The sequence below is a fragment of the Pelecanus crispus genome, chromosome 1, assembly GCF_030463565.1.
Source record: "Pelecanus crispus isolate bPelCri1 chromosome 1, bPelCri1.pri, whole genome shotgun sequence".
In the NCBI taxonomy this organism is placed as follows: Eukaryota; Metazoa; Chordata; class Aves; order Pelecaniformes; family Pelecanidae; genus Pelecanus; species Pelecanus crispus.
This window is the reverse complement of record NC_134643.1, coordinates 97,840,175-97,946,392: the sequence shown is the minus strand read 5'-3', so window position 1 is coordinate 97,946,392 and position 106,218 is coordinate 97,840,175. Positions and strand designations below refer to the sequence as shown.

General features: G+C 44.0%; 3 protein-coding genes across 3 annotated transcripts; all 3 read left to right on the top strand.

Moving 5' to 3' along the window:
• Nucleotides 1-12,185: 12,185 nt before the first annotated feature.
• On the top strand, nucleotides 12,186-24,595 carry LOC104026404 (phospholipase A2). The gene is made up of 4 exons (XM_009490093.2): nucleotides 12,186-12,228; nucleotides 15,398-15,563; nucleotides 21,214-21,320; nucleotides 24,432-24,595. Exons 1-4 carry the CDS (start codon nucleotides 12,186-12,188, stop codon nucleotides 24,593-24,595), a joined length of 480 nt encoding a protein of 159 aa, XP_009488368.1.
• A 13,475-nt stretch (nucleotides 24,596-38,070) lies between these two features.
• On the top strand, nucleotides 38,071-92,817 carry GRAMD1C (GRAM domain containing 1C). The gene is made up of 19 exons (XM_075710938.1): nucleotides 38,071-38,184; nucleotides 38,231-38,284; nucleotides 39,804-39,932; nucleotides 56,962-57,046; nucleotides 60,826-60,929; nucleotides 62,705-62,800; nucleotides 64,029-64,109; nucleotides 70,652-70,770; nucleotides 71,937-72,057; nucleotides 75,909-76,071; nucleotides 82,952-83,098; nucleotides 83,892-84,010; nucleotides 85,133-85,275; nucleotides 86,971-87,074; nucleotides 87,786-87,965; nucleotides 89,512-89,569; nucleotides 90,080-90,190; nucleotides 91,036-91,141; nucleotides 92,740-92,817. The coding sequence occupies exons 1-19, from the start codon at nucleotides 38,071-38,073 to the stop codon at nucleotides 92,815-92,817; spliced, it is 2,112 nt and encodes a 703-aa protein (XP_075567053.1).
• A 1,465-nt stretch (nucleotides 92,818-94,282) lies between these two features.
• ZDHHC23 (zDHHC palmitoyltransferase 23) lies at nucleotides 94,283-97,420 on the top strand. Its single transcript, XM_075727701.1, has 4 exons — nucleotides 94,283-94,389; nucleotides 94,722-95,423; nucleotides 96,138-96,305; nucleotides 97,153-97,420. Exons 1-4 carry the CDS (start codon nucleotides 94,283-94,285, stop codon nucleotides 97,418-97,420), a joined length of 1,245 nt encoding a protein of 414 aa, XP_075583816.1.
• The last annotated feature ends 8,798 nt before the right edge of the window (nucleotides 97,421-106,218 follow it).

Genomic DNA, 106,218 nt, shown 5'->3' with positions numbered 1-106,218 from the left:
ACAAAGATATCACTAATTTCAAGATCCCCAACCCAAGGAAAAATCCTGAGAGTTACCTGAAGCAGTGAGAAACAAGTGGGACAAGGGAAGTCTCTGATAATGAAGATTCAGGAGGATGAATTTCAGGCAAAGGTAATGTTTTCTGTAGGTTTCCTATTCTGGGATGTAGTAACTTGGGAGATGCATAAAAGATGCAGGAAATAATTGTTGTTCTTCACTTGACCATGGTTCAGCCTTAGCTGATGTTGTGTGTTGAAGTTGTAGATAGTTGGGGGTATCCTGAGAGGAGTGAACAGTACCTCTAGAAGGTTTAGAAACTATAATCTACGAGATAGGGAGCAATGGAGCCATTATGTAGAAGGAAGGACTCTTTGGGTGGGGTTAAGTAATATTTTTTTACAAAAAGAACCGATACAGACAGTGGCCAGTGGTTTCTCACATCCACTGGTGACAGGACAAGAGGTAACCAGCTTAGTTTGTAGTAAAGGAGAACTAATGTGATGGACAGAAAAAAATCTTGGTCTAGGCATGCTTGATCCTGTTATGTTCCTTGTTCAAACCATCTTCAGGAAAAATTCCACCTACCCAAGGGCTGATCTGCTGAGTGTTATCAAGAGATACCATTTCTGAGGGACTTTCTTGGCTTATTCAGTCACAGAATTTATGAAATACAAATGTCAGAGAAGGTAATTGAGCATGAACCCTCAAAAGAGTGTTGTGAAATTCAGTGAAGATCCAAGTACTTGTTTTACCTGAGACACTGGCTCAAGATGTGTTCCAAAAAGTCAGTTATGTAGACTTTCCTAAAATTTTCATTTATTGTATTTGTTTGAGGTGTAGTTTGGGGCTTATTTAATCTAGTTTCCAAGTGAGAGAAGCCTGAGGAAACTATGATGTCTATTTATTTATGATTATTGTCCTTCCTTCCCCTTTAGAATCTATTGGCCAGTTCAAGCCAGAGTTGCTGAAATATTGTTTCTTCCATCTTTCCTGTAAAGAGGCGTCACAGAGGACAGGGTCTCTGTTAGTGCCTCCACTGAAGGAAGCGTCGCCGTCTGAGTCCTTACTAAACAGAATAGTCCTTTGTGTAGATTATAGTTCACGATCATCTTACCCTTTTTTTTATTTTATTCATTGGTGTCGCTGTTATACAATGAATGAGAGGTATTATGTATTGGGACTTCTTTAGGTGATTTTGCAAGGGATGAATGAAATGCATTGGGACTTGCTCCTCCTGGTTTTAGAACAAACAAAAGACTAGCCTTGAAATCCTGCAGACACTTGAGTCATGCCATGCAGATCTGGTCTGTAAAATTCACGGTCACAGATACGTATAACTGTTTTGAACCTTGGTGCAGCATTTAAAGGAAGTCAGTCACTTAGTGTAATCAAGAATCACCTACAGATTCACTCTTCACAATATATCTCACATTAGATTCCTGTCCCATTTACAGTGTTTCCTGTAGGGACGAAATGAGACTACATGTACCTATTGTTTGTAGCCTAGAATTGTTCTCTTTTAGGCATTGATGAATTAGTTCATATAGAGTGATGTTAAAAAATTGTCATAAATAGGAGAATAAGAGCAGATGTTTGATATGCAATGAGACTTCTTTTTGATGTTTGTTACTCTGAGTCAGACTGACATGAAAGTGCTCTTATTTTATCAGAAATAAGAGATGACAGAACTTGACAAAAGCACAGTTTGGAAAATAAGTCTGAACTGCAAATAATAAAGCTGATACTCCTTCTGGCCTTGCAGGAAAGAAGGTAGCTTCATGTTAATTATATATTAATATCTGTTCTGAGATAGTATTCTTCTTGAGCTTATTCACACAGAAGTACTCGTCAGCTGGTTCCCCAAAAACTTCTTACAAATTTGTCTCTGAAAATGAGCTAGTTAAGCAAGATTTCTTCAGTTACTGATTTCTAAGAATTAATTATCTTTCAAACAGGAAATAATTTCTCATCATACTCCTTTTCTAACAATAGATTCTGCCCTATCTGAATTCATTGTGTCTTATCAGAGGTGCTCCAATCTTGAGCTCCCCTTTGTTCTCTATGTCTTTATTTTTTAAGGAAGGTTCTGTCCCACCTACAAATGGCTTCTCTCAGATGAGTTCTTTGAACTCTTTCCAGCTCATATTATTGCACACTGCACAAATCTTCTCATAGTGACAAAATTTAACAAAGAAGAGAAAGAGTCACGAAGAGGTAAGTACATTAAAATCATGAGCAGTTAAGCCCAGAGAGAAGAGCCGGGTCTAACTAGAAATAATCAAATTTCAAGAGAGTTGCTAGCATCTCAATGCTACAGTGGTGGGCATTTTATGTGCTTTGTGGGTATATGAAGCTGAGGTACGTGAAGCTGATGCAGTAGCTCTCATATTCAAAAGGAATTCTCATATACAAGGAAATGCTGTGAGTTCAACTCTGGTATGATCAGATCACACATTTAAGGGATTTAAATATAAATACTAGATATAAATATAAATACTAGATTTTAGTATCAGGTGTCAATTTTGTTTCAGAATCTTGCCCTAAGTCTTACAGAAAAGTAAGGGGAAACTTTGGGCCTTTGTTGCTTACCTAGAGTCAGTGGTATAGGGAATTTGTTTTGAAACTGTGTTGCGGTTTTTCAGCTTACGGGGTTTGTTTTGTTTTGAGGTTTTGCTTGTTTTTGAGGCAAAGAAATCTTAGTACATGGTTCTAATTAGGAGAAATGTCTCCCCAGAGACCACTGCACCACCACATTTATTCTCTAGGATTACATTGCTTGGTACATTGTCATAGTGCATGGAAGTTGACAAATTACCTTGTCTGAGGCTTTATTGTATGAAGACTTATGAAAATATTGGTGAAGGGAAAGTGTCAGCCAGTTGAACATTTTGAATCCTTACTTTTTCACAATGTACCCTGCCATTAGCCTGTTAATATCAGGCTTCCAGTTACAGCTCTGTATGATGGTACAGAGATATTTCAGCAAACAGCAGCACAAGGGAGCCCTGATTATACAAGGAAAAATAAATGCACAAGTACAGAACTGAGCAAAAACTCAGACTTGACACAATCTCCCCAATCCCACATGTAGGAATTAAGAAATGCAAATTCAGAAATGTTCTTTTACTAGCCAAGTACAGTAGTTGTAGCCAGAAAAGGTACACAGAGAAGAAAATGAAAGACGACCTTCTTTTTTTAAAGAAGGTAAACAGTGACTCAGAAAACAAGGTTTTGGTCATATCTGGCATTAACATAGTGCAGATAAGCAAAAATTAATTCAATAGTAGGCTCAGAAAAAATGCTCCCTGTGCAAACAGGAAACAAAGCACCAAACATGCAGTTTGGCAGTGGTTGAATGTGTGAAGTCGTGCTCAGTGCTGTGCAAGGCAGGATAGCAAACTTGCCAAGCCAAATTTAAACTAGACAGTGGCCTAACTATCACTCCACCAGGGAAAGCCAAACTGCAATACCAAGGGAAAGTACAAAGGTTAAAATATCAGGAAATACAGAGATTACTGAGAAACATGTTTTGATTGATGGATGTTTTTATTTACAGTTAAACTTACTAAATGAGTGGCAAATGATGCCCTCAGATCTACAAACAAAACAAGTGCTACTGGAAGAGCATGCATGTGATTTTGGCTTTTCTGTAGCAAAGCTGCAAAAAATTCTAATGTTTTGGAAACAAAACAAGTAACATCTTCTGGATAAGTTACTCCAAGTAGTAGACTGCTTGAGTCACTCACTCCAGCAGAGCTTTACAGAGTACTTATTGAAGGAAAAAAAAAAAAAAAAATCTGTATTTCTAAAGTAATGGAAGAAATTACGTAAACAGACAGTACCCTTGTCCTGAAGTACATAAAGCCAGGTGACCAGCTCCGATAGCCCTAGGAAACCCAGCCAAGAGGCATGTTTGCCTAGGGCCAAACAATTTAAACAAAACTCCTTAAAGAGTTGATTGTTGTATGCCTGCAACAGAAGAAATATGATCTGATTTGGGGAATATTATTACAATTTGGTGCCAAAAATGAGTATCAGCAATTTGGATAGAGTGCTCCCTTACCATGTTAAGAACACTAGTAACTGGGCAGAGGGGCTGAGAATGCCACTGGAGACCTGATGTAGGGAATATATGCACCCTCACAGCACAGTAGCTGCTATATTAGAACATCGTCTACCATGAAAATTTGTATGATTGTGAGGACAACTGGTTGAATGATTCTTCTGTCTCCTAGAAGGAGCCAAAAAAGCAGAACTAAAATGTTTGAGGAATAAGTGCAACATTGTACATGGCAGACCTGCTCATAACCAGGGTCTATGGCACAAGTCTGGAAAAGTTACCACAAAAAGCACACATGTCTGTAGCTCTTGTGATATTGTAATATGCTGCCTGTCCAACAGGAGAATTTGCGAACCAAACAAATCTATGTCTTCAGTCCATTAGAAGTAGGAGTAAATATTAACCGAGCCACCTGTGAGCCAATTTCCAGGCAGAAGCCAGGAAGAAACTGCAAGTGGGCAAAGAAGTGGCATAAGCTTCACCGGTGTTCACATTTGTTCTTCTGACTGGAGAAAAGAGAAGCCTCATCTTCTTATGTGTTTCCAGTATAGCATCACTTATAAAAATACTGAAACCTTTAATAAATCTTATGTCAGAGAGTTCAGGACCTTATTGCAGCACACGTCGGAGCTGTTCAGAACAAGAAGAACGCCTCCAGCCAGAGACAGATGCTGCTTACTGTGCAAATGTGACTGTGATTGATAGAGATCAGGGACTCAGTGTCCAGTGGGATATACACATGGGGACAGGATGCAAAAAGAGACAATGAAAATACACAGCTTCCAAATGTACTATGGAGCAAAGCGGGAAGGATGAGTGGCTTAACTGTGGGGAAAATGCACTGAAGTTGAATGTAGCCATTTTAACTAGGCCTATGTGGAGTTGACCTCCTCTTTGCTGCACAGCCTAGAAGGCCAAACACCCTACATGAATTTACCCACTACTTCATCACTGCAGATCTTTTTTCTGCTAGCTATACAAGCATTCTTATTGTAGGCAGTTTCTTGGTGTCCTGAGAACTGGGTGAACTCCTGAACTCCCAAGCGGTGACTGGTATCAATGAAGTGATAAGGCATTTCGGCAGGCACAGCCTGCTATCTCATTCCACCACATCACAACCAACAACATACTGATGATAAATGAGCACTTACAATTCTAATTAGACTATCTATGTCCTTCAGCATGGTCTTAAGTTTACTCGAAGTACCAGGACTAGTGTGAGAAACAGTCAGGCAAGCCAGGTGAAAGCTGAAATCTTCCCATACTAGCAAGCAAAAGACTACATGAAATAATAAACAAAATGCCATGTCAGGATTATTTGCTCAGCATGAAAGAGGCAGTTTTACTGGGAATTGAGGAGATCTTTCTGGGGCTGGGAGCTTCCCATGGTGGCAGTTCCTCACTACGGCTTGAGGGGCTGTTGGTCACACGGGGCACTAAATTATTCAGCATTCAGAGCACAGCAGCATCTAGCCCTCACCTCACCTGTCCTTGGGCACAAAGGTACAGGCTTTGGTCAGATAAATCCTTGTCGTGTAAGGGAGAAAAGGACTGGCACTGGGACCACAGACGTGGTCAGTTACCCGCTAAAAGCACAAAGCCTGAAGATGAGATGTAATACACGCAGCATGCCCTCAGCTGGGGGCTGGTCAGAAAGGAAAGAAACACAAACCAACTGGGTGGCCACGGTGACCAGCTCAGAGCGTTGCCTCCCCAGCAGAATGAATTGCAGAGCCGTCTCCTCTTTTCCTCCTGAAAGGTGGAGCTCTTCTGACTCTCCTGATGTTTTTCTTTTTTTCTAAACCTTTTTATATACCAGGTATGAAAGCCAGAAGACAACAATTTCCACAGCAGTGAAGCGGTGATGAGTCATGAAAGATAAACAAGGTAGTGGTGGCAAATATGAGTGTTGATGCGGGGTGTATGCATGTATAGAAAGAGAGAGGGTTTGAAGGGCCCGTGAAATGATATTAACTGTGTAAGCAGAGTACATACAGTATGTGAACTTGGGCTTGATAATTCAGATTGTGATCGGGGAAATAGTGAAGAGATTCTCTATAGAGTACTTTAATAAATATAAGCTTAATCGTATGTCTCTGTAGGGGTTAACAAAAGCCTGGCCTGACTAACAGCAGAGGGATTCCAGGAACACTTAAAAACTTGCCATATGCAGCGCTGGTTGATGTCAAGAAGAGAGAGCAGCTAAACCCTTGTTTTCCAGTGCCCCTCCTAATAAATCTACAGCAGTAACCTTGAGTTCATACCCAGCTTTGAACAGGGCTACAGGAAAGCAAATTGTGAATCATTATAGTAGCACCTTCAGGGAATGCTTGAGTTTACATTTCCTGTAGGAGTAGAAAGACCACCTAAAATTTAGCCCATTATTGGCTTTCTCTTTATATACTCAGGCATCAAACATAAAAGACACTAGTCTGTACACTGGATGCGTTCTAATAAAGCAATCTGGATAATGGAGTGGAGGTAGTGTAACGTATATCTCCTTTTCTTCAGGAAGTCTCTAATTGCCTGTTGTCTTAAAAGTGCTCCCAAGTGCTCCATGATCTAGACAGGACTGGCTGCTCTTATGGATGGAGGCCTTCAATAAAAAAGCAGTTTTCTGTCTCTGTTGGTACCTGAGGCTTGAGACAGTACCGGTGTGAGTCTTCAAGCTATTTATGATGATGTAGGTGAAACTGGTAAGTTGGGACAAAAGGTGGAAGGAGAGAATTGTGAGATGGCAAGTGCAGAAGCAGAAAAATATCTACCAATTGAAAAAAAAGAAAATGAAGCCTAAACAATGGGGAAATGAGAAGCTAAAGGAGACAGTATTTGGAGGAGATGACTTGGTGCACAGCAGACTACATAGATAGGCAGCACTGGAATATACTGGCAGAGCTGGGTGATGATGGTGGTCTAGAGTAGTCAAGGTTGAAATATACTTGCAAAGGTGGAATAAGAATTTTATGTGCTCCTGATCTATATTACACCTTCCCCACCCAGGTGAACACACCTCTGTTTACATTATTGTTACAACCAGAAAAGAAAAATGTGATTTTGCTCTGTTGAGGACTGCCCATGAATTTAAACAACAGAATTCAAACCACTGACACGTCAAAACAAGTATTTTAGTGGGCTTTGGAGTCTGGATGAGTATCATGAATCTTGGTGTCATTGGTATGATCATGTGTCTTTCAGCTTTGTCTCTGACAGGGGTTCCTGTTAAATGGACACAGACATTTATGTTAGCCATTCCTTTTCACGGAACTCAGAGGCATTTCAGGAACTTGTCTTGGATATCGGAGTGGACGTTCATCTCCGTGTGTGTGTGTTCCCTGGGCCTCCTATCGGATGAGGCAGCCCAGCTTCTTGGTGGATCTCACAAAATAAGCAGCCTGAGGTCGTGTCAGTATTTTAAAAAGATGCCTTTATTCAGCCTGCTCCTGTTTTAGGTGTACTTTAATTCTGGCAATATATCCTCTCTTTTAAGTGGGAAATGGTATTAGGGCTCTAAAATTAGAGCCAACTGTCTAAGGGTGCTCAGCTGATAAGGTACGCCTGTTTTCACCCATCCTTTTGCATCCCTATGTTTGCTGCATTGAGCAGTGCTCAACATGGCTCCAAAGAGATGCTCTTCTCCCTGGTGGCAATGCCCCCAGGAGGTGATGGCAGCACGCTCCACCTTGCTAGGGCACGCTGCGTTTCTGATGTCCTGGCTACCCGTGGCCAAGGGACATTGCAGTCTTGAAAACCTTTTTGTGGTCATGACCCCATTGCCCTGACAGATGCACTAGGTTATGTGATGTCCACCAAAGCCTGACGGTTTCTGGAGGACACAAGAGCCTCCCTGTTACTGAGCGAGCCTGTCCTGAAGGCAGCAGAATGACTGCTTGCTCTGCAGCAAAGGGGACACCTGCACCCCATCTCCTTTCCATGGGTTGTGTCTTCTCTCCCCACGCCTTGGGGAAGGGATATGTGAAGGAAAGCAGCTCTGGGTTTCGTGTGTTATGAATGGAGCTTGCAGGGTAACAGATCCTCACGAGGGCTGGAGGCAGCCATGAGGCGGGAAAGGAGCCTGCCAGGGTGGTGTAGCTCTTCCCTAGCACGTGGCCCACAATGTTTACCCTACATCCAGCAATGCTAATACGGAAGAAGCTACAGCTCCCTCAGCATCTCACATCACCCGCCTCCTTCAACAATCCATCATTTCCTTTATCCCAAACACAGGACTCATGTCAGCTCTGCCTGCCTTCCTTCCAGCAGCATTATATATGTAGACCATGAGGTCCACTCCTTCATGGGAGGAGTGCGAGCAAGCGTGCAGAAGGGGCATGTTTCATGTGGAAATGACTTTCGAGGGGAAGGCCCACACAGTCAGCTCAGAAGACAGCATCTTCTGAGACTGTGCTGGGAGAAAACTGCCACAGCAAAAGCCTGAGAGAGGTGGCCTTACTTCTTCGTCACCTGAAGGGGGGGGTGAGGAGGTGGGGTGTGACTGACTATAGACAAAAGGGGGCACTGACTTTGAGAGGATGCTGCAGGCTAGAGCCATCCAGCTTCACTATTCAGAAATGCCACCATGAAGATGAGACTCGGCACACAGCAGCATTGAAGCTCAAGGAGATACGTACTGGACACCTTCAAACCAGTAGCCACTTCTAAAGCTTTTCTTTTGGGGCTGAGTTATAAACTGAAAATAATAATAATGTTGTCTTTCCTCATCAAAGTTTGGCTAGGCTGTATCAGCACTAAAGCATGGACAGGCCTTCCATGCAAGACGATATTAAAGACGACTGTTCACTTAACATATTATTATATTAACTCTATTGCTCCTGTAACTGGTTATCTCACCACAAATCATGTGGCAGTCTTAGATATGGGGTCTTTTTTCCTCTGAAAAGGTGATGTGGAGTTTGTTTCCCTTTAGAACTGATGTTCTCTTCTAGCTCCCCCTACCCAAACTGTCATTCTGTATCCTTGAGTCTCTTTAGTCATCCTCCTATAAACCAGTCTTTGCAGGGGCAGTTCTTTTAGGGAGCCTTGAAAGCTCATAGTATTGCAGGAAAGCTTCCTCTGCCCCTTGTGGGAAAAGCCCTTGGCCTGGGCAGCAAAATCATCGTTGAATCTGCTGGTGCTGACCAGAGACCTTATCTTGCGGTTGGTGGTGACATCCACAGAGATGACTGGGTATTTCATTTGAGGAAGAACAGCCTCTGTGAGAGGAAGGACAGCCCGGCTTCTACAAGAACATCCAACATCTTGAGCCTCATTGGGTAAAAGTCATTAAAAAATGTGGAGTCCTTATAAATTCTTCTCCCCTTCAGCTGAAAACTTTTCCCTAATAGTGTCTTTCAACAATAAGGAGTCCAAGAGCATGAGGTAGTATCATCCCTGAAGGCCAGCTGCTTTGGTGGTGCAAACCAAGGGAACTCTATATTCAGAAGAGCTGGTTCATCTGAAGAAATAGCCCTCGGACAGTATGGATTGATTGCCCCACGCAAGTGACCTGAGGCTCAAAGTAAGTTTATTCCATGTGCAGTTTCAGACAGCCAGCAGTCTGTACAGCTGAGTTTGCTGAGACGATAGCCAACCCTCATGTGCTGCCTCTTGCTACTAGTGAAAAGTGGAGCTCAAGCAGGTAACATGCAAAATGCACGTGAAGGGGTGGGATCAGGGAATTAATTTTGTTTCCCATAACAGTAAATAAAAATGCCCTCGTGATCCCCATGCACTTGCCATAATGTAGTAAGACCACAATTAGCACTTAATACTATTTAATAAATATGCTGAATAACTTAGGCAACAGTAATCAGTAATTGCACAGATAAATAACAGACTTGACCAGTCAGCAGTGTGAAACAATCATAAGGAAACAATACATTCATTTTGCTTTCCATTTTAAGGTTGGATTTGGGCATCCCTGCCTAATATCCTGCAGAAGTCTTCTTCCAACATTGCAGATACATTTGGCTATCAAAGCGGTCTGTATTTCTTTGTTTTGTACTTATTACTGAACTGGGGACAGAAACCTCATCTATTATTTGGGGGGCAGGGGGCTGTGAGAAGGGGAAGAATAGAATTAAACTGTGGTCTGAAAATTTATAATGCCTTTTTTGATCAGGTTTGTAATTCAGGAAGGTGTTGAAAGAACAAGATTAAATGTAGGGTTTTCAAACCAAAATTACTCTGATAAATCCAAGTCATAGAGTAGACACTTTGGGCACTCAAAGGCATTTCCCTGGGCTCAGGGACACCGGGAATCCCGTAAAGCATCTGCGGAGGTACCTCATACCTCCCCCTTGGTCCCCACTTAAGAACAAGGCCCCACAGGTATCTGTCAGGGATGGAGCTTGCTTTAACAGGGCGTCTTGTTCAGCCAGGCCCCACGCAGTGCTTTAAAGCCTGACTTCTTTGCACTTCCCGTTTTGAGAACCTGTATCCACAGAGCCCTCAAATACAGCACACTGGCCTTCCAGCAGCCTCCTTCCGCAAACTTATATTCTTAAGGTTAAATATTAGTCAGCAACAGCTCACATTCATAGGATTTGGCACTATTACTTGAGTAAATGTATAATCACTGGAGGGCGTTTCCGAGGGAGGAAGTGTAAGCTGCACAGCTCTTCCTGAGCCCCTCCGAAGCTGCGGAGGAGCCGGGGTACGGAGCAGCCATGTGAGCGGTGCGCTCACCTCACCCTCCGCCCTCGCCTGCTGCCAGCACGCAGCCCATCACAGGGCCGGTGACGGGCAGGGGATTTCAGGTTCACAGCTGTCATGGGATTTACCCAATTCTGCTGTCTCGTTTGCCCTGTATCAAAGGCACACGATACATACTGTATCTTGAAAACTTGCTCGGTAAAGAGTGCCAGCAGAAGGCAGCCCCGTAAATTACTTGCTGCTGACCTTTGATTCAAGTACCAATATTTAGCAAGCAAATATTTAAAACCATGCCATTAAGAAGGGAGGCACAGCTTTACTGTGGGGAACTCGGGCAAGGGGTGCTGCTGAGAAGGGCCCGGGCTGTGCAGAGGAAGAAGCAAGCAGCCTTCGTCCCCTCCTCTCCCTCCCAACCCAGCAGCCAGCCCTGCCCACCGTGCCCACGGTAGGGAAGGGGCAGACGCTTAGACCCCAACAAGGTGGATGGCTGCTGTACCAAGCAAGGCAGGAGTTTTAAAGCCCTGGAAGGCTGGGTGAAGCTGTTTCAACATCCAAAGGCAAAATACCCATGGCCACCCCTCCGGCTCACATTGCCTCCTGCCCCGCACAAGCGGAGGCCGTGTGATGGGGAGGCCACCTTGCTGATCCGGTTGCCCGGTGTGACCAGAATATGGCTGGCCCCAGGGGACTGTCCCCAACTACTAGTCTGTTGCCATGGCTGGGACCCACATACTGTCAAGTCTTCAAGAAATCAATTGGTCTCAGTCAGGTGCAGCAACAAGCCAAGAGGATATTTTTCCCTCGGGAGTGGTGCAGAATTAGTTCTGTTTGTCAGTTTATAATTAGATACCTGCACTTAACAGAATTCTTCCAGCTGGATTTTTATAGCTTTGTCTCTTCTTTTTTAAACGTGAAAAATAATCGGTCTTAAAATAAAAGATTAAAAAAAAAGAAATTACCCTGGAAAGAGTCATCTATAAAAAGAGAAAATCCTTGCCAGGGGGATGCCACAGCAGCGAGCCCAAGCCACAGAAAGCCTAGTTGCAGGCTATCCTTTCCCGCAGCTACTCGGAGGTTAACCAGGGTCTGTAAGCAAACAGCTTAAAGAAGGAGCCCAGCTTAGTGCCTGGGTGTCTGGGGCTGTCCTGGGGACCGCCAGCCTAATGCCCTTCCAGCAGCCCCTCCCTCCCAAAGGCGATGCTAGGCAAACAGAGCCAGCCCTCGCCCTCGCCCCGCGCAGCAAGGAGCCCGCTGCGGGGACGGACTGGACCCAGACTGGGGCTCAGGGACATTGCAGAAGAGGGTGTTTCACTTCAGATGGGCGCGGAGCCATGTATATATAAACCCTGGAGCAGCAGCCCGGGAGGATTGTTAAGCACGCCCACACGTCGACTCACTTGGCAGCACGACGAGGTGCTGCCGGCCGTCCCGGCGGCTGAACCCCGGCGTACAGGAGCGCGGGAGCAATCTGCCCATGGGCTCCCGCCTGCTGCTGATGTTGATGCTGCTTCAGGCAGGTGAGTACCACCTCTCGGTCCCGCTCCCTCCCCATGCCTCCCTGCTTCCCGGGACAGCCTCTCCCCTTGCTGTCAGCTTTCCCTGCTTCACGTCAGGCACCTCGGTGTGGTTTGGCCAAGTGAGAAAAAAAAGTCACTGCTCGACTCTTTTCAGCTGTATAGCAAGGGGCTCAAGTGAGCTGTCTGCCCGCTTTGCTTCCCTGGTGGTTTACATAGCTGGGGCTCTATAAACATGGGACATTTTCTTTTTGGCTAGTTGTCTGCTATGAAGTTGTTGGCATCTGTGTTTCTTCATAGAAATACCCTCTTTTTATACCAGTGACCGTGGTGTAAACAGTTTTCAATTCATCTGAATTTAAAATAATAAAAAAAAAAAGCCTGTTAAAAAAAGCCATAAATGTCTGCTAACATAAAGCCCCTACACACAGAGGCAACAAAACACTAAACCGGCAGGTCTGAGGTTATACCTGCAGCACGGTTTTAAAATAAAAACCAAAACCTTGCCTTAATCTACAGCAAAGGCCGCCCGTTTAGGCAGGAAATAGAAAGTGTAAGTTGTTAGATCCACCTCCACTCACCTCCCTGCAGGTATGTTGTCTGCTAAGGTGCCCCGTTAGTAGTGTAACTAATGATTGGACATGCTCCTAATGGGACATGTGGCTAAACGCAGGCTGCTGTGGAGACTCAGACTTTTTCAGGGCTTTCCCAGCTGCATTGGCTTGGCTGCCCAGCATAGAAAAAGCAACTTCAGTTCTTGGTCAAGTTACTAGCTGTGCCCCTGAATACTGAAACGTACTTGCTGGGGCTGACCTCTCAGCTGCAGTGACCCGCCGTCGGCTCAAAACCCAGCCAGCTTTCAAAGGACAAAACAGGAACATCAGAGGCTGCCTGGATGCCCGCATCATTTCAAGCTCTTGCAGAGCATGCAGCCCTAAGCACGCTAATTGAGTCTTTTGGACTCAATTCCCTTTGCGGCTTTCTCTCCAATTGCATGAGCAGCTCTGCACTGTAATTACAGTTCCTTGATCCTCAGAGATATCCCCGAAAGAAGAATGGCCTTTCTTCTTCTGGGTGAGGTGCAGTTACCTTACACCAACCTCAGCTGTTTTAAGCCAGTGGCCAGCAGACCAAGTCCAGCAGTCCTGGCTTAAGAGGTCAGCGAAAGACAGCTAAAAAAAAATACAAGCTGCTCATCAGGAGGCCTGAATGCCTACAAAGAAGTTTCTGTCTCCATCAGAACATTTTCAGGGTCTGCAAACTGCAACAGGTTGAAAAAGCGTGATTTTTAACCCAAAAATTCAGAGCAGCTCACTGCTTGTGATTTCCCCTGGGGTGCCTGAGAGCTGAGCCGCCTTCTAACTCCAGAGCCCCGCTGTTTAGACAAGGGAAATAGGTTGTCCCTTTAGTTTCGAATAACACCCGCCTAATGTGTTTTTAGCACGAAACCTGAACACTCAAGTAGTGTTTAGGTGAGCAGCACGGTTACTTTTTCAGGAATGTGCATTTAATCCCCGAGGAATGCCCCGGGAAGCATAAGAAGGCTGTACGAAACCCAGCCCTGGGACAGCCCGAGGCACCGATCGCAGGGGGAAAAATGGTGGAAGGCAGCACTCGTTCCTGCTGGGGACTCAGGCTGCAGAGAGGGAGCAAAGCCCTGCCTTGTCCTTCATGTGGAGAGACCCTCCTTGTCCTTGCTGGGGTTTGGATCAGGCTAGGAGGGTGAGCCAGTACAGGAGATGTGGGGAGAGGCCCAAGCAAGGGGATTAGAGGCTAGGTTTTAAAAGGAAAGCAACCGTTTTAATAATAGTATTGAGTCCTCGGGTGGTTTAGGGGATTAATTAGTCCATGTTTGCACAGCACTTTGAAGAGGTCAAGTGTGCTGCAGTAGCCAGGGGCAGGTGGCAAAGCGACTTCAGTGACGGTTTCTCAGCTCCCAGGCATCACCTCCCTCTCCATCCAAGCGTGCTGCAAAGCCCCCCAGTTGCAGCAGGCTTTTCTTTTCGGAGCGGCTGTGCATAAGTGGGACGAGCGGACGGGTTAGGCAGTCGGTCTGAGGGGTTTGATGCTACTGGTGAGTAGCTTTGCCATGCACAGCAGAGCAGCGCAAAGTGCACTTGGTCCTTCACTGTAAACCCAGGCAATAAATGCTCCTATCTGATGCTGTCGCTATCACTATCATTAACATGATAAGCATCAACGTTTGCATCTGAGCATCACAGTGGTTTGAGTATTAGGGGCAGGGTACTCGGTTTCTCTAGCAGTTACTGCAAGGCAGAATCTGTGGTTTCTAAAATGTTGCAAATTAACACCTGAAATCACAACACTGTTTGAAAGACTTTTAACTCAAAAAACCCCAGAACAGTTTGGGTGGCCATCCGCGCACTTCAGCTGACACAGAGCTCCTTTTTTTTCCAAATTAATGCAGCCTGCTTGATGTTACGACTTAAATGGAACGTAATAATGGAAGTGGATGTTAAGTGTTGCCAGCGCTTCCAAACACTCAAAAGAAAGCTGATACACAAACATCTTGGCTATTGTAGGCACTCTATCCTTGACAAAGTATACCTTACAGGCTCAGGGAGTTGTAGCTATCCCTCTACGCAAATTAATAGTACTGTCAGCTTTTTGCCATCTGAAGAATGGGTTAAAATATCCTGAATAGTAGGGGAAGCTTGGATAATATAAGACATCTTGGGCAACACAGAAACTTCATTTTTTTCCATAGAGCCCAGGTTAGGTCTGGTCGTGTGTTTCACGTCCCACTTGTGACTGCAGCATAGCTAGTAAGATTTCCCGGGTTTGTGAGCTCTGGGGTGCAGCGAAGCCCAGCTGGCTCTGTGTGGTGCTGGCACAGGTCCTGCAAAGCTTAACAGCTCGGGCTCCATGATGTGCAAAACTGGGCACATTGCTCCCAGGTGCAATATATCACATGCTAGTGCACCAGATCTAGTAGGTCTTGCTTGAATTGAGCTCCCTCTGCAGAAATAGCCTGCTTGGCTGAGGCCCCTGCAGAATCACCTTTGCAGGCTGAATGGCATGGCTAAGTAGATTCTCAAGGCTGCACCCAAACAACTGGTCAAAACTAAAAAAATCCCCCTTTAAAGGACTTTAAGAAAATCAGTGTCAGGCATGTTTAATCCTTGTGTGTACCCATGTCCTGTCTTTGCAGTTTGGAAAGGTGCTCTGGGAAAATCCCATTCACTGCACACCCGAGGAATCATCGAATTGGCAGGAGCCATAACGTGTGGCACAGGACGGTCCCCCTTGGCATATATTGGCTACGGATGCTACTGTGGACTGGGAGGACAAGGCTGGCCTAAAGATAAAACAGACTGGTAAGAAGAACCTCAACTGTGTGTCCAGAAGCAGTGCAGATCTCCCCACTCTTCCCTGTTCATACTCCTGTGACTCTATGGACTCTTTACTGCCTCATGGAGGGGGAACTTAGTATATATGAACAGCACTGGGCAACTGTGAGTGAGGACCCACGTATCACTTGGGGTTTGAATGAGGATGTAACCACCTTCCAGATGAGAGCAGAGCTCTTGGGACCTGGTACTCTGTGGGGTGGAGGGCAAAGGAGGAACCAGGGTATGATTTCATGAAATAGCTGCATGTTTATTCTTAGAGAGCAAACCCTGCCTGAAAAAAGGGGAGTGACCAAGGTATTTGGAGGGTTATTTCACCCAAGCCCTGAAAATGGGAGTGATGGGAATATCACTGTTTATCCTCTGGAAGAAATCCAGATCACTGCAAGGAGTAATCAAACCTGTTGCCTTCATTGCCTGTCAGTTCACACTGAATCAAAGAAGAACAACAGGGTAGAGCATGGTGTTATTTCCCCTCTTCTGTGTTAGTGGGGAAGATGCTGTGCTTGTTATTCCCAAGGCTAAAAGCAATGAGTCTAGGAGGTGTTGCAATCAAAGGTTTCTTTCTTGTACTTTGTGATAGCATACATGCAAATCTTGAGCATGGTGGACTCTTGCGTGCTCTGAGCCTGTTATTTGCAATCTTGTCTGGTTTTAAACCTCAAAGACAGAGCACACAAGTCTATCTCTTTATCTACAGTCAACAGTCCACGTGTTACCGATAAGCAAGTGCTGCTTTTAGCAGGGGTGAAGGCAGCATGGAGCTTACTGGGAAGGAAACCGAGCTTTCCAGAATACCCAGCTGTTGGAGACATTTCCCATTGCTACGAAACCAAACTCTGCTGAATTGGTAGGACAAAGGAAAAAAAGGAAGAAAAGATGCCAAGGTTAAAGGTCAACTCCTCTGTGGGCATAAAAGGGCAGGTGTGCCTTAAAACTAGTGGAGATGTCTTCATTAATGCAGTGAGATGTCTCACTCCCAAAGCCCTCTCTTCACGTCCCTGGTTTGTATCTATGAAACATTTCATCTATGAAACAGTCAATACGGGACTTACAAATAATGAATAACTGCCTACAAAGCACAGTTAGTCTACAAGCTTTCAGGTGTGGAGATTTCTTTTAATTTTCAGCAGTGTCTCTTGACCTGCTTATCACCATCTACAGAGGTGTCTGTAAATGTGTTTATTATTTTTGTTAGCCCTTTGCCAACTCTCATAATCAGGCCTTTAAAGTAAAACACAATTTCACTAATCTGGAGTACTTCTTTTACCGAAGGGCTGAGTGGAGTCACCTAAAAGCTCTTTTCCATAGAGGTGGAGTGACCCCCCAAGTTTAGGCAACTCTGGGAGATGCACATGGTCAGCAGTGCTGAAAAACAGACAGAGAGAGTAAAATATGGCCATGTGTTCATCAGCCAGTGTTTCTGCTGCCGTTTGATTTCCATGGGATGTGGATTTTATCCTAACAGCAGAAAATGAGACTGAAACTGGAAATGCCTCAAAATACCAGATAGTTTGTCAAAAGGAGTCTTGATCTGTTAAGTGCATTCATTATTATTCCTTAGCTGCAATGCTTGGCTGCAAAAAAAAAAAAGAAGAAAGGGTTTTAGTTACGTTCTTAGCTACGAAGAATCAGCCATGCCCCACTAGATTTAGCTCTAAAAATTTCCATTTTGTGTTTGCTAGAGGAATCTTCTGATACCTGTCACTGAGAACTATTGCAAAAATCAGTGTGGTTGAGCATCCCATGCCTGTCAAAGCGACCACATTATTTTCCATATTTGCCATTCTAAAAAAAGAAAGAAGCAGAGTGGCAAAACTACTGGCCTTGAGAGACAAACACTGTTTGAAATTACTCACTCCCTTGACGCTTCTAGGTTTGTTACTGAGACCCTTACAAAAGGAGTAATTTTCTTGTGAGTAATTTAGTCAATCTGTCTAGACAGGGCTAGAGTGCTTCTAAGCACCTCTCCTTTATTGGGGGGGGGGGGGGGGGGGGGGGGAAGCTGTCAAGTGGGTAATCCTTTTACAAGGTTTATTCCACACACTGGCTTTGATGTGGCCTTGTCAGTAATTACCTTTTCCCTTTTGTTCCACTCTCAGGGTCCCATCACTTCAAACATAATGGCATCTCTTCCGCATAAAGTCAATAGATTTGTTTCTCCTTCCCCTTTCTCTTTCCCTGGATTGCTGCAGCACCCATTTTGTAAAGCAGGACCTGAAGGTGCTCAGCATCTCCCTGAAAACACCAAATGCCGTGAAAGGCAGGGTGGCATATATGGCTCATCTAAGTCCTCGCAAACTCATAGGGAAGAGTAAGATTTCTCCTCAGTTGCTGAGTTAAAGCAAAACAAAAGGACACACAGCAGTGATGGTGCTGTTAATGTGACAAACACAATGTGACAAATTCTTACCTTAATGGCATTTGCTCAACGGCAGGGGTCTGGCCAGCTGATCCCTGTGGGCCAGCCGGAACTGTCTGTAGCCATTAGGGCTGTCTCATAGCCCAGACGTGATGAATAGGTTGCTTACTAACTAGATGACATGGTTGTATTTGTTTTCCATACCTGTTGACCAGTGCTCTGCCCATAGCGTTGACTGACTCTGCGTTGGTCTAACCAAGTGTTAGCAGGTTATTAAAAGTTTAACACCATGCTCTGACTCAGGTGTAGGAAAGGGCATTTCCAGACAGGACAGGACCATCAAAGGTAGCAAAGGAAAACGACAGGTTTTCTCACTCTTCCTTCCCTGGTAGTTCTTTCAGAGCACCTGAAAGAGATGCTTGTAATATATGAGCCAAAGTCTCGCTTTGTGTTGGTGTAAGCTACAAGTCACCCCACTGCAGTTATGGGTATCATCAGGAGGAGACGGTATAAGCGGAAGCAGAATTGTGCCCCAAATCCTGTGGTCCTGCAGAATTTATGCAATCCCCCTGATTTTGCCAAGCCATCTAAGGAGCAGCAAGTTCTGAGAGCTAGCTAGCACACCTCTCTAGTGCGCTTTTGGTTGTCCTTGCCTGATCCACAGACCATCTTTCACTCCCTCCAATATCTTTTCTCACTTTTCTCCTACCTCTTTTTCTGTTTGTTCCCTCTGGCTCTCCATGAAGAGCCATTTCATTGCCTTGGCCCACAGGTCCCTAACTCCTCCCTTTGCCCGTCTACCTTTGTGTTGTTCCTCCTCCCCACAGCCCTCCATCACTGACATTTTACTGATTTGACTACTGATTCACTCTTCAGACTTCACAAGCCTTATGATTTCTACAGCTGGCACTCTGCCTCAGCTCAGCCTGATTCCTGGCTCTCCACCATGGCCTCTTGTGCTCTGTGTCCCATATAGGAGACACCCATGATGGGCCTGCTCTGCCATCTACCTTCTTGAGGATGGATGAGGCTGTGCTGCAGCTTCAGGAATGTTAGCCAGGGTGCCCTGGGCTACAGCAGCTCCTCCAGATGACACATGCCCCAATTGTAGCTCAGTGCCATAGTCCATCCTAGTCATATCATATAGCACATTGTGTGGGGACTCATATGTTGGAGAAAGCTGAGACTTTCGCAGTTTCCACAAGGCTGCAAATTCTTCTCTCCTTTGGCCTTTGACTTCTAACCTCTTCAAGAGAAGCCCGGGAGTGAGGCGTTACTGGACCAACAAAGAGCTGACCCGCAGCCTGTTGCTGCTGTTGTGTCCAACAGAACTGGTTCCATGAGCTGAATAAGGTCTTCATAATTACAGAAATTGCTGTAACTCCTCATGGGAAAACTTCTAGATACATATATCCCCTAGGGCTTAGTCCCATTCTGAAGTCCTTTGAGGAGCTGGCATGGAGGGAGATACTAGTCTGCTACTGCTAACTTACATTTCTAAGTTTCACAATGCAGTGAGTAGTCTGGTCGTAATCATCACACAGGTTTCATCCTTGCAAGCTGAGGGGAAAAAAAAAAGGCATTTAGTTTGCAGATTCATCCGTGGGATGAAATTGCTACTTTAACTACTCATCAGGAGCTCAATCAGTAGGGAAAACACATTGGACTAAATTCAGCCTGTGTGTAATCACAGGGGTTACTTGAAGGCTGAATTTGATCTAACTGGTCTGAGTCTCTTGTCTCTTCCACATGATTCACCTGATCCAGTTCTAGTCATTTTATTAGAATTTGTGTCAGTGGTGGATCATCTTCTTTGCACTTCAGGAATTGTTTTATTTTTCCTGAGCTTTATTACCTCACGCAGCCCATCAGCTCTCATATCCATAAACCAATTTCTAAAAGGGCAAAATCCTCCTGCAGCAGAAGGTGATGAAGTCCATGATGTTCCTGAGCTCTTGGGTAAGGTACTGGCAGCTCCTGATGGGTGCCTGGAGAAGCCCAGCTTCCTGCACAAGGGACCTTTATCCTTCTTGCAAGGTTGTTCCACCTTTCCAGAGGGATATAATGACTTTTATTTTCAGGTACACTGGCCTCAGGCCTTGAAGACAACAATCAAGGTCTTCAGCTGGATTTGGTAATCTATGGGCAGCCAGCATAGCCATGTTCCCTTTTGGCCAGCTCATCAACCTCTTGAAGACATTCACACCTAGGACTCAAGAGCTTCTCTAAAAGCTGTCAAGCCTTCATTTATGCCTAAGATCAGCCTGCCTTAATGCTTCCCAATTAGTAGACTGGTTTCTCTGTAGTGTCCCCGTGATCTTGCAGGGACAGCTTCTGGAAATGCAGGGGATCACTCCTCTCTGGCCTGGCAACCTTGCTCAAACAACCTTTATTATCTGGCAGAGGACCTCTCTAAATGCTGAACCTTTTCTTGACATATTTTGAGTCACTAAACTACCAGAATAAAATTCAAGTGGGGTCAAGTTTTCCAATAAATTCTGAAGTAATTAATAGTGGAAAATATCTCACTGACTAGTCTGTAGGGCAGGTATCATCAGGTGAGCTAGTCACCCTCAGCTCCCTCTATGGTGAATGAAAAGCAATTGCACTTTCAAATGCAGTGTTTTTCACCTGTTGGCTCTCTGCAGTATGATAACATGAACTGTGCCCCAGACATGCATAAAGGCAGTATAGATCAATGCCTTAAATGTAGATGTTTATATTTAGGGATCTGAAGTTAACTGATATGAATCCCACCATTGAGGCTGATGAGCTTGTAGCCTCAGAAACTGGATGGGCCAAAGAGCACATGGCAGGTCCACATAAACTGAAGAGATGAAGCTGCTTGGTGATGCTGAGGAAGGCAAAAACCATCCTGACTCCAAATTCGGAGATGGGTCTAAGCCTAAGCCGGTGAGCCACAATCATGCACCTCACAGGAAGGCTTCAGCTCCCTTTCTGTGGGATTACCATATATTGACCACACCTGCATTTCTGACTGCAAAAGCTTGGAGGAAGAAGCACGGTGGTCATGGGAGCAAATATGCCATTAATGAGCTCCTGAGCCATGTGAGCTTTCAAAGAGATGCCAGGATGCTTGGTTCATCAACAGATGATTTACTGACAGGCTGGGGCAAACATTGTTGTCGTGAGCAATGTGTGAGTGGAGCACTCCTGGAGTACATGCAAACACCCTTGAGCAAAATGTGCAAGATGCAGGAGGACACCCAAACTCTACATTTTATTCTCTCCCAGGTGCTGCCACAGGCATGACTGCTGCTATGACAAGGCAGAGAAGGAAGGCTGCAACCCCAAGATGCAGCAGTACCAGTGGGTGTGTGAGCAGAACGCTGTGCAGTGTGGTAAGGAAATGCTCATTTGCGTTGAGTTCGTTTCGCTCCCTCCTCCACAGACACTAGGCTGACCAAAGAGCTTGGTGGGCCTCAGAGGTAGGTCTCGGTATGCTGAGCTGGTTTTAAAGCTGCTTTAGGCAACGTCCGTTCTCCTCCAAGCTCTCTTCCCATCCCTTGCCTGGATCGCTAGGCTTGCCAAGAGTCCCCAGCTGGAGCTGGGATGAATGACGGAGCCCCAGCACCACCCATCCCAGGTAACCTGAGTCCTCCCCAGGCTGAAGAGGGGGAGTGGGGCCATGCAGCCGACAAGTCATCTCAGTTTGGCAAGGATGCAGGTGTCTCTCTGGAGGCTCTCTGCCCACCCACATTAACTGCTCCTCACCATCACCTTCCCACAGCTGTGCAATGGTCTGCAGGGGTGATCCTCCCGTGGCAGTTTTGGCCCTCCCTCCAGCAGGACTGTTCACTTTTTTACTTACCATTATGTGCTACTAGAGAAGAGCCATGCTGTTACGCATGGCTGCAAGAAAGTTTAAATAGGACACCATCCCATGTCTCTGCTTCCTGTGGGGCTCCCCAAAGCCCTAGGGCTCCAGCAGGGATTTTGAAGCTTGCAGAATTGAATGCTCTTGAGTGCCGCAGGCATACCATGAGTGTAGGCTGTACTCAGCTCTACAGTTGGTACCCAGTCAAGAAGGTCTTGAATTGCAGTCACAGCCCATCAGTGGCTCGCACCAGTTTGTTTTGACATACACCAGATGACTTCAGTCTTAGAATTTGTCACTTCTATTTCTAAGTCTCCAAAACGTCCCTGATAGTAAAATCCATTGTAGAACACTTCAAAAGGTTGAAAAGAAACATGTGAGAATAAAACTTGTCCCCATAGCATCAAAGCTACTTGCTTGAACTTAAAAGACTATTTCTACCTTGTCAGAAGTCCATATTCTACAGGTGCAATCCTCAGCCTCTCCAGCAGCTGAAAATGTGCCAGCAGATACAGGATGTGGCACAACACATCTGCAGGTGCTCTCTTCCAAGTGCCAGGACAACCTATTAAATACAAAGTGCTGGCTAAGGAATCTATTGCTTTAATGTATAACTGCTCTCCCTCCCGCTTATCCATATTTCTATAGCTGGCTGATTTTTTCTGCTAGTTATTTTTATTTGAAAAAAAATCCTGTTTCTTTTTGCTGTGAAGGAACAATCCTAGTTGCCGATGTGAGACATATCATTCAGTCCCTGAGACATGTGCAAAGTATGTCCCATAAGAGTGCACTGGGCTGCAGTTGATCCAACCTGGCTAACAAGCACTAGTTAAACAAATGCCATTAAATCCTTAACTGATGTCCAGGCAAGGCCTGAGAAGCATACATCAACTGTTCTCTGCAAGCCCTCGGCAGGCTTCACTTCCCCTGACATCCCCCATGGGGAGGAACAATAGAAATGCATTCTGAAGGCAAATTTCCTACCCTAGGCTACAGCACAGCAGGTTTTACTGAGGTGTGAAGATATGTCTGATCCCATTCAGACAAAAGGGATGAAGAATTAAATTTCCAGGCATGCTTGGTGGGCCTAGGGTAACAATATCCAGAAACATTAGAAGCAGATCTGCTTGCACTGTCCTTTCTATGCAGGAGGAAGTAAATGCCTTTTGCCTGGCACTGTATCATAAACACAAATATTTTCAGGTAAATTAGATAAAAACTCATTTTACCTGGGATGACTTCTCCTTTTGCTGCTGTTAGGCAGTTTTGTTCATGGAATGAAAAAAACTGGCAAAACCATATTTTTCAGTCCAGGTATGCCATCACATGTAGGTGAATTCCATTCGATAAGTATCTGGAATATAGAAAAGGCTGTAAGTTGTGGGGACTGGTCAAAAAAATCATTCTGCTCTAACAGAAATGGCTGCCAAGCCAGACTCTTGCACTCACATTAGACTGACAGTTGTTGGCACAGCACAGGAAGAACTCAAGTTGCAGAGGGCAAGGAGGAAATCAGGCAGGACTGGTAGCTGAGAAAAAAATGGACTTATTGCTAAGTCCTCATTGGTGGGACCCTTGAAACACATTTTACTGGTAAATATGTGATTGTCTTCAGACAAGCTTAAGAAATATGGGCTCTTATTTACCAGATACAGGGTTGATCCAGCAAAGCCCAGTGAAATGTGGAAAGATTCCTGTACTCTTTGCAGTTGGTTTTGGAGCAAAGCCCAGGTGCACTGGCATGAAGTCACACTTTAAACTTTGCCCAGTGCAGGGTTCGGTGGGTGTTAGATAATCTATAGTAGCAGCCTCAAATAAACAAGGCACTGTGCTTTGAAATAATAGTCCAATGGCTGCATTTAAGCCACCTATAGGTGGGATGGGGTTCATTAAGCCAAAATCAGTCATTGGCAATGTAGCCACCTGAGCTAGTTGCTTTGATATTCCTTATGGTCCTTACCTAGTCCTATAATTGCATTATAAATAGTTCAATACGTATGATTTTGATCAGCTTCATTAGCTGCTGACTCATAAAAATCAGGTACCTGACCCTGCTGTGGAGTTCCTTGGCTCCTCTGCTGTAAGAGTAACTCACGGAGCACAAGTGAAGGATGCCTGGTGGGTGTTTCTATACCCTCAGGTTTCCAAATGTCCCTCCAGGAGACTCTTCCTTTCAAAGCAGCATTTTTTCTTTTGAAATTGGTCTGATTTGCAGAGGGAGGAGTTAAAAGGAAAGTTGACTAACTGAGGGAAAATGGAATATTTTTAGCTCAGGCTAAGCTAAAATAATTTTTGTTTTTATCTTCAGCCACTGAACTAAACCCCCATTGTTCATGCAGCTCTAGAAGCAGGGAGCACTCTGTGCTGGGCAAATTTTTATAAGTATTGTCAATTTACATTTAGCTGCTACTTTCTGATGCTCTTGGTCACAGTTAAGGTCAGACCTGTTGACAGAGACAGGACAGGGGAGGGTCAGATCCACACACAACATGACATGTTGGTACTTCTCTCTTCCTGCTCCCACAGCCTCTGTTCCCCACAAACTGTTTTATTAGGGAATTTTTCCTCTTAAAACTATTTCTTACCTTCATCCGATACAGAATCTCTCATTCTCTGCTTACATTTTCTTTTGCAGATAACCTGACAGACCGATGTGAAAAAATGGTGTGCCTGTGTGACCAAGAAGCAGCCAAGTGTTGGGGCGCAGCCCCGTACAACCCACACTTCATCCTCTGGCCAGACTTTTTATGTGGACAGACCCATCCCACCTGCCATTTCAGATATGGAGGGGCAGAATAGTCTTTTGGGGACCTTTCTTCTAACCCTTTGGATCTAGAAGGTGCTGGAATAAAATTTTACCTCCTTTACCAGAGCTAACAATGGTGTGAGAGAATTTCTATCAGGCCAGGGTTTATGAGGAGGAGAGGCAGGGTAAAATATATGCTGAAGGAAGGATCAGATCCTGCTCTGATCATTGCCTTTGCAGAAATGGAGGGTTTGCTCTGCAAGTGCAGTGAGAACACATTACCTGTCACCAAATGGCTTTTTTGTCCTTTTCACATTGCCTGACCTTCAGCTCCCACACATTTGCACAAGATCTGGAAAATATGTAGGGACTTCTGCTGGACTGGTTTGTAAAAAAAAAAAAAAAAAAAAAAAAAATCCATCTCTGTGAAAAGATACACTGGCCTTCAAAGAGCCAAGGCGTGCCAGTCTGGAAGTAGAGTGACCCACTTCATTTTCCTGGACCTTGCAGGAGGAGTGGGGACATCAAAGAGGGAGGATGCCTCCTTATTCCTTATTTGTGCTCAGAGGAGTTCTGCTTCCTACCAAACAGAAAAGCAGGGTCTGTCCCAGGGGAGGGCTCCATCCTTTCTTGCAGGGTGTGTGTTTCTTAGCTTATGTAGCCAGCTGTCTTATCGCTCATGTTCTTGCCTCACAGCACTGGGGACACTTTTGAGGCACATTCAAAGGTAAGCAGAGTTACACCAGGCTATTGCCGTTGCAAGGGTTTCTGACTTTTACGATCTGGCACACCCATACTTTGCAAAAGAACATATTGCTTACCTGCCACACATGCTTCAGAGCTGATATGGTGCTCTCCTATACAGGTATTGGCATATCCCCCGGTCACTGACCACCTGGGAATCAGTTATTGTCATGTCAGGAAACCGGGGCTGTGGATAACATTAGTCATGTAAGCAAATCTTTCATCTCTCCTTTTTTTTAAGGGTATTAGAGGTTTATATTGAAACACTACGTTTCCTTCTGGCACGAGTAAACCAAAATCCCGTTCTTCCAGCCAGGGGTAGCTATGTTCAAGTGGGCCGCCTTTGCCTCTTCATTACAAGCTTGCAGGCTGGAGCAAGCCAACAGGACAAGAGCCTCTATACCCAGAGGCGCAGACAGACGGGAGCCACTGTTGAACCCCCGGATGCAACACATTCGATTTCCTCGGGTAGGTGTTAGCAGCTGGAGAGCTGTGGGGGGCCTGGGTAGGTCAGGCTCCTTCTGCCTCTTCTGAAGCACAGCTTGGTACCTTGGAGTACCACCTTTAAAATAAGAAGTAATGGCAGGGAAAGACCCAAGGTACCTCATCAGAGTCTAGAGTCAGAGATACATGGTCAAACTAAGTGGTGTTTTGGCAGGTGATAATACAAATTTCTTTACAAAAGGCTGTTTTGCTCCTCGCTGCAGGAGGATGCTGAATATGCCACTGTGGCTGTCAAAGCTGCAGGAAAAAGAAACAGGCTAACAAAACCAAAAATGCCAAAGACAACATGTACTGAGGCGAAAGCTTTTATTCCATCTAGAGCTCCATTTTTGGCTTACTCGACATCAGAAGTTGTTCCACCTGTAGGCTTTGCATCTTCCAGAGACTCCTGTAATGCTGCACCTCAAGCTACACTGAGCGAGAAGGAAAGGAGAGAGAGCGATTGAGCAATACAGAGTTAGTACAACACAATAAACTCTTCCATGGCTTTCTGGCAAGTAAAGAAGTTGTCAACTCTGTTCATACAGGGGATTTGCAAAGGGATGATGCTGTGTGGGCAGCATCAGCCGAGGGGTGCGGGTGCGCTTCTCCGCAAGGGCTGGAAGAGCCTCCCCGGCAAGCCAGGGGCAGAGCTCCGGCCGTGTCCCTGTCCCTGTCCCCGCCACGCTGGCCATCAGGTGGCGGCAGCGCTCCAGTGAACGGCAAGAGCAGCTCTCCCCTCATCCCTGCAGGGCTGGGATTTTTCTTCCAGCAGGCCGAGCAAGATTTTTGAGAGCCGGGAGAAGAGGTGCAAACCGCAAGGCTCCCCACCGAAAGCAAAAAAGTCAGCTGAGCTCGGTCTGCAATGCAGACCGCGTCTTGGGTTGCACAAAACAGGAACTAAGCTTGTTTCAAAATCCAGCCTTTAGTGTCAGGCTACTCTAATGAGACCAGCTGACAGAGCTGGGAAAAACAGGAGAGCTTTCGGGTACATCAGTGTCTTCTCGGGTCATTTCTTCAGCTCATGTGTGGCGAAATCGTCTAGTTTTCCCAACCCAATCAGCTGATCTGATAAAAGATATTACTGGGCTTTACAAACCACTCCTCAAACATACACTTAGGTCATCATAGGCTTTCTGTACGTGAGCATTACAAGAATATGGATGTAAGCATGTAGTTGGTAGGAGGAAGAACCATCCTTCAGCATAAACCTAAAAGAACCGAAGGAGACCCAGGGCTTCGTTAAAAGAAGCAGCAGCATCACACTGAACAACTCTTTGCCGAAAGCGGCAATTAAAGAAGATCCTATTGTTTTGTTTATAGGTAACTCATTAGGCCCATGCATGAAGCTTTACTCAACAGAAACAAAGAACTATTTGAAAAAGAGATGGAATATAGAGCCAGCCCTGTTAGGGTTTCATCCACACTGCTTATTTCCTGAACTAGATGCCTTGTCTGACCAGAGGTAAGTAAATGGCTAATTCCTCCTTAAGTTAAAAAAAAGGAACCTTTGGAAATAGGCAATTGGGTTAATCTTTCTAGCAAGGGATTCCAGATTCTGGTTTGTGTTACTTACCTTGGCGAGAGCCTTGTCTCATGCAGAGGACGCACCTCCTCAGCTGTGGGGTTAAAACAATGATCAGAACCACCACGCCTCCAATACCAGCCGCCACAACCCCAATGATGGTTCCAATGGATTCTTCTATACCAAACAAGCCTGGGGGAAAAGGGGAAGTAGAGAGAGTAACATAAAATATTGTCCAGGTAAGCACATGCAATGCAGCCAGCACATTTTCTGCAGTGGCTGCAGAGGAAGCTACTTACTAGGATATCGATTATGCTGATGTCTTGTCTGACATGAAATCATGGGCTTCTACATGGGAGAGAGTGTATTGCACTATGGATTTATTGATTTTTTTCATTCCTTTGTAGGAAGCTGCTATGCTTTCTGGGGATTTAGGGATAGGACAACCCCAACTCCGCAGCAAACCCCCTTAACAGCTGGATGCTACTGGGATGGCAAAAGATGCTGCTGCGTTGTCCTGGTTTCAGCTGGGATAGAGTTAATTTTCTTCCTAGTAGCAGGCATAGTGCTGTGTTTTGGATTTAGTAGGAGAAGAATGCTGATAACACGCTGATGTTTTTAGTTGTTGCTGAGTACTGCTTATGCTAGTCAAGGACTTTTCAGCTTCCCATGCTCTGCCAGGTGCACAAGAAACTGGGAGGGGGCACAGCCAGAATAGTTGATCCAAACTGACCCAAGGGCTATTCCATACCATATGACGTCATGCTCAGTATATAAACTGGGGGGGGGGGGGGGTTGGCCAGGGAGCAGCAATCGGTGCTCGGGAACTGTCTGGGTATCGGTCGGCGGGTGGTGAGCAATTGCATTGTGCATCACTTGCTTTGTATATTATTATTACTATTATTATTATATTGTTATTATTATCATTGCTATTTTACTTTATTTCAATTATTAAACTGTTCTTATCTCAACCCAGGAGTGTTTCTCACTCTTACTCCTCCGATTCTCTCCCCCATCCCATCGGGGGGGTAGGGGGAGTGAGCGAGTGGCTGTGTGGTGCTTAGTTGCTGGCTGGGTCTAAACCACGACCGACATGCGTGAATTAATGGGACTCATGCCTGTATGCTTTATTTTCAAATGGAAAAAAATACTTAGACAATTTTGAGGAAGTTGTCAGTCTCCCTGTCTACCTTCAAAAGACACAGCACCAGAGGGTGGGCAGAGCTCCACTGAAGTCCTTTCTATGGTTTGATGCTCTTTGGGACTGTTACATGGCAGAGATGGGATAATGCTATTTTCTTTGTGATAAGACCATGTCGGCATTCTGGCTTTTTAATTTGTCAGGACTGAAGTATGAATCAGGAAGAGCCTTTGGTCAGGTGAGCACAGTAGAATGGACTGTTACAAGGGTTATGGGACGCAGCATGGAAAGCATCTGTCCTGTAGCGTTGAGGCTGCCAGAGTAGGAGGGTCTCTTTAGAGAGAGGTAACTGGCTGAGCAATGGTGCAAGACTGATCTGATCAGATTTTAAGTGACTGCCTTGCGCTCTTGGTAGTCATTTTGCCATGTGACTCACCCAGGAAGGGTAATAAAAGAATGGTTAAAAAGCCTTCCAGTTTTATCTATAATTACAGCACAATCAGGCATTCATTATATATCTCTGTGTGGTTGTATTTAAGCTTCACTAGAAAATTTGGACAATTTTGCTACCGTGTTCACACACAGATTTCCAAGCATCTGGCCACCCATTCACAGGAGTAGCTGCTATCTAGCCAAATGGATGGACATCCAGCAGCTCACCAGTAAACCAGCTGTAGGTCACCAATAAAAAAACCACACCCCTCCTCCCACATACAGAGAGGTATCCTGTAGCTTAAATCCACTTTGTGGGGCTGCTCATTTCATCAGGAAAGTGAGGGCAATGAGGGTGCTGTAGAACCATTACTCACTTTACTCCAAAATAGATGTCATTTCCTTCCTGTAATGGACAAGTTAACGGAGTCAGCTAATTTCTCCTTTTAATTTTAGATAAGTTTTGAACAGCCTGGATTTGTGGCACGTAACATTTCTTTATGGATTATATTTCTCATATTCTCTTGTCCCTTTAACTCAGGCATAGTGCAGAAATGATATATTTAATCTTCTTGGGAACACAGAAAGGCAATTACACTGGCCAGGGTGCAGACATTGCAAGAGTAACCTGCGCTACTGAGACTATGAGATCAAGCCAACGGGAGACCTCATCAGACACATGACCAAGCTCTTGCAGGGGGGCACAGTTTTCTTGTCCTGTTAGTGCTATGGTTTAAATTGAGTAGTTCTATAAAAATTAGTAAGGAAAGAATTCAGGCTCAAAAGGGCAAAGGCTTACTGAATCTCACTGAGCTAGAAGCTTTGGTAATGAATAAGGGGGAAATGGCACTTGCATAATTTACTCTTGACACAGAAGGTGCTATTTTTTGTTAATTAGATAATAAGATAATAAACCTTCTGATGTGTTGATTTGTTGGGACTGGAATGTGTTTAGCCTACATAAAAAGGAAAGCTGCTTTGACATTTCCAGCTGATAAAGGCAAAGCAAGTTATCTCCTTACTTAATATGCCTAGTGACTATTTGCAACGCTAAGAAAACAGCACGGCACTTCTAACGCTACTTTGATTTTAGTGTGAATGAAGTTAAGCAGAAATGATATAATGTGATCCTCATGTTTATTGTGGGATTACTTATGTCACCTAGAGTTAAGGAATGAATATGCAAGTTAGTGGGTTGGAGAGAAATAATGTCAAAAAAAAAAGGAGTTTGGAGCTGTTCCCTGAGATGGTATCTTGACACCTGTCACTCATGGGGGTTCTGCCAAACAGAGCTGTGAGTACAAGAGAATTTGTCTGTTTCATTCTTGGCACTGACTTTGATTTTAGTGATAAAATTATTCCTTCTTTTTTTGGTTGTAAATGCTCCTCCTTATAATAATACCTGTGTGACTGTTTATAGAGCCAAGTCAATCAAAATTAGCTGGCCTAACAAAAACAATGAGAAATGCTATAGAGTAATTATGCTTCATGACACCAGGCCCTACCTGCCAGAGGCCAAACAGGCCAACTTCACTCTTTTTGCAAGCATGTAGACCCGCTTAGGAGGAGAAAGAGGGAGAAAAGCAAGTAATATCAAATATTACCCAGAGCCCTCTTGATCCTGAGCTTTGTGCCGTCTCCTGTCACCACCTTCCCTTCCGGAAGTGTAACCTCACAGAAATAAATACCATGGTCACTGGTCGTCACATTGAGGATCACTAGGGAGGCATCCCCTTGGGATAAGTCTCCACTCATGAAAAGCCTGGAGTTATTTGGCAAGACGGTCACATTGTTTTTTAGCAGGTCCATCTGCCCCTTTTCATCTTCTTTGTACCACTTCACCATCAGGTCAGTCAGGGAGGGACGTCGTGGACTGTTCAAGTGGCAATTTAAGACCACAGTTTCACCCTCTTTGGCTTTTTCCTTGGATGGTGTTTGAGTCACCAAAAGATGCCATGGCTCAGATGTTGTCAGCAATGAAGGCTGTGCTGTTACATGAGTTACAGCTGCATTCTTGCTTGCACTTCCACCACTAACAGCAACATCTGTACCAGGAAAGAGGAAGAAGAGGAGGGTTGAGGGTGATAGGATGATAAACCTTCCAGCTGCTCCTCACCTCTAACCAGCACAAAGGATGGCTCCTGGAATTAGGACTTGAGGGTAGTCACTATTATGACGATAGGGATTTTTTTCCTAGTTCCTGCTTAATGTTCATGTGTACAGATAGGTCTTTTCCTGATCCTCAGTTCCTTTCTACTGCCATACTAGAAGAAGATTAATGCCACTGTCCAATGGCTTTGGGTGAAATTTAGAGTTCATTCAGCCACATTTCCACCTGGAACACTAACCTCTTTCTTCCCACCCCAAAAAGTCTCGGGGCCTGATGTTCCTGCCTCAACTGCTTTTGAGGCAAAGCAAAAAATGCATGTACACTTACACACAGGCAGCTCTGTTCTGACAAGTACAGTGAATATGCGTGCATCCCAAAACATAATGTGAGCTTCTTAGAAGTTTTGGCATGCAATTCCAGTTTCAGGACAGGAAATCTTGAAATTGTGGGAAGACTCTCCACTGCCAGAGACTGAACCCCTAGCAGATGCTATCAGTGACCTGGGGGACAGCGCCTTAGCATTCTGTGGGTATTGATACTGAGGGTGACATCTATTCTCTGTGAAGGGACCACATTTTCCTGCTACCCTTTGTTAGAAAAATAGGGACAACACGCCTATAGTAGAGCTTTAAACCTGCTTTCTCTCACTCAGCTGCTAATCATAGTATCAAACAGTCTTGAGCTAAGAGTAGTGTAAGTGGATCTCATTTCTGGAAACAAGCCTGGGCTCAGAAGATGAGAGGAGTAGTTGCTGTCTCAAAAAGAGGGAAAACCGAACTCTTAAAAATACTCTTAAAAGTGGTCACCAAGAAAGAGTTCAGACCAATTTTTGGAAAAGTTTCTTCTGTTGTTTTATTTTCTTCAAGTGAAATCATCTCCCTTCATACTAGTCAGTGCCCTCTCAAGGACTACAGACCCTTCTACAGTGAAGGTCTTGATTTTCCATTGTCTTGAGTCTTTCATTGCCATCCAAAGGGTGTGAAAGGCTATTGTCTGCATCTGGTAAAACTTCACAACGACAATAGCCTCTCTATGTTCAAGGACAAATGTCTTAAGGCAATGGAAATCCAATCCCCTTGATGATCAGTTTGAGAGTTACTTGAATGGTTCCTCTAGGCATGCTTGTGCACAAAATCACAGTTGTATTCATAGTTGTTATTATGTATGACTTGCATGGGAGTAGCACTGACAAATTCTGTCAGACAGCAGGGCTCTGTTATTCTAGGTGCCTTACAAAAGGATGGTGTATGGAGCTTACAGTTTAAATATCAGACGAGAGAGAACTCATGGATGCAAAAATATAGAAAATACAAGCTGGCTATGAAACTAGGCAACAACTTAGCATGTGAAACTCCTTCGGAGCTGTCTGGTGCTCCATGCTTTTACCTCAAAGTAAAAATTTTGGAACACCAGTCCATGGGAATTGGATGTCTGAGAATTAGGTACCCAAATATTATTGTAGTTTTGGATCCAGTCCACTAAAATGAGTAGTCCTTATTAAAGATACTGGATGAAATATTATCCTCATGTTCTCACATAATCTTACCGATGAGCCCACTGGAGCTTCTCAGGGGAATCTGAGGTCCAGTTTTTCCCTTTCCAGTTAGGTAACAGTGTAATGATGCAGCAGTCATAAAAGTTGAAGCATCTTGACAAGGTACTCTGATGAAGTACAAAGTATAGTTGAAATGCTTGACAAAGCTGATGGTACCTTGACATATTACAGTCTTCGTGCATCAAATATTCTGATGTGATACATTTGGTTATTTGTTAGAGTGAATTTGAGCAGTTGTGTCATGAGTACTCTTTTAAAATCTCTGTTCATTAACCATTATCTCCACTGGATACTGCTGCTTTAGCTAGAGCAGTATGTGCTACTGCTATCTTGTTTTCAAGGAATGGCCACAGAGTTTCTTCTCCACTATAGCTATTCCAGCCTTACCATACACACCCCCCTGCAACACAATTATAATTTTTATTCCTTTTAGTGATATAAAAGGTATCGTTTTTACACAGCCAGTTAGTGGCACAGAGAACAAAACTGAGAAGGAACAATGTGCTTTGATGTTGCGTCTGTTCAAAATGAGTTTTATTTGCACCTCCCACCATGAAATAACTGGCCTTGTCATCTGTGTTATCCCACATCTTTGATTCAATACTTATCATGTAACTTACAGCTAATAGGAAAAATCAAAATGCAAGAGGAGTAGGCTGTATCATTTCACCCCAGCTCTGTTTGGGGGTTTCAATGAGAAGGTCACAGCACAGCCTCCATTTTTAGTCCGTCCGTCCGTTCTTTCTTTCTTTCATTCGTTCTTTCTTTCTTTCGTTCTTTTTCTTTTGTAAGGTTGCAAAACTGGAACATACTAGTTCACTGGTATTCAAATACACAATGCCCTTATCATACTGGCATCTGGGAACATACCGTGCCAAATGCCTTGTTGACTCTGCTTCAAAGCTTTTTTTAAGTCAATCGCTTCATTAGCAGAGTGATGTGTAGGTCCCCTGTCATTCGGGTTGTAGGGCTCAATCCCCCATGGAGAGGAATGCGAGGCTTTTTGGTGAAAGCACTTGAGCTAGACAGAGTACAGAGAAATACAGCATAGATGATCTTGTCTTGACCTGGAAAAATGATTAGATGATCTAATAGGTCATTGTCATATGAAGTCGGTAGTTCACGGCCAGTTTTCAACCATGAGGGGAGAAAGCTCTCTGGGACTCCCTGTAGCGTGACAATGTGCTCCACATTTGCCAGTACTAATAGGGCACCTACTAATCCATCAGCCTCCACTTTACATAATCTGCAGGTTGATACTTTCCCATATAAGGCCATATCGTTGGCTGTGAATGAGAAATACACAAGACAGGCTAGAGGAGGTGGGGTGACAAAAGGAAAGAATAAAACATACCTGTGTTCTCTTCCAGTCTTGGAGGCTCTAACTTACTCTTTGGTGCCTGGAGTAAACCTGAGCAGCCCTGCAAGCTTCTTCTGCCAGCTGCCAACAGCATCGGGGAACCAAAATGGTGGGTGGAGGTCAGTGCAAAATTTGACCTTTTTAGTTGAGCCTCCTCTCCTTTGTTCACACTCAATAGATGGAGGAGAAGTTGAGGGCAAATAGGGCTCGATTTCCAACCACCACAAAAATCCTCTCATGCTGGAATGACCATCTTTCAGATGGTTTTGTTGGCTTTATAGCTTAACGTTACACTCAGCTGATGCCATGAGGGTGCTATACAAGCTGTATCCAGCTCCCAGTCGTCTATGATTAAGTGATCAATGACTGCACATTGCTCATCTTAGTTTATATGACTTTTGCTCTGCACTGAGGTTGGCTTTTGCAAATGGACATGAATAACTACCTTGTGACAACAACCAGTTGCAAATACATCAGAGAATCAAAATAGAAATGAAAGTTCTAGCATGATGATACACAGCCTTTCTTCTTGAAAAAGACAGCCAAACATACTTTTTCTGAACATTTCTATTAGCTAAACAGGAAGGTATCTATAAAGTATGTTTTAATGCAGTGCACAACACTAGATATAGTTTTCCTGCATCCCGAGGAAGCCCTCAGCAGAAAGTTGCTTTTTGAAAAAAGAAGAGACCCTCTCAAGCCAAACTCTAGGAATAAGCTATATTTCTTCTAATTAAGGAAGGTGATTTAGTACTCACCCACCAGCAAGAAGAGGAGGAATGAAGACACTGCAAATCTATAGAGCTTCCCAATGTGCTGGCTCATAGTTGCTGAAGTCTATGGCCTCACCGTCTCTCCCTCCAGTAGTATGGGAAAAAAAATATGTGTGTGTTATTGCAACAGGACCTCACATTCTGCCCAGTGAATGTCACACTTACTAAAGTTACCACAGCTTCGAGCTTACAGTGCACTGCCTGGATGACAGCCACGCTTGAAGTGACAACAATGACTTCCCGGGGGCTGTTCTGATCTCTCCCAGAAAAGATGGTGAAAATGCTCTGAGAGCAGAGGGAAGATAATCTGTTGTTTTTCACTTTGGCCTTGTGTAAACCAGAATTTTGGGCAGTGTACAGAATATCCAGATACTCAAAAGGAGATGTCTCTTCTGCTGAACCCCTCCCTAGTGAAGGTGAGCAGAGAAAGAGCACTGGCTTCATTTTCTGAGCAGCCGGACTCCTATCATCCTAATGCACCATGAAAGGAAGTTACAGGATTTCGGTATCTTCGTGGCTATATGCACACGGTGTTTATAGGTAAAATGTATTCCCCAAAGTATTTTTTCTTCAGTGTAGAACAAATCCTTTTTCACCAAATGTTGATTACTTAAGCTCCATTTAAGTAAAGCTCGTCTATGCCACCAGGGTGGAGGGGAAAACTGCTAAAGCGGATGGCCTGTCTGCAAAACTAGCAGGTGTGCTCTGGAACGGAGCCTGGGTTTACACAAAGGTACTCACGCAGCACTGCTCTGCGGGAAGAGCTGCAGCAGCCCCAAAACCCCACCTGCAGCATCCAGCCCCGCCGGCTGTGCTATGGCTGTACCCAGCAGTGCACTTTCGCTAAGCTGGCTGACACCTCTTCCCTCAGCTACAGGATTAGGGATAATGGCACACCTTATCTAACGATTTTGCATATCTTTAAGACTCTTCAGATAATGGAATTGTCCTTAAGTATCCACTAAAGGCTCAACTCCATATGCCTTAAAACACATACAAAGCACAATTCAGCTGAGAGGTGTATTTCTGCTTTTCTTTGCATTTGAAAGCAAAACAGACCCCCAAAAAGTCCCCACCACACCATAAGGAAATCTGTCATCATGCTACTGTCATACGGCTTTCTTGAATACGCTTTTAATCAATTCTGTGATCTACATCTTTGCATGTGGATACTCCACAATAACTGCTTCAAGAAATTCCACATCTGACTTGCAAAACTCTGCTGACCAAAAAATGTCAAGAGGAACAACCCATTCCTTGAGTGACCACTTGTAGCTCTAGCTTTGATGTGATGACACATGTATCAGCGAAAGCAGGATACACTAGAGGGAGTACAGCTAAAGAAACCTAAAAGGCAAATATTTCTTCTCTGAAATGGGTTGTGAAAGTGCAAAGACCTGGGATTACCAGGCAGGAATCACTCTGAAGTAAACTATATATTAAGAAGGGAACTGGGACCAAGTGCAGAGCAACATAGCACTTCAGTAGAAAGCTGGAAGGTAGCTTGTGAGGGTCTTCTGAAAGAAGTACTGCCAAAGTGTTGGCAAAACCAAATATCTATGAAAGGAAGGAGTTAGAGGAGTCAAAAACAATCAAGAGTTTGAGCAGGGAATAACCAGTAAAGTCAAAGGCACCTGGCAGATCAGGAGGAACAGGGACCAAGTTACTGGCTTAGAGTACTGGCTGTGACTGTGTGTCAGAGCAGTCAGTGTGGGAAGATGGAGCTGGACCAAAGGCATTCCAAACAGTGTCTGATTTAAACTCAAGTATTTGGTGTGTTTCTAAAAAATCCTTCGAGTGTGTTGTGATGGACATACTACTGTTGTTCCTGCAAATGCTGCTTATGTTCATTTCACCCTGTAATAACAATATTTCATTAAATAGGACATGCCTGAGCAAAACTGTCAAGCCAGCTAGCTTTTAACCAAGGGAACAGAAAAGGGTTTTAGTATTGCTGGCAGCCATCAGTGAAGATTCTCCCACTTGGGTAACCCAACATGATTCAGAGAGAATCTCAACTTTTGGACCAAAAAAAAAGTAATTTGGGCCTCTGAGTGTTGTTAAGAAAAGTCTGAAAAATTTGAGCTTCAGAGGTCTAAATCAAGACAGCCGGCAACAAAAATGAAATAAAACACACATTCTTTTTTACACTTTCTGGTAAATTTTGGAGACTCACAGTCGACGGCGTTACAGCTGTCCTGTCTGGGCTGATGGCTGGGAGGGGATGTCAGCCACAGGGATTTCTGTCACCTTTGCTAACGTATCAGTGTGGAGGTATCACGGGGCCCAGAGATGTCCCTCAACCCACTTTCTGGGGAAGTGGTGAGAAAAAAGGGATAGCAAGAAGAAACAGGCTGTTCTACTCCTCCTTCCCTTGGCCATCCATCCATCTATCCATCCACCCCTTTTCACCATCTACCGGCCAGCCACCCAGCAAGGTAGAGGTTTCATTTAATGTGACAGGGCTCTGCTCTTTTCTACAAGGTGTCCGGAGGGCACAAATCTGCAACCCATCACCGCTCCAGCTGGGTCCCCTGAATTGGAGCCCAGCTTTTCAAACCCCTGGGCGCTCACAGCGTGGGCCAGAAACCACTTGGCGCTGGCTCAGCAGCTTTAAAAACGTGGCTTCCCTGAGACGAGTCCCCCACCACTTTATCCTTTATTTTTCACCCCATCCCCCCGCTCGGCCTGCAGCCAGCCCGCAGGGCAGCGGGGCAGCCGCAGGCCTCCGCCTGCTCCCCTGTGCACGCCGGCTGAGGACGCGGGGTCCGGCCCTCCCCGGCCCCCTCCGACCGCGGCTTCTCCCGGCAGGGAGGACGCGGGGCCTGGCCCTGCCCGGCCCCCTCCGACCGCGGCTTCTCCGTGCAGGGCGTCGCGGCGGCAGCGGGGGCGAGCGGCCGGAGGAGCGCGCAGCTGAGGGCGGGCGTTCCTTCCTTCCCCTCTCCCCCCCGTGGCTGTCCCCCCGCAGCGGCCTCCCGCCCGTATTTTCCGCTGAACCCCAAACCCCCGCCTCGTCAGATTTTTAGGAACCGCTTTCACCGCCCGGACGCTGTTTTAAGCGACTGCCGGGGCTGGGCGCAAGGGGAGGGCGGTGGGGCGCGGGGCTTTCCCGCAGGAGGGAGGAAGCCAGCGCCGTCGTCCCCCCCCCGCTACTCCCCGCAGCCAGGAGTTTTTTTCCGGCCACGCTCCTCAAAACTTTCCACCGGCTCTGAGGCTTCGTCATTAACCCTTCTGGAAGCCGCCGAGGGGTTTCCCGAGCGGGCCGAGGCGGGGATCAGAGGCGCCGCGGCGGCCCCCCCCCCCCCACCCCCCTGACGGCTTCCCCTCCTCAGGAGCGGCGCCGCTCGCCCTTGGCAACCGCCGCGGCCCCGCGCCCCGCGGCCCGGCCGGCGCCTGCCCCTTTAAATGGCGGCCGCGGCCCCGCCGTGCGCCCCGCTGAGGCAGTTAGCGGGCGCCGTGCCGCCCTTGCCCCCCTCCATGGTAAGCGCCGCCGCCGCCGCCGCCGTCTGCGCGCTCCCCGCCGGCCCCCGCCCGCCCCGCCGGTGGGCTCCATGCCCCCGGCCGTTGCCCCGCCGCCGCGCCGACCCCCCGGCGAGCCGGCCGCCGGCGGGCTGCGCAGGTAGGTGCGGGGGGCGGGAGCCCCGCTCCCTCCCTCCCTCGGGGGACGGGGCGGGCGGGCCCAGGCCGTGGGGCTGCCACAGAGGCCCGGCGGCGGGGTGGCCCCCGCGGGCAGCGCTGGGAAGCACCGCCCGGGGGTGCGGGGCCGCCGCGGTCCGCTCCGCTCCGCCGCCCCCGCTTCCCCCTCCGCAAATCCCCGAAAGTTTTTTTTGGGGCGAGGCGGGCGCGGCCGGGGGATGGCGGCGGCCCTGCGGGCACACGAAGCGCCCGCGCTGTTGGGCCCCCGGTGAGGAGGGGCGGCCTGCGGGCCCCGGAGGGAGGGTCCGGGCTCTTGGGTGCCCAGAGCCGCCTGGGGAGGGACCCAGCCCCGCTGCGGGGAGGTGGCTCTGGGGTTGCTGTGGCAGCCGCCTAACTCCGGCGATGTGGTGGGTGGGGAGCGTCGCTCCCGTGGCGTTAACGGGGCTGCCCGCTGTGCGGGGGGCGGGCTGGTGGGCAGCAGCTGGTGGAAGTTGCAGCGAGTCCTTGTGTTTGCGTGGAAAGGCTCCGGAGAGCGGCCCTTCACCCACGCCGCGTAGCCTGGGGCGTCTCCTCGGGGCGCTGAGGGCATCTCTGCCTTCTGCCGCCCCCGGCTGTCTTCCCTCGCCCCCAGCCTGGGCCGCGGGCTTGGCCGGAGCCTCGGAGGAGCGCTGGCCCGCTGGCAGGGCCTTCGCACCCCTGTCCAGCCATGGGCATGAGTGTGTGCCGGCAACAGTTTGGTTTTGAGTCGTTCTGGACTTGAAACCCAACTTCGTCTCTTACTGATGGATCCTTTAGTACAGGTGGTGTTAGTTATTGGTTAGGGCCCTGGACTGGTTTTGTCTCTGTTTGACAGGTGGCTTGGGACAAGTGCCTTTCTGTGGCTCAGTTTCCCTTCGTAAAGTAAAGCCGATGTCCCGAGTGAAGAATATTGATACCAAGGGAGAGTGCCGCAGAAGGGTGCTTATCTTTATAATAAGTGATATGGGTAGGACTGTTTGCCTTTGAAGTGTTGCGCTTGTATTTATATATGACAAAATATATAAATTTATAGTGTAACTAATATTAAGTATAAATATTTGATGTATTTGTATTATAACAATATGTGTCAGTCTTCTGGTAAATGCTACGCTTGTATGACCCTTCTCAAGTTTTGCAAGGTCCCACAGATTCTAGAGATGTGCTGCATGTTATGCACTGATGTCTCGTGTCAATGTTATTCCAGCTCTAAATGTCTGTGCAGCTTCAATGTGCAAGCTGAGGGGCTGCTGTGGAAATAAAATACTCTGATAAAAATGTAAGTAATAATTAAATAGAGTATACTCTGGAAAAAATGTAAAGTCAAGGAAAAGGTTGTCAGTGGGAAGTGTTTCCGTGCCACTCACCTTGGTGAAACTAGCATGTCAAGTTTCATTTAATATGTAGTTGTTAAATGGATTAACCATCTTCTTATTTCACCTTTCTCCTCTGTTGTTGAATTACATACCTTGCATCTGTGTTCACAGGAAGTTCATGAAGTGGATCATGGTCTTATTAGCCAGCTACTTGCTGATTCAGAGGAGACTCTTAGTTCGTGCACAGAGAAAATGCAGGGTCCTGCTCAATATAGCTGGAGTGCTGACTGGAGCTTTTGGGTAATGTGTTTTATTTTTCTTCTAACTTGTGTTTTATTTATAAATACAATATAGGTGTATTTTAATATATATGTGTGTATATGTACTAGCTTTATATCCACGGTTCTCAAGTTGCTTTGTAGTCATGAATTAGTAAAGCGTTCTCCACCCATGTAGTGAGGTAGGTAATTTTATCATTATCAGTTTACTAAAGTGTAAGCTGAGACTGAGGGGGGGGGTGAAGTTGTTTACCTGATGTCACGTATCAAGTTAGTGACAGAACTTCTGGCTTCTGTGCCCAGCTCTGTCTCCCAGTTCCTTGCATGGTTCATTAACCTATCCAGTGTCTCTTTATGCCTTTAGAAAGATATTGTTGATGCTTTTTAACAGTAAGGGCTGAATTTTGATTCTCAGTGTTGGGTAGCTCTGATGTGCTTTCCTAGTGTCTGGTTTTTGTAAAGTAAAACACATTTGTTTTCCACAAGAGTAAATAAGCTTCCTGTGTTCTGTGTAAAGAATGGGATTTGTGAATAAGGAGGGCAGAAAAGAGGGGTTTAATTTTGCTCCTCTCCAGGGAGATGCCTCACTGGAAGTGGAGGGTGCAATAATAAATGCTGTCTTTAATACTCTTCTCATGCTTTTTACAGATTTCTCTTCCCCCCTGCCCCGCCCCCCCCCCCCCCCCCCCCAATGCCATGAGAGAAGGTGAACTTATAGGTGTAGACTTAGAGCATGTATTTTGCTGTTAGTTTGGTGGATGGGTTGCTGCTGTTAGGTAGGAGAGGCAACATTTGTGCGTCCAGCCACAGGCAGGGTAACACCTGATCTTGTGAGAGACTTGGATTCCCTTCCTCACAGCTCGGACAGTCTGACTCAGGTTCTGCATCAGGTGGCCTCAGTAGATTGGCGTGCTTCAGCTTGTGCGTAGGAACATCATCTGGACTACTGTGTCCTTGTTCTGATGAGGTCATCACAGTGTTCATTGTGCTCAGCTGGTGAAAGATTAAGTAACTAGCAAAGGCTGTAGGGAATCTGTGGCAAAGCTGCGAGCAGAACTGGAGGATCAGATTTCCCAATTCCTTATTTATAAATCTAGCTTGTATGTCTTTTCATCCCTCCTGTTCAAGCTAAGCTGATGTCCTAATGGTCAGAACATGGATTTTGCATCTCAGGCCCTAGCGTAAACTTCCCCCAAAATGCATGTGTACTTTTAAACTGAGCAACAGTAGTCTGGAGCCAATGGAAATGGGCCAGGCTGAATGAATCCCAGTAGGTCCTAGAATTGTGTTGCTAGAGAGTGAGTGCTTGGATCATTCAGTATTTTCTCCACTGTTCCTACAGAGACAAAGATGATACAGGGCCATTTTGCCTGTGCCCAGCTCTTTCTCTACTTGAATCGATAGCAAATCATGCTGCGCAGACATTGTAACTGCCAGCTATGCTCTCATTAGATGGCAAATTAGATTGTGTAAACTAACTCTTGATGGTTTGTATGCAACCATTAATGCAGTTGGTAGTTTATGAGAAGAAGAAACCTGTTTAGGTCTTGGGGTCAGTTTGTTGGACTTGCAGTAGCAACTCAGTCTTTCCTTGATGAGCTTAGCAATCTAAAATAATGTCAGTAAGGTATAATATATGAAGACTATAACTATGCTCTTGGCTTTGCATTTTTAGGTTTGAGACATGTGCCCGAAGGTTAGAAGTTTCTTTGAACAGAGCTTTAGACACGTACGATGCACGGTATTGTGTATCTTCACAGTGCCGCTTTCTGCTTCCCATAGTAATGCGTGGCTGTAACTTGAGGGGAACGGGATTCTTCAGTGCAATGGCGGCTGCTAGGAGAGTGTGAGGTGTTCTCCGGTATGATTAAATGGTTGCTTTCTGTCTATGATTTATACTTCAAGACCTCAGTATTTGTTTGAAGTTAGCATTTACCTGGTTCTGCAAATATGACCTTGCAGTTAAAACAAAGGAATTGTGTAAATACTGGCCTCTTGTAAGATAGTGCTGTGGCTTGTAAAGTTCTAGCTATACCATTTATGTAGCTGATTAGTTTTAAAAACCTCTATCAGTCTGGTTATAGGAGGCTGTGGTACTCATTTTTGCAGCCTCAAGGGGACTGAACTTTGAAGTAGCAAGAGGCAGAAAGTCACAAATTCAAGGCAAGAATTAAGGTATTTTGACTAAAAACTTACGTCATTGGCATCTTTCCCTGCTCTTCTAGACAGAAAATGTGTTTTAATAACTTGCATGCTTGATGATCAGCTGCTGAGTATATAAACAACTCGTTAAAACTCCCTAAATACTGAGTCATAGTAAATGTGTAGGTGATAACACGGAAGGCAGCTTGTTGCAGTGCGCAAAGCACGTGTCATTAACATTTGGCTAAGGATGATCTTAGTGTTCTGTTGTAGACATGGATTTGTTATGCTCATTCCTACTCTTAAGTCAGTAGAACTAAGGAATTGCTACAACAGCAAGGCTAGCCTGCGGTAGTGTCCAGGGATCAGCTTTGGTTGCCTGGGTTATTTGCCTTCAGAGGCTGCATGTTTCTCACAACTTTGGTTTGCTCCAAGGATTCATTTCCTCTAAGTATGTACTCTTGCTTCTCTGATGATGGAAACCAAACGTGGATGTTAGAGCCTGACTGGTTTGACTTCAATTTTTCATGGATTTGAGTGGGAGTAGGCAGTTGTGCCATGCCTCTGGAAGTCAGGCCAGGTATCATGAATGCTCAATAGGTGCTGTGAGCACATGTAATTAGCAGCAAGCTTGGGTTGGGAGCTTCTGGGATGTAATCTCTTTCCTTACTATGGTGAGTGGGGAGAAGGAAGGGTAGCACAAAAATTAGCAGGGAAGGAAGAAAAGAAGAGAATCTTGCTATACATAATTTTTCCCTGTCTCTAAAAAAAAAAAAAAAAACCAACTTTGAATAGCTTTATTGAAAGATTTTGAGAAAGCATTAGTTTTCTGTACTACTGTAAGCAATTCTTAAACTGGTAGTGTTACTAACTACTGTTTTTTTTAAGGTGGGTGTCTTTTTGGGTTGGGGTTTTGTTTGGTTGGTTTTTTTTTTTTCTTTTTTCATTTGAAGACCATTCCCTGGAGGTGGACAAAGCTAGACTTTTATAACCTCACTGGAGGAAGAAGAAAGCTTGCTTGCAAACTTAATCTCAAGGTTTTTTCTGTTTACTGGAACCTGTAAAGCTTGCATCTGCTTTTGATTAAATGGTTCCAGTTTGGGCAACTGCAGATAGAAATAATGAAAGTCAAAGATGCTTTGGAAATTAAGTTACATCTGGAAGCCCTACCTCAAGATTCTGAATTCACTTTTTATCCTTTTTACACTCTTCATACTGAAATACATAATTAAATTTAATATCCTTGAAAGAAGAAACCTTTGAAAATCTTAAGTGTTCTCCTACTGTAATGAAGAAGGTAAAGGTGGATGAGGAAGCTAATGAAAAGGATCCTTGCATCAAAAGTGAGGGTGTTCTGTCTGGGAACTCTAGTTTCTCTTAATAAACAGTCAAAGTTCACATACGTCTGCAATAAGAAGAATGCCTGTGGAAAGAAAGAACAAAAAAGTAAGTCCTTCCCTTGCAATGAAGAGGTAGGTGGAAAGAGGTGAAATCAAATGAGCATCTCAGAAAATTGCTCTTATTTGGGAGGCTTGTTTAAGAATTTGGAAATGTGAGGTGCAAAGAAGGCATTGGAAAGAAAATAATAAGAGGCTTTAAAAAAACCAATTTGATTGCAATATTATGTCAATTTGGTTGCTCACTGGTTGGTCAGTGTGAAGGAGTACGACAGTAGAAGCAAACAAATGATACAGTGAAAAGTGAAAGTAAGCCTTTTATTTTGCATAATACAAGTGAGGTTGCACAATATTTGGAAAAGGATTTTGAATTTTGACAAACATGTATTTGGTTTCTATGAGAAAGAGGTAGTCTGTGGGAGCGTATGAGAATACGTATGCCAAGAGTATGATAAACATATATGACTCAAACCTGCACAGGAGGGATGCAGATACACATTACAATTTGGACAGATACAGATACAAGTTGACGTACTTTGGGGCCCAAGACTAGTAAGGGTTAGGTGAAATATTTCTTGCATCGATAGTTGTTTGAATGCTTCTTCCACCTTTCTCTGAAGATTCATGTTCACTCTGGGAATGGTTTATTGGGCTTGTTAAGTTGGTGACTATGTTTTGGCAGACTGATATTTAAGGCCCTCCTGAAAGTTGCTTCATCTCCTGTGTTGTATACTTGGTATGTTACTTCTGAAGAAAGTTTTTTTTTTTATCATCTGTGCCCCCAAGTGCTTGGGCTGTGAAAGAGAGACATCATGGCTTGTGACATCGGAGGAGGATTTTTAGCCTCCTTTTTATTTGCTGGTATGAAGGAGGTGCTAAGGAGGCTGAGAATTGGATAAATGCTGTGATTCTCTGAGGAGAATAAAACTCTTAAGCACACTTACGCTGTTTTTTTCTGAAATGCTGTAACTTTAGTATAAATAGCTTTTGCTGTACTTCTAGCACTGCTACCTTGTTTGTTTACCAGTCTGGAATCTCTAGAATAGGTGCGGTTTTTTTTGTTTGTTTGTTTTTGTTTTTGTTTTTTTTTACAGTCCTGTGATAGCACTGATTATACAGAAGCAGTGTTTTAAAATGGTAAGAAAAGATAAACTGTAGTTCTGACCAGCCCTTGAACATGGCTGATTAGACTAAAGTGTGTTTCTCACTTATTTTTACCTTGGGAATCTCTTTATTGCTGTTGATGCAGCTCCAAACTGAGCACCGGGGTAGATCTGACTGCCATCAAGTTTCAGCCTCTTCTGAACAAAGACTGGTAGTTGGTGCCCTGTGTCAATAAGCTTTCCCCAGCTCCAGCACTGGGAAGTTTCATATAATATGAATTATTATTACACACACCTAAAGAATTGGTCTAGAATCTGAAAGTTAAGTTTAATAGATGAAGAAGAAAATACTTCAGATTTGTGTGATTTATTTATTTTGGTAAAGTCATTGGGAGCAAAACCATCAGAAATGCAATATAGTTCAGAAAATCAGCATGGACTTGGCTGAATGATAGCCATTTAATGAGAGGGGAGTTCAATAGCTTATGGAATGAAAGCTTTTAAAAGGCAAATTTAGGAGATGGAAATTAAGCTCTTTTTTGGTCTTTGGTTTGGTTACAGCTTTGTCGTTCAGTATTTCTTCAAAGGAGCAGTGGTGTAACATTGTCTTTTTCAAGTCTGCTACAGGTGAGCTACTTGCATCCCTTTGGAGGGAAAGAAGACAGGTAAACAAAACTGTACAGGATGTGATTGTTTAGCGGTACATTTAATTAAGTCATTAGCAGCAACCGGGAGTAGAAAATTCTCTAGGAGATGTTTAAGGAAAAAAAAATCAAAATCTGAAATCTTTTGTTGAGGTTTAGATGATTCGGGACACATATTTACCTATCCAAAAACGTAAAAGCATTCTACACAAGAGTATACAGCAATTCTGCTAATGACTACTCTGGAAGTTATATTTTTGTCTCATCCTGTGCAGCAGATGGTTATGCACTAATTGAGCTATGTCAGGATTCCTTGGTGATATCAGCAGCATTTTAGAAATTACATGGAGTAAGTGGGTTTTTTTAGGTAGTGCTTTTTTTTTTATTGAAGTTGCTTGCAGAGTCAGTAAAGCCTACACTTGGGATATTCATGCACAAGCTTTAACTTTGGTAATGTGTTCGGATTGTGTATTTGTTACTGCAATCCCCTAAAGCCCCTAGGGAAATGATGGATAAAGTCATTCAGGACTTCAGCTTGCTTATATAACTTGTCAGCTTCTCCTTCTGTTTTCTGCTATGCCTACCCACCAGGACTCAAGATATCACCCCTTGCTCAGAATGAGTGGAGGTATGTGATCATGAACCATGGTGTGTGTATAGTTCTGATCAGCTTGTACTGATATACATGTCTCCCAATAGCTGACCCTTTGTCTTCCATTTTTGTGTAAAGCTGAAGAAAAATTATGTATGGTCTGTCTTTGCTGAGAATGCTTCAATCGAATCTGGTAGCATCTTTTAATATAGAAATGACTAACAGTAAAATTTGAGTTTGGTTTCTAAGGTAGAAAAAGAAGGGATCAAATTAGATATTTCATAAGAAAAACAGTTTTGGGGCAACTGCTTGGTGAGTGCTGTTTTCTGTGTAATTTCAAATGCAGTAGGGCTACTCACAGGCTTAGTGAGATGACCAGTGTAACTTAAACTAGCACAGTTCATGTAGTTGGCTACAGTCACTACTGTATTAACTGTGTAACTACTGTTGTAGTTTGTCTAACACGGTCCTACAGGTTTTCACCATAGTCCTGATCAAAATATTTATATATCCTTCTATGACTTGCTGAAAAGTAAATGGCACAGATCAGTTACGAAATCTGAAGTGCTAAGTGAAAGTGGAGTAAATCTTTTGAGAAGTTCTGTTTTTTCAAAATATATCTTGCTATCACTCTTATTCCCAAGAGGATTGTTTCCTTCATGACCTGTTTTCTGTCCAGTATTTGGGGACTGTTACTAAACTTAAATACAGATTGGAGATGCCAGAGTCCAGTTCTGGGAGAGTAAGGAGGGAAAAGTGCAACCGAGGTATGCCATTCTTTTGCTTCTGTGTTTAGCTACTTCTGTATTAAGTAATGTTGGTGGGACTTTGTTGCAGGTAAGGGAGAGTTCAGAAGTAATGTCTTATAGTTACTTTATTGTATGAGGTCGTCCATCCCCCCTGTGCCCCCCCCGCCTGGATTTTTTTTTTTCCCATACTTATTAAATGGATCAAGTAAGTCTAAAGACAAGTAGTTTGAATTTTTTTCATTACTTAGGCAGCCTGCAGTGAAAGATCAGGTGAAGGAACAGATGTTCTTAACAAATAATATTGGCTAATTGTTTCGCACACATGTTGTAGGAAGAAATATGAGTCAGATGAAACTGCTGTTCAGAAAGGAATATATTCTTTATCCAAAAGGAAATCATCTTGACTGAGCTGTTAATTGCCATTGCATCCTATTAGTTAGTACACTTACAGCTGTTGAAACCTGGACAATGTAGTTACAGGACTTGAAATTAAAATGGGGAGCAGACAAATTATCTGAGCTAAGGGATAACTTGGTGTTGGGAGGGTGACAAACTCAGTTCAATTGCACAATGTTAAAATAGAAACTGCAGAGTTCATACAAATACACTTGGTTTATTTGTGTTAAGTTTGTTCTGAAACTTGATGTATCACGGGATTTGGGTTTTTTTTTTTTTGTTTTTTTAATCCTGTAAATACTTAAAAAAAAGTTGGGGTTTTTAAATCCTTTTAGTGATTTTATCCCCAATCCTTGTGATAAAATTACTTAAAAAAAAAAAAAAAAAAAAAGGTAAAAAAAAAAAAAGTTGCTTGAATGCTGCATCTTTGAAGTTGGGAAAGTAGGTATAGATCCACTTTTTTTTTTTTTTTTTCTCTCCCCCTAAATTGAAAAGGAGCTAGGCACTTAAGGCTCTTGTGAACTTGGGTTGTACTAGTGTCTTGGGGAGGCAGTATGAAACATGGTCTCTGGCAGAGGTATTATAGGCATAATTTTACTACCAGGTCTAAAGAAATTATTGGCAGCTACGGATGGTATTGATGAGGATGCTGAATAAATCTGAGATTGGAGCATCTTGCCTCCTAGAAGAGCTAAAAGCACCTTCATTTTCTGATTCAGAGTTGGGGAAGATGTTTTTCTGTGGAAACGTCCAAATCTTTTGAACTTTTTGCTTAACCTTCTTATTTAAAATTCAAATGTTTGTTTCATTCAAACTCAGCAGTACTTGGTAGCAGTTATATAAGTAATTGTATTTGAAGCTGAAACTGTCAGCCTAAGTGCTAATTGCAAACTTCCAGACTTGGGTGTTTAATCAGCTGAAGGTGGCGTTATCTTGTAAACAGGAAATGCACTTAAATCACTTCATGCTCATGTTACTTCTGAGGCCTGAGTCACACTGGTACCCAGGCTTTTCTGAGATCACTTGGAGTCCTCTTACTGGTTTTCTGATGGAAAGAAATCGCCAATGAATATTTTTCCTGTATAGATTTGTCTTGCAATATCTTGCTGCTCTTTCAGCACACAGAGATTCCCTGTGATGTATGCTAGCTTTGCTTTGGGAAGGCAGAAGAGTTGCCTGTTTTTCTGGTGAAACTAGTTCCTGCTATTTACATATGTAGCTGATCTTGACAACAGAACTGTGGGCCATGTAAAGCGCCACCACCCAGCTGGGTGCACAAAGACAGCTGCTTAATCCGATTATATGAGTGATTACAATGCCTTGAAATGTATTTTTCTGTTCTTTCTTTCAGCTTCCTCAGTGGGGCTGTGCTGGGAGAGGGATCTCCCTTCCCTGCTGTTGAGTGAGTCATTAGCTCTATCTTCAGCCAAGTGCCCAAGGGGATCCGATGAGTAGGAGGCTGGGTCTTCAACGAGCAAGGTGGATGCAGCGTAGAGACACCTGCCTCTTCTTCTGTAGCTCTGAAACCATATGTGTGTTGTGATAGCTTCTAGGGACCCACTCTTGCAGCTGGGGATGGGTGGGTGGTGCCACACAGCAAAGAGGGGCTCCACAGCCCCTCACTGCTGTAGCGATTCGTGGTCTTGTTTGAGATGAAGCTCATATGCAGCCTGCTGTTTCCTGTGTAGTAGTCCTCTCTTCCAGAACAGTTCCCTCCACAAACTGAAGTCAGAGCCTGACTTCATTTAGTTACTCACAGAAGTGCAGTAGACTGTTCCTAGATAGGACAGATGGAACGGGAGAGACAGCACAAAGAAAGCAGAGTAGATGTGTGGTTGCTGTTTTCACAGCAGGCAGAGAGGTCTGATGGGCATGCAAAGCCCTGTATCCTTTGCCTCAAGGTGTCTGGTCTGTGCCTATGAAGAACTGAGCTCTGGGCCTGTAGTGAAGGGGTGGATGGTAGCGTACTCATTTTGGGAACTTGGGTGTGCATGAAGCATGCCCTGATCTCCTCCCCTCCCTGCTCTGGAGCTCAGACTGAGGAGGTCTCTTAGCAAGGGCTTGGCTTATAAAGCAGACAATATCCCAGTCTTGTGTGAGAGTAGATTTGGGTCCATACTGAGTTACCACGTGTAGATGTACTCTATCTTTAAGACTGCTGCACAGCTGGTGGGTGGGCTGTAGCCTTCAGTGACGCAGAGAGGAGGAGCGCTGGGCATTTGAGTGCTCTTTTCCAAGCTGGTGTTTCCCTGGTGATGGTACTTTCCTCTGCTGTCCCCTTTGGGACTTTTGTGAACTTGAAATGACCTATGCTACTGCAGTCTGCTCCCTAAATCTGTTTAGATAATAGTGATCTTTAGATTGGAGCTAGGCAGCTCTATGCACACACCCCCCCCCCCAAACTCTTAAGTTTTCTTTGACCACTTGCTGCAGCATTTGTGTGTATGTTCTGCAAGGCAAGTGTGTACCAGCCTGTTTTCCAAGCTGGCATGCAAGCAGAGGCTGGCAGAAGTAGCTAGCTCTGCTGGATGGTGTACAGCACTGGCTCTGAGCAAGTGGGTGGGAGAGGGGGGAGCCATAGAGGCTGCCTGAGTGTTGGCCACAGATTTGCATGGGTTGGAACAGGCTGCAGGCAGCTGGAGGAGGAGGTATGTGTAGGGGGTGTGTGTCTTCTGACTTTACATTAGCTTTATGCCTGGGTTTTATTTCTGAAATGGAGCATATGCTTTGCTCCTCACTGTACATGTCAAACTCAAGATTTTATATCCAAGTCAGAGTTGTTATGAAAGTACATTGGCTTTGCCATTTAAACATGCTTAAGAACACTTATTTGCAGAACGTAAGTACTGAATACTTCAAAGCATTTGCTTCAGAATAAGCAGGGGATATTCTCAATCCAAACTTTTTTTTCCCCCTAGGGAAAAGTCTGTAATACTGCTAATGACAAGAGGTTTTCTTATCGTTGATAAGAAGGCCCTCTCAGCTGTATTGTGTTCCCAGCAGGCTTAGCTTTTTGTACACTTGAAGTGTATTTCCTCCTGTGTTTGCAAGATGCATGTTCAGTAGGTGCTGTTCCCTCCTGATAGAGGGTACTTAATGAAAATTATGTCCTGAGCTGTCATCTGGTAATGTGTATAGTTAAATTACACCTCCACTGCGTGGAGAATAGAGTCCTGTGAGGTTAAATACAGACCTTGTTGGAATAGCTTCAGCTGAACCCTATTTCAATGAAATGTAATGGCTTGTGGAACTGAGATAATTCTGGTGGGATGTTGAAGGAGAAACTTGGGAGAGGTCCTCACATGCTTGAAACAGAAATACTTTGTTACAAAATTCTTCCAGATCTTTTGCTACTGTTTTTCTAAAGAGCATTAAAAAAAAAAAAATCTTTAACTCGTTGTGGAACTTACAGGTATTTCTTCGGAGAGCTTTACATCTTTCATCTTCTTCTTAAACATGAAGCCTTTGAGTTTTCTTTCTGCTTGGGAAGGAAGCCAAATTTAAAAATTCTTCACAAAAAAAATGACACTTTTGTTCTATTTCTAATTATATAACCTGGTGTTAGCAGCATAGTTCCCAGTATTTCATATGATGCTAAATTTTCTTGTCTGTCAAAATCTTAATTGTGACAACTTTGATTATGGATTTTGTAGGCTGTTTTCTAAGCTGTGCTCTGACACAATTTGATATACTTGAGCTTGGTCTATATAAGTACAAATGAGATCTTCTTTCCTGCTCTCAGAAGGACAAGGTGGCTGGTGAGGTGCAGGACATGACCAGGCCCTTTGTGAGCAGGATTACACTTCAGCTGAGTTCATGTCACACCATGGGGTAAACAGTTGTGATACAGGCTTCCCTGGTCAGTAGTTGACCAGAACTGCTTTTCAGAAAAGCAGGGTCTTGCCACATGTCAGGTCAATGACGGCTTGATGAGACTGATGTCCACAGTGGAGCTGTTGAGTGCTGGACTACTGTTGAGGTGCTGTGGGAGACAGTGCTTTTGGTGTACTTTAAAATAAATAGGAGCAGCCTCCCTTGAGGAACTGGGAATACCCAATTCAGTCAGTTTAATGATGCTGGGTGTCAAATACTTTGTAAGTGGGCATCTAATATTTCAGAAGCTCTCCATAATGAAATAGTTATGAAGAGTTTCTTCCTAAATGGATTTTTGGAAGCTACTGGTGTTAGTGGTAAATAATAGCCTGTCTAATGTTTTTAGTGTGCCTGCCCATGCATCTGTGAGAACTAGCTAATAGTAACACTCATTTTGGGGGGGACTAGGGACTCTGTCTTTAGCCTCGTTTATGGGATCTCATAGGATTTAGAAAACCACCACAAAACACCCAAACAAACAAACCCCTAGAAAATAGAGTAGCTCGAATATTTGCTCATGACCTGTATTTTAATATCCCTTCCTTGAAATTTTACATGCTGTATTTCCAACAGAAGGCAGATGTAGTTGCACCAAAATTCCTACTGGATGCCGCTCTGCCTGTGCATGGATGCCACTGAAGGAGAACTGCCATTGGTTTGTTTTCTGCTCGGTCACTAAGAAATGTTAAAATCTGTTTCTCCTTCAGCCTCTGCAAATAAGAGGGGGGCTGGGCCACAGAAGGGGACATAATGACCCTAGTGCACAGCCCTGTGCCTACCAGTGGCCCACTGGAAGAGTGCCCTATGCTTATGAGACTCCCCTCTCCAGACAACTTAAGGGTGAATGAAGAAGAGCATATAATGAATGTAAGTAAAATAGTCCTGGCTGCTTAAACTCTTCCACCTCCCACTGTGCCTATGAGCTTGTTTCCATTTCCTTGAGAGCATGGGAACTTTTAGAAAGCCAGCTCCTAGGGAATACTCTGAGCCAACCCTGGCAACAGTTGCTTGGTTTTCTTTCTTTTTTCTTATTGGTCGACATGCCTCATATGACCCATGAGTTAAATACAACTGCGTGGATCATCAGGTGTGATCAGATAGCTCCTTATTTAAAAAAGCAAAAGTGGAAACTCTACACATCCAGTCCCAAAGTGCACAGTGTACTGTATACAGCACAGTAAGTCACCCTAAGTAAGGTGGTGGTGCTCTTCAGGTGCTGTGAGCGGTTCTTTCACTGTGCAAGTTTAATGTTTTTGTACTTCTAGAGAAAGAAAAGAACAGTAAGTTACTGCTAATAAAGCTTATGAGTACTGAATAATTGAAAGTTATTTCTAACCCAAATTTTATTGTGATTCTGTCAAGGAATGGTTAGTGAAAATAGATCACTGTAACAGACTGGATTCGGACTGTTTGCTTGTCACAGGGTAAACAGAGAACAAGCCTGACACTTTCAAAATACATCCTTGTGCTTATTTTCAGAAGAAATGGAAAACTGTGCCCTAGAACTGTGACAAGATAAGGGAGTCTGGTGGTCATGTGGATGTGAGCTTCCACTGTGGTTCTGTGCCTAAAAGCAAATGTGAGTCGGATTTGCAGTGACTCCTGCAATGCTATATCTAGCTCTCATAGAAGCACATTGAAAATAGGAGGGGATTCAGAAGAGCCATGAGAATAAGTCTGAAAAATATATTTTTGCTGATGGATTTGAGAAGCTTAATCCTTACCCCAAAAGAAGATGTGGGGTAACTTGCTCAAATACCAAAAATAATTCACAAAGTGAAGATAAGATTAACCAACAGACCCCTAGGAGAACTATCCATAGCTAGGATGGATTTTTCCATCAGTGGTGACTTTTAATTTAAGAAGGTAAAATGTTTTGTGGGTGGGATTTTTTTTTTTTGGGGGGGGGGTGGTGGTGTTTGTGTTGTTTTGTTTGTTATTTTTTTTTTTCCTTTCCCAAAGGGAAATTTGGTCATCGCAGCTCTGGTTTTAAAGCAGGAGCTAAATTGCAGGATAGCTGTGGCTTGTGCATTATAGATTAGATTGGATGGTCATAATGAACTTTTTTGGACTGAAGAAATGGCTGCAGTGGGATCAGTGTTTCTCTGATGGAAAGACTTGTTATGACTCAGCATGTTTTACAGGTAGCCTCAGGAGAGGGACTGTCATCTCAGTGTGCCATGGGAGTTGTTCTTGTGCTTGAGTCTCATTGGCCGTATTTTGATGGTTAAGTGAGGCTTCTGAGCATAAAAAGGGAGTAGGTCGGGCAGCTTGCTTGGAGGCTTGTTTGATTCTGGGACTCCATGCATTTGGCAGTACCTGATATCAAGACTGAAGCTCAGCGGGAGGCATGTGTGCATCTCTTAAAATGAGGTGACATCAGAGTTGTATTACTCTAGTGGTGAGATCAACTTGCCTGTGTTCTCAGCTGCTTGTATTCATAGCTGCATGTCAAAATTATAGAATGCAAATTGCCAGGTAACATGGTTTTTGTGGTGTCTAAAAACAAGGGGAAAACACTAACAAAGCAAATGCAAAATTATTACTCTCATTAGCAAATGTTAAGAAATGTGCACACTGTTCTGCTGAGTTCTGATTGACTGTTTGCATGCTTAGTTATATGTGCAATCAAATAATTTCCTAACGATTAGCATTTTTGCTGTACTCCTGGGAGAAGGTGTAGTTTAATTTTCCTCCTCAGTTTGCTAAATGGCTCAAATTATTTGTAATGTCCACACTTTGAAGATGTAAATGTGAAGGGAAGCTGTTTTTTTAATAGGCTTCTATCATATAAATAACTCGGTGTAGTCCTATTTAAGTTAACATATTTTTTTTCTGGAACATGACTTTATATAGTTGGACTCTGGTCCATTTCTGAAGGTATGAGAATCACTTGGTTATATGTCTTCAACTACTACTCGTTCTTGCATAACTGCCTTCTGTAAAACTTTCTGGATGAGGCTGAAGAGGGGTTTTTTGCTTATGCTATTTTACAAGTTTCTGGTATATTTTGTGGCTTCAGATAAAGAATGCTAATATGTTGTTGGCTGGACTTAATAATTTTCTCAGTGATTAAATATAGCATACCCATAAATGCCTAAGATTATCCTCAGGCAAAATGTTTGCCTGATGACTTATAACTAAACTTAGAAATGTGCATGTGTTAAAAATGAGTTGCTGTTTTCATCTCTTAAATGTCATTCTACAGCCTAATTTATGCCTTTCTTCTTTTAATATTTGGTGGTAAGTTTTGTAACCTAGAGGTGACAACCTGCCTCAAATGCTGCCACGTCTTGGATATTACAGTGGTGATTGAGAGATGCTGTATTCATATAAATGGAAATGTCTTATTTTCCTCACTTTAAAGAAATTGGTAGTGCAAATAGTGTTAATATTGTCCCTGTTGTTTCCCAAGGCCATTGTGAGTGATCTCTTAATCACCAAGCCACATACTGAGCGCATAATAATTAGAGATCTGAGTGAGCTAGTTTTCATGCAAAGTAAGGAAAAGATAAAGTTAAAAGCTTCAATGTGCTCACTTTTTCCTGCTGATTAGATAAAGATTCAGGGCTGGCTCTTCATAAATGTCGTAAGAGCTCAGTAGAAATCTACAATTAATAAGAGGATTTCTTGTAGCCTATTTGTCACTTGTGACAAATAACAGTTTTAAATGCCAGCAAGGGTTTCCTCAGACAAGCTATAGCAGGTTTTATGCTCCAGAGAAATTCCATTTCTAAGTAAAACTCAAGACATCTTGAGTTTGGATTCTTGGAACTGTTGAACTGGCTGATTCAGGCAAACAAACATGTCTGTGATACTGTAATGTTCCTGTTCTCCTCTTCCTGATTCCTTTTGTCTCATAACCACAAAAATACTTGAATTTAATGTAGCTCTCTTATCTTACGTGTATACAGTGTGTTTGAGAAAGTGCTTCCCTCCTTAAAAGCATGGCTTCTTAAATCATGGCTCTGTAAATCAGTCTTGAAGATTGTGAACTTTCTTTTGCTCTCATGTCAGGCCAGTTCTTCTTTCCCCTTGTATGTTAGCGCTGTCCTCACAAGTTCAGACTTCAGTCAGTTGAGGTATGACTATGTAAACTGTAGGGTCTCTGGAACTGTAAGTGGCAACTTTACAGGTCTGAGTTTGCAATTACTCTGGAAAGAGGCATGGAGAAGAGTGAAAAGCTAAGAACTCAATTTCTTGAAAGTGGTGCAGTTATTGGATGCCTGTTTCAGATTATCAGTTAAAAGTGTGCATTTTGGGGCATAATGTGGCAAGACCAAGAAACCACAGCCTATCTACTTCAGTAGATGACATGTTCTCCAAGAATGTTGCTTTTGTAATCTCGGAAATAGCTGAAATCTAACTGGAAGCATACAGGTTAGAGGACATGTCTAACATGTTGCCCTGTTAGTTGCACGTAAAGCTTTCATGCTTACTTTTCTCAGAATGGTAGGGATGGATGTACTTTCTGTCTCCCTCCCTCACTGCTTTTTTACATTGCAATGCTCAGAACATTAGTGGACAGCAAATATGTACTCATCAGTGGTCAGACATAAGGCCTTTCTTTTACTGATGGTAACAGAAGGTAACATTAACATGTTTTTTTTTAAAGCTGAACTGAGTCAGGGCAACTTTGCCCTCTCTTGTGTTATATGCACTTAAACACCTGACCTTGAAGTAGCATTTAAGTGTTCTTGTGACCCAAGAGCTTGATTCTCAAGTAGAGGTAGATGATGGACCATCATAGAGTGTTTGTGTGTGTAGGGTGGTGTTCAGGGAACTTTTGAACTGCAAGAAGCAGGAATCTGTTCTGCAGAAAACAGCAAAATGTGAGAATCTTGATGAGGTGGGGGCACTGTTGGCACTAGTTCATTAAAAGACCCTCAAGCTGAAGATAAGTCAGTCTCTCTTCTGGGATTGTTTTGACAACAACCACAGACATAATGAAAGGGTAGTGACCGGCTAACTTACTGCAGGAGTGTGCTAAAACTGGGTGTTTTTTTAGTAAACATGCTGCAAGGTCATACAGTCAAAAGTGGTTCTTTGCCTCCTTTCTTCTTTCTTCCCCCACCTTAAATGTAAATAGACACTGATCTTATGATAGAGATGGGTTTAATGGTGAATGTCAAGTTTTGGAGTAGTACAGGTGCTCAAGGAGAGAATAGCAGCCATGTGCTTAAGATCTTTAGAAAGGTTCAAAAAAAAAAAAAAAAGGTGTAAAAGAGGCCTTTATAGTATATTTATACCTGGTGTTTTGGTAACGCTTGAAAGTGACTTCTTGTCTTAGCTATAGTCCAGCTGAGTCATTGCTTTGGTTAGGACAGCCCCTAAAATAAGTGGCAAACATCTGTTAAGAAAAAAATATAGCCTTGTTATTACTGCAAAATGAAAAATAGGGCTTTTACAGCAGAATTGTTTCTGGAGAACATGCTGAAGCTCTTTATTTGAATGGGAGCAGAGGCATTTGTTTATAAGAATAAGGAGTTAGTCTATCGAGATTAATCGTCTTTGCTGTGAGATTAGTGCCCAAATTTGAATCTTAAATGAACCACAGACAATGATCTTTTTAAATATGGGGTGAAATGTAGAACAGGTGAAGAGGTGATGGTGGTGCTGCTATTTGTGTTTACTGGAGAAAACTTTGGCCTTTATTCCTATAGGTCTAATTATAGCAACTGGTAAAAAAATCCACTGCATTGTAGTATTCCCGAAATGGTACTCCAACTAGAAATTGGTGTTCTAGGTTGTGTCCAGCTAGTGGCCTGCATGAGGACTTTATGTGCTCTGTCACCTCCTGTGTTGTGGCCTTGCTGCCTTTTCATTCACTCTGTGCTAGAAGACTTAGCCCTGGAAGGGGCTCTCGTGTCCTTACAAGTGGAGCAGGTTGCCATCGTACAGCTGTAATGCCTTGTAATTGGCGTCTGGCCCGATACAGGGAACAGTTTGGTCCATCCTATCCTAAATACTGGAAGCGCACTCTTACATAAGCAAGCATAAAGTTACAGAGATGATCACATTTAGATACCACCTATTCTTCATTGCTCTTTTGATGTTCGCTTGTTCCTCAAGATAAAATTACACATCCATTATGAAGACAGTTGATGGCTGAAAATAAATCTGTTTGTTTAACCTTTTACCATTCTTTGTTGCAGCTATCAAGTTCCACTTACAAATATAGGAGTGAGGAATTCAAGAGACAGTTTTCTCATCTGCCAGACTCTGAGAGACTCATAGTAGGTAAGACGTAATCACACCACAAGTGCTTGTCTTCTGGCTAATAACTCCAGATCACAGCAGTGCCAGGGCGGGTTTTTTATGGCAAATTCTAACTACAGCTGATACCTTCCTATTCTCCTGTCTCTGAACTAGCATCAAATACCTTCAGGGAAAGTCAGGTCTGTACTCCTCTCCTGTACTGCCTGCTTTGTGAAAGAAGACGGATTCCTTTTTGGGGTTGAGAAGTGAAGGAGAGGATACAGAATCCTCCAGTTCATCTGGATACAGGATGGGAGCCTTTTAATGTCTTTTCCTGCTGCTACTTTTTAGTGGGTTTTTAGACAAGCCCTTCCTGACAGCAGTGGAGATGTGAGTCTGACAGCTGTTAGCTGACAAGCTGGAAGGAAAGATCGCTATACAGGGTCAGGGTGAGCACTGAGCACGTAAACTCAACGTATGTGCATTGATGGGCTTGTGCGATGCAAGTGTGAGAAGAACAGAGGTAGAGTTAAATCCTGAGAGCATTGAATTTGTTTTTTGTTCCTTTCACCATGGACAGCCAGCTTGGTACCTCTCAAAGTGTCAAAACCATTTATTTTATATCCTGTGAGTGTCCGAGTCCTCTCTCTTACTTTAAAGAGGCAACTAGTTATAGCTGAGTCAGTTGCTGTAGATGTTGGGGGAGGAGGGAATGATTCCATAGTTGTAATGGTTTGGTACTTGGATACAAAGGTAAGGGATGTTCCTTCAGTGACCCTGTTAAGTAGGTAGATCCTCCTTAGCAGAAGCTTTTCCCTTGCTCCGTGGTACTAAGCCTAGACCCTTGCCCTAGGCACCTTGATTAGTGTGACTTCTGGGGTTGAGTGACAAGTGGGTGCTTGTAATTTAAAAGACTCTTTTCAGAGACAAATGCCAGCTCTGTGGTATGAGGACATAAAATTCAGTATTCAAGTGTGTAATTCCCATCAGCCATCATAGGAGATCACTGGAAAACACAAGCCAGTCTTCATTTTATCCTCTCTTATAATGCTGTGCACTTGAATGGATTTGTCAACATGGTATATTGAGGGCAGATAAAAACACTTTATGCCCCATGCTGGTCTGTACAGTTGTAGTACTGCCCGGGCTAGTGCTGAGCATGAAGTTTGTTATCTGGTGCTGGGCTGTGCAAATCTGTTACTTCTGGATTGGCTCATGCCTTGAGCAGAGGTTTTTCACAGCCCTGTATACCAGGTTAGCTTATCCATAGGCTGATGACATGGGTGCGGGCATGGGTACAGCGCAGCTGGAGGAGCAGAGTTGATGAGAAGTGCATGGGGTGGGAGGAGAGAGAAGCAAGTGGCAGAGAATATCAAACTATGGTGCATAATTTCTTGGCACTGAAATGTTCCTTCTGAGCTCTAACTCCCTGTTTTGCTTCGCTGCAAAAGCCAAAGAAGGCAAGTGTATAACCCTGTGTGCAGTGATGCACCTTATTCTCTCTTTTATCACTTGCCTTCCAGGTAAGCCTGCCTGTGCTGCCTGAGCATTGTGTAACAAATACACTGTCCAAGAATTGGGTGTTTTTATACAAAAGTGGCATTGCGATTTTTTAAAGTTCATGTGTCATCTTATGCAACCTTTAAGGAACTGAATATTGAGAGGCTGTCAGTATCTGCATGCAGCATGCCAAGTTCCATACAGGTGATGGAAGAGGAATTAGACCTTTCACTTGCACACAAACAGTTAAATCCCTGCGTCCTTTTCCAGCCTCAGAAGGAGGCAGTTATCCTCTGAAATGCCTTCTGCATTTTTAAAATACTTGAGTTCGGTACAGAAGTAAAACGGAAGAAAAGGATATTACTTCAAAGCATTGTTTTGATATTTTTCCTTACACAAGATTGATGTAGAAAGCCATGGAGCATGGTTTCAATAAACAGACTGCCAAGGACTTAAAGAAAGATTTAGTAATGGGTTAATCTCAACAATGTAGCACCTGCTCCATCAGAAGCAAAGTCATTACTTTGTATACTTTTTTTTTTACCCCAGAAAAAGCAGTGCTCCTTTAGAAGGACTTTTTGCATCCTCCAACCAAAGAGCTCTTCCTTTGCTTGATGCAGAGAAACTTACCACAGGCTTTACAGTGCTCAAAGTAGCAATTACTTGCTGCTGTTCAAAAGAGCTGTATCTGCTCCTGTTCTTAACTTAGCGGTTAAAAATAAAAGCAACTATTCCACTGTAATGAGCATTGTATATAAAGATTATATGAAATGTAATTCGTATAATGAAAGAGAAATTACTTAGACTTTCAAAATGGGAGTTTAAAGGAGTGCCACTAACTTTAATTTGTCTGAAAATGTTGTTTACAAGCAGCATCTTAAGTTATGGGATCTGAAAACTCAGAAGGAGAAATGCTAATCTCTCCCTTTTGCTTTGATATTCTCTTTTGTGTAGGTAGGTCATGGTGTTGCTCATCACTTCCCAGTGCTCCAAGATTTTATAGGTCTGAATCCCTTTCCCTGCCCTAAACATAGAAGTCAGATGCAAACTTCTTGGTAATGCTTTCCTCAAGTCCTTAACCTCAAACTCCTGCTGCCTTCCCGCTCCCTGCTCACCCAGTATTTTGGTATCTGACTTCTCTTCAAACATGTGCTTACAACTTATTGGTTTGGATTTTTTTAAGTTTATGTAATTCTTTTTGCAGTTATGTCTCCAAGGACTTGCATACATGCCTCATGCTTGTTGCAATAAACCTTATTTCCACTTGATTACTTGAGGGGAAAACCCAAGAGAATTTTAGAAATAATAATAAAAGCTTCTGTAGGTGTAGACTTACCCTGAAGTTAGGATGGGGAGGGACTCCTGAACCTCTTGGTACTTGAGCAAGAACTGTATTCATCTTGTACACAAAATTGTCTTGGGCAATACCAGATACAATGCGTTTCAAAATAACAAAACTCTTTGATACCTCTAAAGTTAAAATCATTAACATCCTGCATGAATAGGTGCATTCTATACATAAGGTAACTTTCTTCAGGTTGGAGCTTCCAAAAGGGGTCCGTCTGTCTTAACTTTCTAGCGGTAGTACTTCTGAAAATTCCTTTTGTTTGAATCTTCAGGCTCTGAAATTATGAAAGCTCTCTCAAAGAGGTTTTTGAAAAGTGCAACCAAACCCTCTGCACCTGTTCTTAATTAGCAGGTGTCTGATGATGGGTAATTGCATTCTAGGTGAAATCTGTTTCTCAATAGGGATGTTTCAGCCAGAGGCAGTATCATGATAAAAATGACAGTCAGCTTCTGAAAATACCCCCTGCCTGAAGAACTGGATAATTTCAAGCTGCCTTTTAGTGTCTCACTCTGCAGATAGTTTTAGATAGTGATAGGATCTGTTTAGTGGAAAATTATTATCTTACTACAACATATGAACTACCATTATGTAGGAGTTGACAGTATAATCTGTTATACTATAAAATGTTTGTGTATTCTGTTTAGGTGCTTTGAAGTTTGACTTATGAATTCTTCTCCCATGTACTCCAGATCTTGTGTGATAACTCTCCTCTGAAAATACAGGACAATACACAGGGGCTCGATACATGGAGTGTTGTCCTCACACAGATGACTTCCATCAACTCTGGCATTGGGGTGTTCCCAGAATAATGGTCTGGGTGCAACCCAGTACAAGTCTGCCTTCAGACTTTTGAAGAGTGAAAGAAACAGCTTTTTATTTGTATTGCAATACCCTTATCTCATTTGAAGTTAACAGGTTTGGGTCAACTGAGCTGCAATAAGTGAGTAAACTTGCTCTTGCTTTCTCTATATAGATTACGCCTGTGCACTCCAGAAGGACATCCTGCTGCAAGGACGCTTGTATCTTTCTGAAAACTGGCTCTGTTTCCACAGCAACATTTTCCGATGGGAGACCACAGTAAGATCTCTTAGCTCACTTGAACCCCACCTCTTCTTTGCCCTGTACTATCAGGATATAAGAGTCCCTCAAACAAATCTTATCCTGTCAATCTCATGCTATAACTTTGCACTGAAAAGAAAGAGCCTGCATCCCTGAGTGGAAATGCAGATCTGTTGCTCTTTAAAATGAGAGTAGCATTGGAGACATCTGAACGCTGAATTAAGCCTGCTCAGTCAGTCATTCAGCATAGGAAGGAGTTCAGGAGTTATGCTAAAGTTGATTCTTTACATTTCTGGATGACTATTTACCCCTCCTTACCAAAGAGAATTGCTCTATAAAGGGATGTAACATGTCATATTCTCCTGTAAGACCAGGAGCATGATACAGTACATGGTGTTGCCCTGTTCAAGAACTCCCCAGCATTGAACCTTAACTTGGTTTAGCCACGCATGTAAATACTAGCATCTAAGAATAGCTGAAGAGAATCTGTAAATTACCTCTGCAGGTTCTTATATTGTGGTCTGTAGCTTTTGAACGGTATGAGCAAAAGTAGATATTTGTGAAGTGTTGGCCCTCTATTTCTGTCAAATTAGGTTAATGAGTTAAAATTTTTCATTCAAGCAGTTGTTGCATCTGCTGTAGAAACAGCATGAGGCAGCGAATGAGAAAGGGAAGGTAACCTAGTTAATAGGTGATGGAGATGTGTCAATGTTCTGCAGCTGTGAGACTGCTCATACCTTAAGTTAATATCTTAAATTCTACTATGTGTGCTCTGAAGTACAGAGACAACAAATAGCTTGTGTACATAAGGCAAAGAGGGGATGTAGAAATGCTTAACTGAAAACCAAGCTTAATTTCTTCAGATTGATTTGATGATTGAATGTTTCTTATTCTAGACTTAAGATTAAAAAAAAAAAAAATCCCTTTGAAATTACACCCTTGAATATACAAACTATGCAAACACTTATTTTCAGCCAAAACAGCATACATCCTGGTAACTTCTTCCTGCTTGCCTAGCAGAGTGATATCTTAAGCAGCATCTTAATTCAATCTGAGCTCATCAGCTACAATGGTAGAGCCAAGTTTTGGGATCTCCTTAGCGATCTCTGTTGATGCAGACAGAAAGTGGAGGACCTTCTGCGCACACAGGAAAAAGCAAGATCCAACTGTATGTTCTTCCTCTCTAAAGCTGAACAGCAGCGTGGCCTTATCTTCAAGGGAAGGGGTAGACTGAGTGGAAACGGCTTGTTGCAGCCAGTCAGACCATGCTCTTCTAAACAGAAACATTTCAAGTACTAATATGCAAGGCAAACACCAAGCAGGAAGATTTCCTTGCAGTGTCTGGACTGCAAATAAACCTCTGTGAAAATGGACTAGACTGCAGACTTCTGTGAGATGACATTGACAAGATAGTCTGTTATCTGATCTATGTCCTGCCTTATGTATAGCGTACTGATTGGGGTTGGCTTTCAGGTCTGTGGTTTGTAAGTGGCTGGGATTGTGCCCTTAATCCTCTAGTGTTGCTGGGGGAGTGGAAGGAAAGAAGAAAGAACTACTTGCTTCCCTAATTCTAGTGTGAAAGAAGAGGAAATTACTCTTAAGTCATCTTAACTTGCTTCTACTTTGGAATGCTTGCTGTTAAGGTTAGCAAGTGGAGACAGTAATTGCCGTTGTGATCTCAACTGAATTGGATCCCAAGGTTTGGGGTTAGTTTGAGTTCCTCTTGCATGTTCTGTGACTTCATAAATTTTTAGTCTTAACAGTTATATCTTATTAAATCTGCTTCCACTTAGATTTCTATTGCCTTGAAGGATATCACTTTCATGACAAAGGAGAAGACTGCTCGGCTCATTCCAAATGCCATACAAATAGCAACAAAAGGAGAGAAGGTGAAAATCTGTATTTAAATATGTTTGGTTTTTTTTTTTTTTTTTCCAAGTGATAGTGTCCAGGGCGGAGGACTTGTTGTAGTTTTAAATTTGTGTAAGTAACTTCTCTGTCAAATCTTTAAATGCAATTAGGATTAGAAGACAGACTTGGTGATTTGGTCCCTGTGCATATTGGCTTGATAATTCAACTTTAGTTTCATTGCAGAATCCCATACTAGTGTTGATGCAGTAACCAGAAAGTGAGTTTTTGTCCCACTGATTCTCAAAAGAAAGTCATTTGAAAACTGAAAGTTCAGGGTATAAATACAGAATGTGTGTCCTTGAGTTTGATATTTTTGTGATCTCACTGGATTTCAAGTGCCCCTGGAAGAAAATTGTTGAAAACAAGGGGACTGTGATATCATGGGTTTTGAGTCATAGAGAAATCTACCCATAGAACATGCAATTTTATGTGCTGGGAAATGTAGTTTTTGGGTGTGTATTTGGAAAAACTGAAAAGCATGATGCAGAATGTTCTTATGTGCAACACACTTCATGACAATTCTTCTGTAAATGCCTCTAAAATAATAATTCTTGGCTGGATACAGAGAATAGCTTTCCAGGGTGAATCTGGAGCTGTTCTTTGTGAAGGGACTGTGATTCCTCATATTTAGCTGTTTCCTCTCAATTTATTAAATATTAACTTTAAATATCAAGGAAGATAAACCTCTTTCTCTGCTAACAAACTTTCAAATGGGAAAGATTTTAATACTGCAAATGATGCATCTAATTTGATCTTCTAGTTTAATTATTTTAATATCACATCTTATCATGTGAAAAGATTAGCAAAAGGAATATGTGGTGAAAGGGTGGAAAGGGCTATGGCCTGTAAGAAGCAGGCATATGCATCTCTGATTTGTTCCTCCTCCTATTTAGAAGTGGGAGAAAGATTTAACTGTGTTATTTAGTTGAGGGGGAGCTCTTCCTTTATGTCAAAGGTACAAATGGTTGCAATTGGACACCCAGAAGAACAAGTGTCTTTATATACTATGTGGATATTGGGCAACTAACTCTTGCTTATTAAAAGTGATAAAAAGTGTGGAGTGTGAGGAATATGAACCCAGGTTTGTTGAGTGCAAGAGGAGCATGCCATTGCTGAAAACTGTAGGATATTCAAGATACAAGAAAGCATTCTGGTTTTCTTGAAAATACCTGCAAGTGAGATTTTTGCACCTTGTTTTTCCTGCAGTTTTTCTTCACATCATTCAGTGCAAGAGACAGAAGCTACCTCAGTATCTTCCGCTTATGGCAGAATGTGTTGCTGGATAAGGTAAGCTTGTAAGTGCTGGTACCTGTGGTTAAGTAACAAAATAATCTTCTAATAAGGTAAGCAGATGTGTCTTTGGAGGATAAGAGACTTTCCTTAAGAAGTTAGCTTTTCCTTTCTGACACAGAATTCTATCTCATATTCCTCTGACTCCTTGTACTTTAGATCCCAAATAAACTTCTCATCCTTTCCTTCTCATACTGCCATCTACAACTTTGCTGTTGATGGAGCATTTTGTCTTTGAAGATAGGTTGCATACTTCTCTTTACTATCAACTCAAGCAGATATTACTAAATTGGCATGCATTTGCTTCACATTTTCTATGGCTGATTTGTGATCAAAAAGGCAATGAAAGCTTTTTTCTTTTTAAGGAAAAAACCAAAAGTCACCTTCTCAGATAAGTTAGCTGAACCTTTGCCAACCAACTCATTACAACTCCTCTGACCTTGAATAAATGCAACAAAGGCAGGCTGTATGATAGGGAAGTGTATTTTGGCAACTTCTGCTAGTTAGCTTGATTTATATTGCAATTTGTGGATACTTAAGCTAATCTTCTTTCTAAAAATTACCTACAGTTTTGCAGAACACCACTGTTAAGTAATGCATTTTTCGTAAACCAATTCCTTCCTGTTTATGGTTCTCGTTGTTTAAATATTTCAACACAGTTGCAGTTGAACACTGGAAATATCCGTATATAACTCTGCACTACAGTGGTCCCCAAAGGCTTAAAGCTGTTGCACTACTTATATGTAGTACCCACACAAGTTTTTTGTTAGATTAATTTTAGGGCAGATTAGAGGCACATTTTGTCAAACAAAAGCTGAAAATAAAGGAACATGCCATTTAAGGCAAAACTAATGTTTCCTGCAAATCTCTTATCCCTCATATCAAATATTATTTAACCATAACCTCATAACCATCTTGTCTTGAATCCAGCAGTAGCACTGCAAAAACCACAATGTACCAAGTCATCTTTTGACTGGAATGTGCAACTGGAACTGAACTTGTTTTCTTTTGTTTGGCAAAGTTTGTCAGGAATGGTAATTGACCTAGCTGGCTAGTTTGTGGTGCTGGCGAGTGAATGTATGGGCATTGAGGTACACAAACCTATCCAAGGGGCAGCAACGGAGGCAACAAGCTTTGTGCTGTTCAGTATTAGTTTTTCCCATGCATTTCTACTCCTTGCCACTGAAATGAGTGTCACGTTAGCAACAATTTTTCACTTCAGAGCAGTAACTAAAGGATAGATATGAATGTAGAAGGCATTGACTGCATGCAAGATGGGATGAATTAAGCCAGCAGGTTTTAGGGACCAGTACATCAGAGTAGCTTGGGAACTGTCTGTATTCTTTCTATCTAATCTTGTTATTAGCTTTCTTGCATCCTCACTGAAGTATGTTGAAAGAAGTCTGTTATGTAAATTTCTGCTTGAAGTTCTCAGTTGTAAAATGGAGCATTGCCATGAGGAGTATGTGGGGCTTTTTAACGTGGTGTGTTTGGAGCTACTTCTTGAAACAGGATTTCTGTTAGGTTAAGCTCCTGCTTCTGCAATGTGGTAGTGACTTCTGATTCTTTGCTAGAATGAGTTTGAATTGTGCCTCAGCCTGCTTCATGATTCTTTACTGCTTAACCAAACTAGATCAAGCTATAGAGGGGCACTGAGGAGGTGAAGGTAGAAACTGACTTTGCTAGAGCTGGATCCACTGACTCTGCTACACTGACAGCTGTCCACTGACCTGTTGCTAAAAGAAAGCCTCTGATGCATCCAAGCCATTTTACTGCTTTCTTCCCAACCCCCCATGGCAGGGACAGCGTACATTTGAAAGAGATATCATACGTTTGAGGCTCTGGCATAGTATGCAATGCCCTGAGTATGTGAAGCCTGGTGTTTCTGGGCCTCAGTGGTCAAAGGGATCTTGTCAAAATTTGTAAGGCTTGTGACCAAAGGAAAAAAAGAAAAGGAAAAAAAAAAAACCCAAACCCAAACAAATCTCACTCTGGAACAAGTTCCAAAAGGAGCTGGTTTTAATGTTTCCTCTGCAAATATCTACGTATTTTAAAGCCTGTGGATAATTTAGTTATCTGGAGTACATCTGCTAGACCTGGAGATGATATCAACTGTTAAATTATGAAATAAAGTCCTTCTGGTGTTGTCAGAAGTATAACTCTGAATTCAGCTCTCACAGTGCTGGTTTGCACCACCTGATGGTAGATAATCCCAAATTTGCAGGATTGGGATCCAGGGGATTGGAATTGCATTTGCTTCAAATCATGTTTGTGCAGAGGTCACTTTCAGAGGTCACTCTGGCCTCTTCAGTGCTTCCTGGGCATAGGTTTCCTGTTACGAGGTCTCACCTCTGAAGTGTGACCTATCTGCTTCACCTGATACACCTTAAGGTTTCACCCTCTGCAGAACTTCTCAGTAGGGTCAGCATGCCCTTTCCCAGATCTCCATCTTGTGGCCATTCTGCCTTGTACTTCTTAAGTATCTCGTGTTCTAGACAGTTGAACAAGTAGTCTTCTGTAAAGTCTGCCTTTCTATTAGAAACAACTTGCTGTTTATCTTGCATTTTGTAAGAAAAACAGTAAATGGTTACATGCTATTCCATGCCTAAGCTTACTTAGGCCATCAAGATGCTCTCTGCTAAGTTTTTGTCACTGTTCTGATAGGACTCCTGGTCCCTTTAGCTGAGTTGTAAATCTCTACCTCATAGCTTCTCCAGATCTTGCTCGGAGTACAGTACTGTGCACTTGGCACCCTTCAACTTTGGCTCCTCTGGGAATCAGTGGGTACCTTCCTCTTAAGATGGTCCTTTCTTGTGCTATTTTTTAAAAATGTCAATGTAAAGACTTTATTCTTTCAAGGAAAATTCCACTTTTTTTTTTTTTTTTTTTCCATTCCTATTACAAAATGTGCTCAGAGTGAGTCTCTTAGGCTTTTACCTTGCCATTGTTTTTTAAATGCTCCTGGTTGAAGGGGAAGCATCATGGAAAATAAGGAGTCGTTAATGTAGGTCTGGAAGAGACATGACACCAGTCTTGATAAAACAGATAGCTGCTTCTAATCTACTGAGGCTTTCAATAATACAGCAGTTTATAAAATCAGCCAAAATTCCTGTTTTGCAACAGACTTTCCAGCTGGTAAAACAAGTTTACTAATGGTTGCTATTGACAGTAAGAGCAATATCATTTATACTTTTGCCTTATTTTGCTAAAGTTTATGGGTGTCAAATATCCTTGAAGCTTAAGGGAGAAGGAACAAATTAAAATCTAATTAGGCAGGTCATTCAAATCCCAAACAAACACAGCGCTCCTTATTTCTAATGGAACAAGATCTTAATCGGTCTCAATTCCCATGAGTCCTCTTCCTTAGAGTTGGATTTATTTTCTTATTGTTCTTCTTATGCTTTGCTGGGTAGAGATTTGCACCTGTCTCCAGAGACATTGTAGCAGGTAAGTCTAGAGGTGTGACAAGGGCCCAGAATTTCTGATGAGCTGGGCTTCTTGTGGCAAACATCTACTAGGACAGCAGTTCTGCTTTTCCCGGCAGCTTGTTAGGGAAGGTTGTGAGAGACAGACGTTTATTTGCACGTTTGTGTGCCATGAGGGTTGTTTTAGAGATCAAAGAGGGCTTGGGTTGATACCGAGCTTCATGTTTGGGCAGTTAGAGGGGGAGTTTGCTGTCTTCCCTTGCGAACAAGTGATCAGACAGAATTCCGCATCGGAGTTGCCTGGTGGGAGTGTGGTGGGAGTCTCTGGAGTAAACCTGTATGGAGTGTCTTGTTCTTATTTCTGCATCTGTCCATGGGGGGTAAAAATCAGTGTCTTTGCTTGTGTCGGTGGTGTTCTGTAGTATTGCTTGTGCTGCTTTTTCTAGCATGAAACAAAGTATTGATGTTTTGTGCTCCCGATTGAAAAAGACATGTCCTAGCTGCTTCTTGTACCCTTTGTTTTTGTATACAAAGAGAACTGAGGCAAAACCCAGCATAGACCATCACCTCGAGTGGGCAAAGTAATTCATGCTTAGATTCAGCCTTTCAAGCTTCAGAGCTTCTCAAACACTCTTCTCAGAAGCAGAAGTCTGGCCCAGAAAATTTGTGTCCTTTTTTGCCTTCAGAACTAATCCTTTTTGATACAATAAAGCAAGTCTGGTTTGATCTTGGGCTGTGACCATTAACAACTTCTTATATCTAGCTGAGCTAGGAATAATTGAACAGAGTGCAAGAATCCTGTTTTAGAAGCAGAAGTTGGTAACATTGACTTCACAAAGCCACAGGAAACAGCTTTGTAGATTCCTAAAATGCATAGCTTGGTTTCTCTGCTTTCCTCAAGCCATTGAGCTCTCTGTACAAGGGCAGTCTCATTTGCCCACAGAGCGATGCAGAACGTGCTAGTGAATTTAATTAGCGACATTAGCTATTTCCCAGTTATTTTCTTCTGAGTGAGTGGAAATAAAGGCACTGGCAATATTGGGCAACAGAAGTGAAAGTGGCTTTGTTTCTGTCCTTTAACTTCTGGTTGAAAAGCGTGCTATCTAAAGATACACCTCAGTCTTTTGAAACCATGTAATGCCTACTCTTGTTTTTAGCCATTTAATGAGAACAGCTGTAGGTAGTTGGTTGTGGTTATGAGTTTACTGCTCTGAAGTGCAGCTGCCTTACTTTCCCCAGGCGTGGTGTGTGTTTAGCACTGCGTCGCGTTTTGTAGAACAAACCCCCACGGCAGAGGGAGGCTGGCATCAGCTGTTAGGGCGCTTGCTTTGTATGTGTGTCTTGTTTTAATGTTTACTTTCTCCTCGGTAGGATTTAAGCACCTTGTAACTGATCTCTACCAATAGGATGCTTGTGCCAGCCGCTTTCTGAAAAGCCCGAAACCGTGTTGTGTTGGAAAATGCCCGCGGGAAAACCCCCCTCTTAGAGAGTGGTCGCGAACAGGCGTGTCCTGAGCCGGCCCGGGTTGGCCCTGACCCTCGCACGCTTCCCCCCCGCTTGCGGGGGAGCGGCTCCCTTGCCACGCAATGCGGGCGTTCCGTATCGAGGGCGAGGGGGCAGAGGGACACCCGCGGGTGCCCTGGCGACGGGGACAGGCGCCGTGGCGGTGCCCGCGAGTGCCCCGCTCCCCCCGGGGCCGCCGGCGGCTGCCGGGGAAGGCGCTGCCCCGGCCCCACTCGCGGGAGCCGCCGCCGGGCGGGCGGGCGGGCGGAGGGGGGCGGCCCCGGCCGGGTCCCGCCGCCCAGCAGGAAGTGGGAGCGCGGCGGCCCGGGCGGCGGCAGCCGGCGGGGCCGGGGTGTCCCGGGAGCGGCGCGGCGGGAGGCGCCAGGTTGGTGGCGGTGCGGGGCGGCAGGCGCCCGCCGGGCGGGACGGGGCGCGGGGAGCGGGCGGGCGGCGGCGGCCCCGGGGGGAGAGCGCCCAGGGTGTCTGTGGGCGCGCGTTTACATTCCTGCCTGTGGGTCAGCTCTCTGGTGTCTGGCTGACATTGCGGGTAGTGTAACACGCTGCGGGTGGAGCGAGGAGGTGGAGAGGATCGTTTAAAAGCCCTTTAAATAATGCACGGGTATTTAATGTGATCATTTCATGCAAATAGTAAGCAGTACTTGTGTTACTGCCTCAGTAGCACGGTTCTGTTCCCTTGATCAATATGGATTGTGGCTGAGGCACATTTTCCAGTGTGGGGTGTCTTTTTTTTATAAGATCGCTACTATTGCGCTCAGAACCTTATTTCCTTTTTTTTTTTTTTTTTTTTGAGGGGGGAGCCCTTTACAGCTGAAGTGGACTTTGAAACTAGTTGCTTACATTGCTGATATGAGTTTGTCATACTGCTTTCACTTCCTGACTTCCCTGATGATCTGAGAGAACTTAAATATATCCTAGTAGCTGTGAGAATTCAAGAAGCAGGACAGAGAGATTATAGAGAAAGAGAAGAGTAGCTAGTGATGAGGCAAGGTAATGCTGGTAAAAGCAACTATTTTATATAAAAGGGGGTTCTGGTGTTGTTCCAAAGCGAGGACCTCTTGTCCCACCTTGGCAAAGCAGACAGCTGGCTGACCTAGACACCGCTGGCTGTAGTGACTGAAACGCTAGCCTCTCACCATTTGTAAAGCACTCTGAGCATCCTGAGGAAACAGGCATGTATCTATTAAGCAGTTTGTCCAAGACAAAAGAGGGAGTCCCTGGCTCTCTACTAGTTACTGGTCTTCTGCCGTATCAAGTGAAATTCAAGAGGGAGCTACCTTGAAGATACCTGTGAAAACACTTGTGATACATGAAGAAGCAAGTAATGGCTACAAGTGTGTGTTATCTTGAAATAACAATTTTTCTCATGTCTGATGTTATTGGTTGAACAGTGATGGGTTGGGAATATGGAATAGACAGGAGTACAGTTCCCCAAAATGCTGAAATCCAATCTTGAAATGTGATACCTAAATGCTTTCAGTCCTTGTCAGAACTGAGTTTAAAGGCTGTGGCGTAATTCAAACTTCTTACTGTTTTACCTCCTGTGCCTTACTGTCCCATAGCTTAGTTCTTGACTAGCTTGCTTTCTTTCAGAGGCTGACCAAGCAGGAATTCTGGCAGCTGGTGCACCAGAGCTATGGCTCTGAGCTGGGCCTGAACAGTGAGGAGATGGAGAGCTTCCACTCATCATCTGAGGACAACGGGCAGCCTCGGTAAGGAGAGGCTATACAGCTTATTGAAATACTCGGGGAGAATCAGTGTCCTCTTTCTTAGAAATTCTTTTTCCAAAGTGCTGCTGTACCCTTACCAGAAAGGTTAAGCCTATAGTAAAAGGTTAAACCTATGGTAAAAGGCTGCAAAGAACAGAACTGCATAAACTGAGCATGCATGAAAACTTAATTGTGTTCATTGTCTAAAATAGTAGGAGCACAGCTGAGGCCCCTTAGAGGAGGGAGATAGGAAGACCTTGTTCTCCCTGGATCTGCTTGGGGATATCAGCAAGACAGCTTTTTCAGCAATGCTTTCTCGTGATGGTGTCTAGTTAGGATCTGTATGCCTTTCAACAATATGGAGGGGCTGAATGGAATGGAGCTATATGATGGTCAGATACTTTTTCCTCTCCTCTATGGAGACTGAAACACTTGTTTTGCTTTGTTCTCCTGACGTCTTAGCTTATTTTTGTATTGTCCTCAGCTTGAATTAGGAAGCTGGAATCTAACTGTATGTGGATTTTTTTTTTTTTAAACAGTTGCCTTGATTTTTTTGACCAAATGTGAACTAACTTATGAACTGTCAGCGTTAATCTAATAACGGGGCTCTAATATTTGTATCTGTATGTAAATAAGTGTGGCTCTACAAAACTGAACAATATAATTTATGTCTCTCTTCAATCCTGTGTTATCTGAGTATGTTTGTTAGGAAAAAAAAAAAAAAATCTTAAGTTCACTGCAAGCTTCAAAAGATGTCCTATTAAACACTTCCTGGGGTGTTTTTTCCTGTAAAAAATGTGCTACTTTGCAATTCTGGAATAAGGGATGCAGGAAAAAAAAATCTTGTCTCAAACTTCCTTAAAACATTTTCTTTCCAAACTTGTTCTAAGCTATCTCTGTTTCCTTTTTTCCCAGAGCACTCACTTTCTGTCTGATTCACCCATACTTGGTTTTACTAACCTTATAGTTGGAAGCTGAATCTTCTGAGAAGTGGTTAGGGTGAGGAAAATGGCTTGAGAGATCGAGCTGGATGTGGGAAGAATGAGTTGGTAGTTTTTAATACTAGGTGAACAGCCATGGTTTGAATGCAAAAATCACACATGAGAAGCTTTCTTGGATTTTTCAGCACTTACTATCTCCAAAGATACCTTCCTTTTTGCTTTGGACAGATCCAGCATTTGTGATGACTCTGGAGAAAGGGATGAAAACCTACCTAAAATGATTGGTTTAGTTCGGGAACCCACGCTTCAAATGGAAGGAGAGGCACTCAATAGCCACGCGTTGTCAGGAGTAAGTGCTGACACAGCCTTTCTTACTATCTGTAACCGATAAGCATATATGCTTAACTTGTATATCTGTAAGCATATATCTGTAATGCATGGGGATTGTAATTTCTAAAGAAGCAGTCTAGAAGGCTTTCACATCAGAAGTTTAATATAAATACCTTCAGGTTTCAAGAATATCTCTCTATTTTGGAAATGAACGAACTTCTGTTTAAGAGAATATTGTTGGTGTGAGTTTCAGCAATGTCCTGTCACTGACTCACTGCATAACCTGGCTACAGTGCTGTGGCTTATGCCTTGGTAAAAAATGTAAAAACAAAATTAACCATGTTTTGTTCATCTTCCTAGGGACCATGTGCATTTTTATGCAAGTGCCTTTATGAAAGTAATGCCTTTGTTCACTTCCAATGCTTTCTTGCTTGTGCTATTTGTTGTTAAAAAGTATCTCCTCTTATACTTCTCTCTTTCCTATACATGAGGTTTATTAGAGGGTAGTTATGCTGTGTTATCCTTGCCTTCAAAGGTCAGTTGGTCTGCTGCTGTGAATATATGAAACCTTTTTTATTTAGATTTGTGGAAATGTTTCAGAAGGAAGGAGATAAAAAAACCACACTTGATATATAATAAAGATGGGTTTCCCCTTAATGCCTTGGGTTAATACAACTGAACAAGCATGAGTGCTTCACTCATGATGTTGTATGAATTTGGGAATGTGCTTGGCTGGGAGGGCAAGCGCATTAGTAGTGGTATCTGAGGTGTGCACAGCGCTTAACACAGTTGCTGGGACTTCTGTGTGTAGCTGTAGTCCTGAAAGGTTACAGACATTTTCTCTTGATTAATAGATACTCCAAGGGAAAGATCTTGGAAAAGCAAATAAAGCACTGAAGTGTTTCTTAGAAACTTTGCTAGGGCTGGGTACCTAATTGCCGTTTCTGCTTTGGAAAATTGGTGGAAGGAAGAAAGGAGATGCTTGTAATAGTTTTTACTACCATATAAATCTTCTGGCTTTTGTCACTTGCTAAAACTGATCTGGAGGTTAAGCATGCTTTAAATAGTTTTGCCAAAATCCAAGTTAATGGCTGGAGAGTCATACCCAGCAAATAATACTGGTATTTTTGTCAGATGTTAAAAGCTTAGTTAATTGGATGATGGGTAATGTCATGGAAATCCTAGCAGTATAAAGCAAGATTTCTGGAGAGCTGTAAGGGAGGCCTGTGGATGCTGCTGGAATTTGGGCTCTTTAGGATATCTAAAAATCTGCCCAGGTAGCCTTGGTTTGGACTTGTCTTATTTGCACAAGAACAAGCCATTTGAAAATAATAGCTCTGCCTGGAAAAGAAGTCTTGTTTACCTACTGGGTGCCACACCCAGAGATGTCTCTTGCCGGTGCTAAATCTAATTGGGCATGTCCGTGAGCAGTAATGCCTAGGGATTTGGTTTGTACGCAAGGAAAAATGCTAGGATAAACTGTTTTTTAAAAGTTCTTTAACTATAGTGTAAAAGTGCAGTTTTGATAAATGTGTAACTAAATTGTTTAGCTTACTGTTTCAGTGTAACTAAAATACATAATGATTGTGTTCAGCTATATGTGGCACTTGAAACTTCTCAAGAATGTGGACACACTCTTCACAACCCTAGGATTACAGCATATGTTGTAGAAGCACAGGGGTAATAGGAGGAGGCAGTAGTGCTTAGAATGTATTTATCAAAACCCTTGGCAGGATGACTCACAACACATTTAATCACCTGCCAAAGACTGGAGAGAAACAGACTTAACCCCTTCTTTCCTGCTCTGATAGGCAAAGTAAGTCCCAAAGCACTCTTCAGAGGGAGACCTGAAATGATGGAGGTGTTGGCTATAGTGCTTGGCCTGTCTTGGAAAAAACATTTGTCAATAGCTGTCCATAGTTGGTTAAAGAAAGTCCATGTGTAACACCAGTCATGGCACGTGTGTTCACAATGTGGGAACCACCTTATTGCCTGTCTGAATCAACCATCATCTTCCCTCCAGCCCTTGTAGGGAGACCTTAGAGCCTTCCAGTCCTGGAGCCTGCTGTTCACAGGTTAAAAAACTGAAAAGCCTTGGCACAGAGCTTAGCAGTACTGGATTAGCTCAAGAGATAAATGTATATAAGGAAGAAATTACACATCTTTCAATTCCAGCTGACAGATCTTAAAATCATTATTCTTTGAGGGGGGCAGGGGAAATAAAAAAACCCATAGAAACAAGAAAACTGTGTTTGAGTTGATCAGTCATTCCAAAAGCCTCAGCATGAATTTCAAAAGGCTGACATCTCGAACGGCTTTTTTGTAGGAGCTCTTGCTCTAGTCTTCTGACTTAAGCCTGACTTCCCTCCTCTGCCTATGGCATCGTGGGCTGCTCTTATGCTGCTGGTGGCAGCTCCACCTGTTTACCAGATCCCTAATCTTCATCAAAATGCTATGAGAGTTCCTTGCATTTGTGCTGGATCTGTCAAGTTTTAGACTGCTTAACCACAACTAGCTCCTTTCTGTCTTCCATCTGTATTGGTAGAATATTTTTGATAGTGAAATGTTGGTTCTGTCCTAGTTCCTGTTGTGTGACTGAGTATAACTTCAGGCATAACTTCCTCCTTTCAATAGGAGCATTTGTTAATTGATCTGCTTCTCTGATACAGCCTTCCTTTTTTTGACTTTGAGGGGGTATTTTTGCCTGCTTACACTGCAGTCAAATTCATGCCTGTCTGTATTCCAGCTACCCACCTTCTACTAATGGCCCTCAGTTGCACAAAAAAGTAGATGGTCTTTATTTTGAAAAAAACCCAAGTAGTACAGGAAGTACATGATGACTATTCAAGTAGCAGATGCTCTTGCTTTTTTGAGTCAGTACTGAATAATCTTTAGGGATGATAGTATTGAAGATGAATCGGAACTACTCAGTTGAGGAGGCCTGATCTTATTTATTACAGTCCATGTACTACTGCATATGGGGGGGCTGTCCTACTGTTGATTCCAGCTGTTCCACTGGAGGCAATGAGAGCTTTGAGAAGAGGTTTAGAATGAAAACTGTGATTCCTAGCTAGTAGCCAAGCTTTTTGGGTGGCATTTTGAGATGTACAAACCTTGGCCATACAGTTTCACTGGCAATTACTTCTTGAAGTGTGCAATGGCATGTAAGCTTAGCTGCCAGTTATTATAGTTTAGGGTTAAGAGCTTCATTATTGATTCAGTGACTGATGTTTGGGGGGATGTCCTGCTTATGTATTGGAGATGGCAAATTATACTCCATGGCTTTGTTCCTGAGAAGTAACATTTTATACGGAGGATGGCTCTAGACATCTTTGCTTTGTCAAAAAAAGTTTTGAGCCTTACAAAATAAGAACACCTTTCAAATGTATAATTGGGATGATCTAGTCTTGCTGAAAAAGGGAGGCCCTGCCTGTTTCATTGTGCTTCCCCTCAAGATTGTTGGACCCCTTGCTAAACTGGTAGGAAAAAACTAACCTTATCAATAAAAAGTAAATAATCTGTGTTAAGTTAATGAATTTATAAATGCTAGCATTGTTGCAGGGAAGGGGACCTAACTGTGCAGGTTGGGTGCAAGGGGCCTGGATGGGGAGTAAACAGTCCCTTTTAAGGCAGCTTTAGGTATAACAGTACAGATGAGTAAGTCTGTCTCTTGTTACCAGGGTGAAGTGAAAGTCTGAAATAAAGAAAGGGAGGTTGGTTGGGGTAGGGGAACAAGGGAGAAATTAGTGTTTGACTGTGTGGTAAGTGAGCAGATAGAACTTGTGGCTTCCTTTGTTCTTTGAAAGTAACTTTCTCTTTTTTTAAATGGTCTGTGATTACTGATGCATTTTTTTCTCTTGGTTGTTTCAGGTGGTGGAGTCCCCAAGTGAGAAGCAAATAAAGAGGAGCCCTCTTCCATCTTCAGAAAGAAAACCTGTTAAGCTAGTCAGGAGCAGGTCTTTAGAAAAGTCCTTGGACCTGAATGAGAATGAAAATCTTCCAGAGAAGAGCAGTGCCTCAGATAGTGAAGAAGGTAAATCTCTTAACAATTGGGATCTATAAGAAACCTGACTCTGGCGTTCCATGTCACTTGTGGAGCAAGTTTGAGAACTTTCTGATCTTACAAAACTTGTTTGCTCATTTGTTTCACAGAATTGCAGCAAAAATGTCTTTGTATCTTACTTAGTTTCTGGGGAGGGAAAAAAAAAACCTGTTGGGAGTGTTTAGAACGAAAACAAATTGTGGTTTTGCGTTTTTCCCCTTTGGTGGGTGAAGAGTTGGTAACAGCTTAAACTGAAAAAAGTTTCTTGACAATGTGGTGGTGTGTGTTCACTTTCTGTGCTCTCACAGGCAATCCAAGTATTTTTCTTTCCTTTGTTTTCACTTCTTGGGAACTGAGGGGAAACATTTCAGACTGTTCTCCAGTTTCTGAGAGATTCCCCCACCCTCCCCACCCCACCTTCTTTACGCTTCTACTCTCTTAATGCATATGGGCATATGTTATTGATGGAGTAAACTGAGGAACTCACTGAAAAATCTAGGCAAGACAACTTCCCAGCTTTCAGGAGTATATTGTGCATATTCTGAATCTAGTCTGAAGATGAAAAACCTTAACATGTATCTTCGAGCAGCTTATATTTTGTGTGCCAACAGAGTTAGTATCTTCATGGATCCTAATACATGATCCTCGTAACTCATACCTCATTACCCAGTACAAGATGAGAAGAAACTTGGATACCACAGTAGTGTAAAGATTGTAATTTGGCTGTTACGTGCCTCCTTTCCTCTCCTCACCATAGGAGAGAAAAGCATAGCTGTATGTGTCAGTGGTTTTGGTATGAGCATTTTTGCTATGTCCTGGGAAGAGAGTAAGACCAAAGCATGGCTTCTACCCAGGCTGGATGACAGTGAGACTTGTGCTGAGGTCTGTGGGTGCTTGTTCTCTGGTCCCACTGTAGCCCCTGACAAGTTCTTGATCTCTAAGGTGAGCTTTTCGCTTACTGTGGGGAACTTTTCTGTGCCAAAGGGCCATAGTTGTTCAAACAGCTCACTGAAGTTGTGGTGGATGTTCTGTTAAATATCCCAATCTTGGACTCTTAAGTGCCTTTAAAACAAGGCATGCACAACCTGGATTGGTTCCAAAGTTGTATGGTGGTGTGCAAATGAAGGACAGAAAAGCTCAACAGTAGCAGTGTGCTCAGTAGCAGCTGAGTATTTCTTTCATACGCAAAGAGGTAACTTACTTTCATTACCTGTTGGCGGGGAATAGAACAGTTCAGTTAATTGAGGCCAGTTCTTAATTTGGCTGAGAAATTTTGCATCTCATCCTTTCAGAGTTGGCAACTGCAGTTGCTTGCAGGTGTCATTATGTTGGGATCATTGAGGTGTCCAGGAAAGCTTTCGAAGTCATGGATTGAATTGGCTGCCTGCAGGTTGTAATTGTTGCCTGAGGATATACTTTATATTCAACTGACTTTCCTTTTGCTCACCCACACTGCTTCTGTGTTTGCTTGAGTTCAGGTTCAGCTCAATGCATGTCAGGTTGTATCATTTTTGTGAATGTACCTACTTGAACAGGCTGCTGTTTGTGCCATACTTCTACGCACTTAACAAGCTTCACAAATTAATTGTTTACTCCATCACAGGTGTATCTATTAGAGCAGCGGAAAGTTTTGGTCTTTGGATGTTTTAGATATCTTGCAGTTTTCTTATCCTATTAGTGCCACATCTCTCTTTTTGTCTCTAGATTTTATTTTTTTATAGCAAAGGTCTCCAGCAAAAAGGATTGAAAATAGTCCTGTTGTCTTTCATGCTGCTGTTTGTCTAAATGATAGCGGTAAATACTCCCTGTCATCGCTGCATTAGTGGTGTTGAGTAAACAGAGCATATTAAACTGGAGATGTCTCTTTAAAAGAGAGCTGACTTCATGCTGCTTGTCTTATTTCTTCCCCCCTCTGCCCCAAGACTACTTTTTTTTTTTATTCAGAGCAGGATTTTCTAGTCCCACAACATTAATCTTTTCTCTGATTCCCTTCTTCATGTTTAGAATTTTTTTCTGTTTCTCTGTCTGTTTTCTATTGCAGTTGCCCCATACTCTTACAAGGTGAAATCCTTCATGCAAACAAAACTAGCTTTCCCACATGGCAAAGGTTTACCCATGCGATTAGTCTCTCTTGTGTCCTCTGGCTCATACTCAGGCTGCCCATGGAGGTGTCCTGGCAAATAAGGTGAGGGGCAAGCTCAAGACCATTGTTCTCCAACTCCGGGTCCACCTGATGCCCAAAGCTGGAATGCCAGAGCTGTGTGGCAATAATAGTTCCCTTGCCCTCAGCAATTCTCACATTGCTTACTGGGGGATAGGGGGGGTGTGTCTCACTGTGCACCACTGGCCTATTGACCTGCATCTTGGTGCTTTTGTTCGCTTTCATAAATTGGAGTATAAATCCTGAGCCATGACAAACTTTTGGCTAAGCTAAAAATTAATATCTGCGGTCTTGATTCCAAATTTCAGAAAACAAATCTTAGTTCAAGCACAGAATATCTATTTCCAAAATAGAGCCAGGAGGTTCTCAATTTCCTCAAATGACCTTTCTGCATGTAGGTTTTCTGTATGCAGTGACAATGTTCAGCAGTACGAAATACTTCAAAGAAAGAAAGGGGAAGCAGGAAGAGAGTCTTTTCTGTTAGAAAGCTTTACTGTATATAGGAACATCATAAATTTCTCATCTCTTTGCATAACTTGACAGACTTACTGTATTGTTTCTACTTGTACTAATAACCACCTTAAATGTGTGGTCTGCAGGAGAGCATAACTGCTTGCACTGTAGTGCTGTGAGATGGGTACAGTGGTGGCTTGACTTTCTTGCAGACAAGGATATATGGGGCAGAAAATGTTTGAAATACAAGGTGGCTGGAATTAATTCAGCCCTGGTTGGTTTGGTGTGTGTGTGTCCCCCACAAGATACGAAATTTCAGATATACAATGTATGTAAGGAAGAGTAGCCCTGTTATTTTGTTGGCATTTTAATCAAAATACTGAAAGCATGTATTTTGTTGAATATATAACTACCAGTTATTTGTTGCTTTGGTTTGGAGGATATATGTTTGAGTTATCTAAAGGCAAAAGGCATAATTTTTTTTTTTATCTTGTGAACTGGAAAAAGCTAGCACTGTCACAGTACTTACTCAGTACCTCCCAAGCTAATTTTGTACTTAGTCTTATAAAGTATAGGAGAGCTCTTTGATAATGGTTGAATATTGCTGATGTGGTCTTTAAATAGATGGTGTCTGGAACATGTTCACTCTAGGAATTGGTTTTATTGACTTGATTTCAGGTGTTTCTGGTTAAAGGCTCCTACCAGCATATTCTTCATGCAGTGTGCAATATTTCCCCATCTCCAGTGGCATAGAAATCCTCAACAGTGCCAAGATCTGCATATATACATTTTTTTTTTTCCTGATGCTCCCCCAACTCCATGGAGTGAAAAAATCACCTGTCTTATTAATTTGTTTGATACACTCTGCTCTTATTGGTTCAGCTTTCTTAATTTGCTTGTGGTATGTTCAGCTTTGCGCTGTTGGTTGTTAACGGGAATTTTAAGAACAATTTTTTTCCTGCTCCCTTTCCCTCCCTCCAGTTTTCTGTCTCTTTCTTTTCTTGCACTGTAGATGTTTTCAAACCTCTGCAACCACTGCTGCATAGTGGTATTGTATTCAAAAATTAATTCACAGCTTGCCTTGCAGTGATGAAAATGACCTGATGAAGTGCAAGGCAATAGTGGGGGAGGGAACAGACTTCCTGTCTTCATACTGAACCAGGACGCTCTGGTAGTATGTTTGCTTCTGGATTTTTGGGTCCCTAGGGATCCTAACCTAAAGTCAGAATAATCTCATGTTCTCCTGTCAGACAGTAGCTCCAATTCATCTATAAATGTGTTCAGGGTAAGAGAGTTAGTGGTTGATAATTGCATACTACTGAGGGGTTAGAAGAGCATTAGAAGTTAAGGAGTTAGATTGATATCTAGATATCCACACAAAACATTTTGTTCAGAAACAGTATTTCTAAGCCAGTCCTAGGTAAAATGCTTGATGTTGCTCTAGTATTGAGATAAATTAAAGGCAGGTAGGTTTACCTGTGTGAGTTAAAACAAAAAAAAGAAAACAGTAGACAAACATGCATATTCATTTGGAGCAGAGATGAGTGGTTAAAGCTTTCTATTCTGTTCAAATTGCAAGCGTGTATACTGTACACTTACTCTTTGCTATGCTGCTGTTTCTGCTCACTACTTCATCTAGGATTTCTGCAGATAAACTCTGAGAAGCGCAGATGGAAGTGACTTGAAGCTTGTGAAGTTCTTGGTGTATGCAGTGACTTGCTTCCACAGACGTGGAACTCACAGCAGCACTCATACATGCACCTTCCAGACCTATCATCTGAAAGATTTCCAGGCTTTCTGGAAAACAGCTGTTTGAATCCTGCCATCTAGAGTGGCTCATGGGCCTGATATATCAATACAGTTTCAGCTTGGGTTTTCTGAAAATACTGCTTTATGTGATAACACCAGTTTTTAAAAATTTTGTTTGTTCCAAGAGCTGAGAGGGATTGCAAGTAAAAACATATTTCTCAATAGATACTCTCATGCACTTGGCACTTCATTGACTATTCCTTATTAGAGACATGACTAGATAGAAATAGCATAGGTAAATCAACTAACAGGAAATTTCTTGTAGACCCGTGGATGCTCTTGCTTAAGACTCAGTACAAGGAGGACAGATTTCATGCTTGAAGAGTAAAATATCTCGGTAGCAAGGTCTGCACCTTAAGGTAATAATGCGTGGGCTTTGTGCATATCAAAAGTTGGTGTTGCTTACCAAATTACCTCCCATCAGCAGAAACATAGTAGCTGTCCTCAGGTGTTTCAGGTGAACATAAAGTTGTGTCGTTTAGCTAAGCCTCAGTGGAGCAAAGATAACCTGTCTGATCTTGTATTTGCTAAGACATATACAAATAGCTGTCAAAGCTTATCTGATGCATGGTGACTTGGTCATGTGTCTGGGCCTTTGGGTTTTTTTTGTTTTGTTTTGTGGGGTTTTTTTAAGGGGTAGCAGATTCCTTGGGCATGTCAAGGTAAGTATGAGTAAGACTCAACCAGAATAACTAGGTTTGAATTACCCGGTGTCTGACTCCATGCATGTTAGCTGATGCACAGGAGGCAAAGGGGATGTCAACATCAATATCTGAAACTTCCTATCTCTGAGCAAAAGAGCGAAAGTGGGGAGTGCGCTGTGAAAGGAGAGGTCTGTAATGTCGAGGTCTTGTTAGCTGAGGTCAAACTTACTGTTCACTCAGACTGCATTTTGCTGGCATTAGGTTCAGCTCTGAGTGGAAATACAGTGAACATGATCTGAAAACCCAGGCTGAATTTCTGGCTTCCCACAGAACGTTTCAGTGCAGTAGAATCTGTATTCTAGTATGTAATGACTGCATATTGGCTGATGAACTAGGCCTCTTAAAATGCATGCTTGCTTTCTGTCCCACCTTGCAATTGTATAGACTTAAAATTGCATAAGCAGAACATGACATAGGAAAGAAGTCCATTTCTTGTGCATCACAAAAATATGGCACTCGTGTTTCACTTTTGGGGTCCTACGTTGAAGCCTGGTTAGGTCAAAGAGAACTTTTTTGGAGGCAGATGTAACAGGGACTTCTAGCAGGCTAGAAGCAGCACGAGCAGAGGTCTGCTCAAGAGTCAGAATTGGATTTCACTGCAGACTGTTGTGGTGTTTAGTTGCTGCATTTGCATTTATCAATACTGACTGCTGCCGAGCAGTAATGTTTTAAGTGTTGTAACCTTAGCCTATAGGCAGCTTGTGAACTATAGCTTGATATTCAAGCTACCTTTGCATTGGTGGCTGGCACTGACCTTTGCTAGCTCTGAGCATTCATTAGTATCAGTTGAAAGGTTAGGTATCCTGACTTCTGTCTTGCTTCTGCAAGATTTGCTTTCAGGCTTTTTGTTTTGTTTTAGTGATGTGTGGGGGTGGGGTTTGTTTGGTTTTTTTTTTTTTTGGTAATTATACCTTAGGATGGACTTGTTGCTAAAGCATAAACAGATTGAGTTGGGGTTGGCATAGGAAACTGCTTGCCCTCCAGGATTATAATTCTGTCCCTTATCTCTTGCAAGAGTGGCTGAGACAACCACAAAGCTGAGTCATGCCAGCAAACAACAAGAAGCAGAAACAGCAAAAATCAGTGCTACAGCCACAGAACACCACTGGAGCACTTGGTAGTGGTTTTGAAATAGGGGATGGCGATTAAGCATCTTGGTGCGCTTTTCAGGACTGCAAAATGGAGCAGGGTACCTCTTGCATTCCTCTTATAAATAGGTATGGAGGGAGGAACAGTTTGACAAGCTGTTTGGGAATCTGTACCTGGTCTCTTAGACTGTGAACACTACCAGCATTACAGATGTTAAAAGCAGAGTTTTGAAACTGGCCACAAGAAGGAAGAAAGGTAGTATGGTTTCACTGTCCTGCTTGCTATGCATGTGTCCTTTGTACAATAGACCCACATATTAATGAAGACTAGGCTAACTTTTTGTCTTTCCCACTGTTTCCTGTAGGATTAATATACTACTGAAGGCAAAACTAAAGGGATGGGACCTTGTGACGTTGATTTATCAATTTATGTTTGCACAGGGAAATGGAGGGGGGGCTGGACAAGCAACTCTGCACTTTGTTCCTGAAGACAACCTACTAAATCATGTGCTGCTAGCATTACTGGGTTCCTAAGAGTGAGAAACAAATGCTGATGCAAGCTTGGGAAGGATTTGAGCTGTAATAAAGCTTAGAATGTTATAGTTTTCTCGTAATAACCGCTCTTTTCTTAACTTGCTCTCTCTGCCTTTCCTTAGCAGTGAAGGAGACTGTCTCTGAGAATGAGCTTTATGGGAGACTTTTTATAAACAGAGTTTTCCACATCACTGCAGACAAGATGTTTGAAATCCTTTTCACCAATTCTCACTTCATGCAGAGGTTTCTCAGTTCCAGGAGTATAGTAGGTAATACACTCTTCTCCTTTCTGTCCGTGTTGCAAACTATCCTGAAAATTTCAACCTCTGAGAAATGTTAAATAGGGCTAAGTGGATTTTTGTGTTTCTCCTTGCTTTAAAAGAATTTTGAAGCTTTAAAGTTCCACTATGAGAGAGGATATTTAAAGCTAGCCTTTTGTATCTGTAGATCAGTCATATTTCAGAGTAAAAACCTCATTTTGGTGCACCACAAAACTGCAGCTTAGTGCCTGAATTTCGGGTAGGCTATTAAGTTGATGCATTCTGTGGGGTGTTTCTGATTACATTGTGTCCCAGGAATAGCAAAATGTGTATGGCTGGCACACAGGCAAAACCATTGCATCCTCCTAAATGATACTCACAGGCTTTAATTTTCTGGATGAGTAAATTTTATTCACTGAGATCATAAGAACAGAAAACTAAGTCAAAAAGGGTAATATTTATTCAGTGTCAGCTTGGAAGGCAAAGTGGCAAAAGCTTTTGATAATGTTAAGTGAATCTATTCAACTTTTAGCAGATGGGAAGTGACATTTTCATTTAAATGCTTACTGTTCTCCTCACCCTCAAGTCTCTTTCAGTAGCCTCAGGTTCAGCTACTTAGTACCTCACCTTTGTTCATCAGTGAACTACAATTTTCCCTTTTCCTGCAAAAAACACAACCATTTGGAATCAGTTTTCTGTCTCTCCCCCCACCACTTGTTCTTAAACTGTTAAGATATGAAAGGGCAGAGGTAATGCCTTTTAGGTAATCCTCATGTGAGATTTTCCATAATTTCTCATCTAGATGCTGTATCAACCCCTTGGAACAGAGATTCCAGTGGCAATCAGTTGAGGACTTTGACGTACACTGTAACGATTAACAACCCACTTTGCGGGAAGTTCACAACTGCAACTGAAAAGCAGGTACTGTGTGCGTGTGTATGTCTGTTTGGTGCCCTTTTAAAGCAAGGGAGAGGTCACCTCTACAGTCTGTCAGAGATCTGACCATGGATTAGAGTTCAGTGAGCTGCATGTGGATCTGCAGTTTAAATGTAGCATCTCTAAGGGTAGCCTGCTGCCCCTCTCACCATTAGTGAGCAAATGCTGATGAAATCAGAGGGTTTCTACCCTTACAGATGGCTGTAAACTTCTCCCACAAAGTCTGTGGGGAAAAGTGTTAACATCTTTTATGAACTGGGGGATGAAAAGATGCAATGAAGTGCTGTCAGTGTCCACTTCTGGGCTCCCCAGTACGAGAGAGAGAGATGGAAAGAGTCCAGCAAAAAGCCACTAAGATGATTAAGGGACTGGAGCATCTCACAAGAGAAATGGCTGAGAGCTGGGACTGTTCAATCTGGAGAAAAGAAGGCTCAGAGGGGATCTTACAGTGTATATAAGTATTTGAAGGGAGGGTGCAAAGAACACCGAGCCAGGCCTTCACCACCAAAGTCCACACCTTTCAGTGGTGCCCAGTGACAGGACTAGAGGCAGTGGGCACAAACTGAAACACAGGTGGTTCCCTCTGAACGTCAGGAAACACTGTTAACTGTGAGGATGATGGAGCACTGGAACAGGTTGTCCATAGAGGTTGTGACGTCTCCTTCCTTGGAGATACTGGAAAGCCACCTGGACATGGTCCTGGGCAACCAGCTCTAGATGGCCCTCCTTGAGCAGGGTTCTTGGACAAGACGACCGCCAGAGGTGCCTTCCAATCTCAACCATTCTGTAAGTCTGCTTTGGGAAAGGTCTCATAGGTCAGTCTCAAGGAAGAGCTGTGGTCATGAGTCAGTGGGCAGCCTTGCATCTGGTACTTGAAATGGCAGTGGGGAAGTACTGCTGTTGCCGATGTTGGCTCTAGTGGGAGGCATCTTCTCTTTCCCCACCCCATCTATACTTGCCATTCGTAACTGGTTTTTATTGTGGTTGTTCAGGCTTTCTCCCTACTCTAGTTCATTTGGAGTTGGTTGATCTAGCCTAAGGAATTCAGGCTGAAAGGAAAAAAAATTGAGTACCATGAATATACCTTCTTATTTTCTTTTGCGGTAGATCCTGCATAAGCAGAGCCAGAAAGGTCAGTCTTATCAGGTGGATGCTGAGGTACTAACCCATGATGTCCCCTACCATGATTATTTCTACACTGTGAACAGATACTGCATCAGCCGCACATCCAGTCACAAGTGTCGATTACGGTGAGCCCGAGTGGTGCACAGTGGGAGGGAGAAGCCAAGGCACGTATGTTACAGCTTGATGAATGTGCTTATCAAAAGATCTGCCAACAGCATAGAGAAAGTCAGTTTATCTTGAAGTTAGGGATCTCTTCTGAAAAATAACTTAGTTTATCTTGTCACATGTATGCTGTATATGGATCTCATTAATTCAGTGAGAAATGAATTCATGTTGACTCTATGAGGTACAGAACTCATCTCCAAGGCTGAACTTGGTTCTGACCAGCCTTGAGTTTTCAGGTGCAGTTGTGTAAGTAGGATAAATTGGAGCTACCTGAGATGTTTTATTCCAAAGTTTCCCAGATATCCTTGCTAAGGGCCTGCAGAGGAGGATGGTTTCACAGGAAGGTGCAGGGAAGATGGAACATACCTACCTTGGCAGGGAGGGTACTCAAGGAAATCAGGCTTCATTGTTAAACTTTGCCTAGATAGGGGAGTCTTAAAAGGCACTTCCCTTTCTTCTCTTATTCTTTGAAAATGCCTGAAGTGATCAAGTTCCATGTTCAGCGCGTTTGTGTGACTTTCTGACTATGTAATCCTTGGCAGTTTTTGTGCTGTCTTTAGTAAGACCTTTTAACAGTCAGTTCATCAGTACCCTGGAAAGGTAAGCAAGCCTGGATTTTTATTCTGGCTTATCTCAGGCTATAAAAGTGCTGAAGACTCCCTCTCTACTGGGAGGAGAAGGAAAAGTCAGTCCTTGAACAACTGTTGTGGATGACTTCCCCCCCCAAGTGAGTCATTCTTCCTCTTTGAGGGCTATATTTGTTTTATGTGAGACATATAGCAGCCCTAGGTTTCAATATGGTGCACAGAGCATGCATGTATAGAACAGAAGGTGCATGGTGCTGTTACAGTTGGTTTTATTATACTGTGTTTAAAATGGCTCAGAAACTCTATTTGAAAGATGCTGTTTTGTTAGACTAGAAACACAGTGGGCTTACATTGATTTGGATGATTATTTGAAAATGTTGAAAAAACTGTATTCTAGGACAGTCAGTGTTCTTTACTTAAATCAATATCACAGGCTATCCTTTTGTTCTTTATGAAGAGTTTTGGGATTTATTCAGTTGTTAGAAGCAGCCCTCTGAAGGATTCTACTCCATTTCTATTCTGGAAACATTATTGATTAGCTTGACCTGGGGAATGCAAGGCAGGAATGTCACTTCCCCTCTGTCATGCTCGCAGAAAGACAGATTTTAATTTCCATCTACTCAGGGTAGGATCTGAGCACTTGGTGCGTGAGTGGTGATAAAGAATTTCATCTGCTGCCATTGCAGTGCCCATGTAATACATTGTGTACACATTCAGAGTAAAAAGCAGCACTTTATGATCTGAAAGCTTGAAGCCTATTTTAAATGTATGTTAAAATGAGAACACTTCAGAGGAGAGAAATTCTCTGCTAGTCTGAGTCTGAAGGAAGAAACTTAAAAATGTTTCCCATAATTTGGACATTTGAGTCTCCTGAAGCTTTAGCTAGAGATGTTGGGTTTGCTACTGTCTGTCTCTTGCCTTGCTTCAGCGTAAGTGCTGCCTGGGTGGAAAGCCAAGGCAGTTCTAGTTCATATTTCAGATTATGGACAATAAGCTAGAGGCCTGCTTCTGATAATAAATTTCTGCTACCTAGAGAGCGCTCTTTCACTGTTGCATTCTGTTTATTAGGGTTTCTGCAGAAGTAAAGTATAAAAAACAGCCCTGGGGCCTTGTGAAATCTGTAATCGAGAAGAATACCTGGGGAGGAATACAGGAAAACTTCAAACAACTTGGTGAGGCATTTTCCTCTTCGGTAGAGTAAGGAGGCTACCTTTCCTATGTATGTTTTCATGTCTGTCAAACTTGATTTCTTAAACAATGGTTTGAAAAGAAGGCAACCCCAAAGGAATCCCCAAGTCAGAAGTTCCTGTCATAGATATACCTGCCAATTACAGGGTGCAAAAGAAGTCTGGTAGCTTAATGGTAACAAGGGGCTCTTGTATACCTTGTCAGTAATTGGTTTCTGAAGGAATCATGAGGAGCAGCAGGAAAGCTGTTAATTTCAACTGCATGCACCTATCTTTAAGTATTTCCTTGATTGTGGGTATGAGAAGAGAAGCAGTGGCACTTGGCAGGCTCCCTGGCTATATCTGTTAACAGCCTGGCTGGCCACGCCTGCAGGCTCACAGTCTAACAATTCCTAGTCTCAGTCTAACAGGGTCTTGAAGTGCTCCTCCAACTGCTGTCTAACATATCATTAAACAATCCTGCACAGGGTGTACGTACATCATATCTGAAAAGTGTACTAAGTGCCACCTAGCAAATAGGACAGGTAGTACAGGTCAAGGTGTAGTTTATGTCAATTACCTGCTTTAAGTTCATTTACTAGAAGAGGCACTTACTACTCTCACTGCCACCTTCCATATCTCACAATTTAAGTCTTCAGTGCTAGGTTTTTCAGCTTTCATTTTGAAAGTTCAGTAACCTTATTTTTTCCACTGCAGAATCGGATCTCCTAATGGAGGAATATGCAATTAATCAGTCCATAGAAGACTCTGGAAAATTAGTTGCCCTGAGACGGAGACGACGCACTTTACACCGGAGTCTGGCAGAATCACTTCCCAAACGCTCTTCCCAACACTCCTCCAGTGACATGGGAGTAGAGTCCCAGGGCAGCATAATAGGTAGGAATTATGTCAAGTGTTTTCCAAAAGGTCTCTTCAAGAAAACTTAACTCTTAAACTATTGCAAGAGTAACACTTGCATGTATGCTACTCTTATTGTCTTTATCTAATTAGTGTGATAGCAAATGCTTTAGTGTGTTCAAGCTTGCATAAAACAGATTTGGAGTATGCGTAGTCACTTTATGAGTATCTCATGAAATCAAACCTTAATCTCACCCTCTGTTTTTAAAACAAACAAAAAACAACTAAAGCATAAAATGTTGCACTGTGCCTGCATAGGATTGAAGATGAGATGGGATCAGAAAGAAATTTAACCTGACTTGGTAAAGTCACTGAAAATTTGCTTTATTTCTTCAAATAACCGCACAAGAGAGTTGTGAGTTGATTGTATTTTGCCACTCACCTCTTGGCCCTGTCATCTTGTGTCTGGGTTTGGTTTTATGTTAAGGAGTCCATTTCCTGTCTGCTTCTGTAATTTCTGGGTCACTGAAGCACTTCTTGTAGTTCCACTGCCCCTAGGCACGACAGGCTTGGCCACTAGCATATACAGTATTAGCTACACCTACAGAGATGAGGAACATCCATGCACTAATGTGTACCAGAGAATGGTGGATTTCATGACACAAACTGACTTGTAAACACTGAATTAGGAGCAAGTGCTCTTTCCTAAAGGGGGGAGACAACAATGAGTATAGCATTGAGAGAGCATTTGGATTAACAGCATGTATACTGGACTATACTATATAATGGACCTAACTGAGACTACTTCCTGATTACTTAATTTCGCTACTGCTGTGCTACCTTTTCAGGTGAGTGTGTCTGTCTCGGATACATTGTAGCTTTCATGTATGCTCCTTGTCCAGGGCAGGAAATATGAATGTAAGAAACTGGTTTAGGAAATCAGGGAAGCTATATTTAAAGATCAGTCTGCCTGCAGTGGTAGGTGACTGCTGCTCAGTTTGGAGAGGACATGCACACTTCCTCTCCGTCACTAGTGTCTGGTCCCTGTTGTCTGACTAGCAGATGCTCTTTCAAAAGGCTGTCATCAGGACAATATATAAACCAAGCTGGTAAGGATGGGATAAGTTAAAGGAGAATTTGATTTGACACTGGTTGTCAGAAGGACTAATATGGCCAGGAGAACAAGCGGAAGAGAGCCACTTTGCAGGCTGTCTCTACTAGTGTGTGACTAGCAGCCTATGTGCTGAATGAGTGTTTGTAACGGATGGACTGTAGCCGCCTTGGGCTATCTAGGTTTAATGTGAACATGCCACAGAGCTGTGTTCTCTGCAGCATACTGGGGCATGGGGAATCTTCCTCCTGATGGAAGAGCCTGACTGTCCAGCTGATTTGTCTGAGATGACTGCAGAAATGCCTTGGTGAATGTTGGAGATGATCTTGTGCACCCATATGATCTGTTATTTTTTTCCATCAGAAGCTGTTGAGCTATTCTGTGTGAAATGCTGGGCACTGACATGTATCTGCAGGCATCCTTTAGGAATGTTCTTCAGTACTTTTTAACCTCCTTCTCTTCCATGCCCTATAGGAAGGAAAAGAGATGCTGTAAGTAGGACCACCACCATCATTGTAGTAATGAGTGTCTTGTAAGTACTTGCATTAAAACGTGGCTTGACTTGAGCTCAGCTTGGCCTTTATGTGTATTTGCCTGTACCTCACTTGCGTGTTAACATTGCATGTAGAGTGATAAATCCTAATTTGAATGTATATATAGGAGCACTCAGGTATAGGAGGGGAATGGATTGACTTAGGAAGTGACACATGGAATGAAAATGCTGACTTGCCAAATTAGTCTACCTTGCAGGTTTACATATGTCTGATCCTATAAAAAAAATTCTAGAATTTACTCATTCCTAGTTTTAAAAGTTCCAAGAGGAGACACTGTTGTCATTCCTATAGTTTGCTATTACACAGCTTAAAGCTAACTGCTAAGAATTGTTTGGATAGATATTTATTTTCAGGATAGTGCTGCCCCACACCCTTCTTTCTCCCAGAAGGATTCTCTTTTCTTAGCTGTTTGTAAGCAAGATCTTGTTTCTGTAGCATTGCAGCTGAAATTGTTATAGGACTTGATTTTTGTTCTCTTCTCTCTACAGTTTGCTGCTCTTGGTCTTGCTGAATGTAACACTGTTTTTCAAACTGTCAAAGATAGAGCATGCAGCTCAGTCTCTCTATCATGTCCAGCTTCAGGAAGAAAGCTCTCTGAAGTAAGTTGAATTCACCATCTTTGCTTTCTTTCTTCCTCAGCTTATGTCAGACTCTGAGAAATAGATTTTGAACAATGAAACTTGGTGGTAAGTTTTCAAAAGCTGCTGGGGCTTGCTGTTCTTCTGCGGTCTATGCACATATCCAGTGACATGTCTGACTGCATCTCACAGTAATAAATTTCTCCTTTGACAAGCTGTTTTTTGGGGGAGTGTTAACCTTAGCTTGCATTTATCACCCTGCTGTGACTCATCTTCTGTGAATATCATAGTGCTGATCACAGAACCGAAGTGTTTGCTTCATCCTGTGTGAACCAGCACGATCTCAAATGTAATATTAAAGATTCATTTAGCTGCTTAGCCTCTTTCTGTGAGTCTCCTGCTAAATCCCGTCTTCCCCTCAAACTTCATGTTGGGTGCCTTTGTATTCAGACACACGGAAGAGTCTCAGATGTTGCTTCTTCTCTTTGAATGTGGTATTGGCAAACAAGTTAAAAACCATAACCTGATCTTGAGTATGGAAGCAGTATGGTGACCTCCCATAGTGATCATCTCTGAACTGATTAGAGTAACTTTCTTCATAAGAAAGATCTTGCCCTCTGAAGTGTGAGAACTTACACTGTAGACACAATGCGAGCGCATTTGTTCTTGGTGGCTGTCTACAAAGGTCTGAGGCAGTATCTTCAAGGCAGTAGGGATTGAAATTCAACTGCAGGCAGCTTTTTATGTGGCTTTTGGAAAAGGATGCTTTTAGCAATGGCAGAGCAATGGTAGTAGAGCGTAGTTCCTTTTAAGAAGGTATGGAGGTGCTTGTTTCATGTTTCTGATGTAATCTCAATCTCTTTCAGCATATCCCCAGAAATAGTATCAAAAGAGGAGATCCCTCAATATGATAAGGAACAGGTTAAACATGTGAAGGGAGTTTTAAGAGACTCAATTGAAATGCTTGAGCAGGTAGGTCTGCCAATCTTTCCTGGTGATACTCTTTGTTTCTCAACTCAAGTTTTTTCCCTTCTGCCATCATAGCTTTTGTTTGAATTTTTTTTTTTTTTTGGTGCTAACTAAAGTGTTCATGACTCCTTTACTTGTTTTGTCCTAGGCTTCAATTTGGTACAAAGGCAATGCTCATGTTTCTAATGGGGTGTGGGTTGGTTGGTTGGTTTGTTTTTCCCCTTTGGACTAAGATTAAGTATTCATGTCAATTTTCTTAAACCTGTCAAGTACCTTTATTGATGAGATGCATTGATGCAGTTCTGAATCATGACAAAGCAAACACTGGAGTAATTCAAAACAGATCCTATTTTCTAAGATGACTCAAAATGTAATATTAAGTGTTTGCCCACCTCATTATGAGGTTTCTTCATTCAGGTTTATCCTGGCTTTTGCTCACCACTACTCTTCTAGATATTGTTGAGAGCTTCATTTAGCCTTGGTATTAGTGGGCCACCTAATCTCCAGTGAAAAATAAATAAATTCTACAGACCATATGTTTCTGAGAGGCGCCATAGCTATAGAGTTAATCTTCCTTCTTCCAAGTAATCTACACTTCCAGGTTTTTACGTACTACAAAAACTGTATAAAAAATGAGGCTGTTGAATGCTGTTGTGTCTTTCTGATCCTGAAGTCCAGGACTGGTAAACCCCTAGGCTGAAATTTCAGCTCCGTAAGTGAAGGACAGTATAAGTTTTTACTTATAACCTATGAATGTTCTGATTTTAAGTTATTTTATTAAATGAGAAATGTGACAGAAGAAATTATTAGATGAGGAAAGCTGTGGGGGAGTTCACATGTACCTCTATCCATCACCAGTTTGCTCTGTGTTCTCCCACACACTAAGGAGGGTAGAAAAAGAAGCCATTTTGGATACTCCTTGTTCAGAGGTGTTTCTGCACACAAAATTGCTAGTAATCTATTAACTGTTTTGATCACAGCTTGAAAAAGCTTCTGAGTGCTGGAAATTTCACTGCAGAAATTAATTTCCTGGTTTCCATGCCCTTTTCAGTTTCTCTGCTTGCTGCCCAAAAAATTCCTAATTCTGGAGTGTTAAACTGTCTTTTGAACAAACAGTGTTAAAAAAAAAAGTGAGAATTCAACTACCTTTTTCATCCCAAATAACACTTTTGTCTGGAAGTCATCTTAGTGCCTGTTTACCTTGTGTTTTCTGAGGGTTGTCAATAATCTAAATATGTTTTGTGTACCAAAATGCATCAGGAGGGCCAGGTATTAAAAGAAAATTCATGCTTTGCTGCCATGTTCCTTAGAGTATTTGCTGTGAATATTAACTGTGACTAAAAATGAGTGGGGTGGCTTATCTTCTGCACTATTGTCTGGCGGGGTGGTAAGAATTTATACTGGACTGCTAGTAATTATAAACTGTGCAGCGTATAGCTGTTAGGAGAGCACAGTAAGGCAACTGTTTATAGAAAGAGGGAAGAGGAAATTGCATTAAATCTTTAAAAGGAGGAGGGAGACATTATTTTCCTGATACCACTCACCCTTGCAGTAGACTAACTTAAGTAATTGGGGGGTTTATGACGGTTGTATCTTCACAGCTGAAGATCTCCCTTTCCATGCTCCAAAGAAGCTTTGACCACTTGAACAGGACACAGAGCGGCAAGACTGAGAGTTAATACCCACATCAGCTTTCTGTTCAAGACGTCGGAAGAAAAGATGTGTGTGTGAGGACTGGCGGGGTAGGGATTGCAACCGTCACCTTCGGACTCTTTACTATTTAGCTTAAAAGCTGCACGGAATAAAAGTTGGGTTCTGTGTTCCCGTAACCTGGCAATCTGTCTCTCCTGCCAGCCCTGTACCCTGTGAGTGAGTGAGGGCAGTGGTACTGCTGGTTAACCGATCTGCAAATTTCAGAGGAGGGGAGAACACCCTCAGCAGAGAGCTGGGCTCATCTCTAATGAAATCACAGGGGTTTTTTATGTCAGCCTAAAAAATGACCATCAGTGAAGAGTGTTTTGGAGCAAAAGAACAGGTAGTGGTTTTGCAGCCACAGGATCTCCTTACGCTTTTTTTAGCCATGGGGACCTTGTAAAACAAGTCACCATCTTGAAGGATGAATATTTTTAAGATTAATTAACTAAACAGGAAAATGCTTGATCCCTCTTTGCTGAATCTCTTGCATACTGTGGGCTTTGGCAGACTGCCTTCTGCCATATGTTTCTTAGCTCTCCCAAAGAAATTTCAGCCCTCGGTATTTTCCCTCCATCAAGGGCTGCTCTTCCGTTCTTTATCGTGGTGTGCCTACTGACGACGAAACACCTTTTCTGCTTCTGGCTTCAAGCTTTTTCTAAGCGGCTTGAGAGAAGGAAGATGAAAATAAAAACCAGAGCAAGGGAAAGGGCAGCATCCCTAGGGGCTCGGACCGTGGCTGTAGGGCAGCGCTGGCTGGCGTGGTGCTTGAGCTGTCTGGCAGTGGTGCAAACAGCCGAGCTCCTCTGGCTGCAGCCCAGGGTAGGTTAGGGGGGGTGCGCCTGTGGGTGCTTGGGTCCCAAAAGGCAGGCTCCTGCCTGCCACCCTCCAGGGGCTGGGTTTACACGTGCTCGGTGGCCGTTCTGGGGAACGGGAAACTTCCCCAGCCATGCGTGTCGAGCCCCGGGGAGCGGCAAAGCCGATCGCAGCCTTGCTTCCCCCGTCTGCGGGGGGGGGGCAGGCGGGGCTGGCTCGGGGCCTCTCCCCGCCCGTGGGAAGCTGGTGGCGGCGGGACACCCTCCTCCCCCCGCCCCCGTTCGCCTCCTGCTGCCGCCACCTGTTGCGCTGGCCCTTTAAGCCAGGTGCCGCGGCGTCACGGCCCGCCCCGCCCCTCCCGGGCAGGCATTGGGCCGTGCCGCCGTCAGGTGGGTGGGCCCGGGGCGGGGGGTCCCGCACCCCCCGCTCTCACCTCCGCGGGCGGGAGGCGCTGGGGGCGCGGGCGGCCAATGGCGGCCGGACTCCGCCGGAGGGGGCGGGGCGGCTGTGGAGGAGGCGGTGGCGGGTGCGAGGCACCTGCGGCGGGGCGGGGGGCGGGGCGCTTGGCGGCGGCGCTGCCGTGAGAGCCGCGTGCCGGGCCCGCCGGCGGCGGCGGAGGAGGGAGGGCGGGCGGCGATGGAGGAGCCGCTCTGCTGCTGCGAGTACGTGGACCGGAGGGGCGAGAGGAACCACCTGGCGGCGTGCTGCTGCGACTGCGAGGACCTGGACGAGGGCTGCGAGAGGTAACGGCACCGTCGAGCCCCCGCCGCCCGGCCAGGGCTCCGGCTGCGGGACCCCCCCCCCCCCCCCCCGCCAGCGGCGGCCCGCGGGGGTCTGGGCGTCCCCTGGCCTCGCGGGAAGCCCCGTGGGCAGCCGGTACCCGCCGCGGCGCTGCCGGCCCGAGGGGAGCGGGGCTGCGCGCCTCCCCCCGGGAAACTTGACGGGGGAGAGGGAAGGGGGAGGCGGGCGGGGGCCGCCCCGGGCCGGGCTGCGGGAGCGGGACGAGGTGGGGAGAGGGCCTCGGGTGCGGGGCCGCCCCTCCGCTGCCCGGCGGCTGTGCTTCCTCCCCTAACAGGTGGCTGACGTGCAAGTCCCTGCCCCCGGGAGCTCTGGAACGAATCGCCGACACCGTCGCGGACCGGGTGCGGGTCCCTTGGTTCGCAGGGGCCGTGAAGGTCAACGTCAGCCTCGTGCCGCCTCTCGTTCTGCTGCCCGTCTTCCTCCACGTTGCCGCTCTGCACTTCCTGCTGGGGCTCGTCATCTTGACGTCCCTGCCCGTGGTGGTGCTGTGGTATTACTACCTCACCCACAGGAGGAAGGAGCGGACTCTCTTCTTCTTGAGCCTGGGGCTCTTCTCCTTGGGCTACATGTACTATGTGTTTCTCCAGGAGGTGGTTCCCCGAGGCCACGTGGGGTATTCCCAAGTGGTGGCTCTCACGTGCGGGTTAATTCTTATGCTTGCAGCCCTGTCTCGAGCCAAGAAAGACCCTGGCTACCTTCCCATCCCAGCAAGCAACGAGAAGTCATCGCACCAGGGTTTGCCCAACAACAGTATCAGAGGGAGCTCCGACGGGCTCCATGGCGTCACCACGTCAGGAGCTGCCAGCGGCCGTGCTGTGAATGGGGAGGCTAAAAGCTATTCCAGGATGTCAGCTGAGGAGCCAGAAGGTGTGAAAAAGGACTGGTGCACCAAATGCCAGCTGGTCAGACCAGCCCGAGCAGGGCACTGCCGCCTTTGTGGCAGGTGTGTAAGGAGACTGGACCACCACTGTGTCTGGTAGGTTGTGCACTGCCTAGGCTACATGTGTTCTCCCTCCTTTCCCTCCTTCTTTTTTAAGTTAGCTTATTTTTTTACAGTCCCTGTCAAATGGGATTGCTTTTGTTATGTGCAAGACCTGGTGATATTCTTCAAAACAGTAAATTTGTATTTACCATTTTAAAGAACAATTTAAACAACTTTGTTTATTGTAAGTGGGTTGATCTGATAGCTGGTAACTTCTACAGCATACTTCAGAATTGCCTTTGGTTCTCTACTGGTTTTCATCTGGGGTTGTTTTTTTGTGGGGTGGTTTTTTTGTTTGTTTGTTGGGGTCTTTTTTTTAAGACTTGGTCTGTGGAGCACTAGCAATTCTGCAGTTAACTTGCATTAGTGCTCTCCTGGGCCAAGGGAACCCAAAGCTGCCCATGTGCATGCAGTAGCGGAACCAAGGAGCAGTAGGGTAGATAGATGCGTCTCAGTGAAGGATACTATACTTGCTAAACGTTTGAGGCAAGCCGTCTACCACTGTTACCCTACTGGTCTGTTGACTTGTGCCTATAACCTTTCTATAAAAAGCTATAAAGCTTCTTTGAACATGTTTCAAAGTTTTTAGCCTGTGTTATATAGAAGCACCTTGGAAATTAGGTTGTCTGACAGCTTGGGGAGGGAGGAGGAAAGAGAATCCAGTTTCTTTTCTTTTTAAGCAAAGTAATCTCTTCTTTCCTTTTGGAGGATTAACAGCTGTGTAGGGGAGCAGAACCACCAAGCTTTCATCCTTGCGCTCTCCTTCTTCATGCTCACCTCTGTATATGGGATTACATTGACCCTGCACACCGTCTGTAGGGGCCGAACTCCGGTTTTGGCATTGTTCTACTGCCCTGGGGCCTATTCTGACTACAGGTGAGACGTCTGTGTGTGGGAGAGCTGGGGTGGGAATGGGCTTGGTCAGGCAGCTTAGCTCCTGTTCCTCATTCTGTGCTCTAGGCCAGTGCTGTTGGCTGTCAAACCTGCCCAAAAAGCACTCCCTAAAAACCTCTGGAAAGCAGGGATGCATCACTACTTTTGCTAAGGTGGGGAGCCTGAGACTTGGAGAGAGCTCACCATTTATTTGGAAAAAGTTGTTGGAGGAACTGGGATTTGAAGTCTTTCTTTGTTGTGTCCTATATAGATACACCCTTAAATATGTTTGCCCCCAGATGCAGGTAATGGTCTGACAGCCTAGAATCCACGTGCTGTCTCTTCATCTCATCCCTCACTGTTTATCTAGTGACTGTCCCTCTGAGTTATCTGCTTAGAACAGACAGCGTTAATGTGCCTTGTCTGGTGGGGAGGGTGGTGAGAAGCATTGGACACGAGTTCAGAGACTGGCACTACCGCTGATGGGCAGAGTACACTAGCACAAGTGACTCTACCTTCTTCTGCACTCCATTTCATGATCTATCAAGCATGAGTATCATTGTGTCCTTAAATAGGGACCAAGTATCTTTACAACAGTAAGAATAAAGAGCTAGGTATCGCGATAGCAATGTGCAAGAGTAGCTCTGGTAGCGCTAAAAGCTCTCATTAAGCCCTGAAGCTTTAATTTTGAGAAAGCCTTTAAGGATTATCTGATGAAAGCAGCGAAGTGAGATCACTGTGGCAGATGTAGACAGGGATTTGAAAGGATAGTGATTATCAGGGAAAGTCACTCTAAAGCAGCTGCTCCAAAACTAAATGGCTTCCTTCCCATCTTTTTCCCTGCTGCCAGCTCTGCTCTGTCGTTCACCTGTGTGTGGTACTGTGCCATTGTAACAGCTGGCATGGGATACATCCTCCTTATCCAGCTGTTGAACATCAGCTACAACGTGACTGAGAGGGAAGCTCGGCTGGCTCTGCGGGACAACACTGGGCACAGGCTCCTGGGTGGGTTAGTGATAGACACTGGCCAGTATAACAGGGGTTTCCTATGCAACTGGGGTCATTTCTTGAGCCTGGGGTCTTCTCCTCCACAGCGCTCTGCTGAAGACATCGTGTGACACCCCTCTTTCTGCAGATGATGTTGACTGACTTTCTTTAGCAGGGGAACGGCCCCTTCCACTAGGACTTCATCCTCCCACACCCTTCCTTCACGGTTGGTGTATGGGCTGCCTATGCTGTCACTGACAACATCAGAGGCTTTCCCAGGCAGAATGGTTCTTCGTGTGCTGTCAGCCAGCAATAGGATGCAGAAAGCAGTAAGCCATATGCACAAACCTGGAGAGACAGGGCCTGCTGCCTTTTTCCACTGTGGGAAACTTTTGTGCAGCTCAGCTCAGCAGGAAGAAGAGCACAAGGTTTTGAGAACTTGAGTTTTCATTAGGTGTGAACCCTAGCATCAAGAGGAACCCACTGCTGGACTTCAGAGCATGCACTGGTTCCTGCAAAGGTTCAGGAATCCCTGGCTCGTACCTACGTGCGACATTTCAGAGATGTCAGGAGGGTGAACTTTCGATGCAGATAACAGATGGACCGCTGCAGAAGCCAGGCTCTGGCTAAAAGAGGCTGTCTAGGCAGTCACTGAGCAGCTCCTTCCTCTCTGGTGCATTTCCCGCCCCCCCCCATCTTCTATTCCATCCAGCTGTATACATGCTTGTATTAAGTGCCTTTGTGAGCAACATTCCTGTAGGGCTTTGTAAGATCCCTTCACCTCTTGACCCCTAGAGCTGTTATTCCATCTTCTGTCCGACTGGGTGAGAAGATACTGTCATCTTCAATGTCATCGTTCTTTCTGCAAGCTGGGTCTGTGTTGATTTGAAGGCTTGACTCATCTCCCTCAAAGTGTTTCTGCTCTGATTACGGATTGTGACATGACACGACAGGTAAATATACCAAGTAAGAAGCAGATGTTTTGAAGCAACACGTAACAGTGGACTCTGAGGGGAAGACAAGAGTGCTGTCCGGTGTTACTGTAGCTTTATGGAAACTACCTTTCTCCCTCCCTCTATGGGAGAAGGGAGTCTGTGGGAGAGTAGACAATTCTGCTAACGACGTTTTTGGTAGGTATCATCTTGGTCGGTTATGTTGCTAATAAATTAGCGATCCTGTCTCCTCTCAACCCAGTCACTGTGGAGCTGCCTGACTGTAGATCTGTTTTCTCAAGCCAGGAAGCCAAGGAACAGTTCAGTGTCTGCACGTGTAGGGAGAAGGAGAGGATGCATTGGAGCTGTCTGGTTTTGGGGTAGATGACCTGCACTGGCAGGTGAAATGAATGTGTTAAAGGTGCTCTGCAAGAATGCCACTTGTTCCTTATCAGCCTGCAATTGTATTATTGCCCGGACTTGAGCTTCAGCTGAAATCACAAGGTTTTGGTGGCGATGGTTCTGTTTTTTTGGGCGTAGGGGGCGTTGCTTTTTGTTTTAAACCCTTTGTGTATGTTGTTGGCCCTACATTAATATGAAAGGTCTGGCTGGAGAAGCCTGGGACCATGGCACAAGAGTTTACGGGTTGGGCCTAAGGTGCAGAAGCAGAGGGAAGCGCCTTGTCCTAGCTACTAATGTTTTTAGATGCATGTGCAGATCACACCTACCCCTGACTCCACTTGCGTGGCAGGCAGCTGGGGGATGTTGGCTGAGTGATGCAAATTCACTGTGCGTTGCTGTGCATTGTCTCTGAAGAACAGATGGATGGTGCATGGTGCCAAAAGGTAGTGGGGTTGGGGGTGTCCCTTAAGATCCCTGCCATATTTGGTGTGTGTGCTCCTGATTACGTGTCCCAGTTTAAGGTAAAGACCATGCCCCTCTTTGCACTGTTTGGTTTCCTCAAGTGGCACTTTCTATAACCAGCAGATAATTGAGGAGCAGCTGCGCTTGGATTGTGGCTGTGCAGAAGGAGTTACTGACTTACTGGGTGCCCTTATTTCCTCTTACCCCTTTTCATCCAGTGAGCAATCCTTTATAAGGACGTAAAGGGGACACCTCTCCTGCTTCCTGCCTCTAACTGAACATACGAAAAGGTTTATGACCACTTCCTGGCCCTAATGCGAAGAAAAAGGCACCCAGCTGGACTGTGCTAACTTTTCCTCTGTGACCTTCTGACTGTTTGGAGTTTGCAGCCTGAGCACAGAAGTTTAAATTCACACAAAGACCTCGCCTCCACATGAGTTGTCTGTAAATGTTTCCGTGGCACGTATGGATTTTGTGGTGCCTGCTGAGATGAACTTGAGCTTGGCAACCCTGCAGACAAGGATGCTGCGGGCTACCAGGTTTGTGGTCCTCTCAGATCTCATCCTGCTGGTGCTTTTGGGAAGATGAAAGCAGAATGACCTGGGCTAAATGAACCCCTGCAGTGGTGGTAGCCAACCTCTCTGTCCCTATGAGTTACTGTGCACCCATGAGCTGAGTGAGTTCTGGGAGCATTTACAGGGTTGAGAGAAGTGGTTTCTCAGAGTCCTGCTACTGCTGGCTGGGAGAAAGCAGAGCAGAGCAGATCACGGCAGTGCCTGACCCTGTTGTGCTCACTTTCTCCCACAGGCAGAGACTGGTTACTGCTCTGCAGCCTGTCTGTCGGTGTAGCCTTGTCCCTTGTCTCTTAGTGAGCTCTGGCATGGGAGATTTCATTTGAACTGCTTACACGGAGATGCTCTCAGTGGTGGTCTCCCGAGCAGCATGGACTTTGGAGTGCCGATTAGGAACAGAGGATCTTGGACTAATGTAACCATTCCGTATCTTGGTCAAGCCCACTCCAGTATAGTGGGGGTGAAGTGCTAAAGTAAATTTTATTTTTGCAGTCACTCCAGAGGGAACTGGAACCATTCAGGACACTAAAAAGGTTGTGAGGCTGGGTTTTTCTAGGAGGAGAATGCAGTGCTGATTCCCCAGTGAATAGGAAGTTCAGGGGGCTGTGATCTGCATAGCAATGGTGACTTTTTCTTTAAGGACATGGCTTTTACTTAGCATCCTGGCTTCTTCCTGAGAGGATTTACCTTGTGAATGCCTTGGGAGATGGGAAGCACAAAGTAACAGGATATCTAAAAGGTACCTAAAAGGGTGGAAGAGTTGCGAGCTTCAGATACATACTTTGGAGCTCTCCTTTTAATAGCCCTGAGAATTAGCAAGAAGCCCTTGAAGGGTAACACTCCCTTTTGCACTTTGCAAGGCCAGACTGTTGTGATCTCTTGTGCACTAAAGGACAATTTCTTTTCTGAGTATTTTCTTGCTGAGCTTGTTACTGGCCACACCAGTAGAAAAACGTTAAAACCTAAGTATAAAGAGTCAGTCCTCGGGCTCACTGTGTTAGTAGCTGCCTAGATCTGTGCTGCCTGGGTGTGGGAGCAGGCTGCATTTGACAGGTGACTTGTGGGTCACGTGTGTGTAGCCTCGAGGCAGGGACCGGTGTCTCACCTGTAAAACTGTGCACATACCTGGCAGTGCAGAAAATGGTACCCTGCTGGCCCTTGAAAAGCTTTTCCTTGTGTAAGAAGAGAGGACCCAGAGCTGGTCAGAAGCAGGGAAGGATTTTGGCAATTGCTAGCCTTGATGTTTCTCCGCTCAGACTTGGAAATTAGTTTATCCTGCTTTAACCATGACCTTTAAAGAGGCATTTGCTGTTTCATAAATAGCGTGGACTTCTGCAGACCAGGGCAACTCTTTAAGGGGTCAGGGTTCTGATGTTGCTGCTGTTGTAGTGTTAAATCCTCCGTGTCCAAATGCCAGTACCCTGCTGTTTGGTGACTGTGCTAAGAACTGTGCACCGTTAGATACACCCTGTAAATGGTGGCTTTGCACTCTTTAACTGTGTCTTCTTACATCGTGCTTTTTCGTAGGCAAGTCACAGGTCCCCCCATTGACTGTTTCTCTGTTTAACTTGTCCTCAAATGACTAAAGTCACTGGTGAGCCTGAGTTGGTGCTGCTTGTGACTCCTAATCACATTTCAGCCTTCATGCTATGATGGTGCTTTTTTTTTTTTTTCTTCAAAGTAGGTTGCTTTCAAGTGTCTTAATGAAACCATTTGCTGTAAAATTTCTTCTGAAGATAAAATGGATACTGCCTCACTGCCTAATGTCTTAATAATATGCTTGGTTTTTTCCTTCTATATGAATGTACATTGCCTCATTAGGGCAGGAAGCGTGTGTGATTATGGATGTGTTTTCCTGTATTGCTTTCAGTGAAGAACTCTACAGTTTCCTAGGATTTTCTTCCACTATCAGGATGTTTGTACAGCGAAAAATCTTTCTGCGGACAGGTGAGGTGCTTTCTGAAATGCGGGAATTCAGCCTCCCTCCTTCAGATCTTGTCTTTATGGAACTCCTCTAATGATAATATGAAGAATGATGGGCTCTGAAAGAACTGTCTACCTTGGAGAGTGGGGTGTTTGGAGTTTTTTTGGGTGGTTTTTTTGGGTTTTTTCCACCCTAAGCTTTAGGAAGAAACTTTGTGAAACATATTTGTGAGCTTTGTTGAAAGGATTGGGGGGGGTGTGTGCGTGTTTGTGTCCATTTTGCATCATATGCAGTGTTTCCAAATGGATGCAATTATGAATCAAAATAAATTATTAGAAATTATCTGTGAAGTGGCCTGTTGATTTATGCCAACACACTCAGCCAGGTCAAATGACCAAAAGCTGCCATCATCTCATGGCTATTTAGCTGTGAGCTGGACTTGGGCATAAGGGAGCAACAGCCTGAGGAGAAGCTAGGAAACAAGTGTTCTTCCAGTTCTGCAGAAGTTGACCTTTGGGTTTGTTGGTGTTGGGATGAAACAGAGACCTGCTTGCCAGTTCTCACTGCCCTGGAAACAAGAGATATTCCCCTGTGGTGGGGATTTGAACCAGGATCTTACATCCGGAGAGCAATCCATTATCAGATACTGAGTGTTTGTGTCTGATCGAGTTTCTAGCCTTTTTGTCCAGTGTCTTGCTTTCCCTCCTACACCTGCCTACACAATACATCCAGAACCCCAAAAAGGAACAATCTCTTCCTTTAAACCCTCTTCTAAGCCGTGTTTGGAAATTATGTGGATAATCTCTGTGCAGACAGTGGGAAGAGATACAGCCTTTGATCCTGTCTGTATCTTGGGACATCTGCTGAAAGGCAAGATGACTTATAATGAGTAGAATCACAGGTGCCTTTGATTGTTCCCAGAGCTCTGCTTTGATTTGCCTGGGTGGTGCTTCTGTCTGCTGTTCAGCTGTTTCCCTTTGAAGATTACTTTGCACTCACTGACAACAAGGACCTTGCACTGTCAGTGAACCATGTTTGTAGTTAGGTGAGAGTGGTGTGTGCAGAAGGGTGTCAGACTTCCAACATCCCAGCAGCCACCAGTTTCATTAAATCCAGTGCCAATGACAGGGACACATGAGACTACTGTCTCTCCCCAGCTTTTTTTCTTTTTTTTTTTTTTTTTTGTTTTCCTCTCTCTTCCCCTTGTGGCTTGCCATGTCCCCACACAACAGAACCATGTCTGGAGTGGCAGCTCATGTGCTGGGGAAGGCCAAGGTTGCGGTACTGTGGCTGGTGTCCATAACACATAACAGGTCTGCAAAGATGCGAGCTGTAGATCAGACTGCAGTGGTTCATAGACCCTTCCCAGGCTAACTACTGTCCCCAGCTACGGTCTTGTTTGCCTGGGGGGAGCAGAGGAAATTGTTTAATACTTCAGGCACTGTTTCAAATCCAGTTTGAGCTGAGCCTGGGAGACTTTGAAGAGACTGGTGTACAGATCTACTGAGAAGGTGGTATTTCTGTGGTCAAGGTTTTTGGGAAAGCATGTAAGAACTCTGGAGGGCAGCGGTCAGCTGGGGATGGGGTTAGGGAGAATGGGAGTTTGTGAGCCTTTCAGGGTTCTATGTTTGCTGTTGTACCAAAATGAAAATCCTCCCCCCCTCCCTGTGCAGGAGAAGGAAAGTCTGGCTGTGCAGCCACCTCCCTCTTGCTAAGAAAAGCAAGGAGCTGACAGGCAGGAGTGCGCCTGAGCTGTGAGAGTGTGGGCTGATGACCAGCATTAAGGCATTGACATCTGCATTTAACCAAGTGCTGGAGCAGGAGAGATGCTCCGGCACAGCTGCAGGCTGAAGCTGTTTCCTCAGTCTGACAAGCTCTCTTGTGTGTCGCCCTCCTGCTGGGAACTGTTTGCTGGAGCTTTAATTTGCAAAACACTAATATGCCAGGGATTTTAGGGGTGTCCTGTGCAATCTCTCAACAGCAGCATCAGGCACAGCCTTGCTTCTGCCAAGGAGGTATGAGTTGTTTTGTTTCAGCCAGGGGTAGACTGAATGGGGAAGTCGAGGGGCTTCTCTATCTCCCCTTTGATTCTGACTGGGTTCCGTATGAATGTGCCTGAGCCCTGAACATCATCCCTTTCCCTCAGCTGGATCCAGCTGAGGTTTCAGCTCTTTGCTAGCATGGAATTAACAGTAGGCAAAGGGGTGTCAAAGTACAGCTCTTCCTGGATCATCTTTTTTGGCTTCTTACTGCTTGAACTGTCCAGCAGAAGAGCATCTTAATAGGATAATTCTTGTCGAAGCTGCTAAGAATAGAAGAAAACTCTAGAAGGTAAGAGTATTGGAGGCAAAGGCCAGTTTTCAAAAGTAAGTGTTGAGTACTTAGAGTTCTGGGTGGGGGAGGCTGTGTTCCACACAAGCAGCATTATTTTCACGGATGGTGAGTGGGCACTGAGGTGAGTGGGAGCTGTGGACCTTGAGGACAAAATGTGCAAGTGTGGCATTGCTGGGGGAAGAATCTGCAGTTCAGTAAACCGGATGCACCCCTGCGTAGCCAGTGGTTTGGGGCATCCTTTTAGTGTGTGAGATGTAGATTCAACCCCTGCTCAGCCTGTTGCTAGGGTCAAGACCAGGCTGCATGTAGGCTCATTTGCTCTACTGCTCTATATTCCTGCTACTCCCCTTACAGCTGTGGTGTGTCCTGTCTGAAGCTGCCTGTAATGCCACCTTCTCTCTAGCTGAGAAAGCCCTTGTGTCCTCACCTTTCATCCTCTGGCTCACTGTTGTTCTTATGCCGTGAATCCAGATGGAGGGTGGGCTGGAGACTTTCCCTGCTGTGTTCATTGCCAAGCCCTGGTGAGGAGGAAGTCAGCTTAGGAAAAGACCACCGGCAGCCTGGGAGCATGAGGGCTGATTCAGGGGTGTTCCAGGAGCTCACTAGGCACTACATGGGAGAGGCTTCCAAGGGGAGAGAGCAGACTAAGAGAAAGCGCATTGCTGCTGCTGTGCTGTCACAGCTTGCCGCTCTTAGCACTGAGCGTGGCTGCTGGCTGCACTGGGGCATTGGTTTGGTAGCTCAGCCCCCAGCTCTGCTCCTCCCTGCCTCTTTGGCTCAGTCCTCTGTGAAAGACACTACCCTTCTGCAGTGCCCGTTCTTCCCTGTGAGACGAGTTACTCAGCCCTCTCTCAGCTTGTCGCTTCCTCTTACAATCTGCCTTTAATGCAGCCAGATGGTCTGTACTCGCCCATACTCCATACAGGCACCTTCAGCTCCCTGTGCTTGGATAATGCTCTCATCTGACCTGCTGGTGGTCAGGTCTGTAATCAGCCTTTGGGAGATGGTAAACGTTCATGTGTTGTAGAGGATGGCTGTGGGAGGTAACCTGGGAGTGACAGTCATCTTCAGACCTACACCCAGAGTCTGCTGGACAGCCTGGCTTGTGTGGGCAGGGAGGCTCTCTGACCACATCCCTGTGAGCTCTCCACACGGATGAACTCCCCGTGCTAAAGCTCTGGAGCTGCTGCTGTGCCTGGGCACATGACCTGTCCCATACCACTTCATCCGCAGTGCTTAGTGCTGGTCTAGGTCCCTGACCCTGGACTTCTGTCCAGTGCCATTCAGTCAGCCTCTAACACGTTTGCACGGACAACTCAGTTGTGCTCATTTCAGATTTGGGTTTATTGGAACCTTTCAATGCATATACAGGACTTAAAAATTATCCAATACAATGGGTAACAGTAAACAGTCTTCTTCCTGGCGTTACCTAAGTGCTCCCTGTACTGCCAAATGCTTTTGGAGAGAACTTTGCCTATCTTGTTGTGAGGGGGAAGCAATTCCAGATTCCTGCCTTCTGTTGTTGCTAAGACAAGACATACTGTACCTTAATGGCATTACCCTATCTGCACTATGCTGCGGGTTAAGGTTAAACAGTGATAAGAAACTTCCATTTTAATCATGTCAGCTTTAGCTAATGTTAAAATACGGTATGCCTTTTTCTTGGATTTTTGTTTTTCTGAAGTGCTGGATCAAGTGAAAAGGCCCAGACAGACTAGCACAATGCATCCTTAAATACTACAGTTAACCAGCTTGGAAAATGTTTACATGAAAAGAAGATAATGATTCATAAACTTGGAATCGCTGCTTGCCACCAAAATCAAAGCACTGTGCTTGTGAGCTGGCCAGTGCTGCAAACTAGGCAGTCCCTTGAAAAAGAATCCAGGGTTTAGATTGTCCATATGCAATGCTATGATCTGGACCATTAGCAAATGATTTGCATAAACAGCTCTTCCCTCTCCTCCTCCCATCCAAACTTTCCTGGCACAGTTAGCTAGAAACTGTTCTCTGGGTGGCCAAGTTCACAGCAGTGGTTAGGGGGCAGCTGAGAGTCAGGTCTGTTCGCTTTCTGATCAAGCTGTGTCACCCTACAGAGTACTGGCAACAGAAAAGCACTAGGTTACTGCTTAAGGAAAAATAGCTGCAGTTCAGTTCTGTGCTTCCTGTGATGGAGGAGGATTTGTGTCAGTGCTGCAGCTCTGCATGTTGAAATGGTCTTGGCCTGAAACACACCCTGTGCTAGGCTTTGGTTACCTAGGCCTCGCTGCCACCAGCCAAGACACCCCTACAGAGAGTTCACACGA

Coding starts and splice junctions, on each gene's coding strand:
- LOC104026404 (XM_009490093.2), top strand. CDS start 12,186: ATGGGCTCCCGCCTGCTGCTGATGTTGATGCTGCTTCAGGCAG. Junction 12,229..15,397: donor GTTGATGCTGCTTCAGGCAG/GTGAGTACCACC, acceptor CTGTCTTTGCAG/TTTGGAAAGGTGCTCTGGGA. Junction 15,564..21,213: donor CCTAAAGATAAAACAGACTG/GTAAGAAGAACC, acceptor ATTCTCTCCCAG/GTGCTGCCACAGGCATGACT.
- ZDHHC23 (XM_075727701.1), top strand. CDS start 94,283: ATGGAGGAGCCGCTCTGCTGCTGCGAGTACGTGGACCGGAGGGGCGAG. Junction 95,424..96,137: donor CTGGACCACCACTGTGTCTG/GTAGGTTGTGCA, acceptor TTCCTTTTGGAG/GATTAACAGCTGTGTAGGGG. Junction 96,306..97,152: donor GGGGCCTATTCTGACTACAG/GTGAGACGTCTG, acceptor CCCTGCTGCCAG/CTCTGCTCTGTCGTTCACCT.
- GRAMD1C (XM_075710938.1), top strand. CDS start 38,071: ATGGCGGCCGCGGCCCCGCCGTGCGCCCCGCTGAGGCAGTTAGCGGGC. Junction 57,047..60,825: donor CTCTGAGAGACTCATAGTAG/GTAAGACGTAAT, acceptor TTCTCTATATAG/ATTACGCCTGTGCACTCCAG. Junction 84,011..85,132: donor CAACTGCAACTGAAAAGCAG/GTACTGTGTGCG, acceptor CTTTTGCGGTAG/ATCCTGCATAAGCAGAGCCA.